The sequence below is a fragment of the Amblyomma mixtum genome, chromosome 9 (assembly GCF_055824585.1).
Source record: "Amblyomma mixtum isolate Tamu chromosome 9, ASM5582458v1, whole genome shotgun sequence".
NCBI classification, from domain to species: Eukaryota; Metazoa; Arthropoda; class Arachnida; order Ixodida; family Ixodidae; genus Amblyomma; species Amblyomma mixtum.
This window is the reverse complement of record NC_143020.1, coordinates 60,653,949-60,797,572: the sequence shown is the minus strand read 5'-3', so window position 1 is coordinate 60,797,572 and position 143,624 is coordinate 60,653,949. Positions and strand designations below refer to the sequence as shown.

The window sequence follows — 143,624 nt, the reverse complement described above, 5'->3', positions numbered from 1 at the left end:
GGTCGAAATTTCCGGAGCCCTTCACTACGGCGTCCCTCATACCTGAGTCCCTTTGGGACGTTAAACACCCATAAACCAAACCAAACCATAGCATGCACTGAGTCTCCCTGTAAGGAACCTCCAAGTAGAGGTATGTTACGATTCCATCTTTTATTTGCTTCACGTACTCGCCAGCATAACATGGACAAAAACGTCGACAAATCAGAACGCCACAGCAATACATCTCAGTGCACTTGTTTGGTTTATTGTGCAATCAAATGTTAACGATTCCTCTCGTTTCAATGCGTCTTTGCAGAAAAGCAACTGCACCGTAGTGCATATTACATTCAGTTAACGAAAACTTTTTGACAAGAATCCATCGAGGCGAGGTGTCGTGTCCATCGCAGGGCGCTTCCGTGCCTAAAGTGGGCATGAAGAGTCGTACTTTTGGTACTTCGGCGACGTCCCACAGTTCTGGTCGTAGATGAATTTGCAGCAGTCGTCCGGCTGGTCCAGAGTGCTAGTGCGGCGCCAGTATGAACAGCCGTAACCTGCGCATTTCCAGCGATTAAAAAAATACCGAAGACACTTTGGAAGTTCTAAAGTGTGCTTGGCAAAAGCATTGTGGTCAACCCATTGCCGATTCCCCGAACGCTTGGCGCGGAATCACTGCGCCGCTTCGGAGCCATGTGTCTCACTCGACTGCAACGAAACGTCTGGGGAATGAGCGGCGATGTAGCTGCCACCGCCTACGCACGCGCGCTCGTTCTACCGTTACTGTGTGACGTCACGGTTGCTATGCACAGCTGCGCCCCCCACCGGCGCGCCGGTTGCTAAGGAGGGCAGGAGGTTGCGCCGCTGCGCGGAGGAGAGGCCACAGTTGGCACGATTCCAGCGCACGGACGGACACCGCGAGCACGGAAGGACACCACGAGCATGAGCCATTAAAGGCTTTCGACTTAATACCAGCAAAAACTTCCGTGTGCAGTCAGCGCTACATGACATCCAAATTGGTCGTAACATACGCTAAAAATTAATAACAAATACTAAACAGACAGTATCCACTTTCAGTCGGCCAGTTATGCCGGTTCACATCTTATTTAGCATTGAGCATATATTTGAAGCATATATACATATATTATCATATGCATGTATAGTTTTATCTCTTGTATAATCCATCTAGGAATAATGCTACTAGTATATCTTAAAAATAGTCTCTCTTCCTGAAATTTATTCCAAAGTAGTGAGCGAAATCAGCATGGAATGGCTTTTCAACGTATAAGATTTCGGAAAATACGACCAGACGCCGCTTTGAGCAAAGAACATTTGGTTAGTAGCGGACGGTCCTAGTACGTAGACTAGGAACAGCATACTCACCATTGCCAGCATATGGATGACGAAGGATGGAGCAGATCTCACAATCCGTGTATATTATATAAAACATTAGCGATGCTGTACTTTCTGAAAGCACATAATATATATACTTTTTCACTGTTATAAAACAAAAAAATATGTCCCCTTTCATGCAAAATTCAAGGTCATTGGCTCAAAAATTTACGTAACGATAGGATTAATGGGGTCCTAATGTCCGTGAGTGTTCCTTGACTGCTGCCTGTCACTACATCGTTCAAAACGAGCACAAAAGCCATGCGCTTTCTGCTCCACGTTATAAAACATTCAGCTATTATGTGTGTAGGATATACAGCAAAACTATACTCTTATTAGTTACTCTTTCGCTACACACGCCGCCTGTGTGGCTCAGTGGTTACGGCGCTCGACTGCTGGCCCGAAAGTCGCGGGGTCGATCCCGGCCGCGGCGGCTGAATTTCGATGGAGGCGAAATTCTAGAGGCCCGTGTAATGTGCGATGTCAGTGCACGTTAAAGAACCCCAGGTGGTCAAAATTTCCGGAGCCCTTCACAACGGCGTCCCTTATAGCCTGAGTTGCTTTGGGACTTTAAACCCCAATAAACCAAACCAAACTCTTTCGCTACAACTGAGAGCACCATAACACAAATATATAAGAATCTTTTTCTCTTCAAAATAACAGGATGTGGCAACTATGAGTCCTATGCATTACCGACATGAGCACAAGCTTACAGCCACTGGCTTGTGACGTAACCTGATATTTTTATTTTTCCATCTGACTAATCGTGAAAGTAATGCCGACTCTGTGCTTCGATTTTTCTGTTCTCAGGCTGAATTTCTGAATTCTCAGCCCAGAAGCAATCGCACAGTTTTCTAGAGGGCCGTTGCGATGGTTACACAGCCTGAGAGTGTTTCTAACATTTTTTTTTTCAGTTTTTATGTCTGATAAAGTTCTTTACCGAGCATGATGTGCTTCTTCGTGAGGATGTTGCCTATGGAAGAAGTGTGTCGCATGTCCGAAGCAGACACGCCACGTCTGGGTGTTCGATAGTCTTTGCCCTCATGCTTTTTTGCGCCAGTCTCCCTTAACAACCACCCCTCTCTCCAACAAGTAGGAGCCTTTTCTCCTGCACCAATGCCGTACAATGTGTACCAATACAATGCCGTACCAATATGTGGCGCCAAGTTAATTGCCTTGTTACAAAGGAGAAGCTTCTACTGTCTCGGGGCACTTTCCGCGAAGCGTACGGCCATCCTGAGTAGTGAGCGTCACCCTCACTCACTTCTATACGCTATCTTCCCTGCTTAGTTTTCTCAGCAATCGCCCGTGATCACGTCCATCATTTTTAGACAAAAATTTTGAATATTTGAATATAATATTGAAGGTAATGGTTCATTCTTTCGATGCGTAGCAAAATCTTTTAAAGTTTTTTGCCATCGCTCGCGTCGAACAGTTAAGACTGCCATATAAAACCAATAGAGAACGCCTTTGACGACAGCAAAGACGTTAATAGGAAAATAAAAATGCAAGACTGCAAGTCGAGCGACCTGCGGATACATTGATTGTTATAGTGAAAATCTTGCAATATATGAAAAAAAGTGCATTCATAGACTCTTTCTCGTTGCAAAATGCCCTTGTCCAGAACTGCTCGGTGTGTCTCTATAGCGGCGCATAGCGGCGGCTATGCGTTTCGGCTTGGCCGTGCGCGAGATGGCGCCAGGAGCGCGCGCAGCTAGAGCGGCGCACTGCCCCGGCTGCGGAGCTGGTTACTAGGGACAACGGTGACGCCGCGAAACGCAGGAACGGGCGCCAAAGGGCTGCGCTCTTAAATGTGCGTTTTCTGCACGCTGACAAAAACAGCCAGGAGCTGAGGAGAGCAAGCTGCTCTAACAGCAGTTATGGCGCCAAAGAGACGCGGCGGGTGTACTCGCGACCCCCGAAATTTGCTGAAATACAGAAATATTGGACAGCACACTTAAGCTCCGCCTTAAGGGTGTGACGTGATAGCGTAACGGGTTAATTCCCATATACTCAGACGGTCACTCTCTACTTTACATTCATGGATCCCTGGCAGTCCTCACACCCCTCCTGGCTCAGTGGTGCAGCGGTTAAGCGATGCGTCACTGCCCTGCGATGGCAGGTGCTCCCAGTGGATGGGCCTTGTGCGGCCAAGGTTGCTCTTCCCGAGTGACCAATCATTAATTTAACTGCCACCTGCCACGGTGGGCAGTTTTCTCACAATTCGGTTGGCAGGTTGTCCCTAGTCCGCAAGGTCACGTGACCTAGGTGGCCCCACCTGCCACCTAAGTTGTTCTCTGGGGACCACCTGTCAGAGTCATGCTCGTGATTTTTCGCCTACAACGCCGACAACGCTGACACCGGATTTTGTGGGTAACGGGGCCCTTAACGATATTTGCTTTAAAATGTGTCGAGCGCTTCGTTCAGACCCTGACGAGGGCATCTCATATGATACTGCAGACCGCATTGGCACCCTCACTGGCATGTTCAACTCTTACAACTGCATTGTGTTCATTTATTTTTATGAAGACCAATGTCATAATGGCTTAATGCCTACTAGGGGTGTATTTCTGGGTTACCTTTGGAGGGATAGCTCAGGGGGGGGGGGGGGGGGGGGGGGGTCTATTTGAAACATGTTTTGGACTTTTTTAATCCAAAAATGGCTGCAGCCCTTCTGCCCTGCATTGTGCTTCGCGCCACCCCACCAGGAATATTTTGGCGTTGTCTCTGTTGGAAAGCCGGTAATTTCTTTTCCCAAATGATGAATCACTTCACGTTTCTTGAAAAGAAGACGAATCTCACGAGTGCTAACATTTCATGTACTTATTATTCATAAGGAATATGAAAGACGCAACGTTATGGCACTTACTGTCGTCGCGAACGAATGTGACGGCATCTTTAGTTGCGTAGCATTCAGATGAACTCATGGAAAAGCGTCCACGCCTGAAACGGTAGAAAAAGAAACGTAATGCATTATGCTTATCTTTAATGGGTGTTGGACACCTACGTCGCTTTGACCACGTGGAAATTACCAAAACATTTCGAAAGATAAATAAAACATGCGGCTATAACTACAGTGTATATTTGGTCTAAATTGTAATAATGCTAACCTATACAGGTACTGTCGATCTAGGACGCAATGACGTTTCACGGTACAAGATAAATCCTCAAGCTAGGTATTTCTGCAAGAGCGACGTGGAATTGAAGCATCAACTTTGGTCACCTGGTCGTAAAATTAGCCATGAAAGCGCCGTTTGCGGTCACACTGGTCTTCAGCTGATCTTCACTGCACACTATGGTTAGGCTAACCATTTGACTCCTGCATTGTTCTTGTAGGGTGAGATTAAATTTTTATGAGCGCTAAGCCGAAAAAAAAATAGGGGACTGTCCCCTTTCACCTGCCACTCCCTGCATTGTCAGGCTAGCAGGGTCATGAGAACCGGCCGACGCCATTGGCTGGAAGGGGGGGGTCCTTTGACGGGGGAAAGCCGCTTCGTTCCTGAGTTGTACCTGACTATGGTGTGCTGCGTTCTACTCGCGTAAACGGTTTCTTTCATTTGGGGGAAATGGGAGCTTGTGCATTCTATTGAGAATTAAATTCGATGTCAGAAGCACAGCCGGAATTAACGCAGCCTTTCCTTAAAAGCAAGTGAAGAAACAGCGCACAGAAATGAGGCGGATCGAGGGCAAAAAGAGGCTGGCAGGAATGAGTTGAGGCTCATGTACCGTAATATCCGGGTTATAGTCCGCACCCTATGCATAGTCCGCAGGGGCAAATATTAGCTTAGAATTATTTTTTTGCTTCTGTAGTCCGCACCCTGTGTATTGTCCACGAAAGCGAATTCTGGCTGAAAGTAAGTTGTTTTTTTTTTTCACTGTCCGCACATCGAAGCATGGACATAATGCAGCGCGAATAGAAAAGACAACCACAAGGGAAGAAAACACTCAAGGCACGGACAAACGCTCTGCTCACAAGTGATTTATTTCACCAATGCACGCGAAATAAAAATGCTCCGCCCAGCATGCGCATAGAATACAAGGAAGAACGGACGGAATTTTGAGCATTGCAGGTCTTGCAGTGAATTTTCGACGCATTTTTGATAGTGCAAGGATTCTGGGAAAAAGCAAAGATCAAAACTGCTCCTGTACTGGAAGCATACGATATAAAGAAAAGGAGCGATAGTTATGTGATACCTCAATTCACTTGCACAGATCTGAATACGGCCTTTTCTCTGCCAAAAGATAAGATGTATCACACTATGTAAAAATTTTCTAAGTTGTCGTTGGCAAGTGTATTTCCTTCTTTTCCTTCCTTCTGTATTTTGGGCGCATGCGCGGCGAAGCATTTATATTTCCCATGCATTGGTGAAATAAATCAGTTGTGAGTGCAGCGTCTGTTCGTGTCTTGATTGTTTTCTTCCCTTGTGGTTGTCCTTTTTCTCGCACTGCAGTTACGTCCAAGCTAAGCAACCAACTTGCTCAAAAGGTTGTTTTACTAAATTAATTGCATATCTGAGCTGATTTTTCTGTGCTATTTAGCACCGCAAAACATTCCAGCCGCAGTCTATTGCCATTTTTTCTTACTTCGAGTCACGCTTGAATTCCTTGACTCTGACAAAACTATCGTATAAATTTAAATCATATAGTTCACACCCACAGCGGTCCGCACCATGCGTAATATCGAGTTTTAGAAATGCACATACGGTAAATACTTATCCAGCTCTACAAGCATGCTGGCTAAACTATGGAAAGCGCCTCAATAATGTTTACTTCCTCTAGATCTCATCATCATCGCCATCAGCCTGACTATGCCCACTGCAGGGCAAAGGCCTCTCCCATGTCTCTCCAATCAACCCTGTCCTTTGCCAGCTGTAGTTATCGTATCCCCGCAAACTTCTCAATCTGATACGCCCACCTAACTTTCTGCCACGCCCTGCTACGCTTGCCTTGTCTTAAAACCCACTCTGTTACCCTCAAGCACCAGCGGTTACCTTGCCTTCGCGTTACATGCCCTGCCCAAGCCCATTTCTTCGCCATGAGTTTGACTAGGATATCACTAACCCGCGTTTGTTCTCTCACCCACTCTTACCAGTACTCATCTTACCGGTACTCACCTATGAGGCAGAAATGTGGCGGCTAACTAAGAGAGTTCAGCTTAAGGACAACGCAGCGAGCAGTGGAAAGGAAAATGATAGGTGCCACGTTAAAGAACCTCTAGGCTCTACATCTAAAAAATAAAAAAGAGCTAGGTCATAATAAGATTACCCTTATGTGAATCAAAAGCCTTTACGTGAAGTTATTGTCGTCGACAACGTTTTCAGAAGATGTTCCAGATGACCGTCGAGCAGGACAGATGTGATGAAAAAAAATATCTCCAAATTTCATTTCCAAGTTTGGTTATCTTTTAGTGAGCTGGACAGTGCGTATTATTTGAATATTCTTTTATGGTAACAAACGTCAAGCATTAGAGAGGTAGACACGTTCAATCGCTTCACTGGAGAAGACGACACGGTTTGCTCGAAAAATGCTTACACAGCGCCATCTGGGAATGTCAGCACGACCGGAGTGCTGAAGTTCTCGTACGCGCCGTATCTTTGGTACTTGACGCATTTAGCCGCTCCACCAAAGTCAGGGTCGTAGTAGTAGTTTCTGTACATCAGGTACCACTCTCCGACGTCAGGATAACACTGCGCGTGGGAAAAAAAAAAAGGCGCTCAAATTGACAGAGCACTACAGTTCGCTGCAGAGACTTCCGTATTACACGTTTGGTCGACGAGCTTAAAGCGACTGCGCAATAAATTAATTGCGATTACGTAAAGCAAACGAGAGATAGGCATGTCATCACTCGTCACTCCAGCGCAAGAATTTTTGAGCTAGCATCAATAACAACGAAGTTATAGGCGATTAAAAATCACGCTCCTCCTCTCCCCCCTCAACTCGTACGCGCGGAGCACCAAGAAAAAATAAAGAAAACAGCTCTTGGACTGGGCACCGCCCATGAATACGTCATTCGCTGACGTTCGGTTTGCGACTTCCGGTTGTCGCACCCAGCACCCCAGCAGCAGCGTCTCTCCGGTCTCTCTTCGCCTTCCTGGATCGCGGCGCACGCCAAATTTATTTGCTTGTCACTGCGACAAAGGCACTGCGAGTGGTTCCCGAACTTCCGACCGAAAGAGGCGGCAGAGGTAAATTAAAAACATATTCGTGAAGGCAATGCCCTGGCTCGCGCTTGCCCGAGGGGGTCGCGCGGCGGCTCGAGCAGACGATTTCACGGCTACCGGAAGCGTTCCCGTGACGTCGGGGCTGTCGTGGCTCCAGCGAATGACAACGTGTGGTGGCCTGCCGACATCACGGTACTAGTGACGTCTATTTTCCTGATTTTAGTTTCAAAGTCGGTCCCTACGAAGACACCAATCGACCCGCGAATTTTAAAAAACGCGGTTTTTAAAAATGCATAATAAATTGCCGGTTAAGTTCCGAAGACTCATACTTGGTGTGAATGCTTCTTAGCATCATTTCTAATTATTGAAAACATTTACAAGTTGCTTTTAATTCGTTGCATAGTACTTTAAAAGGATCTAATGCGTGAAACTTGCCGGTAAAGCATGCGAAGTCCTTTTGGACTAGCATTTAAAATCGCGACGTAATCGACGATTGAAATTACGATGGCCTTCAAGCTTCTCCGCAACGCACAGCGCCAAGTGGGGGGCGCATGATGACGTCATCGAAGGTACCGGTACATTTCCAATGCATAAACGCTTACTTTGAAGGAAACAAAACAGGGTCACCTAAGGCAAAGCCCGCCCAGAGTTGTTTGGCAGCATGAGACAAGGCGCGGCAGGGTGTAGTTGACAGCAGTGGTAGTTTGAAATGTTACCTTCCGTGACGTCACACCGAAATTTCCCGCACTCCTCCGGCGCTTTGAAGAGAAGCATAGAATTAAATCGTCGATTACGTCACTATTTTAAATGCTAGCGCATGCTTTGCCTACAGCTTATGCAGATTGGAATCTTTGAATTTCGCGGAATTCTCAAATAGTGGTGCAATTGCCGTTTAAGCGTTTGGTTACATAGACTCTACGATGATTTCAATTCTGCCGTACTGTGACAACTGTGCCGCGATAGAAACTGTGCAGCATATCTTGCTTGAGTGCCCTGCGTATGCTAACGAGCGTGCGTACTATGAACATTGCATGCAGAAGCTCTCCTCAGTGCCCCTAACAATGGACAAAGTTTTAGGTCCCTTAGCCTGCCTTAGGCTACAGAGACTTGCAATGAACTTTCTATTCACATATTTAAAAGACATTGGACATCTCGATAAGCTTTAAATTCACTTGCACGTAACCTTCATGCATTCTTCTTGCAGTGAACTTCGTCAGCCCATTTGACGGACTATGCACTCCATCATTCCATAGCTTCCATCATTACTCGCCATTGCATCCTTAGTACCCAATTCATGGCCGCATTTTGTCTTCGTTCTTTTTTTTTTTACCTCTTCCACGCTGCTCTCCTTCTGTCTTTATCTCCCAAATTCCCCTCCCTACGCAGAGTAGCATGCCAGCGATTTTTAAACGCTGGCTAAATTCTCTGCTCTTCATTAAAGAGTCTCTCTCTCTCTCTCTCTCTCTCTCTCTCAATATAACGCATTTTCAATGCATTCCCAGATAATTCTCAAAGGCAATGAACCGACCTCAAAAGGGCGCGTAAGAGCGACTGTGATGCGCAATAAGTTACAACCACTTAGATATCGGTGCTGAGTTCCTCACGAATGCGCTTCCAATAAATTGGTCCTACTCTTGCCGTTCCTCAGCGGAATACAAACCAGCGCATTACGAAGAAATTATTGGTGTAACATGGCGAACTTTCACAGTGACACAATCCATCATTTAATATACTATCAATGGTTTGAAATCAAACTTTCTCCTTTGCATTGATCTCGACTGATCTCTGAGAGAGAAAAAAAATATTGTCGATACCGTAGTTGGGCGAAATGCGAATTAGGTCTAATAGCATATCGATTTTTCACATCGGTTCCGGTGTTCACATCCAGAGTTCCCGGATGGCAGTTGTTCGGATAGCGATAATCAGTTAAGGTCCATATATGCGGAATTGGTCATTCTGTACATTCACAGATACCTGGCAGGCGCAGTGGTGCAGAGGTCAAGCGATGCACCACTGCCCTTCTGTGGCAGGTGGTGCCATCGGTGGGACTCGGGTTGGGTTGCGACCCAGGTTGCTCTTCCCGAGCAGCCTTTCATGATTATTTTTAGCGGAGGCGTAGCGCGAAAAAAGACAGGGACGAGAGAGACACAAGACACAGGACCAGCACTAACTTACAACTGAAAACCGAATTCCCGAGCTCGAGGAACCAAACGAGCATGCCCAGCAACAACTGATTAGATGAAGCGGAAAGATCTAATTCATCTAATCAGTTGTTGCTGGGCATGCGCGTTTGGTTCCTCGAGCTCGGGAATTCGGTTCATATTTTTCAGTTGTAAGCTAGCGCTGGTCCTGTGTCTCTCTCGTCCCTGTCTTTTTTCGCGCTACACCTCCCTTAAACATGCTTTACCAACTGGCCCAGAACACCACTATGCTCACTTTCATGATTAACTTCCGCCTGACACAGTGGGCAGGTTGCTAAGTGTTTAGTGTAGTTTAGTTTAGTTTAGTTTAGTTTATTAGGGTTTAACGTCCCGAAGCGACCCAGGCTATGAGGGACGCCGTAGTGAAGGGCTCCGGAATTTTCGACCACCTGGGGTGCACTGACATCGCACAGCACACGGGCCTCTAGAATTTCGCCTTCATCGAAATTCGGCCGCTGCGGCCGGGATCGAACCCGCGTCTTTCGGGTCAGCAGGCGAGCACCATAACCGCTGAGCCACTGCGGCGGGCCTGGTTGTGTGTGCGCGTGTATGTACACATACTTACCAACCTGCCCAACGTGTCAGGAGATACACACACACGCACACACTGTAGGAAAACAAACGTAGCGAAGTAACACTGTACTTTCCTTGACGTTTCGGCCGGGGACCAGCCCTCGTCTGAAGGTCGAAACGTTAAGAAAAGTACCGTTTCTTCACCATGTCTGTTTTCTTCAAGCGTATTGCCAACCTAGCCCTAGGAGTGAGGGCCTCGGTTCTGGCGGCCTTGACGCCATACGAAGCATAAGAGGGTTCTCACACAGCTTCCACCCTCGCCGTTCGATGACGTTCTACGTCACACCTGCGGTAACTCAGGACGTACTACGTCCGCCACTTATGAATGTGGGTGGCGCTGAAGAACACTCTCAAGGTTAGGTCACTTGTAAACATAAATGCCTCCGAAAGCAGAAGATTTGACAGCCACCGCCGTAGCTCAGTTGGTAGAACACCGGACGCGTAATTTGGAGCTCGTGGGCTCGGATCCCATCGGCGGCGGCATGTGGTTGCTTTTTCTTCTGCTTTTCTAATCAATTAGCTTGAAGCGATAACATATTGAGTAATATTCTAAATTGATCAACACCACAAAATAAATAAATTAAAATCCCTGAGTCCCTTGGTTTCTCTGGCTGTGGCAGGTATATATATATATATATATATATATATATATATATATATATATATATATATATATATATATATATATATACCTGCCACAAAACAAGCTCCAGCCATACAGAGAGACAAAAGTTTGATCGATGCATTAAACTTCAGTCAGTCTTATTTTTCATGAGTAGGGCGTGTCCTACGATGAAGCCTTGCAAGATTGCCTTGCAGTTTCCACTGCCAGCAATATTTTACTCAACTGAAAATCCTCAGAAATGCTGGCCGATGCCTCTAGGAGAGTGTGGCGGCGGCCCTGTCGACTTTGGAGAACTAGTTTTGCACTGCCAGTACCATGAAATAATGGCCGCTATATCTGCTGGTGGGGCTTGTACACGAGTAACTAAAAAGATAGATGTCGCGCTCCTCAACGCGACGTGCGTCATCGGAACCTAAGAAGACTGCGAGTTCCCCTTCGAATGCGCCGGCGGCGGTCAGGGGTAGACGCAAGCACCTGGGCCAGCCGCACATTCCAGCGAACGTCGCTGCGACTCGGTTTACTCGAGAGCGGTTGTTGCGGTGCGCGCCTTGCGGTTCGTCTGGGGGCCGGCAGCGCTTCCCGCGAACCTTGGAGCGTCGGCGGCGTCGGCACGCATGGCTCAAGTGGTTCAAGTGCATCTTGCTGCGGCCGTTTACGCTCTTCGACGCAACATGTGCTGCCCGGGCGTAAGGCGACGGCGCGCTCTCCGCGTGGCGGCGAGTGCGATTAACAACAGCTTCTGGCGGCGGGACTACGCGCGGGAAATGAACGGCGGGTAACAAGAACCCCGTTCCTTGGGATGCAAGAATCGCCTGGCTTCGGCAGTGGTGCGCGGAATGCAAGCCGCGGACTCCGAACACTGCGTAGTGCGTGACGACCGCGGGAGAGTGCGAAGAGAGTCGTGATTGGTGCAGTGCGTGCGATTGCGAGGAGAAACTGTGACGAAACGTTTGGTTCCGCCCAGATGCATGAACCTCGCGCCTGATTGGCGAGGTTGGATGTTCTTTGTCTAGCGAGGCTATTTAATGACTGGTCTTGGTGTTTTGGGGAAATCGAGATGCAATAAACGAGGGAAACTGTTGGTCGGGCGTCCTAGCAGTCCTCCATGGTGCCCGGCAGGCACACCCCAACAGACCGCCGGTCAGCGAGTTCGAGCACGGCGGGTGAGGGGAGGGCCTCTTCGAAGGCCTGAAGCTCAAAAGACCGTCGCCTCTTGAGACGAGCACGGCGGGTGAGAGCTGGGAAGCGGCTTCGAATCTTGACTATAGAGAAAGCTGACTTTATTTTCATCTAAAAGAAGAAGACTGCGCGAACGCACTTTTCAAGTCTCGTTCTAGTATGCAACATAGGCGAAACGCTTTGCTCTTTCAGCCATTGTATCCAAAAAATTTTTTCCAGTGCGTTACAGGAACTTCCTTTTACACAGACTTCTAGTAGTCCTAATTGCCGCAAGTTCTAAAGTTATTAGGGCGGTCTTTTAAGCTACCAACCCTCTTTATTTAGGAGGGCCACCTTTCCTGCCCCCCGCTAATCCGCAATACTCGAAATTACAGAATTATTAGTGAGTTCCCACACGGGTTGCGTCGTTTCTTTTTGACATGAAAGACCGCGGATCTTTGACGCTCTGCTGGTGGAGATAAAACCAGTACAGTGTGTTAAAGTCTTCGTGTCTCTATCAGCTGGCCTGTCGCAAAACAGCTTGTATGGAAAACGAATGCACTTACCCTGCTTGCATCTTGGTAACTCTGAAGGTCGCTTCGTCTTTCTGGGTACGTGGAAACCTCCCCGGCAGCTTTAGGAAGGCTTAGCGCGAAGAGAGCGATCAGTACTATCAGCACTACGCCGTTGTTACGCATCGTGATAAGCCAACGTGAAATGCCTCGAGCAGAGAGTGGCTTCGAACTGCTAATGCGCGGACAAAGCGGAAATGAGATTACCCGGGAAGGCGCATTAATTTGAAGCGGAAATAACACATCCATTATGTTAATCGCGCCTGTCACAGGCGATTTTGTTTTCTAAACACTGACAATGCCTGCGGAAGGGCAATACCCTAACAGCTGCATGTACGTGTTCATGCAGATGGAAAATTTTAGCGCACTAAGAACATACCTAAAAGTGCGCAGGCTGAGAAGAAAAATTATTCTGCGAAATTTGAGCTTCATATTCGGGAGCAATGGTTGGTTGGTTGGTTTATGGGGTTTGACGTCTCAAAGTGACTAAGGCTATGAGAGACGCCGTAGTGGAGGGCTCCAGAAATTTCGACCACCTGGGGTTCTTTAACGTGCACTGACATCGCACCGTACACGAGCCTCTAGAATTTCTCCTCCAAAGAAATTCAACCGCCGCGGCCGCGGGATCGAACCCGCGTCTTTCGGGTCGGCAGCCGAGCACCATAACCACTGAGCAACTGCGGCGCCTCGGGAGCAATGACTAAATTGAGCTTTAAATGTGCGCATGCGCAATGTTTCATGGACACACATCTGAAAGCAGTGCAATGAATTCCCATTTCCAGATTGCATCTAACAGCGTATCTTTGTGAGGAGGAAGCAAACATCCACTTCCTCCGTTTCTTCCTGTCCACGTGGTAGGCTGACACGTTGCGACTGGCACACTCGTCTTGATCATTCTGTGTTTGAGGCATGTAATGCGAAGGCAAGATAGCCGATGGTCATTAAGGGTGAGTGGCGTAGCCAGAAATATTTTTCGGAGGGCTGTTATAGGCCGCTGGTAAAAAATAAAAAGACGAGAAACACTGCTCCCAAACATTATCTTTGTTATTTTTCTGCCTTAAAAAGTCGAAAGGCTAGTTGTTTCGCTCACTGTATTATCTACATAAAAATACGAGGGCACACAGAACTCCGAGAACTTGATTCGTGAAGAACATTCATTTTTTCACAAAAAAAAAAAAAAACACTCGAGCGAAAAATCGCGGCTATTCACAACATTTTCACATGGCGTACAAAAACAGAAAAGCTTTCACACAAGGGAAAACATTTAGGCTAGTAGGTATGGGCTAATCTTTAAAAAAAAAAAAGATAGCCCAAAGGACGGGACAAGACACTGACAACAGCACGAGCGCTTGTCCTGCTGTCTCTTTCCTGTTCCGTCCTTTGTGCTGTTTTTTTTTTAAGACAAAAGCTTCTGCTCTCCAACAGTGTCAGCAACTGCGAACGGAATACATTTAATTTTCAAAACTTCCACCCCATGCATGTGACCCTGCGCCTGACCGCAGAGGCGCTTTTAATAAAAAAGACACTTTCTATTTTTGTGATAGTTTATAATTAGAGGACAATGCAACGGATGAGAAAGTAGGCCAACGTGGAAAGGTATGTTTAATTGGGTGAACTGTGCGTACAATTAAAAGGAGTGCCATATGTCGTGCGGTGGCGAAGAAGAGTGCCTCTTTTCTGCAAAAATTTCCGCTTCCTATTATAGAGCCATGACAACGTACATCAGCCTTTTCTAGAATGAACACGCTCTGGTTTTCGTTTTAACATTTTAATATATTCCTGCGATGTGTAAACAGCATAGCCAAAAGAAAGAATGGAGGGAGAGAATGAGCTCTCAGAAAATTTCGGGGGGTGTTCTAACACCGAACCCCCCCTCCCTATTTAAGGGTAACGGACAGGATTCCAAGAGAAGGCAAGCGTAGCAGGGGCGGCAGAAAATTTGGTGGGCGGATGAGATTAACAAGTTTTCTGGGATAAGGAGGTCACATCTGACGCAGGACCGGTTAACTGGCGAAATATGGGAAAGCTGCGTTTGCCTTGCAGTGGGCGCAGTCAGGCTGCTGATGATGATGACTAGCCAGATGTCATACTGCCGCTCGCAACTTATCTTCCACTACCTTTCCCCTCTCTATTTTCTCCAACAGGTGTTTTTCTAGCGCCTCTACACGTGAAACCATTCTGCTACCGTCTGCTCCCATTTTAACAACCAGGGAGCTGACTACGACCACCGGACACAGGAAGCCTTCTGCTTGCGCCTGCTCCTCGGTTTCGAATCTGGTCTCCGCTAACTTGTGCCAGAGTTCGCTCTCCTAGCACTGAACCTACACAAATTGCTGATGAAAGGCAACGAACCGAGAAGACAATGACGAAAACAGTCAGACAGAACGATCGAGCGCAGACCTGTTTGCACCTTACATCAACAGTGAAGCTCCGCCCACATTCAGCCTCCGCGCACAGAATCCCTCCACGACGAAAAAGTAATCCACTTCTTAAACATTTCTTTTCACCTAAGCAAGAAGCTTATCACAAGAAAAAAGTTGAGCTCTAGAATTTTGATACGTGGATTGTTAGATATAGTCAAACATTAAAAAGCTGATTACGTTTACTGTTTCTATTGGCCAGCGGAGTAATACAGGACGCCGCGGACCGCGGCCCAGTGTTAGCAACTGCTGTTTTTTTTTTTTAGAGTTGTATCCTACTATAGCACAAATCGTTCCAAAAGCGCGAAATTCTGTCGGTGTAACGGTTCCACTAACCTGTCGTGATATGTACAGCTGAGAGCTACTGATCAACAAGTTTGCATTTAAATCTTCCTATCGGAAACCTTAAACGTTGACTGGACGCACTTGATATGACGCGATGGCGTCTTCCTGATTGTAGTTGCTAGTTTTTAAGTCCTATTAGTCGAATGAGGACAAACCTAATTCGTTAACTGTTTATTTGTAATAGACAAAGAAACTAGACAGAAAAAATATATAGAAACTGACTAATGCGCAAAGCAAGCTGATGAAATTTTACCTGATAACCCCCCCCCCCCCCCCCTTTCGGTTAGTATTCTTGCTACGGAACTGTCCACCAGGCACTTCGATTTAATGCAGCTTAGAGCTCAGCCGATCAATTTATATATCGCAAAGAAAATACTTCCAGCAAACCAGCACGAAAATACACTATTTATTATCAGTCGTTCCAGAGTGTCTGTCTTATATGCATAGCCCGTTGTGGCCTAGGCGGTGCCGGCAGGGCAACATTATATTTTTTTCTTCTGCCCACACTAATATATGTCTTATATGCATCGAAATCAAGCGCCCATAGCAGAACCAGCAAAACGAGAGAGAAAAAAATGGCTGGGGCACTTTGACTGTCTAAAGTGGGTAGAAGCGGAAGCGTTTTCCGCACCACCTTCGCTGTTTCTGTGGCACTGGTGGCGTCACATATAATTGAGTACTAATTACTAAGTAATGACAAATCACTAATTAATGGTTAATTACTGATCAATGCCTGAATACTAATTAACTGCTTAAGCTTAATGACGCTTAAGCTTCGCCTTTAGGAGTGGAACGAGACAGCGCGTTGTAGCGCTGCCAGGGAGTCCACGGAACGCCACCACCCGTTCGGCGCGATGCCTTGCCCTTTGAACGCAACGCTTTTTGAGGAAAGGAAATGGCGCAGTAATTTTCTGTCATCTCGGTGGACACCTGAACCGCACCGTAGAGGAAGGGAGGAAGTGGGAGTGAAAGAAGATACATAAAGAGGAGCCGTAATGAAGAAAATGAAAATTGTATTTGAGGAAAGGAAATTACGCAGTAACTGTCTCACAAAATTCAGGGGGGCACTTTTTTGACCTAAAGTGTGGTCACTGATGTGTGGTTAAGATGTTAAGCTTCGCCCCTAAGAGTGGAACGCGACAGCGTCTTGCAACGCTGCCAAGGAGTCCATAGAACGCCATCGCCCATTCGGTTCTACGCCTCGCTCGTTGGTAAATTGGTTTTTGAGGAAAGGAAATGTATCTGTCTCTCATTTGTCGGTGGACACCTAAACCTCGCCGGAAGGGAATGGAGGAGGATGAGAGTGAGTGAAGACACCGTATTCACTAGACGCGCCTTTGTTCATTCCAGACCATCGAGCTGGCATGGCGGAGTGGATAGCATGCTCGTCTCTCACGCCGAAGACCGGGGTTCGATTCCTGAGCTCGACCAATTTCTTAATCGGTTTTATTTATTTATATGGCCTGACTAGTAAAGCTAATTAGGCTAATTTGGTAATTAAGCAATTAACTAAGCTCAGTCCCACTTACTTGGAGCACGCGGCGGCTGAATTTCTTTGGAGGAGAAATTCGAGGCCCGTGTACTGTCAGGCTCAACCCGACCGAACGCCGACGCCGTTTACAGAGCGGAATCTCGAAGCTGAGGCAATGTCAGCGTCCGCTCCCTCTGCCGTTGTTGACGCTGCTGCTTCTCCAGACGAGCCTCTTCGGTTTCTGCTTCAATCTTAGCGCGTTTCTTCGTTCTATTCTTCGCCAACGCGTCCTGTAGACGTTCATGATCATAAGAATAATAAAATTCAGCCAGCCGTCTAGGATACACAGCCGAAGCACTGGATCTAGCGCGCGACTCCTCCATGGCTATGTCCGAAAGTCAAGCAACGCTTCGCGCTTTTTGTCGTATCAGATGAAAAGCGAGTCAGGTGGTTCAGCGCAACTGCGAGACGAGCATTGGATCACGTTTTTCAACGCAGTTGCAAAGGCGAGCGAACGCCGCCAGCTCCACGCGCCGGAGCTGCGCTGAGGCGCGGTGAGTCACATGGTATGACGTCACAGCCACACCCCCTGCTCCGCCGCTTGAAGGTCATTCTTCGGAGCGACATAACTTTGAGCCTTGAAGTTTTTCATTGGAGAAGTACAGCTAGGGTCCCTGGTACAGCTTCCGCTCCAACAGGATGGATGAATGGATGAAAGATAGGAGCGTCCCCCTCGAAACGGGGTGGTGGCAGTTGCCTCTGCCACGGCCGCTAGATACAAAGCGCAAAGCGACCTCGCTTTGCGCTTTGCATCAAGCGGCCGTGCCTCTGCACGTCTTTTTTTATTTCTTTAACGGTGTAATAAATCGGTGTATAAGTTCGCCATTTTCTATAAACACTTTCTAAATCCTACACTTCTAACCTTACATCACCTCTCTGCTTTTGAGCCACCAATCTTCCAATCGCTTTTTGCTATTCCTTCACATGACCATTGTTATCTTTAAGCCCTAGGGCATGGAGGAAAAAATAACAGGAGGGAGCGTCCGGCGACAACCTTGAAGCCTAGTCTTTAACAAGTGAAAACATAGAAAAAAGGACAGGGTCGGTCCCCCGTGATCACGCCACGTGTAGCATGCGGCAAAATGTAGCCCCGCTGCGCGCGCGCATGCGCGGATTAGCGCGCAAACTGACTGTAGATCAACCTCCTTGCTGTAGGTGCCCTGCGCAGACGCGCGCACTAAAACATACCAAAACTGATACGACTCACAGAGAGAGCGAAAAACGGGGAAGGGAGTGGCTTCAAGGCTGGCCGCGTGGCGTAGAGCTCCCTCCTGTTTTTTCTCCTCCATGCCCTAGGGCCTCGGGGACAATGACTGTGCCTGCATCGACATCCGGATAGATACCATCCCGTTCGAGTACTATGTGTCATCTTCTTGGTAATATTTATTTTATGCGAAGCATATTACTAGAGGTACACTACAGCCCTTCGCCGTGGTTACGCGCCGTGCACACCACGTGGTACAGTGACGTCACACCACGTGACATACCACGTGACACATGACGTCACGACAGAGGAAGACGGAGGTACACTACAGCCCTCCGCCCTGGTTACGCGCCGTGCACACCACGTGGCACAGTGACGTCACACCACGTGACATACCACGTGACACATGACGTCACGACAGAGGAAGACGGAGGTACACTACAGCCCTTCGCCGTGGTTACACGCCGTGCACACCACGTGGTACAGTGACGTCACACCACGTGACACATGACGTCACGACAGAGAAAGACCGAGGTACACTACAGCCCTTCGCCGTGGTTACACGCCGTGCACACCACGTGGTACAGTGACGTCACACTAAGTGACATACCACGTGACACATGACGTCACGACAGAGGAAGATGGAGGTACACTACAGCCCTTCGCCTTGGTTACACGCCGTGCACACTACGTGGTACAGTGACGTCACACCACGTGACACATGACGTCACGACAGAGAAAGACGGAGGTACACTACAGCCCTTCGCCCTGGTTACGCGCCGTGCACACCACGTGGCACAGTGACGTCACACCACGTGACATACCACGTGACACATGACGTCACGACAGAGGAAGACGGAGGTACACTACAGCCCTTCGCCGTGGTTACACGCCGTGCACACCACGTGGTACAGTGACGTCACACCACGTGACACATGACGTCACGACAGAGGAAGATGGGGGTACACTACAGCCCTTCGCCGTGGTTACACGCCGTGCACACCACGTTGTACAGTGACGTCACACTAAGTGACATACCACGTGACACATGACGTCACGACAGAGGAAGATGGAGGTACACTACAGCCCTTCGCCGTGGTTACACGCCGTGCACACCACGTGGTACAGTGACGTCACACTACGTGACATACCACGTGACACATGACGTCACGACAGAGGAAGACGGAGGTACACTACAGCCCTTCGCCGTGGTTACACGCCGTGCACACCACGTGGTACAGTGACGTCACACCACGTGACATACCACGTGACACATGACGTCACGACAGAGGAAGACGGAGGTACACTACAGCCCTTCGCCGTGGTTACACGCCGTGCACACCACGTGGTACAGTGACGTCACACCACGTGACACATGACGTCACGACAGAGGAAGATGGGGGTCCACCTCGAGCCGTCGCTGTGGTTGCACGCCGTGCAGACCACGTGGTACAGTGACGTCACACCACGTGACACACCACGTGACGCATGACGCCACGACAGATCGCCGCCACGCGCTGGGAGAACGATGCCATCGCACAGACACCGGAATGTCCTCGAGCGGCATTCCCGCGCATTTCGAACGCGCGTTCACACTCAGTGTAGGTGAAACGCTCGCTCCACAGGGCAGGCGGACGCGGCTTCCGTGGCAATCCAGGCGCCCACCCAACGCGCGTCTCGGGGTTAGTCGGCGTTCCGCTGTAGCCATGCCGTCGTCTTCCCCCACGACGAAGGCTTCTAGTGGTTGTATTAAAATGACCAAGTATTCAACCAAGGGAAGCCATGTATTACCAAGCCTAGCCATCAATATGCTTCGCATCTGACCAGGGTTAACCAAGTTAAGCCTCAGCCATTTTTTGTAGCTGCGCGTTCTAAGACACATGGCCAGATCAATGTAGAATGCTCCCTCTTGAGTTATCATAGAACGGCCCCCAGTAGCTGCTGCCCTTACGTAAAAGTCGTCGGCCACGCCTTGCACCGCCGTCCGCGAGGTGACGCCAGACGACAATACTTACATTTATAAGCTTGGCAGAAACCTTTAAACGTCCGCATAGTCCCCCAATGCCGTATAATATGGGTAGTATTCCTTCATGTGTGGTGGTTAAGTTTGGAGCTATTGCACGTCAATATGAAACTCTGCGCACTGCCATTCATTTTTCCCACACCTCCTATCGCAAAATTACGACTCGCTTAAACCACGTAAACGTTATTATAATGGGTGTTCTGTTAAATACTTAGAGAAGCTTTGTTATCGCTAAAAGGCCTCTAAAGCGTGCGGTGGTGGAACAGTGGAGCTCCATGCTTATCCTTGTAAATACTCAAAATTTTCTCAAAATTTATAACAAGACAAAAAAATAGCACGCCGCCGGTAGGATCCGAATGCACGACCTTAGCCAGCTCGCTACGAACATAATGGCCGTGTACCTACCTTCTGGGCGTCAGTAAACAAAGAATTAAGACGTTGCTGCGTGACGCGAGATGGGGAGCGCAAAACCTTTGTTCAGCATAACGGGGTTGCAACCACAGCAAAGCGAGAAGGCTCATTTTCGGCGAGAACTCGAGACTTTAGCACCGTTCCTGTAGACAGAGTTCTCTCACCTCCTCGCTGCATTTTCAGTCAGGTTGGGTCCTTGCCCTTGCGTGAATTACGTGTGGGTAGCACAATTTTAGAATAGGTTTTCCTATGCACAAAAAGGCACATGCATAGCTTTCTCTTAAGTTGCCATGTGAATGTGGGAGTTGTATGGCATATAACGACGGAGATATTTATTCCCAGCAACACACCACGTTCAGCTGTGGCTTTGAAGCTGGGTGTGTACAAATAAAATCTTGTATTTCCTGACCAATACTCAAAGTGGCGTAGCAGATTATAGAATGCTTAATAGCACTGATAAGGAAGAAATAAACAAGAATGCCGCAAAGGCAAACCTTGATAACTGCTATTTGAAATGCAAATTTACTTTGAGAAAATTGCTAAGCATTATAGAAGCCAGAAAGCTTACTTCAATTGTTCCAGTAATATAAAGAAAAAAGTTTATTCCAGCAAAACACAGACACTGTCTGTTCTCTTGGACACTCTCTTTTCTTGGTCCCTGTGCCGATGCAAGTCAAACTCATGGCAGCAGCTGCCACTTAACACGAAGCTTGTCATCTTCAACAAAGCCGTCTTCCTGGAGATCTGATAGGTAGAGAAACTCTTCTGGAAAATAAGTTAAAGGATTGCTTGAATTCCTTGGCTTTTGGTTGAAGCGGTCAGAACGAAATGGCTGAACCTCAATTTTACGTACAGCGCCACTTTCCGGATGCATAACACTCAGCTTGATTTTGTGCTCCAATGGCCATGGAACAACTTCGTCCATGTCACCTTGGTGCAGCTGTATGCAAATATGCAATTTCACGAAGCGTCCTTCCCTCCTAAATTCTGCCCCGGGTGACAAGTAGTATCCGCGCAGGTGCACCTTCCTGCTGTAATAATAACAGGAGTCTTCACGCAGTGCTTTATTTTGGCGGGACTTCACACCTGTCACATAAAATTCGCACCACGATGTTTGCAGCCTTGTGAGTTGAAGCACCTTGGTGATGCACTCCAATGTCTTCTGACCATTTTCTCTCCTTTCAGCTTTGGCTTCATCAAGTCCATCTCTAATCTGCAAAAGCTTGCCAGCTGTTGCCGTTTTTACATGACGTAACTCATCTTTCACTACTTTTTCTAAGCGGCTCATCTCTGTGAAAAGAAGGCTTACTGGATCACTGCGTTGTGTGGTCAAAGATTCCTTGATTTCTGCATTCAACACCGAAAGCTGACTCAAGGCTCGTACCGAGCTCTCCAAATTTCGTGCTCCAATTGCCAGTCCTTGCACGTGAGCTTCTCTGAATGTGTTCATGCCATGACAGATTTCATTCAGCTTGTCACCATGTGCGCTAATATTGACAGTCATTCTTTCCAGATAGCCCTTGAGTTCTCCCGCCTGCCTTTCAAAGGCTTCTCTGAAAGAATTAGTCACTGCAACCTCTTCTTCAGGAACCGAATTAGGAACCAAACTCTCTTCCTCAGGAACTGCATCAGGAACCGAACTCTCTTCCTCAGGAACTGAATTAGGAACCGAACTCGTATCCTCGAGATCGCACTGGCCTTGGAATTCAACCGCAGGATTCGTCACCGAGCCGCAGGTGCCCGATCTGAGGTGGGCGCATATGTCCTTGCAAAGGATGCTGGCTGAGCACTTGGGGCAGCAAGTACAGTGGTGTGTACATTCACTATGGAAGTGCTTGGTGATCATGGAAGCAGCTGTGACATGCTGGCAGCCTCTTTCTGCATTCCAGCACTTGACCTGAAAGGCAAAAAGAGAATATTAAGAGAAATGACATTAGTCCTCGGATAGCTAAATTAACAATTTTTCTTGGTAAGCCAAATTACCATGCAGTTTCCTACATCCCTTGGTTAAGCATAGGGACAGTAGGATATATTACATTTTTTTAACAGCAAAGGTAAAACTAGATAGCTGTAACGTACGAAGTACAGTGATATGGCTAAATTTTCACTTTTATGCATCTAGTCACTAAGAGTCCTGACGCTATTATGTAGGAATTGAATTATAGTGTCATAGATGTACTTTCCTGTGCCTGCTCTTGGGATTCTAGCTCTCCCCATTCGCGCTCATTTTTGTCCAACTGGGTAACAGCCAATAGCATAAGCCGATCGCACTGAACAGCATCCATGTCTTTATGTGCATATGCAGCTTACATGGCTGCATTCAAACAAGGCTAGGATATCCATGCTATCCGAGTGAGCACACAATAAGAGGAGGAGGATGTAGTAGACAAAGATGCCTGCTTCCATGAATACACAGACTATGATGGGATGGAATCCAATGGATAACAAGGATTAACCTGTTAGATTTCTGTTCGTCCGTCCGCAGCCAGATTTTATGTTTTATTTCAAAAGAAAATCAATTTACAAGGGTACAATACGCACAGTACTATTGGACCCATACCCACAGGCTAGTTTCAGGTCCATCACATACTGTACATTATAAATGCGGCATGCTAAGACGACACATTGCATTCATAAAATAAGTCACATCCTCAACACTTTAGGAATAAACAAAAGTAAGCGTACACAATACACACATCCTCACAAAAACAAAAACAATGCACCATAACTTCACATATTCATCAGGAATGTTTTGAAAGATTGCACAAAGTTTGTTTTCAGTTTAATATCATCAGGTACACTACTGAATATTGAAAGGTATAATGAATAACTATAGGACACAGACCTGTATAACAATAGCCAAGTCAAGTCAAGTAATCTTTATTTCAACATCGCAAAGATGCTAGATGAAAGATGAATCACATCTTTATAAGCAGAGAATGTGTAGACCAGCATATATTGCATACACTGCATGCAAGGCCACATGAGTGGTAGAATAGGTTATCCATGTAATACGGGTATCTTAGACGAAAACAAAAAGCAGTAGTAGATGAAGCATGTAGCACCAGCAGAATGCATGGGCTTCTGTGGAAGCCCACTAGAACAGGATAGAAATACCAGGTCAAAGCTGACCTGAACTCCGAGGAGCACTGATGTCATTTCAAGTCTCCATTCTACATGCAGCATGCATGGATTAAAGTGTGCAATCATGGCTGAGTACGTACAATGTGGTATTATTAAGATGACCTCACAAGCAGTACATGACAAAGACAGCCCTGATAGAGTGCATAGGTTACTGTGAAAGTGCGCCGCACAAGGATTATGGCTCATGCACCAGCTGACCTAGATAAGACGAAGCACCTAATCCTCACAAATTCCCACTGTAAAGAAAACCACGTATGAGCATGCTGCATATACAGTTACACAGTTACGAGCATAGGCTATCGTGCTGCAGTTGTAGATGAAGATGACAACATAGAACAATATGTACGCTTCTTGGAATTCCCTGAGAGAGGTGCAACGAAGAGGTTTGAATACCTTACTGCATTTTATTCCGCATCAGCCTACAACTCTACCGGATTACCCGACGTCATTTCATTCTGAACAGTAATCCAGGTAAAGCAAGGGTTAGGCTGACAGGTTTTTGAAAAACAAGCAATTTTGATATTAACAGTGTATGCCAAACGTGCTCCAAGTTGCATGCGGAATAAGATATAAGAGAAAGGAAAAGAAAATATATTAACCTTCTAAATCATTACAAAACAGAAACTATTTCATCGGCTCAACATCAATCTCAAATTGGAAACACATAACAAAAGATGCTGTGGCTAGTTGTGTTCAAGCTAAGTGCTTTCGTCAGGTGGGAAAACTGCAGCCTGCTGTTCAGCAGCAAAGGCAGTTACTGTTCAAAGGCGCTATTATTCAGTGAGCAAAACCGTGCCATATTCCTACGCAATCTATTAAACTGCTAATCAAGAAGCTGCACTGTACTTTGCCGTCATGGCTTGTCGCATTGCCCGAAACTGGCGGGACATGCCTAGTTCCCGTTGCCATCACCTTGGCGCCACTGCTCCGGGGCAGCTTGCAGCTGTGTGCGGAGGGCTGCGTTTTCACAGAGGTGTCGTGATGGTCAAAGCTTCATTTCACAAAATTTTAAAATATGAATTCAAAAGAGGATGCCATGCCTAGGTTTAGGATCAATGCCAGGAAGTCAGCATTGCTGCGTTTGCCCGACAGGGATGTGTGTTGACACGAACAATGGAAAACCTCATGTGATGGTAGTTCGCATAGTTCAGCGCCGAGGGTAATCACGTTTTCGAAATTCTAAAAACTGATATGGCTATTACTAACCACTGCCTGCAATCTCTAATTGCAAGCAGGTGTCTAACTGCAATAGCTAAAAAGTTAATTATCAGAACTTAGTTAAGCCGCTAACTAGGTAACATTAGCAATCTGTTTTCTGATGTCTGTCAATGCAGGTATTACGGTAAACCTTCCGAATTGGTAATCTGTCAGTCTTCATGTCAGGTCTGCCAGAGTAGCGTATAGTTAAAAAAACAAAACTTACTGACTTCTTCCACTCAATGTATGCTCCCGCCCAGAATAAAGCTAGGTGTCTGCCAACATACTAATAATAATTTATGTGAGTCCGTGCAGGGGTGCAACGGCTATAACAAACTGACCTCCATAACGAAGAAATTTCCCAGTACTGTGCACTTCGTTACAAAGGCATCTGACTGTACCAGGTGACTTTGTTTAATGTTTACAGATTTTTATTTTTAAAACAGTCAGGTACGTCGGTGTAAGTCTGCACATTGATTGTACAGCAACGGAGACAAGATGTGCACGATAGAGCTCAACTAAAACAGGATATATAAACTAAAATTAACTAATCGAAATTTAATTCCAGATCGAAACAGTTTTTTCGCGCGAACGCAAAACCTGATCACGTAACTTGCTAGCGACTGTCAACGCTGCCACGACAGCAGTACTGTTTGTTTGCTGCTTGATAGGAGCTCAAAGTTACTTTTTCTTTGGTATGCTAGGATAGAAGCTCTTTCTGCGGCGATCACTGCTCGCAGCTCGGAGAAACGGGTAGAAAGAATGGAAGGGGAAAATAGAACGCGCGCCGCCGCTGAGGGCGCGAAAGTCGCGTCGTACGCATACCTCATCCGGCTGCTGCTCACTCTTCACAATCTAAAAACGTAGCTCCTCTACATCGTGCGCACAGAACACACAAATCGAAAGCGTTGGTCATTCTCTGCTTTACATTCATAGGTCACTCTGAATCCTCATACCAATCTGGCACAGTGGCGCAGCGGTTAGCGATGAGCCAAGCCCTGGCAGGCGGCTGCTCCAAGCATTGCCATCAATGGGACAAGTGAGACCCAAGTTGATCTTCCCGCGCAACCTCTGGCGACCAATCATTCAAGAGCAACCTGTCACGGCGGGCTGCGAGGCTTCGAACGGTGGCCGACGCCGGATGTTTGTTTTTTTTCGACATCAAAAAAAGTATACAGACTAACCTCTCTTTTCAGCAGCTGATCTAGAGGAAAGTCCTTCCAGTCCACGTCGTCTTCATCGTTCCACTCGTAGCCGTCGAGAGGACAAACGTGCTTTCCGTCCTGGGCGCACTGCTCGTAGCAAGACTCGCAGAGCACATGCACGCAGGGCAGCAACGCGGTCTTGTAGCGTACCAGTCCGCAGGCGCTGCACACCTTGTTCGGTGGAATGGGCTTATCGAAGCTCAGAGGCCTCCAATCCAGCTCCGGGCAGAAGCCGACGAGGGTGTATCGGGCTGTAGCTCCAGCGGAAGACATCGCTTTGTCGCTGTTCGGATCGTCAACTGCCGACGCTTCGGTCATTCTACGGCGCGCAATCTCCCAAATACTGCGCATGCGTGACAAAAAAAAAATTTTTTTTTGCGTGTTTTCTCAAGCCCAGAGGTTGCTTGCGTTCCTCCGCCTCGATGACAATTTTTTTTTAAATTTTCAGTATAGTGTACTAGTACACTATAATTTTCAGCGTTGGCGTTCGCGGACACGCTCGTGGCGCATTTTTTGAGATCGGAGGCGAAATGCTTTGACGACACCCTTCTCTGCAGCTTTCTGCGCGCTCGGCTATCAAGACCTCAGGCCCAAAAGGCCTTCCCAGCAAACCAAAAACCTCTCAGAGACGTCTAGCTAGACGTCTCTGCGAGGTTTTCGGTTTGCTGGGTTGGTTCAACAGACGTGGGCGGCGTTGCTGTCATGCGTTGCTAGTACATAAGGCCCGACGCCAATAACCTTTCTCTTTCATTCATGCATACAGTTTCATACATACTGTGTGAAACTTGTTGGGTGCGTCGACCTTCATCAAGCCTTCCTTCTTTTTGTCGGCGTACCCAACATCCGCAAAATTTTGACAAGCGAATTGAACTCTACATAAACGAGCATTCACTGCATTCAGCGGCCCTCCCACCGCCTGGCAGCTTCTTGGATCAGTTTCTGAATCGACGCGCAACTGCATTCCTGCAACTTAATGCGCAATGGGTTTAAGTGAGACGAGACTTCGCTCAGTGCGTTTTCGCGCGCTTGAAAACGTAGTCGCCTGGCATCGCTACCCATGCTTCGATCCGACGCCGCTGGTTCGACGCACGAAAGCCCCCTTCCTTTTAAAGCGAAAACTTTACTACGTCATATTTTGCGAGTTTTGCTGACTCCGTCGCTTTGTCCTTCAGCGACCTTCAGCCGCTCCGGAGCTGCGCCGAAACCGATGAAGAGCGGGAGCAAAGGAAAAGTGCGCATAACTGGCCCCCTGGACAGCGAACACCTTACCTAGTCGCGCTTTAATCAACCTACGGCTACGCGGCGGTAGTCGACAGATGTGCGCTGCGTGCGTTGGCATTGACAACGTTGTGGCAGAAACGCGGCACTGAAGCTATACAGGTCGTCGGCGTTGACAACGTTCTGTATTCCGATGATTTTGAGGAAAGGAAGGGCGCATAGAAGCTTTGCTATCGCTAAAAGGCCTCTAAAGCGTGCAGTGGTGGAACAGCGGAGCTCCATGCTTATCCTTATAAATATTCAAAAATTTTCTCAAAATTTATAAGGCAGAAAAAAAATAGCACGCCGCCGGTAGGATCCGAATGCACGACCTTAGCCAGCTCGCTACGAACATAATGGCCGTGTACCTACCTTCTGCGCGTGACAAGAGATGGGGAGCGCAAAACCTTTGTTCAGTATCGGGGGGTTGCAACCACAGCAAAGCGAGAAGGCTCATTTTCGGCGAGAACTCGAGACTTTAGCACCGTTGCTGTAGACAGAGTTCCCTCACCTCCTCCCGCATTTGCAGTCAGGTTGGGTCCTTGCCCTTGCGTAAATTACGTGTGGGTAGCACAATTTTAGAATAGGTTTTCCTATACACAAATAAGGCACATGCATAGCTTTCTCTTAAGTTACCATGTGAACGTGGGAGTTGTATGGCATATAACGACGGAGATATTTATTCCCAGCAACACACCACATTCAGCTGTGGCTTTGAAGCTGGGTGTGTACAAATAAAATCTTGTATTTCCTGACCAATACTCAGAGCGGCGTCGCAGATTATAGAATGCTTAATAGCACTGATAAGGAAAAAATAAACAAGAATAACGCAAAGGCAAACCTTGATAACTGCTTTTGAAATGCAAATTTACTTTGAGAAAATTGCTAAGCATTATAGAAGCCAGAAAGCTTACTTCAATTATTAAAGTAATATAAAGAAAAAGTTTATTCCAGCAAAACACAGACACTGTCTGTTCTCTTGGACACTCTCTTTTCTTGGTCCCTGTGTCGATGCAAGTCAAACTCATGGCAGCAGCTGCCACTTAACACGAAGCTTGTCATCTTCAACAAAGCCGTCTTCCTGGAGATCTGATAGGTAGAGAAACTCTTCTGGAAAATAAGTTAAAGGATTGCTTGAATTCCTTGGCTTTTGGTTGAAGCGGTCAGAACGAAATGGCTGAACCTCAATTTTACGTACAGCGCCACTTTCCGGATGCATAACACTCAGCTTGATTTTGTGCTCCAATGGCCACTGAACAACTTCGTCCATGTCACCTTGGTGCAGCTGTATGCAAATATGCAATTTCACGAAGCGTCCTTCCCTCCTAAATTCTGCCCCGGGTGACAAGTAGTATCCGCGCAGGTACACCTTCCTGCTGTAATAATGACAGGAGTCTTCACGCAGTGCTTTATTTTGGCGGGACTTCACACCTGTCACATAAAATTCGCACCACGATGTTTGCAGCCTCGTGAGTTGAAGCACCTTGGTGATGCACTCCAATGTCTTCTGACCATTTTCTCTCCTTTCAGCTTTGGCTTCGTCAAGTCCATCTCTAATCTGCAAAAGCTTGCCAGCTGTTGCCGTTTTTACATGACGTAACTCATCTTTCACTACTTTTTCTAAACGGCTCATCCCTGTGAAAAGAAGGCTTACTGGATCACTGCGTTGTGTGGTCAAAGATTCCTTGATTTCTGCATTTAACACCGAAAGCTGACACAAGGCTCGTGTCGCGATGTCGCAATTCTGTACTCCAATTGCCAGTCCTTGCACGAGAGATTCTCTGAATGTGTTCATGCCATGACAGATTTCATTCAGCTTGTCACCATGTGCGCTAATATCGACAGTCATTCTTTCCAGATAGCCCTTGAGTTCTCCCGCCTGCCTTTCAAAGGCTTCTCTGAAAGAATTAGGAACTCCAACCTCTTCTTCAGGAACCGAATTAGGAACCAAACTCTCTTCCTCAGGAACTGCATCAGGAACCGAACTCTCTTCCTCAGGAACTGAATTAGGAACCGAACTCTTATCCTCGAGATCGCACTGGCCTTGGAATTCAACCGCAGGATTCGTCACCGAACCGCAGGTGCCCGATCTGAGGTGGGCGCACATGTCCTTGCAAAGGATGCTGGCTGAGCACTTGGGGCAGCAAGTACAGTGGTGTGTACATTCACTATGGAAGTGCTTGGTGATCATGGAAGCAGCTGTGACATGCTGGCAGCCTCTTTCTGCATTCCAGCACTTGACCTGAAAGGCAAAAAGAGAATATTAAGAGAAATGACATTAGTCCTCGGATAGCTAAATTAATCATTTTTCTTGGTAAGGCAAATTACCATGCAGTTTCCTACATTCCTTGGTTAAGCATAGGGACAGTAGGATATATTACATATTTTTTTAACAGCAAAGGTAAAACTAGATAGCTGTAACGTACGAAGTACAGTGATATGGCTAAATTTTCACTTTTATGCATCTAGTCACTAAGAGTCCTGACGCTATTATGTAGGAATTGAATTATAGTGTCATAGATATACTTTCCTGTGCCTGCTCTTGGGATTCTAGCTCTCCCCATTTGTGCTCATTTTTGTCCAACTGGGTAACAGCCAATAGCATGAGCCGATCGCACTGAACAGCATCCATGTCTTTATGTGCATATGCAGCTTATACCCCTGTCACATTAGCAAATTTAATGTCATTCGAACGTAATGGCATTCGATGCATCGAATGTCATTTGGTCTCTTTCGGCGCTACACGGGAAAAAATAATGTCATTCGAAAATGATGGCATCGACGATCAATGAAAAAAAAATAGTCCAACTGAACGACATCAGCACACATAAAAGATGTTTGAAATTGTTGTGCAGTGTTTCAAAAGCGGGTGAGAACATTTGTGCGCCGTATTATAGGCTTAAAATATTATTTGCGGCCATTCTGCACTACTTTAGCCATCAAAAGCCAAGCCAAGTACAAAGCCAACCACAAATCCGATAAATGTAAACAAAGGAAATGGCTGAGATGGTGGCGCGCGGACACGCGCGGAGCTTGGAAATGACTTCCAAAAGGTGAACTGCTCAGTAACGTCTTTTTAACGAACATGGCACGCCAACCAGCAAGAATCGCACATCCCAAAATGACCGACGGTCGCGGGAAAGACGCTGCTTCGCGCTCGGCCGCTGCTGTAGGCTGCTGAGACCGAGAGTAATAGCTATCCACGACAGCCTCTAGTGTGAACAGATTCACACCAACATTAACTTTTTTTCAGCTGAACTAAATAAATGCACTTTCTAGGTTTGGCAGTGTGCACATTATTTTTTCGCGTCGCTTGTTTCTGCTGCGTATCTGGTGTCCAGAGTACGCATTCGGTTCGAGATCGAATTCGAATGAGTTCCCCTAACTCATTCGATGGCGAATGTCATTCGAACCTAATGACATTACATGTTCCCGTGTAGCAGTCGATTAATATCATTAGGTGCTAATGTCATTCGATTCGAATGACATTAAATTTGCTAGTGTGACAGGGGTATTACATGGCTGCATTCAAACAAGGCTAGGGTATCCATGCTATCCGAGTGAGCACAGAATAAGAAGAGGAGGATGCAGTAGACAAAGATGCCTGCTTCCATGAATACACAGACTATGATGGGATGGAATCCAATGGATAACAAGGATTAACCTGTTAGATTTCTGTTCGTCCGTCCGCAGCCAGATTTTATGTTTCATTTCAAAAGAAAATCAATTTACAAGGGTACAATACGCACAGTGCTATTGGACCCATACCCAAAGGCTAGTTTCGGGTCCATCACAATACTGTACATTATAAATGCGGCATGCGAAGACGACACATTGCGTTCATAAAATAAGTCACATTCTCAACACTTTAGGAATAAACAAAAGTAAGCGTACACAACACACACATCCTCATAAAAACAAAAACAATGCACCATAACTTCACATATTCATCCGGAATGTTTTGAAAGATTGCACAAAGTTTGTTGCCAGTTTAATATCATCAGGTATACTACTAAATATTGAAAGGTATAATGAATAACTATAGGACACAGACCTGTACAACAATAGCCAAGTCAAGTCAAGTAGTCTTTATTTCAACACCGCAAAGATGCTAGATGAAAGATGAACCACATCTTTATAAGCAGAGAATGTGTAGACCAGCATATATTGCATACACTGCATGCAAGGCCACATGAGTGGTAGAATAGGTTATCCATGTAATACGGGGGATCTTAGACGAAAACAAAAAGCAGTAGTAGATGAAGCACGTAGCACCAGCAGAATGCATGGGCTTCTGTGGAAGCCCACTAGAACAGGATAGAAACACCAGGTCAAAGCTGACCTGAACTCCGAGGAGCACTGATGTAATTTGAAGTCTCCATTCTACATGCAGCAGGCATGGATTAAAGTGTGCAATCATGGCTGAGTACATACAATGTGGTATTATTAAGATGACCTCACAAGCAGTACATGACAAAGACAGCCCTGGGGTGGTATTCTGCCGGTGTCGCCTTTTGCGACATGTCGCATTAGGGCGGGGCCTAAAAAAGTGCGTACAGTTGCTCGAGGAAACGGAAAACGCCCCTGGCACTTTCGTGTGCGGTGCTTTCATTCACTCCGAGAAGCGACAATTTACCACTGCTGATTCACTAGCAGCAGTAGTTTCGTATCTTTCATAGCAAGAATATTTGCCATCACATGACGTCTAATGTTCAAAAAACATTTGGAAATTTAATATAAACTCGCTTTACTTCATTTAAGTTTATAAAACACCGCGAAAAAGCTCCAAATCTAATTTTGTTTCGTTCCGGATGGTTGTGCTAGGTTTCGGCTGCGTTTCGGGCAGTTGCAGACGGTAGCAGTGTAGCTGGAGGTCCCATTAGGCTTGCGCGCTCCAGAATCGAGAGCGTATCTCAAAAACTAGGCTGAATTGCAGCTTAAACTTTATCGTCAAAGCAAGGTAAGTCATAGCGAAAAGCAACAACACCAGTAGTTGCCGGTAGACATGCCGACCGGAATCGCAAGGACTGTTGAATTGGCTGAAGCGGACGGCTCTTGCTTGGAAGGACGCCGCCATGTTTTCACGCTAAGGGCGCAAAAGCCGCAGCTGCCGATTGCGTTCGTACGCTAACGGTAGCCCGTTGCCCGCGTGAATCGCTTCAGCGCATTCCGTTGTTCGACTAAGCGTAGTAAATTGGGGCGACGTCACGATGACGTAGCAGGAAGGCGGATCCTTGTCGTCACGCCGCCGTCACCGCAGCTCGAGCCAATCAGTGAAGAGCGAATGCGACATGTCGCAAAAGGCGACACCGGGAGAATACCACCCCTGATAGAGTGCATAGGTTACTGTGAAAGTGCGCCGCACAAGGATTATGGCTCATGCACCAGCTGACCTAGATAAGACAAAGCACCTAATCCTCACAAATTCACACTGTAAGGACAACCACATATGAGCATGCTGCATATACAGTTACACAGTTACGAGCATAGGCTATCGTGCTGCAGTTGTAGATGAAGATGACAACATAGAAGAATATGTGCGCTTCTTGGAATTCCCTGAGAGAGGTGCAACGAAGAGGTTCGAATACCTTACTGCATTTTATTCCACATCAGCCTATAACCCTACCGGATTACCCGACTTCATTTCATGCTGAACAGTAATCCAGGTAAAGCAATAGGTTTTTGAAAAACAACCAATTCTGATATTAACAGTGTATGCCAAACGTGCTCCAAGTTGCATGTGGAATACGATATAAGAGAAAGGAAAAGAAAATATATTAACCTTCTAAATCATTACAAAATAGAAACTATTTCATCGGCTCAACATCAATCCCAAATTGGAAACACATAACAAAAGATACTGTGGCTAGTTGTGTTCAAGCTAAGTGCTTTCGTCAGGTGGGAAAACTGCAGACTGCTGTTCAGCAGCAAAGGCAGTTACTGTTCAAAGGCGCTATTATTCAGTGAGCATAACTGTGCCACAATCCTATGCAATCACTTAGACTGCTAATCAAGAAGCTGCACTGTACTGTGCCGTCATGGCTTGCCATGTTACCCGAAACTCGCAGGACATGCCTAGTTCCCGTCATCACCACCATATGGTGCCACTTCTTTGGGACAGCTTGCAAATGTGTGCGGAGGGCTGCGTTTTCACAGAGGTGTCGTGATGGTCAAAGCTTCATTTCACAAAATTTTAAAATATGAATTCAAAAGAGGATGCCATGTTTAGGATCAATGCCAGCAAGTCAGCATTGCTGCGTTTGCCCGACAGGGATATGCACTGACACAAACAATGGAAAACCTCACGTGATGGCAGTTCGCATAGTTCAGCGCCGATGGTAATCACGTTTTCGAAATTCTAAAAACTGATATGGCTATTACTAACCACTGCCTACAATCTCTAATTGCAAGCAGGTGTCTAACTGCAATAGGTAAAAAGTTAATTATCAGATCTTAGTTAAGCCGCTAACTAGGTAACATTAGCAATCTGTTTTCTGATGTCTGTCAATGCAGATATTACGGTAAACCTTCCGAATTGGTAATCTGTCAGTCTTCATGTCAGGTCTGCCGTAGTAGCGTATCGTTAAAAAAAAAACAAAGAACTTACTGACTTCTTCCACTCAATTGTTGTTGATTGTGTTCATGTTGCGAAAATGCTTCTTCTGGGCGGAGAGAGAGAGAGAGAGAAAAGGACGGAAAGGCAGGGAGGTTAACCAGGCGATGCCCAGTTGGCTACCCTACACTTGGGGAGGGGATGTCGAGCTAAACCCAGGCCCTTCTGAGGCCTGCGAAAAGCTTCACACTGATGTATTAAGGCGAAAGCCTTTAATGCCTCATCGTTGTAAGCAGCAGTTGTCGACAGAAAATGTCACGCTTTTCAATTGGTCGAAACGGCCGTGACGTCACAGTGCGCGAATTTCAAACGGGGCCAATTGTACTTTGCCTAGTAACCATGCAACCAATTGAAGGGATCGTATAGTGATGCTCCAAGTAAGTGGGACTGAGCTTAGTTAATTGCTTACTTAACCAATTAGCCTAATTAACCTTTCTAGTCAGACCAGATAAACAAATAAAAACGAGTAGGAAATTGGTCGAGCTCGGGAATCGAACCCCGGTCTTCGGCGTGCGAGACGCGCATGCTATCCACTCCGCCATGCCAGCTCGATGGTTTGGAATGAACTAAGGCGCGTCTAGTGAATACGGTGTCTTCGCTCACTCCCATCCTCCTCCCTTCCCTTCCGGCGAGGTTTAGGTGTCCACCGAGATATGAGAGAGATACATTTCCTTTCCTCAAAAACCAATTTACCGACGAGCAAGGCGTAGAACCGAATGCGCGATGGCGTTCTATGGACTCCCTGGCAGCGTTGCAAGACGCTGTCGCGTTCCACTCTTAGAGGCGAAGCTTAACGTCTTAACCACACATCAGTGACCACACTTAAGGTAAAAAAAGTGCCCCCTTGAATTTTGACGGGTGTCCACCGAGATATGTGAGAAAGTTCTTTCATCAAATACAATTTTCATTTCCTTCATTACGGGCCCTCTTTGTCTTCTTTCACTCCCACTTCCTCCCTTCCTCGACGGTGCTGTTCAGGTGTCCACCGAGATGACACAATTTCTGCGCCCTTTCCTTTTTAACCTCTCCCTCATCAAAATTCCCCCCAAACTGGCACAAATACCAGACCTACATCACACGTTCTATGCAGATGACATCACACTTTGGGTAACCAAAGGATGCGAAGGCTACATAGAAGACACACTCCAAGCAGCAGTGGACATCATTGAGGCATGCGCATGGGAATCCGGCCTCACTTGTTCTGAGCAAAAATCTGAACTTTTAGTGATCCGTCGTAAACAAAGAGGTAGGCGTACCACGACAACCCCCCCGCAAATAAACGTCTATGTTAATGGACGATCTGTCAAAGAGGTACAGACCATGAGAATACTGGGGTTGTATTTACAAACAAATGGAAAGAATACTGACACACTCACTAAGCTAAAACGCACGGTAGAAGCGACGGCGCGATTAATCCGCCGCATAGCTAACCGCAGACAAGGGGTGAGGGAAAGAGATTTATGCCGACTAGTGCAGGCCTTTGCGCTAAGCAGGATACTCTATGCCACCCCTTATCTCAAATTTTCGAAAGCAGAAAAGGACAAATTGGATAGTATGATACGGCAGGCCTATAAGGCTGCGTTAGGACTCCCACTAAATGCCTCAACTGAAAGGCTTATGAGGTTAGGAATACATAACACCTACAATGAACTGAAAGAAGCCCATTTAATGGCTCAAACAGCGCGATTAGCCAATTCCAGAACTGGCAGGAGTATTCTTACCAGGCTCGGAATTAACTTTCAACCTACGAATAACGATGCTAAAGTAGACTTACCCCGCGACTATAGGACGGCCCTACTAATCAAACCACTCCCCAAAAACATGCACCCCTTACACCATGAGGGTAGAAGACAAGCAAGAGCCAAAGCCTTACATAACAAATACAGACAGTGCGCTGGAACACTTTATGTAGATGCAGCAGAATACAAAAATACCAATGCCTTTGCAATTGTGGTTGTGAACGAGAATGGTGACCACATCGTCTCGGCGACAATCAAAACGAAATCCTCTGAAACGGCAGAAGAGGCGGCTATAGCCCTCGCCCTAGCGCATACCCAAGGAAGCATCATCTTCAGCGATTCCAAAATGGGTATCAATAATTTCGCTAAAGGGCGAATTACAAACACCTCCCTTAGAATCCTTAACGCAACCAAATTCTCACCAAATTATTCCGAATTGATATGGGTCCCAGCCCATTCGGGGAATCCGGGGAACGAGGCAGCCCACAATAAAGCCCGAGGTTTCGTCGACCGGGCAGTGGATGAGTCTGGCTCCCTGAATTTCACGAAGGACTCCATGATCACATATCATGATCTCACCAATCATTTTAAACTAGAGAGGAGAATTTTCCCCCCTCCAGACAAAAGACTTAGTAAAGAACAAGAGGTTACGTGGCGTCGTCTACAGACGAGATCGATACGCACCCCATCACTCCTCGCGCGCATTTATCCAGATCTTTACAACCCAAACTGCAAACACTGTGGCCAACGTGCTACCTACGATCACATCCTGTGGGACTGCAAAATAGAGCCACCTCCGGGTGATCTAGTTACAGCTCCTTCTCTCGAGCGGTGGGAGACCGTGCTGGCTAGCTCTGACCCCAGAACGCAAGTTTTGGCGGTGGAGTGGGCTGACAAAGTCGTCGAGGGCTATGTACTCTCGACCACTTAACGCGACCTCTTGCCAAGCTCTTCCCGGCGAATAAAATGTTTTACAATCAATCAATTCTGCGCCATTTCATTTCCTCAAGAAGCGTTGCGTTCAAAGGGCAAGGCATCGCGCCGAACAGGTGGTGGCGTTCCGTGGACTCCCTGCCAGCGCTACATGCTGTCTCGTTCCACACCTAAAGGCGAAGCTTAAGCGTCATTAATTAGCACTTAATTAGTATTCAGGCATTAATCAGTAATTACCCATTAATTAGCGATTTGTCATCACAGTAATTAGTACTCAATTATATGTGACGCCACCAGTTCCACTGTAGCAGTCAAATTGGTGCGGAAAACGCTTTCGCCTCTACGCACTTTAGACAGGCAAAGTGCCCCCTGAATTTTGTCTGCCATCGAACGCCTCACCGCGCATCTAGACGACCGGCACGATAAGCTCTTGAAATCTATGGATAAGCTTAAAGTAAACCAGAAGCTGCTCGACTCCAAGGTGTCTGATTTGACGTCAAGATTAAAAACGCTAGAAGAAAAAGTAGTCAACCTTGAACATTTGCAAGACGAACCTCGCCTACAACAAATGGTTTCTACAGCAGTTCGCACCGAAACTGTCAATCTAGAATCACGACTAAATGAATACGAGGATCGCTCGCGGAGAGATAATTTAGTCTTTTATGGCATTTCTGATTGTGCTGATGAAACTTGGGCGCAATCCGAAGAAAAAATTCGGCAAGTTGTATCAGATAATCTCAAGTTCCAGTTACCAGGAGATGGAATTTCTCGCGCGCATCGGCTAGGCTCGTTCGCTTCGGACAAAAGTAGACCCATTATAGTCCGCTTTTCAGCATTTAAAACGAAAGATGCAATATTCGCCCAAAGATCTCAGCTGAAAGGGTCGGGAATCAGCATGAGCGAAGACTTTTGTAAGGCCACGCGAGCTAGTCGCAAAAAGCTGTTTGATTTCGCGAAAAGTACTGGGCAGAATTATTCCATGAAATACAACAAAGTGGTCATCGACAAGAAAAGTTACATCTACTGCCCCGTCACGGACAGCGTTTGCGAGGTACATGTTGATAGCGCACTCTCCCCGGTCACGGCTAGCTCTGTTAATCCCGGCGCAAGCGCCTCCCCGCTGTCACCATAACAAGATAATATCGAAAGTCGATCCGTTGCAAGCAGCTTTTCTTTTCTTTTTTGCAACATAAGGAGCGTTAGCAATAAACGCGACGCCCTTTTCAGTCTGATCGACACATGCACAACGGACCTGGTTATCCTGACAGAAACTTGGCTCTCTGCTAAAATCAATGATGAAGAAATTTTGAATTGCGCACGTAAATACAAATTCTACAGGTGTGACCGTGGAACTCGACCTGGAGGTGGCGTTTTGATAGCAGTCGCGGACGGCTTGGTTTCCTTTAATGTTCCTATTCTTTGTTCGCTTGAATTGGTTTGTGTGAACATCCGCCTCAACTACAAAGATAATATTTTTGTCGCGTGTTATCGTCCTCCCAATTCATGTAGTAGCTTTTCATCTGCCTTGCATGATGTTCTAAGTAAATTGCACACCAGGTTTCCCTCATCACCCCCTTTCGTTTTAGGCGACCTCAACTTTCCTAACATCACTTGGAACGTACCTTTGCCGTTTGCAAATGACAACTCTGCTGAATGCAGTTCCTTTCTTGAAGTATGCTCCGACTTTAATTTGTGTCAGCTAGTTACTAGTCCAACACGTATTACTCAGTCTAGCGCTAGTATCCTTGATCTAGTACTTGCCACACATCCGGACCTCGTTCAGTCACTTTCTCAGCTTCCTGGCTCGAGTGATCACTCCGTCATACATTTTAATATGCGGAATGATTCCCCTCGCAAGCAAGTAAGCACAAAATTTATTAGGGACTACGGAAGAGCGGACTATGCGTCTATTAACGCAGGACTGGCAGAATTTACAAGTGATTACTTTTCTAGATTTTCTGACAGATCAGTAGAAGAAAACTGGCTTGCTTTAAAATCGAAAATACTGGAGCTTACTAACCGATTTATTCCCCTACGTAGAATAAAAACAGCTCCAATGCACCTTGGTTTACAGCGTCACTGAAGCGATTACTGAACAAAAAAAAGCGTATCTTCCGGAAGGCCAAGTTATCCACGTGCGAAGAAAGATGGGAGGCTTATCATCGCGTGGCAGCAGCGTACACAAACGCACTTTCAATCGCCAAACGCACATTTTTCGAACGCACATTGCCATCGATGCTTGCCTCAAATCCGCGCAAATTTTGGAATGTTGTGCGCGGTGATGACACTACGCAGATTGAATTACTCGCTGCTGATCAATCTGTCGTTCCTCCAGAAAGCTGTTGTACTGTTTTGAATGAAGTGTTTTCAGCGTCCTTTTTGAAAAACGTTCCCTCTACCCTTCCTATTGTGTCTCAGATTGATCACCCATGTATGGATCCTGTCATTTTAGATTGGACCGGTATATGCAAATTAATATCTGGAATTAAGCTTTCTTCCTCACCATGCATCGATGATATTAGTCCGAAATTCCTGAAAAACACTGAAGCGTATTCTGCAGTATTGTTAACAAAACTTTTTTCGCAGTCCTTGCAATGTGGCGAACTTCCGGAGGACTGGAAAGTGGGGAAGGTGGTTGCTTTGCACAAGTCAGGTGACGTTCATTCTCCTACCAATTACATGCCGATCTCACTAACAAGCATTCCCTGCAAGCTACTGAAACATGTAATTTATAGCCATATAGTAACTTTTCTTGAGAGTAACTTTTTTCAGTATTCATCAACACGGTTTTCGAAGGAACTATTGATGTGAAACTGAACTTTTAGCCTTTACAAATGACTTGTTTTCAGCTCTTGATTCTAACTTAGTTATTGACTGCATTTTCATTGATTTCGCCAAGGCTTTCGATACTGTTTGCCGTAGTTTACTACTTCTGAAACTAAGCAGACTTAACATTGATCCGAACGTCTTAAAATGGATTGAATGCTTCTTGTCTAACCGCACACAATTTGTAACTGCTAACGGCCATAGCTCTGATCCTTGCTGTGTAGCCTCTTGTGTTCCACAGGGATCAGTGCTGGGGCCGTTGCTCTTTCTAATTTATATTAACGACTTACCTACTAACATTTCTTCTTCCATAAAACTCTTTGCTGATGATTGTGTTATTTACCGTCAAATTAAAAGCTGTGCTGACCGCCTTACCCTCCAGTCGGACCTTAATCAGATTTCCTCTTGGTGTAACACTTGGCTAATGAAGCTGAATGTAAGTAAATGCAAGTTTATGAGAATTTCCCGCCACTCACCTACTCAAATTTCCTGTGATTATTCACTATGTAATACTCCCTTAACCCATATTTGCACATACAAGTACCTTGGTGTGCATATTTGCAGTAACCTTTCCTGGCAAGCTCACGTGGACTATGTCACAAGTAACGCTAACCGTACTCTCGGTTACTTACGTCGCAACTTTTCTATGGCGCCCACTAACTTGAAACTTATACTGTACAAAACATTAGTCAGGCCAAAACTTGAATATGCGTCGTCTGTATGGGACCCTCCTCTTAACTAATTCTGAAAATCGAAGCCATTCAAAATCGGGCTGTCCGTTTCATTTTCTCTAACTATCATAGAACTGCAAGTGTAACTCAAATGAAAGCAAATTTAAACTTACCGGATCTTACAATTCGTCGAAAAATTTCCCGTCTATGCCTATTTCACAAAATCTACCATTCAAACCATCATCTCAGAGATACGTTGCTTGTACCACCATCTTACATTTCATCCCGCAGCGACCACCAGTTCAAAGTTGGCGGACCCAGCAGTCGCACCAACTTACACTTCGCCTCTTTTATCCCCAAGACTGCTAAGGAATGGAACCACCTTCCCGCTTCCATCGCCTCCATTACAAACGCCGACTTGTTCAAAAACGCTGTAATTGATTTTACATTGTAGTGCTGCGTTACCTGTTCTGTTTTGTTGTGTACCACCCACTCCTCTCTGTAATGCTTCGGCCCTGAGAGTAAATAAATAAATAAATAAATAAATAAATGTATGCTCCCGCCAAGAACAAAGCTAGGTGTCTGCCAACATACTAATAATAATTGATGTGAGTCCGTACTGGGGTGCAACGGCTATACCAAACTGACCTCCATAACGAAGAAATTTCCCAGTACTGTGCACTTCGTTACAAAGGCATCTGACTGTACCAGGTGACTTTGTTTAATGTTTACAGATTTTTATTTTTAAAACAGTCAGAGATACGTCGGTGTAGTCTGCACATGGATTGTACAGCAAGGGAGACAATATGTGCACGATAAAGCTCAACTAAAACAGGATATATAAACTAAAATTAACTAATCGAAATTTATATTCCAGATCGAAATAGTTTTGTCGCGCGAACGTAACACCTGATCTCTAACAACTTGCTAGCGACTGTCAACGCTGCCACGACAGCAGTACTGTTTGTTTGCTGCTTGATATGAGTTCAAAGTTACTTTTTCTTTGGTATGCGGAGATAGGAGCTCTACTTTCTGCGGCGATCACTGCTCGCAGCTCGGTGAAACGGGTAGAAAGAATGAAAGGGGAAAATAGAACGCGCGCCGCCGCTGAGCGCGCGAAAGTCGCGTCGTACGCATACCTCATCCGGCTGCTGCTCACTCTTCACAATCTAAAAACGTTGCCCCTCTACATCGTGCGCACAGAACAACACACAAATCGAAAGCGTTGGTCGTTCTCTGCTTAACATTCATAGGTCACTCTGAATCCTCATACCAATCTGGCGCAGTGGTGCAGCGATTAACGATGAGCCAAGCCATGGCAGGCGGCTGCTCCAAGCATTGCCATCAATGGGACAAGTGAGACCCAAGTTGATCTTCCCGCGCAACCTCTGACCACCAATCATTCAACAGCAACCTGTCACGGCGGGCTGCGAGGCTTCGAACGGTGGCCGACGCCGGATGTTTGTTTTTTTTTTTTCGACATCAAAAAAAGTATGCATACTAACCTCTCTTTTCAGCAGCTGATCTAGAGGAAAGTCCTTCCAGTCCACGTCGTCTTCATCGTTCCACTCGTAGCCGTCGAGAGGACAAACGTGCTTTCCGTCCTGGGCGCACTGCTCGTAGCAAGACTCGCAGAGCACATGCACGCAGGGCAGCAACGCGGTGTTGTTGCGTACCAGTCCGCAGGCGCTGCACACCTTGTTCGGTGGAATGGGCTTAACGAAGCTCAGAGGCCTCCAATCCAGCTCGGGGCTGAAACCGACGAGTGTGTATCGGGCTGTAGCTCCAGCGGAAGACATCGCTTTGTCGTTGTTCTGATCGTCAGCTGCCAACGCTTCGGTCATTCTACGGCGCGCGATCTCCCAAATACTGCGCATGCGCGAGAAAAAAAAAAACTTTATTTTTTGCGTGCACTCTCAAGCCCAGACGCTGCTTGCGTTCCTCCGCCTCGATGACAATTTTTTTTTTTTTAATTTTCAGCGTTGGCGTTCGCGGAAACGCTCGTGGCGCGTTTTTTGAGATCGGAGGCGAAATGCTTTGACGACACCCTTCTCTGCAGCTTACTGCGCGCTCGGCTATCAAGACCTCAGGCCCAAGAGGCCTTCCCAGCAAACCAAAAACCTCTCAGAGACGTCTAGCTAGACGTCTCTGCGAGGTTTTTGGTTTGCTGGGTTGGTTCAACAGACGCGGGCGGCGTTGCTGTCATGCGTTGCTAGTACATTAGGCCCGACGCCGATAACCTTTCTGTTTCATACATGCATACAGTTTCATACATACTGTATGAAACTTAGGTGCGTCGACCTTCATCAAGCCTTCCTTCTTTTTGTCGGCGTACCCAACATCCGCAAAATTTTGACAAGCGAATTGAACTCTACATAAACGAGCATTCACTGCATTCAGTGGCCCTCCCACCGCCTGGCAGCTTCTTGGATCAGTTCCTGAATCGACGCGCAACTGCATTCCTGTCAACTTAATGCGCAATGGGTTTAAGTGAGACGAGACTTCGCTCAGTGCGTTTTCGCGCGCTTGAAAACGTAGTCGCCTGGCATCGCTACCCATGCTTCGATCCGACGCCGGTGGCTCGACGCACGAAGGCCCCCTTCCTTTTAAAGCGAAAGCTTTACTACGTCATATTTTGCGAGTTTTGCTGACTCCGTCGCTTTGTCCTTCAGCGACCTTCAGCCGCTCCAGAGCTGCGCCGAAACCGATGAAGAACGGGAGCAAAGGAAAGGTGCGCATAACTGGCCCCCTGATAGTCGCGCTTTAATTAAGCTACGGCTACGCGGCGGCAGTGGACAGATGTGCAGTGCATGCGTTGGCACTGACAACGTTGTGGCAGAAACGCGGCACTGAAGCTATATAGGTCGTCGGCGTTGACAGCGTTCTGTATTCCGATGATTTTGAGGAAAGGAAGGGCGCATAGAAGCTTTGTTATCGCTAAAAGGCCTCTAAAGCGTGCGGTGGTGGAACAGTGGAGCTCCATGCTTATCCTTACAAATATTCAAAAATTTTCTCAAAATTTACAAGGCAGAAAAAAATAGCACGCCGCCGGTAGGATCCGAGAGCACGACCTTAGCCAGCTCGCTACGAACATAATGGCCGTGTACCTACCTTCTGCGCGTTAGTAAACAAAGAATTAAGACGTTGCTGCGTGACGTGAGATGGGCAGCGCAAAACCTTTGTTCAGCATCGGGGGGTTACAACCACAGCAAAGCGAGAATGCTCATTTTCGGCGAGAACTCTCGACTTTAGCACCGTTGCTGTAGACTGAGTTCTCTCACCTCCTCGCCGCATTTGCAGTCAGGTTGGGTCCTTGCCCTTGCGTAAATTACGTGTGGGTAGCACAATTTTAAAATAGGTTTTCCTATACACAAATAAGGCACACGCATAGCCTTCTCTTCAGCTGCCATGTGAACGTGGGAGTTGTATGACATATAACGACGGAGATATTTATTCCCAGCAACACACCACATTCAGCTGTGGCTTTGAAGCTGGGTGTGTACAAATAAAATCTTGTATTTCCTGACCAATACTCAGAGCGGCGTCGCAGATTATATAATGCTTAATAGCGCTGATAAGGAAGAAGTAAACAAGAATAACGCAAAGGCAAACCTTGATAACTGCTTTTGAAATGCAAATTTACTTTGAGAAAATTGCTAAGCATTATAGAAGCCAGAAAGCTTACTTCAATTGTTCCAGTAATATAAAGAAAAAAATTTATTCCAGCAAAACACAGACACTGACTGTTCTTTTGGACACTCTCTTTTCTTGGTCCCTGTGTCGATGCAAGTCAAACTCATGGCAGCAGCTGCCACTTAACACGAAGCTTGTCATCTTCAACAAAGCCATCTTCCTGGAGATCTGATAGGTAGAGAAACTCTTCTGGAAAATAAGTTCCAGGATTGCTTGAATTCCTTGGCTTTTGGTTGAAGCGGTCAGAACGAAATGGCTGAACCTCAATTTTACGTACAGCGCCACCTTCCGGATGCATAACACTCAGCTTGATTTTGTGCTCCAATGGCCATTGAACAACTTCGTCCATGTCACCTTTGTGCACCTGTATGCAAATATGCAATTTCACGAAGCGTCCTTCCCTCCTAAATTCTGCCCCGGGTGACAAGTAGTATCCGCGCAGGTACACCTTCCTGCTGTAATAATGACAGGAGTCTTCACGCAGTGCTTTATTTTGGCGGGACTTCACACCTGTCACATAAAATTCGCACCACGATGTTTGCAGCCTCGTGAGTTGAAGCACCTTGGTGATGCACTCCAATGTCTTCTGACCATTTTCTCTCCTTTCAGCTTTGGCTTCATCAAGTCCATCTCTAATCTGCAAAAGCTTGCCAGCTGTTGCCGTTGTTACATGACCTAACTCATCTTTCACTACTTTTTCTAAACGGCTCATCCCTGTGAAAAGAAGGCTTACTGGATCACTGCGTTGTGTAGTCAAAGATTCCTTGATTTCTGCATTTGACACCGAAAGCTGACACAAGGCTTCTGTCAAGTTCTCGCCATTTTGTACTGCATTTGCCAGTCCTTGCCCGAGAGCTTCTCTGAATGCGTTCCTGCCATGACAGATTTCATTCAGCTTGTCACCATGTGCGCTAATATCGACAGTCATTCTTTCCAGATAGCCCTTGAGTTCTCCCGCCTGCCTTTCAAAGGCTTCTCTGAAAGAATTAGGAACTGCAACCTCTTCTTCAGGAACCGAATTAGGAACCAAACTCTCTTCCTCAGGAACTGCATCAGGAACCGAACTCTCTTCCTCAGGAACTGCATCAGGAACCGAACTCTCTTCCTAAGGAACTGAATTAGGAACCGAACTCTTATCCTCGAGATCGCACTGGCCTTGGAATTCAACCGCAGGATTCGTCACCGAGCCGCAGGTGCCCGATCTGAGGTGAGCGCACATGTCCTTGCAAAGGATGCTGGCTGAGCACTTGGGGCAGCAAGTACAGTGGTGTGTACATTCACTATGGAAGTGCTTGGTGATCATGGAAGCAGCTGTGACATGCTGGCAGCCTCTTTCTGCATTCCAGCACTTGACCTGAAAGGCAAAAAGAGAATATTAAGAGAAATGACATTAGTCCTCGGATAGCTCAATTAATAATTTTTCTTGGTAAGGCAAATTACCATGCAGTTTCCTGCATCCCTTGGTTAAGCATAGGGACAGTAGGATATATTACATATTTTTTTAACAGCAAAGGTAAAACTAGATAGCTGTAACGTATGAAGTAGTTATATGGTTAAATTTTCACTTTTATACATCTAGTCACTCAGAGTCCTGACGCTATTATGTAGGAATTGAATTATAGTGTCATAGATATACTTTCCTGTGCCTGCTCTTGGGATTCTAGCTCTCCCCATTTGCGCTTATTTTTGTCCAACTGGGTAACAGCCAATAGCATGAGCCGATCGCACTGAACACCATCCATGTCTTTATGTGCATATGCAGCTTACATGGCTGCATTCAAACAAGGCTAACATCCATGCTATCCGAGTGAGCACAGAATAAGAAGAGGAGGATTTAGTAGACAAAGATGCCTGCTTCCATGAATACACAGACTATGATGGGATGGAATCCAATGGATAACAAGGATTAACCTGTTAGATTTTTGTTCGTCCGTCCGCAGCCAGATTTTGTTTTATTTCAAAAGAAAATCAATTTACAAGGGTACAATACGCACAGTGCTATTGGACCCATACCCAAAGGCTAGTTTCGGGTCCATCACAATACTGTACATTATAAGTGCGGCATGCGAAGACGACACATTGCGTTCATAAAATAAGTCACATTCTCAACACTTTAGGAATAAACAAAAGTAAGCGTACACAATACACACATCCTCACATAAACAAAAACAATGCACCATAACTTCACATATTCATCAGGAATGTTTTGAAAGATTGCACAAAGTTTGTTTTCAGTTTAATATCATCAGGTATACTACTGAATATTGAAAGGTATAATGAATAACTATAGGACACAGACCTGTACAACAATAGCCAAGTCAAGTAATCTTTATTTCAACATCGCAAAGATGCTAGATGAAAGATGAACCACAGCTTTATAAGCAGAGAATGTGTAGACCAGCATATATTGCATACACTGCATGCAAGGCAACATGAGTGGTAGAATGGGTTATCCATGTAATACGGGGATCTTAGACGAAAACAAAAAGCAGTAGTAGATGAAGCATGTAGCACCAGCAGAATGCATGGGCTTCTGTGGAAGCCCACTAGAACAGGATATAAATACCAGGTCAAAGCTGACCTGAACTCCGAGGAGCACTGATGTAATTTCAAGTCTCCATTCTACATGCAGCATGCATGGATTAAAGTGTGCAATCATGGCTGAGTACGTACAATGTGGTATTATTAAGATGACCTCACAAGCAGTACATCACAAAGACAGCCCTGATAGAGTGCATAGGTTACTGTGGAAGTGCACCGCACAAGGATTATGGCTCATGCACCAGCTGACCTAGATAAGACAAAGCACCTAATCCTCACAAATTCACACTCTAAGGACAACCACGTATGAGCATGCTGCATGTACAGTTACACAGTTACGAGCATAGGCTATCGTGCTGCAGTTGCAGATGAAGATGACAACGTAGGAGAATACGTGCGCTTCTTGCAATTGTCTGGGAGAGGTGCAATGAAGAGGTTCGAATACCTTACTGCATTTTATTCCACTTCAGCCTACAACCCTACCGGATTACCCGACTTCATTTCATGCTGAAAACTAATCCAGGAAAAGCAATAGGTTTTTGAAAAACAAGCAATTCTGATATTAACAGTGTATGCCAAACGTGCTCCAAGTTGCATGCGGAATAGGATATAAGAGAAAGGAAAAAAAATATATTAACCTTCTAAATCATTACAAAATAGAAACTATTTCATCGGCTCAACATCAATCCCAAATTGGAAACACATAACAAAAGATACTGTGGCTAGTTGTGTTCAAGCTAAGTGCTTTCGTCAGGTGGGAAAACTGTAGCCTGCTGTTCAGCAGCAAAGGCAGTTGCTGTTCAAAGGCGCTATTATTCAGTGAGCAAAACCGTGCCATATCCCTACGCAATCTCTTAGACTGCTAAACAAGAAGCTGCACTGTACTGTGCCGTCATGGCTTGCCAAGTTACTCGAAACTGGCAGGACATGCCTAGTTCCCATCCCCATGGCGCCACTGCTCAGGGACAGCTTGCAGCTGTGTGCGGCGGGCTGCGCTTTCAAAGAGGTGTTGCGATGGTCAGGGCTTCGTTTCACCACATTTTAGAATATGAATTGCAATGAGAAGCCATGTCTAGGCCTAGGATTGATGCCAGCAAGTCAGCACTGCTGCGTTTGCCCAGCAGGGATATTTACTGACATGTACAGCCGGCCAAATCTTTAGCTGGCGTGCATGACGGCCGCGTTTTCCATGCTCCTGCAGCTTATGACGGAGCAAACTTGCAAAAATATCAAATCTAAGCAGAAGCTCACTAAGCCCGCGCTAAATATTGAACTTTCCAGAAGTTTGCTTTGTCTCAAAGCGCAGTAGGGCAGAAAAAGCGTCAGCTAAAGATTTGGCCAGCTGTACTATCGCGATGAAAAGTTTACTGGTGGCAAGTGCGCGGAAAATAAATTATTTCGGCACATTCACGCAATCCAGTCTCCTGAAATGCATCACAGTATAAAGGCATAAGAATACTATATCTGCTGGCAACAATACTACGCGACTGGGTCATGAGGTAGAGCTGCACTGAATTTTTTTCCGAGAACATGCACCCAAAAAGCCTATGGCTGGCTTGGCAGAGGGACGCACCCCCTCCAAACATAGTTAAGCAGCTAACTAGGCAGCACTAGTAATATGTTTTCTGATGTCTGCCAATGCAGGTATTACGGTAAACCTTCCGAATTGGTAATCTGTCAGTCTTCATGTCAGCTCCGCCGTAGTAGCGTATCGTTAAAAAAAAAACAAGGAACTTACTGACTTCTTCCACTCAATCTATGCTCCCGCCCAGAATAAAGCTAGGTGTCTGCCAACATACTAATAATTTATGTGAGTCCGTATAGGGGTGCAACGGCTATAAAAAACTGACCTCCATAACGAAGAAATTTCCCAGTACTGTGCACTTCGTTACAAAGGCATCTGACTGTACCAGGTGACTTTGTTTAATGTTTACAGATTTTTATTTTTAAAACAGTCAGAGATACGTCGGTGTAGTCTGCACATGGATTGTACAGCAACGGAGACAATATGTGCACGATAGAGCTCAACTAAAACAAGATATATAAACTAAAATTAACTAATCGAAATTTAATTCCAGATCGAAATAGTTTTGTCGCGCGAACGCAAAACCTGATCACGTAACTTGCTAGCGACTGTCAAAGCTGCCAAGACAGCCGTACTGTTTGTTTGCTGCTTGATATGAGCTGAAAGTTACTTTTTCTTTGGTATGCGGGGATAGGAGCGCTATTTTCTGCGGCGATCACTGCTCAGAGCTCGTAGAAAAGGGTAGAAAGAATGCAAGGGAAAAATAGAACGCGCGCCGCCACTGAGGGCGCGAAAGTCGCGTCGTGCGCATACCTCATCCGGCTGCTGCTCACTTCACAATCTAGAAACGTTGCTCCTCACTACGTCGTGCGCAGAGAACACACAAATCGAAAGCGTTGGTCATTCTCTGCTTTACATTCATAGGTCACTCTGAATCCTTATACCAGCCTGGCGCAGTGGTGCAGCGATTAGCGATGAGCCAAGCCCTGGCAGGCGGCTGCTCCAAGCACTGCCATCAATGGGACAAGTGAGACCCAAGTTGATCTTCCCGCGCAACCTCTGGCGACCAATCATTCAAGAGCAACCTGTCACGGCGGGCTGCGAGGCTTCGAACGGTGGCCGACGCCGGATGTTTTTATGCGAAGCATATTACTAGAGGTACACTACAGCCCTTCGCCGTCATTACGCGCCGTGCGCACCACGTGGTACAGTGACGTCACACCACGTGATATACCACGTGACACATGACGTCACGACAGAGGAAGATGAGGGTCCACCTCGCGCCGTCCCTGTGGTTGCACGCCGTGCAGACCACGTGGTACAGTGACGACCCACCACGTGACATACCACGTGACACATGACGTCACGACAGATCGCCGTCACGCGCTGGGAGAGGGAGAGCGATGCCATCGCACAGACACCGGAATGTCCTCGAGCGGCATTCCCGCGCATTTCGAACGCGCGTTCACACTCGGTGTAGGTGAATCGCTCGCTCCACCAGGCAGGCGGACGCGGCTTCCTTGGCAATCCAGGCGCCCACCCAACGCGCGTCTCAGGGTTAGTCGGCGTTCCGCTGTAGCCACGCCGTTGTCTTCCCCCACGACGAAGGCTTCTAGTGGTTGTATTAAAATGACCAAGTAGTCAACCAAGGAAAGCCATGTATTACCAAGCCTAGCCATCAATATGCTTCGCATCTGACCAGGGTTAACCAAGTTAAGCCTCAGCCATTTTTTGTTCTTTTCGACATCAAAAAAAGTATGCAGACTAACCTCTCTTTTCAGTAGCTGATCTAGAGGAAAGTCCTTCCAGTCCACGTCGTCTTCATCGTTCCACTCGTAGCCGTCGAGAGGACAAACGTGCTTTCCGTCCTGGGCGCACTGCTCGTAGCAAGACTCGCAGAGCACATGCACGCAGGGCAGCAACGCGGTCTTGTTGCGTACCAGTCCGCAGGCGCTGCACACCTTGTTCGGTGGAATGGGCTTATCGAAGCTCAGAGGCCTCCAATCTAGCTCCGGGCAGAAGCCGACGAGGGTGTATCGGGCTGTAGCTCCAGCGGAAAACATCGCTTTGTCGCTGTTCGGATCGTCAACTGCCGACGCTTCGGTCATTCTACGGCGCGCGATCTCCCAAATACTGCGCATGCGTGAGAAAAAAAAAACTTTTTTGCGTGTACTCTCAAGCCCAGACGCTGCTTGCGTTCCTCCGCCTCGATGACAATTTTTTTTTTATTTTCAGTATAGTGTACTAGTACACTATAATTTTCAGCGTTGGCGTTCGCGGACACGCTCGTGGCGCGTTTTTTGAGATCGGAGGCGAAATGCTTTGACGACGCCCTTCTCTGCAGCTTTCTGCGCGCTCGGCTATCAAGACCTCAGGCCCAAAAGGCCTTCCCAGCAAACCAAAAACCTCTCAGAGACGTCTAGCTAGACGTCTCTGCGAGGTTTTATGCGAAGCATACTACTTTAGCTACCACTTCAGCCCTTCACCGTGGTTATGCGCCTCCAAATCACGTGACACATGACGTCACACCACGTGACACGATGACGTCACGGCAGTGGAGAAACGGGGGCCCACCTCGCGCCGTCGCTGTGGTTGTGCGCCTCCAAATTACGCGACACGATGATGCTTCGCATTCTCCAGGCTTAACCAAGTTAAGCCTTAGCCATTTTTTTGGTTTGCTGGGTTGGTTCAACAGACGCGGGCGGCGTTGCTGTCATGCGTTGCTAGTACATAAGGCCCGACGCCAATAACCTTTCTGTTTCATACATGCATACAGTTTCATACATACTCTATGAAACTTCTTGGGTGCGTCGTCCTTCATCAAGCCTTGCTTCTTTTTGTCGGCGTACCCAACATCCGCAAAATTTTGACAAGCGCATTGAACTCTACATAAACGAGCATTCACTGCATTCAGTGGCCCTCAAACCGCCTGGCAGCTTCTTGGATCAGTTTCTGAATCGACGCGCAACTGCATTCCTGTCAACTTAATGCGCAATGGGTTTAAGTGAGACGAGACTTCGCTCAGTGCGTTTTCGCGCGCTTGAAAACGTAGTCGCCTGGCATCGCTACCCATGCTTCGATCCGACGCCGGTGGCTCGACGCACGAAGGCCCCCTTCCTTTTAAAGCGAAAGCTTTACTACGTCATATTTTGCTAGTTTTGCTGACTCCGTCGCTTTGTCCTTCAGCGACCTTCAGCCGCTCCAGAGCTGCGCCGAAACCGATGAAGAGCGGGAGCAAAGGAAAGGTGCGCATAATTAACTGCCCCCTGGACAGTGAACACCTTACCTAGTCGCGCTTTAATTAAGCTACGGCTACGCGGCGGTAGTGGACAGATGTGCGGTGCATGCGTTGGGATTGACAACGTTGTGGCAGAAACGCGGCACTGAAGCTATATAGGTCGTCGGCGTTGACAACGTTCTGTATTCTGATAATTTTGAGGAAAGGAAGGGCGCATAGAAGCTTTGTTATCGCTAAAAGGCCTCTAAAGCGTGCGGTGGTGGAACAGTGGAGCTCCATGCTTATCCTTATAAATATTCAAAAATTTTCTCAAAATTTATAACAAGGCAGAAAAAAAATAGCACGCCGCCGGTAGGATCCGAATGCACGACCTTAGCCAGCTCGCTACGAACATAATGGCCGTGTACCTACCTGCTGCGCGTCAGTAAACAAAGAATTAAGACGTTGCTGCGTGACGCGACATGGGGAGCGCAAAACCTTTGTTCAGCATAACGGGGTTGCAACCACAGCAAAGCGAGAAGGCTCATTTTCGGCGAGAACTCGAGACTTTAGCACCGTTGCTGTAGACGAGTTCTCTCACCTCCTAGCCGCATTTGCAGTAAGGTTGGGTCCTTGCCCTTGCGTAAATTACGTGTGGGTAGCACAATTTTAGAATAGGTTGTCCTATACACAAATAAGGCACATGAATAGCTTTCTCTTAAGTTGCCATGTGAACGTGGGAGTTGTATGGCATATAACGACGGAGATATTTATTCCCAGCAACACACCACGTAAGCTGTGGCTTTGAAGCTGGGTGTGTACAAATAAAATCTTGTTATTTCCTGACCAATACTCAGAGCGGCGTCGCAGATTATAGAATGCTTAATAGCACTGATAAGGAAGAAGTAAACAAGAATAACGCAAAGGTAAACCTTGATAACTGCTTTTGAAATGCAAATTTACTTTGAGAAAATTGCTAAGCATTATAGAAGCCAGAAAGCTTACTTCAATTGTTCCAGTAATATAAAGAAAAAAGTTTATTCCAGCAAAACACAGACACTGTCTGTTCTCTTGGACACTCTCTTTTCTTGGTCCCTGTGTCGATGCAAGTCAAACTCATGGCAGCAGCTGCCACTTAACACGAAGCTTGTCATCTTCAACAAAGCCGTCTTCCTGCAGATCTGATAGGTAGAGAAACTCTTCTGGAAAATAAGTTAAAGGATTGCTTGAATTCCTTGGCTTTTGGTTGAAGCGGTCAGAACGAAATGGCTGAACCTCAATTTTACGTACAGCACCACTTTCCGGATGCATAACACTCAGCTTGATTTTGTGCTCCAATGGCCACTGAACAACTTCGTCCATGTCACCTTGGTGCAGCTGTATGCAAATATGCAATTTCACGAAGCGTCCTTCCCTCCTAAATTCTGCCCCGGGTGACAAGTAGTATCCGCGCAGGTACACCTTCCTGCTGTAATAATGACAGGAGTCTTCACGCAGTGCTTTATTTTGGCGGGACTTCACACCTGTCACATAAAATTCGCACCACGATCATTGCAGCCTTGTGAGTTGAAGCACCTTGGTGATGCACTCCAATGTCTTCTGACCATTTTCTCTCCTTTCAGCTTTCGCTTCATCAAGTCCATCTCTAATCTGCAAAAGCTTGCCAGCTGTTGCCGTTTTTACATGACGTAACTCATCTTTCACTACTTTTTCTAAGCGGCTCATCTCTGTGAAAAGAAGGCTTACTGAAGGATCACTGCGTTGTGTGGTCAAAGATTCCTTGATTTCTGCATTCAACACCGAAAGCTGACTCAAGGCTCGTACCGAGCTCTCCAAATTTCGTGCTCCAATTGCCAGTCCTTGCACGTGAGCTTCTCTGAATGTGTTCATGCCATGACAGATTTCATTCAGCTTGTCACCATGTGCGCTAATATTGACAGTCATTCTTTCCAGATAGCCCTTGAGTTCTCCCGCCTGCCTTTCAAAGGCTTCTCTGAAAGAATTAGTCACTGCAACCTCTTCTTCAGGAACCGAATTAGGAACCAAACTCTCTTCCTCAGGAACTGCATCAGGAACCGAACTCTCTTCCTCAGGAACTGAATTAGGAACCGAACTCGTATCCTCGAGATCGCACTGGCCTTGGAATTCAACCGCAGGATTCGTCACCGAGCCGCAGGTGCCCGACCTGAGGTGTGCGCATATGTCCTTGCAAAGGATGCTGGCTGAGCACTTGGGGCAGCAAGTACAGTGGTGTGTACATTCACTATGGAAGTGCTTGGTGATCATGGAAGCAGCTGTGACATGCTGGCAGCCTCTTTCTGCATTCCAGCACTTGACCTGAAAGGCAAAAAGAGAATATTAAGAGAAATGACATTAGTCCTCGGATAGCTAAATTAACAATTTTTCTCGGTAAGCCAAATTACCATGCAGTTTCCTACATCCCTTGGTTAAGCATAGGGACAGTAGGATATATTACATTTTTTTAACAGCAAAGGTAAAACTAGATAGCTGTAACGTACGAAGTACAGTGATATGGCTAAATTTTCACTTTTATACATCTAGTCACTAAGAGTCCTGACGCTATTATGTAGGAATTGAATTATAGTGTCATAGATGTACTTTCCTGTGCCCAAGGGCGTCCGCAGAATTTTTTGCAGGGGGGGGGCCCATTGGTTGTTGGCGCCGGAGGGGGGGGGGTATGTTCGTAGCAAAAAGGCACTATTTGCGGAGTAAATTTATTTATTTATATACAAATAAAATAAATAAGTAAAATACACACATGAAAGAAAAATTACAAACAGCAAATTAAAGCGAGGCTAGGAGAGATACATTGGAATTTATCAACGAAGAAACAATTAAAATTAATAAAAATGCAAAAAGATACTATCACTTCGTGGAGAAGAGTGCTCAGTCTTGCTGCATACGGGTTCTCGACACACCCGGATTGATGACCAGCACACAGCACAATATGTTCACAAACACGCAACGACAGTCACTCAGTCAGTCTTCCTTGAACAGAAACTGTAGACGCCTCGGATTTTTCTGGGCGAATTGCGTGATGACACTGGTGATAAGTTCATTTCTGTGCTTCATTACACGCTCTCGGTGCACACTCATCATACAAAGGCCGTCCAGTCTGTCGTTTGTCATCGTTGAGCGTAGCCACGTTTTCACTCTCCTCATTGTACTGAAGGAGCGTTCGACCATACAGGTAGTAACTGGCAAAGCCAGAGCCACCTCAATGGCTTTTGCAACACCAGGGAAGAATGTCTTGGCCTGATGTAGAAGCTCGCAGTAAGTTATTTCTGATGGGTCCCCAGTTTTGTTGCACCACATCTCGTACCAAGAGATGGCCTCTTCCTTGAAGTTGTCGATGCCGTAAAAGCACTGGAGTTCTTCGGCGAGAACAGCGAACTCAACACGGCTCAAGTGCTTCATTTTTGATGGATGCAGCTGGAGAAGTTTGAAGCTCCTCTCATTGCTTTCAGAAAAGCGCCGAGCTAAAGAAGCAGTGAGGGAGTCCAAGTACGGCACATATATTGCCACACGGTAGTATTCCTCTGGCGACTGAATCCCGTAGTTGTCTCGGTGGGCCTGACGAGAGACTTGTCTTGGTACAGATATCACCACATTTAAGTGATTGGCTGCCTCCCTTGCTGCATTCATGATGTTAGAGAACTCCTCTACAGCGTTTGTCCGGTGGCCGCGAAAAATACGTTGTAGCTCAGTGATGTGGCCATGCACAGAATGGAAGTCCATGGATACACCTTGCAGAATGTTCGTAGCTGGTTCGAGCCGAGCGCTGTACTTCGCTACAATATGCAAGCAGACGACGAAAGATGAGCTTGTTGTTGCGCAGTAGAGGATGTGAGCTCGTTGTCTAGTTGCAGCGTTCGAGCATGATTCCGTGGACGCGAGCTGCTCGAGTGCTTCGACTATGGCCACGTAATGCTGAGAGAAGATCCTAATAGACTTGTACTTTGCAGACCATCTTGTCTCACACAGCATCGGAATGTTGGGCACCAATTTTCTCCGGAGCACGCTCTCGCGGAAGAAGTTTATGGTTTGTTTGATTATCCCAATTGTGTTTCGAATTTCAGAGACGTCGTTCAAATCGTTGATGACGAGATTTAGTTTGTGACTTGCACAGTGGAAAAATAGTGCCTTCGGGAACTGTTTTTGTATAATTTTGTTCACTCCAGCTTCTTTTCCAGCCATTGTAGAGCATCCATCGTACCCCTGTCCAACGAGGTTCGAAAGAATCAGTCCGACATTCGTCAAAAGCTTCAAGATTGCCGCGGCGATGCAAGCGGAGTTTAATTGCTCCAGCTCTACAAATCCCAAAAACTGCTCTCGAACGCACACTTCGACTTCCGCCTTGTCAATAAAGCGAACGCCTATAGACATCTGCTCTTTTCCTGAAATATCTGCAGTTTCGTCAGCAAGAACGGAAAAAGCAAACGCTTTGTTAGTTTCGGTAACTATCTGCTCTCTCAGGATGTCGCCACAGATTGTGATGATCTCGTTCTGGACGCGGACAGAAGTGTACTTGGCATTGCCAGCAGAAGAAGCGAAGTGCTCCTGAAGTAGAGTATCTCCAGCTTCTACACGAAAGTCAAGCAGATCATTGAAGACTCCACTATCGGACTGCTTGCCGCGAATCGGCAAGTCATGCGTCGCGCAAAAGACAATGGTGGAAACTATTGGAAATAGTTTCTCACGGTTCCTTTCAACTTGCGCGTGCAGTGCTCTGTTCAGCTGCTGTACAACGGGTAGCTGCTTGCCTTTCATCACATCCATAAAGTTCTGTGAGGCCGTCATTGCCTCCTGGTGCCATGGGGATTTTACGTGATCCCTGCACGCCTCGTGCATTTTTCTGTAGTTACTGAAAGCGCGCACGATAAAACTACCTTGAGTACCCCGGTGAACACGCGGAGGAAAAATGACGCAAAAACGACAAAAGGCGCCTTTCGCTGTCGCTGAGTACGCAAGCCAGGGGGCGTAATCTCCCAGCCACTGATGTCGAAAAGGCCTCTTTCCAGGTGTTACATCCTTCTTAAAATCATATGTGACATTTGGCGACCATGGCTTAGTAAGAAGACGTAACTTCAAAAAGTCCGGTATGCCAGTGAGTTTAGCTTTGCCTAGAAACTCTCCTAAGTCATATTCTTGAGGCAAGTTATTTGTTTTCTTGATGTTGTCTCCGGACTTCGATCCCAAGCAAGGAGAAAGGGAATCGTTTCGGCTTACTGCGTGACCGGAGCTCGCTGGTGGAGTTCCTTCCATGGAGACGACGACGCCGGCTACTGTCCGGTGATGAAAGGTTGCATCGCTCTGGTCAAATCCGGACTTGAATCCCAAGAAAGGAGAAATGGAATCATCTCGGCCTGCTGCATCACCTGAACTCACTGTTGACAGAGTCCCTTCCATGGAGTCGACGACATCAGCTACTGTCCGGTGGTAAAAGCTTGCATCACTCTGTTCAAATGCTACACCGTTGTCACATGTCACACCAGAATCTGCAGGGGCGCATTTGGATAATGCTTCGTCAGACAACCGCTGACGCTTGAAGAAGCGTCGAATATCCATCATTCGGGACCGCGCGAGACAAAGCTGGCTATGGAGTTCCTCGGGGTTGGTAGTGTTAAAAATATATACACATTGATTGGAAAAACGGTTGAATGCGTACGTTGAAAACAAAAAATGACTATGTATGCAGCGAAAACTTATTTACAAGATAAATGCACGCTTGCAGCTTCATACACCTCGCTCCATCTTGCTCGCGCAACCGCACAGTCGAGTATTTGCACACACACTACTCGCCGCTCGTCGTTTTCTCGTCCGCTGTCTTGGTTGTTCTCAGCTTCGTTGACAACCGGCCACTAAAAACACCGAAGCACAAACAAAGAGGCGCGCACACGCAAGGAACGCCGCGCGACTTCCGAGGGGAAGGGACACTCGCCACTCCGGTCGGAAAATTTGTTTTGTGTGTTTTTATGAGGTTCAGAGCCCCAAAACGACTCAGGCTATGAGGGACGGACGGTCTCTTTACCATGCACTGACATCGCACAGTACATGGGCGCTGTTAGGATTTGAGGCCCAGCCAGAGGTGACAGGCGAGCCAGGCAGGCGCCATCGGGCTGCCTTGACCAAAGGCGCTGGTTTCCGGAGAAGACGCAAGGAACGCTGGTGTGGGGGCGCCTCTGGAGACTGCGTCGCCGTGAACAAAAGCAGCTAATCCCCTTTGCCGAAAATTCTGAAAGCGGCGCTTGTACCGAACTGCGCTCTCCCGTGGATCGGAGGAGACAGCGAGCGGCGGCGGCGCCAACTCATCGCCCGCTTGCCCCTGAGCAGTCCGACAAAGCGGGGATGGACACGGCTGATTTGTCCCTCCCTCCTGAAGAATTCATCGGTGGCCGGGGTGTGCACTGTCTGCCTCCGTGTCGCTATCTCTCTAGAGATCAAAGAAACAGGCACACATCTCAAGACGGCTCGAAACACATGCTCGCCGGTGCCGCTGTATGTCTGCAACGACGCGTCCCCGGACGCGGCACTTTGCAGATGTGACCCAAAGCGTGGAAGCAGGGCCGCTTTTACTCTTTTGGCTGAGCGCACCGCCGCCCCTGACGTGCGGCCATCACTCACGGTTCGAGTGAGTGATTTTCCAGGGGGGTGCAGCCGCCCCCCCTTGCCCCCCCCCCCCTCCGGACGCCCATGCCTGTGCCTGCTCTTGGGATTCTAGCTCTCCCCATTCGCGCTCATTTTTGTCCAACTGGGTAACAGCCAATAGCATGAGCCGATCGCACTGAACAGCATCCATGTCTTTATGTGCATTTGCAGCTCACATGGCTGCATTCAAACAAGGCTAGGATATCCATGCTATCCGAGTGAGCACAGAATAAGAGGAGGAGGATGTAGTAGACAAAGATGCCTGCTTCCATGAATACACAGACTATGATGGGATGGAATCCAATGGATAACAAGGATTAACCTGTTAGATTTCTGTTCGTCCGTCCGCAGCCAGATTTTATGTTTTATTTCAAAAGAAAATCAATTTACAAGGGTACAATACGCACAGTACTATTGGACCCATACCCACAGGCTAGTTTCAGGTCCATCACATACTGTACATTATAAATGCGGCATGCTAAGACGACACATTGCATTCAAAAAATAAGTCACATCCTCAACACTTTAGGAATAAACAAAAGTAAGCGTACACAATACACACATCCTCACAAAAACAAAAACAATGCACCATAACTTCACATATTCATCAGGAATGTTTTGAAAGATTGCACAAAGTTTGTTTTCAGTTTAATATCATCAGGTACACTACTGAATATTGAAAGGTATAATGAATAACTATAGGACACAGACCTGTATAACAATAGCCAAGTCAAGTCAAGTAATCTTTATTTCAACATCGCAAAGATGCTAGATGAAAGATGAATCACATCTTTATAAGCAGAGAATGTGTAGACCAGCATATATTGCATACACTGCATGCAAGGCCACATGAGTGGTAGAATAGGTTATCCATGTAATACGGGTATCTTAGACGAAAACAAAAAGCAGTAGTAGATGAAGCATGTAGCACCAGCAGAATGCATGAGCTTCTGTGGAAGCCCACTAGAACAGGATAGAAATACCAGGTCAAAGCTGACCTGAACTCCGAGGAGCACTGATGTCATTTCAAGTCTCCATTCTACATGCAGCATGCATGGATTAAAGTGTGCAATCATGGCTGAGTACGTACAATGTGGTATTATTAAGATGACCTCACAAGCAGTACATGACAAAGACAGCCCTGATAGAGTGCATAGGTTACTGTGAAAGTGCGCCGCACAAGGATTATGGCTCATGCACCAGCTGACCTAGATAAGACAAAGCACCTAATCCTCACAAATTCACACTGTAAGGACAACCACGTATGAGCATGCTGCATATACAGTTACACAGTTATGAGCATAGGCTATCGTGCTTCAGTTGTAGATGAAGATGACAACATAGAAGAATATGTGCGCTTCTTGGAATTCCCTGAGAGAGGTGCAACGAAGAGGTTTGAATACCTTACTGCATTTTATTCCGCATCAGCCTACAACTCTACCGGATTACCCGACTTCATTTCATTCTGAACAGTAATCCAGGTAAAGCAAGGGTTAGGCTGACAGGTTTTTGAAAAACAAGCAATTTTGATATTAAGAGTGTATGCCAAACGTGCTCCAAGTTGCATGCGGAATAAGATATAAGAGAAAGGAAAAGAAAATATATTAACCTTCTAAATCATTACAAAATAGAAACTATTTCATCGGCTCAACATCAATCTCAAATTGGAAACACATAACAAAAGATGCTGTGGCTAGTTGTGTTCAAGCTAAGTGCTTTCGTCAGGTGGGAAAACTGCAGCCTGCTGTTCAGCAGCAAAGGCAGTTACTGTTCAAAGGCGCTATTATTCAGTGAGCAAAACCGTGCCATATTCCTACGCAATCTATTAAACTGCTAATCAAGAAGCTGCACTGTACTTTGCCGTCATGGCTTGTCGCATTGCCCGAAACTGGCGGGACATGCCTAGTTCCCGTTGCCATCACCGTGGCGCCACTGCTCCAGGGCAGCTTGCAGCTGTGTGCGGAGGGCTGCGTTTTCACAGAGGTGTCGTGATGGTCAAAGCTTCATTTCACAAAATTTTAAAATATGAATTCAAAAGAGGATGCCATGCCTAGGTTTAGGATCAATGCCAGGAAGTCACCATTGCTGCGTTTGCCCGACAGGGATGTGTGTTGACACGAACAATGGAAAACCTCATGTGATGGTAGTTCGCATAGTTCAGCGCCGAGGGTAATCACGTTTTCGAAATTCTAAAAACTGATATGGCTATTACTAACCACTGCCTGCAATCTCTAATTGCAAGCAGGTGTCTAACTGCAATAGCTAAAAAGTTAATTATCAGAACTTAGTTAAGCCGCTAACTAGGTAACATTAGCAATCTGTTTTCTGATGTCTGTCAATGCAGGTATTACGGTAAACCTTCCGAATTGGTAATCTGTCAGTCTTCATGTCAGGTCTGCCAGAGTAGCGTATAGTTAAAAAAAAACTTACTGACTTCTTCCACTCAATGTATGCTCCCGCCCAGAATAAAGCTAGGTGTCTGCCAACATACTAATAATAATTTATGTGAGTCCGTGCAGGGGTGCAACGGCTATAACAAACTGACCTCCATAACGAAGAAATTTCCCAGTACTGTGCACTTCGTTACAAAGGCATCTGACTGTACCAGGTGACTTTGTTTAATGTTTACAGATTTTTATTTTTAAAACAGTCAGATACGTCGGTGTAGTCTGCACATGGATTGTACAGCAACGGAGACAAGATGTGCATGATAGAGCTCAACTAAAACAGGATATATAAACTAAAATTAACTAATCGAAATTTAATTCCAGATCGAAACAGTTTTTTCGCGCGAACGCAAAACCTGATCACGTAACTTGCTAGCGACTGTCAACGCTGCCACGACAGGCGTACTGTTTGTTTGCTGCTTGATATGAGCTCAAAGTTACTTTTTCTTTGGTATGCTAGGATAGAAGCTCTACTTTCTGCGGCGATCACTGCTCGCAGCTCGGAGAAACGGGTAGAAAGAATGTAAGGGGAAAATAGAACGCGCGCCGCCGCTGAGGGCGCGAAAGGCGCGTCGTGCGCATACCTCATCCGGCTGCTGCTCACTCTTCACAATCTAGAAACGTTGCTCTTCACTACGTCGTGCGCAGAGAACACACAACTCGAAAGCGTTGGTCGTTCTCTGCTTTACATTCATAGGTCACTCTGAATCCTCATACCAATCTGGCACAGTGGCGCAGCGGTTAGCGATGAGCCAAGCGCTGGCAGGCGGCTGCTCCAAGCATTGCCATCAATTGGAGAGACCAATGCTGAATTCCAATGGCAGATCGAGACCGCTCCGTCGGATCGCGTACGGAGCGCGTAGATTTGCCACCTCCCAGTTTGCGATTGGAATGCCAGTGATCCCTCGGGAGCGCGACGCCAGCGCCGCAGCGGCGACCGCGGAAATTAGGCGCGCCGCCGGAGCGGACGCCCTGCTAGCTTCGTGTTGGAGTGCGACAGGAGTTGCGCGAGGCGCGATCTCCGCGTTGACAGACGCCGTCTCGGCGAAACAAAAAGGAGGTAGTACGAAGGCCGTAATGTAAAACCAAAACCAAAGCGTATGTACAGGATGGTCCACTCTCCGTGAACACGCGAGTATGCGGCCGCGGTCTTCGGAGAGCCGGTGAGCCTGTCCCTACCGTTCACGAAAGAAGTGGCGGACGACGCGCAGGCAAGTTGCTCGCTGCTCGATTTTCCAGCCTTGCGACTGCGAGACGCAAGCCGCTGAACCAATCAGCGAGACAGTCGAGCTTTCGGCAACGACGCCGCCCGCGGACACGCCGAGCGACGAACTGCGCTGCCCCCCGGCCAACGTTTCTCCCTGGCTGCCGTAGTCGTCGCTAAGCCTAACTGTTTTTCATCGATGCTGCAGCTGAGGGCGCTTCGGAATTGGCCAGCGCTGTAGTAAAGGTGCTACTCGCGTCACCGTTTTACTGTGTTCCTCGTCTCATAATAAAATAAAGACATGATCGATTTCTGCGACGCCTCCAACAGCGGAGCTAGCAGACAGCAGGCCAGCCGCACTGGGCATCAGGAAGAAATTTGCTTGTATCGCAGTTATCACTTCTACCAGCGACTCGGTATTGGCCAACGATCCTCAAAAATGATTCATTTTTTACATTCCTCTACTCCAGGGCTTGTTATGAACGCGAACAAAGAATATTAGCGCATTTTTCTGACGCCGGCGGCAGGCATATACAGGCCGGCAGCTTCACACTCGCTGTCCGTTTCAGACCAATCTTCACTGCTGGACTCTGAGCTTTCAGTGCCCGAGTCGGAACTGTCACTTCCATGAAGCAAAATTAGTGCCGCACGGCTCGAAGCAAGATCATTGCCGTCCACTGTTGACTGGAAAGTGCCCGGCTCACCCGGCTCACCAATTAGCGACGACAGGAACGAAGCGGCTGCTGCCGGTCTTGACAGGAAGCAGACGCGGCGGAAAAGAAAACGTCACGCGAGGTTCCGGTCAAACCTGCCGATTTCGGCAGATCAAGAATCGCTGCTCCACGGAGCGATCCGGGATTTACGCCTGATCCCGATCTGCCATTGGAACATACAACTCGCGCTCCCATTTTACCATTGGAATACGACTGATCCAAACCGAGCAGAAAAACTTGATCCCGATCTGCCATTGGAATTCACCACAAGTTGATCTTCCCGCGCGACCTCTGGTGACCAATCATTCAAGAGCAACCTGTCACGGCGGGCTGCGAGGCTTCGAAAGGTGGCCGACGCCGGATGTTTTTTTTTTTTTTCGACATCAAAAAAAGTATGCAGACTCACCTCTCTTTTCAGCAGCTGATCTAGAGGAAAGTCCTTCCAGTCCACGTCGTCTTCATCGTTCCACTCGTAGCCGTCGAGAGGACAAACGTGCTTTCCGTCCTGGGTGCACTGCTCGTAGCAAGACTCGCAGAGCACATGCACGCAGGGCAGCAACGCGGTCTTGTTGCGTACCAGTCCGCAGGCGCTGCACACCTTGTTCGGTGGAATGGGCTTATCGAAGCTCAGAGGCCTCCAATCCAGCTCCGGGCAGAAGCCGACGAGGGTGTATCGGGCTGTAGCTCCAGCGGAAGACATCGCTTTGTCGCTGTTCGGATCGTCAACTGCCGACGCTTCGGTCATTCTACGGCGCGTGATCTCCCAAATATTGCGCATGCGTGACAAAAATTTTTTTTTTTTTGCGTGTTTTCTCAAGCCCAGAAGTTGCTTGCGTTCCTCCGCCTCGATGACAATTTTTTTTTTTAATTTTCAGTATAGTGTACTAGTACACTATAATTTTCAGCGTTGGCGTTCGCGGACACGCTCGTGGCGCGTTTTTTGAGATCGGAGGCGAAATGCTTTGACGACGCCCTTCTCTGCAGCTTTCTGCGCGCTCGGCTATCAAGACCTCAGGCCCAAAAGGCCTTCCCAGCAAACCAAAAACCTCTCAGAGACGTCTAGCTAGACGTCTCTGCGAGGTTTTTGGTTTGCTGGGTTGGTTCAACAGACGCGGGCGGCGTTGCTGTCATGCGTTGCTGGTACATAAGGCCCGACGCCAATAACCTTTCTCTTTCATTCATGCATACAGTTTCATACATACTGTGTGAAACTTCTTAGGTGCGTCGACCTCCATCAAGCCTTCCTTCTTTTTGTCGGCGTACCCAACATCCGCAAAATTTTGACAAGCGAATTGAACTCTACATAAACGAGCATTCACTGCACTCAGCGGCCCTCCCACCGCCTGGCAGCTTCTTGGATCAGTTTCTGAATCGACGCGCAACTGCATTCCTGTCAACTTAATGCGCAATGGGTTTAAGTGAGACGAGACTTCGCTCAGTGCGTTTTCGCGCGCTTGAAAACGTAGTCGCCTGGCATCGCTACCCATGCTTCGATCCGACGCCGCTGGTTCGACGCACGAAAGCCCCTTCCTTTTAAAGCGAAAACTTTACTACGTCATATTTTGCGAGTTTTGCTGACTCCGTCGCTTTGTCCTTCAGCGACCTTCAGCTGCTCCGGAGCTGCGCCGAAACCGATGAAGAGCGGGAGCAAAGGAAAAGTGCGCATAACTGGCCCCCTGGACAGCGAACACCTTACCTAGTCGCGCTTTAATCAACCTACGGCTACGCGGCGGTAGTCGACAGATGTGCGGTGCATGCGTTGGCATTGACAACGTTGTGGCAGAAACGCGGCACTGAAGCTATACAGGTCGTCGGCGTTGACAACGTTCTGTATTCCGATGATTTTGAGGAAAGGAAGGGCGCATAGAAGCTTTGCTATCGCTAAAAGGCCTCTAAAGCGTGCAGTGGTGGAACAGTGGAGCTCCATGCTTATCCTTATAAATATTCAAAAATTTTCTCAAAATTTACAACAAGGCAGAAAAAAAATAGCACGCCGCCGGTAGGATCCGAATGCACGACCTTAGCCAGCTCGCTACGAACATAATGGCCGTGTACCTACCTTCTGCGCGTGACAAGAGATGGGGAGCGCAAAACCTTTGTTCAGTATCGGGGGGTTGCAACCACAGCAAAGCAAGAAGGCTCATTTTCGGCGAGAACTCGAGACTTTAGCACCGTTGCTGTAGACAGAGTTCCCTCACCTCCTCCCGCATTTGCAGTCAGGTTGGGTCCTTGCCCTTGCGTAAATTACGTGTGGGTAGCACAATTTTAGAATAGGTTTTCCTATACACAAATAAGGCACATGCATAGCTTTCTCTTAAGTTATCATGTGAACGTGGGAGTTGTATGGCATATAACGACGGAGATATTTATTCCCAGCAACACACCACATTCAGCTGTGGCTTTGAAGCTGGGTGTGTACAAATAAAATCTTGTATTTCCTGACCAATACTCCGAGCAGCGTCGCAGATTATACAATGCTTAATAGCACTGATAAGGAAGAAATAAACAAGAATAACGCAAAGGCAAACCTTGATAACTGCTATTTGAAATGCAAATTTACTTTGAGAACATTGCTAAGCATTATAGAAGCCAAAAAGCTTACTTCAATTGTTCCAGTAATATAAAGAAAAAAGTTTATTCCAGCAAAACACAGACACTATCTGTTCTCTTGGACACTCTCTTTTCTTGGTCCCTGTGCCGATGCAAGTCAAACTCATGGCAGCAGCTGCCACTTAACACGAAGCTTGTCATCTTCAACAAAGCCGTCTTCCTGGAGATCTGATAGGTAGAGAAACTCGTCTGAAAAATAAGTTCCAGGATTGCTTGAATTCCTTGGCTTTTGGTTGAAGCAGTGAGAACGAATCGGCTGAACCTCAATTTTACGTACAGCGCCACCTTCCGGATGCATAACACTCAGCTTGATTTTGTGTTCCAATGGCCATTGAACAACTTCGTCCATGTCACCTTTGTGCAGCTGTACGCAAATATGCAATTTCACAAAGCCACTTTCTCTCCTAAAACCTGCCCCGGGTGACAAGTAGTATCCGCGCAAGTACACCTTCCTGCTGTAATACCAACAGGAGTCTTCACGCAGTGCTTTATTTTGGCGGGACTTCACACCTGTCACATAAAATTCGCACCACGATGTTTGCAGCCTCGTGAGTTGAAGCACCTTGGTGATGCACTCCAATGTCTTCTGACCATTTTCTCTCCTTTCAGCTTTGGCTTCGTCAAGTCCATCTCTAATCTGCAAAAGCTTGCCAGCTGTTGCCGTTGTTACATGACCTAACTCATCTTTCACTACTTTTTCTAAACGGCTCATCCCTGTGAAAAGAAGGCTTACTGAAGGATTACTGCGTTGTGTGGTCAAAGATTCCTTGATTTCTGCATTTGACACCGAAAGCTGACACAAGGCTTCTGTCAAGTTCTCGCCATTTTGTACTGCATTTGCCAGTCCTTGCCCGAGAGCTTCTCTGAATCCGTTCATGCCATGACATATTTCATTCAGCTTGTCACCATGTGCGCTAATATCGACAGTCATTCTTTCCAGATAGCCCTTGAGTTCTCCCGCCTGCCTTTCAAAGGCTTCTCTGAAAGAATTCGGAACTGCAACCTCTTCTTCAGGAACCGAATTAGGAACCAAACTCTCTTCCTCAGGAACTGCATCAGGAACCGAACTCTCTTCCTCAGGAACTGAATTAGGAACCGAACTCTTATCCTCGAGATTGCACTGGCCTTGGAATTCAACCGCAGGATTCGTCACCGAGCCGCAGGTGCCCGACCTGAGGTGTGCGCATATGTCCTTGCAAAGGACGCTGGCTGAGCACTTGAGACAGCAAGTAGAGTGGTGTGTACATTCACTATGGAAGTGCTTGGTGATCATGGAAGCAGCTGTGACATGCTGGCAGCCTCTTTCTGCATTCCAGCACTTGACCTGAAAGGCAAAAAGAGAATATTAAGAGAAATGACATTAGTCCTCGGAGAGCTAAATTAATAATTTTTCTTGGTAAGGGAAATTACCATGCAGTTTCCTACATCCCTTGGTTAAGCATAGGGACAGTAGGATATATTACATATTTTTTTAACAGATAGCTGTAACGTATGAAGTGCAGTGATATGGTTAAATTTTCACTTTTATGCATCTAGTCACTCAGTCCTGACAGTATTATGTACGAGTTGATGGTTTATTGGGGTTTAAAGTTCCAAAGTGACGCAGGCTATGAGGGACGCCGTAGTGAGGGGCTCCGGAAAGTTCAACCACCTGGGGTTCTTTAACGTGCAATGACATCGCACAGTACACGGGCCTCTAGAATTTTGCCTTCAACGAAAGTCAGCCACCGCAGCTGGGATCGAACCCGCGTCTTTCGGTTCAGCAGCCAAGCGCCGTAACCACTGAGCCACCGCGGCGGGGCTATGTACGAATTGGATTATAGTGTTATATACTTTCCCATGCCTGCTCTGGGGATTCTAGCTCTCCCCATTTGCGCTCATTTTTGTCCAACTGGGTAACAGCCAATAGCATGAGCCGATCGCACTGAACAGCATCCATGTCTTTATGTGCATTTGCAGCTCACATGGCTGCATTCAAACAAGGCTAGGATATCCATGCTATCTGAGTGAGCACAGAATAAGAAGAGGAGCATGTAGTAGTCAAAGATGCCTGCTTCCATGAATACACAGACTATGATGGGATGGAATACAATGGATAACAAGGATTAACCTGTTAGATTTCTGTTCGTCCGTCCGCAGCCAGATTTTATGTTTTATTTCAAAAGAAAATCAATTTACAAGGGTACAATACGCACAGTGCTATTGGACCCATACCCAAAGGCTTGTTTCGGGTCCATCACATACTGTACATTATAAATGCGGCATGCGAAGACGACACATTGCATTCATAAAATAAGTCACATTCTCAACACTTTAGGAATAAAAAAAATAAGCGTACACAATACACACATCCTCACAAAAACAAAAACAATGCACCATAACTTCACATATTCATCAGGAGTGTTTTGAAATATTGCACAAAGTTTGTTTTCAGTTTAATATCATCAGGTATACTACTGTATATTGAAAGGTATAATGAATAACTATAGGACACAGACCTGTATAACAATAGCCAAGTCAAGTCAAGTAATCTTTATTTCAACATCGCAAAGATGCTAGATGAAAGATGAACCACATCTTTATAAGCAGAGAATGTGTAGACCAGCATATATTACATACACTGCATGTAAGGCCACATGAGTGGTAGTTATCCATGTAATACAGGGGATCTTAGACGAAAACAAAAAGCAGTAGTAGATGAAGCACGTAGCACCAGCAGAATGCAAGGGCTTCTGTGGAAGCCCATTAGAACAGGATAGAAACACCAGGTCAAAGCTGACCTGAACTCCGAGGAGCACTGATGTAATTTCAAGTCTCCATTCTACATGCAGCATGCATGGATTAAAGTGTGCAATCATGGCTGAGTACATACAATCTGGTATTATTAAGATGACCTCACAAGCAGTACATGACAAAGACAGCCCTGATAGAGTGCATAGGTTACTGTGAAAGTGCGCTGCACAAGGATTATGGCTCATGCACCAGCTGACCTAGATAAGACGAAGCACCTAATCCTCACAAATTCCCACTGTAAGGAAAACCACGTATGAGCATGCTGCATATACAGTTACACAGTTACGAGCATAGGCTATCGTGCTGCAGTTGTAGATGAAGATGACAACATAGAATAATATGTGCGCTTCTTGGAATTCCCTGAGAGAGGTGTAACGAAGAGGTTTGAATACCTTACTGCATTTTATTCCACATCAGCCTACAACTCTACCGGATTACCCGACTTCATTTCATGCTGAACAGTAATCCAGGTAAAGCAATAGGTTTTTGAAAAACAAGCAATTCTGATATTAACAGTGTATGCCAAACGTGCTCCAAGTTGCATGCGGAATAGGATATAAGAGAAAGGAAAAGAAAATATATTAACCTTCTAAATCATTACAAAATAGAAACTATTTCATCGGCTCAACATCAATCCCAAATTGGAAACACATTAACAAAAGATACTGTGGCTAGTTGTGTTCAAGCTAAGTGCTTTCGTCAGGTGGGAAAACTGCAGCCTGCTGTTCAGCAGCAAAGGCAGTTACTGTTCAAAGGCGCTATTATTCAGTGAGCAAAACTGTGCCACAATCCTACGCAATCACTTAAATCAAGAAGCTGCACTGTACTCTGCCGTCATGGCTTGCCATGTTACCCGAAACTGGCAGGACATGCCTAGTTCCCGTCATCATCACCATGGTGCCACTCCTTTGGGACAGCTAGCAGCTGTGTGCGGAGGGCTGCGTTTTCACAGAGGTGTTGTGATGGTCAAAGCTTCGTTTCACAAAATTTTAAAATATGAATTCAAAAGAGGATGCCATGTTTAGGTTTAGGTTCAATGCTAGCAAGTTAGCATTGCTGTGTTTGCCCCACAAGGATATGCACTGACATGAAAAATGGAAAACCTCATGCGATGGTAGTTCGCATAGTTCAGCGCCGAGGGTAATCATGTTTTCGAAATTCTAAAAACTGATATGGCTATTACTAACCACTGCCTACAATCTCTAATTGCAAGCAGGTGTCTAACTGCAATAGGTAAAAAGTTAATTATCAGATCTTAGTTAAGCCGCTAACTAGGTAACATTAGCAATCTGTTTTCTGATGTCTGTCAATGCAGGTATTACGGTAAGCCTTCCGAATTGGTAATCTGTCAGTCTTCATGTCAGGTCTGCCGTAGTAGCGTATCGTTAAAAAAAAAAAAAAGAACTTACTGACTACTTCCACTCAATGTATGCTCCCGCCCAGAATAAAGCTACGTGTCTGCCAACATACTAATAATAATTTATGTGAGTCTGTACAGGGGTGCAACGGCTATAACAAACTGACCTCCATAACGAAGAAATTTCCCAGTACTGTGCACTTCGTTACAAAGGCATCTGACTGTACCAGGTGACTTTGTTTAATGTTTACAGATTTTTATTTTTAAAACAGTCAGAGATACGTCGGTGTAGTCTGCACATGGATTGTACAGCAAGGGAGACAATATGTGCACGATAGAGCTCAACTAAAACAGGATACATAAACTAAAACAACTAATCGAAATTTAATTCCAGATCGAAATAGTTTTGTCGCGCGAACGTAAAACCTGATCACGTAACTTGCTAGCGACTTTCAACGCTGCCATGACAGCAGTACTGTTTGTTTGCTGCTTGATAGGAGCTCAAAGTTACTTTTTCTTTGGTATGCGGGGATAGGAGCTCTACTTTCTGCGGCGATCACTGCTCGCAGCTCGGAGAAACCGGTAGAAAGAATAGAAGGAGAAAATAGAACGCGCGCCGCCGCTGAGTGCGCGAAAGTCGCGTCGTACGCATACCTCATCCGGCTGCTGCTCACTCTTCACAATCTAAAAACGTAGCTCCTCTACATCGTGCGCACAGAACACACAAATCGAAAGCGTTGGTCATTCTCTGCTTTACATTCATAGGTCACTCTGAATCCTCATACCAATCTGGCACAGTGGTGCAGCGGTTAGCGATGAGCCAAGCCCTGGCAGGCGGCTGCTCCAAGCATTGCCATCAATGGGACAAGTGAGACCCAAGTTGATCTTCCCGCGCAACCTCTGGCGACCAATCATTCAAGAGCAACCTGTCACGGCGGGCTGCGAGGCTTCGAATAGAGTTCCTGTATATGCTCCCGCAGGGAGCAGAGTTGCGCGAAGGTCCGCCATCATGTTCCAAGCTGTGCGGGAAAGCCACTTCTCGTACGTACAGGGGCTGCGTAGCTCGTTGTGTAGGGCGCTTGGGCTTCTTCTTTTTTCTCCTTTAAATAGATTGACTTGATGGTAAGTTTCTAAACGTAACGCTGAAAACTAATCTGTGATTTGCCGACGGTGTGCATACAGCACGAAAAAAAATCGCCAAAGGTTAACAGCAAATCGTAATCATGACAAACTGACGAAAAAAGACTGGAAACGGCCTGCGAGTTTTTTTTTCTTTCTGGAACTAGTAATTTCACAAGAACAAGCAGTTCCGTTCCAGATGAGGCAGCGTCTGTCCCATCCTGTCTTCCTGCGTGCACGTCTTAAGAACAAACAAAGTATAGCGATGAATTACTTTTTTTCACAACTAGCACCGCCGCGTGTTCTGTACGAGTTACGCGCGGAAAATACGAAAACGCATCTCTCTAGAACCACATTAAAATAATTGCGCGACTTGTTGTAGGCAAGCAGACTAAAGCAACGCCAGTGCATTGAACGAGGCGAGTCTGACATAACGAAAATATTAACACTCAATTGCTTGCCCAACACATTTCACAAAATGTACCCCGTTGCTAAATGCAGTGATAGGGCGGATCTTTAAAGGACCTTGAAAGTACTCTTACACGTAGGTATTATTTAACTTTCCTCATTTTTTTATCGAAAAGCACTATCGTTTCACCTTAGTTATTAAATTACAATAGTTGTTGATTGCTGTGGTAGGTTTTCCTGCCTGCTTCATCCTTATTGCTCGGAAAAACTAATTTAATGTTCCGCTTTGCATTTTTGTACTCCTTCTTCGTAGATTCGGCTTAGGTCGCAGTATCAAAACATTTCGCGACTCCTGGATTTTTTTAAAGCCGACGTTATAGGCTGATTTGCTGTCTTCTAGCTGAAATTATTCGCGGCATCAAGATTTGCGACACTTGTTTACATGCGATTTTTGCCTATCCTATCCTCACATCTCTCACTTAATCCTTGTAAGATGGTTCTTAAGGGCATTTTTACTAAGAACAATACTTTATAGCATAGGCAGACAAATGGTTTAGGGGGGTTTAACTGCCCAAAGCGACTCAAGCTATGACAGGGAACAGTACATGGCCTCTAGAATTTCGGCTCCATCGAAATTCGACCGCCGCGGCCGGGATCGAACCCGCGTCATTCGGGTCAGCAGCCGAGAGCTATAACCACTAAGTCACCGCAGCGGCTGCATAGGCAAATTAAATGCTTATGCAGGTGAGACTGGCATCGAAATGTAGCAAAACTTTGCATGGAATTTGCTTCTTGAACATTCATTGTCCCTTATATTTCACCTCGAACCATCACTACAGAAGGCTCGAAGCAGCAGTAGAGTAAGCAGAGCCTGCCCTAGTGAAGGGCCAAAAAGTTGCAGATGCAGACTGTAAATTATGTACAATTTTAATGCAGTGATATGCTACAAATACTGCTTCGAGGGACAGGTATAGGCTCAAACTAGTATCCATAAAAGGACACTAAGTGAAAGATATAGACAAACAAGATTTTCGTTGCCAGTTCCTTATTTGATAATGTGTGTAAGCTAGAAAAAAAAGTAGTGATTTGTTCAAGGTAAACAAATGTCGACACATGAAAAATGTTTTTACCAATGCAATTCTGATTTCGCTTTCGAAACAGGCAAATGTTGGTTGTGATGGCACTGGTAGATCTTGGAACATGTTAGAAATTTTTATTTATTTATCAATACTGTAAGCCTTTCACAGCCGCAAACAGGAGAGGTTCATTCTCAAGAGCCACTTGAGGCGCCGACGCACTTCGGCCGCCGACCTTCCACATGGCACTGCGTAAAACGCTTTGCCGTTTCCCGTGCGGTTGCTGCAGTTTGGCGCACTGCACCCAGTCATAGCTGACGACTGCGCCCGTCACTGCCACTGCAGAACACCAAACCTGACGCCACAGGTGTGTACGGAAAACAAATGAATGTAGCCGACAGCGCGGGCTCACATGACGCGTCGAGAGGACAAGGGTTCGCTCGGCGCTGCACCTGTGAAGTCAGCTTCTCCGCGGAGTGTTGAACACACGACGTCACGAAAATCATGTGATCGCCTCTCGGCGAATGGCGTTCGGAGCGGCGAGGGAAAACAGACGCGCAACTCTGCTACCTTTGGTAGCATATAGGCTCCCAAAGCATCGCCGGGTGGCGCTGCTGCGCCTGATGTGCAGCGCCATCTATGGGAGAAAAGTAAAAACTGGGGCGCTGCTCGCTGCTCGCGCTGCTTTCACCACGCTTCTTTGCACGCGCGCTTTCTTGCACGTGCGCGCGCCCGCGCTGTCGCGATGTGTCGCGTGCATGAGCCACAATAAGATCGTTCAGACTGACGCGCAGTACTGCAATGCAAACTTAATTAAAGGGGGGAAACTGATTAGGCGCGTCTACTGTGTGGAGCAGACGGTCGACGATGAGGAGGCCCATTTGACAGTAAAATGCGTTTCTCGAGTGAGTATTAACGTCGTACTGTATGACATGTAACTAGAGGTAAGTCCAGGGTATAATTATATGCTCGAAATATGCGAAGTACTATCAGCTCTGAGAAATAAAGCGAGACACTTGTTGATCGTAGTTGTCAGTTGTTGCATGCGATGCGCAGGGCAATCCACTTACGTGCGAGTCGAAAGGACATGCGACCAGGCAACAGTTCGTCGACATTCTACTCCACCTTGGGGGAACCCCCTAAACATTTGACCACCATTGTTCACACTTGCAAGTGCGACCTGCGGGTCGCCTTCTTGCTTGAAACGAAAACTCTCCGGAATAACATTGCTTGCGCGCTTTCGAGAATTTCGTCTGCTTTGACCGCGTCTCCTGCACTCGCGCTCGGTGCGATTCTCAATGCACTACGGTGACCAGGAGGATGTCGTGACGGTATTGATGTGCACCGCAGTCGTATAAGCGTCATGATGACAGCGACAGCGGCGCGCTTCTCAGGGCCGGCCTGCCGACCTGTTTGCCTGCCGCCGCCGTCAGAAAAATACGCTAATATTGTTTGTTCGCGTTCATACCAAACCCTGGAGTAGAGCAACGTCAAAAATGAATCATTTTTGAGGATCGTTGGCCAATAACGAGCTGCTGGTAGAAGCGATAACTGCGATACAAGCATATTTCTTTTCCAAAGCCGCTTTGCTGATGCCCAGTGCTGCTCGCCTGTTGTCACCTGGCTCCGCAGTTAAAGGCATCACGGAAATCGATCACGTCTTTGTTTTATTATGTGACGGTAAACATAGTAAAACGGTGACGCGAGTAGCACCTTTATTACAGCGCTGGCCAGTTCCGAAGTGCCCTCAGCTGCAGCATCGATGCGAAATGATTAGGCTTAGCGACGACTACGGCAGCGAGGGAGCAGCGCAGCTCGTCGCCCGGCGTGGCCGCGGGCGACGTCGTTGCCGAAAGCTTTACTGTCCGCGGACGGCGTCATTGCTCCACTGTCTCGCCGATTAGTTCAGCGGCTTGCGACTCGCAGTCGCAAGGCTGGAAAATCGAGCAGCGAGCGACTTGCCTGCGCGTCGTCTGCCACTTTTTTCGTGCATGGTAGGGACAGACTCACTGGCTCTCCGAAGAGCGCGGCCGCATACTCGCGTGTTCGCGGTAAGAGTGGATCACCCTGTACATACGCTTTGGTTTTGTTTTTACATTACTGCCTTCGTACTACTTCCTTTTTGCTTCGCCGAGACCGCGTCTGTCAACGCGAAGATTGCGCCTCGCGCGACTCTCCCGTCGCACGTGCACACAAAGCTAGCAGGGCGTCTGCTACGGCGCCGCCCCGAGTTTCCGCTGCTCGCCGCTGCGGCGCTGGCGTCGCGCTCCCAAACTTGAGCTTGGGTTCCCTATACAGTAACTCTAGCTTCGAACGGTGGCCGACGCCGGATGTTTTTTTTTTTTTTCGACATCGAAAAAAGTATGCAGACTAACCTCTCTTTTCAGCAGCTGATCTAGAGGAAAGCCCTTCCAGTCCACGTCGTCTTCATCGTTCCACTCGTAGCCGTCGAGAGGACAAACGTGCTTTCCGTCCTGGGCGCACTGCTCGTAGCAAGACTCGCAGAGCACATGCACGCAGGGCAGCAACGCGGTCTTGTAGCGTACCAGTCCGCAGGCGCTGCACACCTTGTTCGGTGGAATGGGCTTAACGAAGCTCAGAGGCCTCCAATCCAGCTCTGGGCAGAAACCGACGAGTGTGTATCGGGCTGTAGCTCCAGCGGAAGACATCGCTTTGTCGTTGTTCTGATCGTCAGCTGCCAACGCTTCGGTCATTCTACGGCGCGCGATCTCCCAAATACTGCGCATGCGCGAGAAAAAAAAAACGTTTTTTTTTTTTTTGCGTGTACTCTCAAACCCAGGCGTTGTTGTGTTCCTCCGCCTCGATCAACGTTTCTAGATAGACAGTTGGAAAACTCTCTCCGGGTATGCCATAGAGTAATAGTAATAGTAAGAAACTCTATGGGGTATGCGGCCCCTTTCTGTCGCCGATTTCATCTCAAAGAGATGCGAGCGCCATCTCTTGGGTGGTGGGAGTACCGCGTTTGTTTTCTATGGCCTCCGTGACCAGCTCAAGCATTGGTACCCTAACACCGCGCTTGATCTCAGAGGCCACGATTTCTCTTCACCGCCGCGGCGCCCATTAACTGCGCTTAGTCACTCTTTGCTGCGCGAATGATTAACGTTAGTTCGCGCCTGGCATCGTCTGCGCCGGGGGCGGCTGCTTCTAGCCGCGCTCATCTACGAATTGCGAAGTCCGCGTGCGCTCCACGTCTGGGGTACGTGAGGGCAGGATGCTCGAGGTTGAGCTTTTGGCTGTAAATATCGGAGAAAACTGGAAGCCCTTCTTTCCGCGGTTTAGAGAAACATGACGTACCGCTTGCCTCCTCGTAGTTTATGTTGATAATATTCCTCGGGTGGGTAATATTCCTTAAATACGTTGTTTTTTTAACGGACGCGAGCCATCTCCTTCCAGCAACCCTCAAGCTGGGAGTAGCAGACGACGCGCTCATCCTAAAGCGACCGCAGCGCCACCGCCTAGACGGCGATCGCGAGGAGCCGCTCTGCTCCCTGGCTCGCCGGCGCAGTTTCCCAACTGTCTTCATCTAGAAACGTTGGCCTCGATGACAATTTTTTTTTTTTTTTTTCAGCGTTGGCGTTCGCGGAAACGCTCGTGGCGCGTTTTTTGAGATCGGAGGCGAAATGTTTCGACGACACCCTTCTCTGCAGCTTTCTCCGTGCTCGGCTATCAAGACCTCAGGCCCAAAAGGCCTTGGTTCAACAGAAGCGGGCAGCGTTGCCTGTCCTGCGTTTCTAGTACATAAGGCCCGACGCCAATAACCTTTCTGTAAATATTTAATGGATGATAAATATTTGTCACCACCACCATCGCACTCCAGACCATTTCCTGGACTGTGGACTCTGGTGCTGCCATATGGTGACCTCTATAATTGGAGACACATATGGGAGAGGCCTCAGTTGCCCTGCAGTGCGCATAGTCAGTCTGATGGTGATGGAATGGGCACGAAAACACAGCGTCCTGCACGCAATTGTAGTGTAGTGTTATGCTTACAAGCCGTTTTAGTGTCATATTTATGTACCGAGTGATACCTATATGACACGTACTGTATGAAACTTATTGGGTGCGTCGACCTTCATCAAACCTTCCTTCTTTTTGTCGGCGTACCCAACATCCGCAAGATTTTGACGAGCGAATTGAACTTTACATAAACGAGTATTCACTGCATTCAGTGCCCCTCCCACCGCCTGGAAGCTTGGATCAGTTTCTGAGTCGACGCGCAACTGCATTCCTGTGAACTTATTCCTCAATGGGTTAAAGTGAAGGTGTAGACGAGGCTCCGGAGTGCAGCACTGAGTGCGTTTTCGTGCGCTTGAAAGCGTAGTCGCCTGGCATCGCTATCCATGCTTCGATCCGACGCCGGTGGCTCGACGCTTGAAAGCCCCCTTCCTTTTAAAACGAAAGCGTTATACGTCATATTTTGCGAGTTTTGCCGACCCCGGCGCATTGACCTTCAGCGACCTTCAGCCGCAGCTGCGCCGAAACCGATGAAGAGTGGGAGCAAAGGAAAGGCGCGCATAATTAACTGCCCCCTGGACAGCGAACACCATACCTAGTCGCGCTTTAATTAACCTACGGCTACGCGGCGGTAGTCGACAGATGTGCGGTGCATGCGTTGGCATTGACAACGTTGCGGCAGAAACGCGAGGAAAGGAAGCGCGCATAACTGGCTCCCTGTGTCTGTGGATGCCTCAGTCGCGCCTTGAGGTACGTGACAGTGGTGAGGGAGAGATGTGGACTGCATGCTAGCGCTGCCAACGTTGTGGCAGACATGCGGCACTGCTGCAATAGGCCGTAGCATTCAATGGGTGAGCAACCTCTCTCTGTGTGTGCCGTAATAATCTCGCTGCACAGCGATTGTACAATTGTACTCGCACCTTCGGCTCATAGACTCACCTGCGCCATGTATATACTTATAGCTAGCGCTTCACGAAAGGTGGTGAGCATTTAACAGAGTGGACTGTTGGTATGTATTTCTTGAATGCAATATGGGGGAAGAAATCGCTTGCTGCACACAAGGCAGCCACAATTTAACTGCCCCGATGTGAAATGAAAATGACCTACTTTTGATTAAGGTGAAGTTCCTCCGCCGCATGTGTGTGGCCACAGGGCATGAATTTCGCACAGAACCACCACAACCAAAGCAACCATTTGTTATAGTCAACTGATGTTGCAGGGAAGTCAGAAGTGAATTTATCGGCCCTCATCCGAAAGTATAGTCATCCGTGGGAATATTTATCCCATTACACGCTGAACAACAGCTTTAGTGGACCCTTTTCATATCATCATAGCAATCTGTTTTAGCCACTAAATGTAACGCACAATTCACATTAATTAACAAAGCTGCACATTGCAACAGTGCTACCTCTATGATTTTTATTTCTAGTGGGAGCTAATGCCGAAGGTGCAGGCCTCTCATTGTAGGTAAAAGCAGTGCGACGGCCCCATGTGCTTCCCAGTAGCAGTTTTGGTGGGCCAGCTCTTACACGGCTGGAAGGTGACCTGACTGTACAAACTAACTGCACAAGGACAAAGAACAGGGAGCAAGCATAGAGGCGTCATGTTTGTTTCACCCATTTCTTCATCTGTGCATCTTTGGTTTGCACAAACAAATCATATTCATGCTTTCATGTCTGGTGCATTGCAAGCAATTCAAATGCATCAACTGTGCCACCACACTTTCTACACAGTTTCTGATTGGTGCCAAATCGTTTTTTTTTTTTGCTTATGCATCAGATGTCCGCATGTGTGTGCCAAGCTGCCATCGTTATACGTTTCTGTAGCAGCGAGGTCCTTCCAGTGCCTCGCACTTACTGGGAGTGATCGTTTGTTCCATTTTTCTGGTTTCAGTTTAATTCCCGTGCAGTGCAGAGAGAGGAATCCCCTGGAGGCAGTGTGCTGTTTCCTCCGCCATCTTGAATCTGTCTTCGTCTTGTTAATAACGGATAGCTGCGACTGGCATGGTCAGATGTGTTGCAAAGACTTGTGGCCCACCATTTGGTGCATATATCTGCGCTGCTCTCATTGGTGGAAGGCATGGTGCCGTTGCATTTTTTAAAGATATTAAAAATTTTAGACAGCTTATTTTTAGTCTTATCAATTTTCTTGTGGATTATGCGCCATATGCTGCCTCTGCACTTCTTTGTCCCATGATGCTGATGCTGCAAAGATGGAAGCAGGGGAAGTGCTGAATTGTAACTGTAAGCAGTGTAATTCTTGCCTTTGTAAGCAAAGCAACAGTTGTAGAATTTTGAACTGGTTTATCATGGTTTCATAAAAATGCATTGCATCATTAAATTACATTGTTAGATTCAGCTCCTTCATGTATGGTTGTTGTGGTTCACTTAGAACACTTTTGTATGTAGCAGTGTTCTGTTTAAGGCAATTTGAAATGCAGCTGGCTATATCTACAGTCACTTGAAGTGTTTTTCTAGTAATCAAAAGCAATGCACCCACAGATAGAATACTGTTACGCCATATTTAGGTATACCACTATTCGAAGAAAAGTGAGCAGCAGGTAGTGACCGCTGATCTGGATCGTGAGAAGGAAATAACTAGAATAAGCATGGGGTGGAGCGCATATCGCAGGTTCTCTCAGATCATGAATGGCAGTTTACCAATATCCCTCGAGAGAAAAGTATACAACAGCTGTATCTTACCGGTACTCACCTATAGGGCAGAAACATGCAGGCTAACAAAGAGGGTTCAGCTTAAGTTGAGGACAATGCAGCGAGCTATGGAAAGGAAAATGATAGGTGTAACGTTAAGAGATCGGAAGCGGGCGGAGTGGTGAGAGAAAATAAGTGGGTTAATGACATCCTAGTTGAAATCAAGAGGAAGAAATGGGCTTGGGCAGGGCATGTAATGCGAAGGCAAGATAACCGCTGGTACTTAAGGGTAACGGAGTGGATTCCAAGAGAAGGCATGCGTAGCAGGGGACGGCAGAAAGTTAGGTGGGCGGATGAGATTAAGAAGTTTGCGGGGATACAGTGGGCGCAGCTGGCAAAGGATAGGTTTAATTGGAGACATGGGAGAGGCCACTGCCCTGCAGTGGGCGTAGTCAAGCTGATGATGATGTCCTTTATGGATTGTCTTTGGGGTTAGGGATGGAAGCCATGCCAAAATTTGTAGTAGAGTCATGAATTCAAGAGCTTTGTGGGAGCAGTGTCATGAAAACCATACTTGACATTCATTTCATTTCCTGCTGATGTTGGGGAAGAGCAAGAAGCATTCACTGCAATGAGTTGTTTTCTGCGCACGTTGTTGTCAAGAATGGATTACCAACTAGTCCAAACTCACACTTTATTGAAAACAACTGAGTATTTGTTTTATTTCTTTAATGTCAAATATACAATAAGACATCAGTTAAATAGTCAATGAAAATTCATGAAACAGGACTAAAAATAAAGGGCCGGCGAGAAAAGGGGAAAAAAAAAACATTTGATTAGTGCTTTGCTACCATTCTCAAGTGCAGAAAGCATGGTGAATGTTATTCGGGGACTAGCATGCTTTTCTGCCCTTTAATATAGCTGGAATGGCCGTTTCCGAGATGAAGTGGCGTGCGGGCATTCCAGATTTCTTTGCAGCTTCCACTCATTCAAATTTCAGTAATAAAAAAACTAATTTTGAAAGGAAACCTGCAAATTTTCCCGAGTTCAGCTGATCCTCCAACAGACGTACGGCAAAGGAAAAGAGGTCTGTGGCATTTTTAACGAATGCTGGCATGCTTTACTCTCTTTTCTTCTTTCCTAGTTTGAGGCAAGCAATTGTTCACACTTGCCAGGATATTATAAAATATGCGCAAGGCTGTTTGGACCACGTGTTTTCACGTGTTTGCTACCAACAACAACCCTTGTCATGAGCTGTTTGAAAACTCCGACACATGCGAGCACAAGAATCACATGATGGAATGAGACTTTCGTGCATAAATACACATCCATATCAGTTCTTTACTATATCGTCTCTGAGTGTACGCCAAAGGGGGCCTCCCTATAAATGCACATCTCTAAGCTGCCACCTAAAACATAACAAGTGAAGGCAGCATGGTCTGAGTGAATGTTCTGAGGGCATTTGGGATATCATTCACATGCTAAATTCTGATATGGTTGCATGAGGCAGGCTAGCTGAGGAAGCTAGCTCAAAATGAAATGATAGAAAAACAGCCGGTATTTAGAAAATTAAAGCAGACAAATGGTGTGCTAACACTTCAGACAATAATAAGCCATTATTATTTGGCACAGAGACAACTCACTGAGAAATGACAATGCATGTAGTTTAACGCGATTTTTTATTAATTGCCATTGAGACATCAGATCACTAGTAAAACCTCCACAGTAAGCAGCAGATATCAGTAATATTTCAACACGGCAAAGACTAGCCGAAAGTGAAATGATAGAAAAACAGCCGATATTCAAAAAATAACAACCAACCTAATACAGCTGTGGAATGAACTGCCTACTCATGTTGTACATAGTGTCTGCATGACAGCATTTGAATAAAATCTTGACCAATATTTTAATCAGAGCCAACCTGCCTTTTTGTACATACCATTTGTAATTCGCATTTTTTTTCCCGTGTTATTAGCTCCGTCGTAACAGTATTTGAACTTCAATGTTGTTTTTGCACTACTGACTCGAAATGTTCGTTGATATAATGATTCATATTTGACGTTTTGATATATATTAGTGCTTTGAATGAATTGTTTCTGTTCCATTCCTGTCACGACCCTCAAATGAGGGTTAACAGTATGAATAAATAAATAATAAAAATTGCCATGCACATAACTGCACAGTCAATTCTTCTTAATGCTCTCACATAACCTCTACATTTTTCCGGCTATTCCCCTATCAAGCTGGAGCTGCCTTAACCTTAAGGCCATACTTTGTCCGTACTGATAATTTAAAAGTTTGTTTTCCATGCAGAATTGAACAATGATATCCCTGGAATAAAAAGATCACTCTCGTTGAAGTCATTCCCAAAAGAAATTTCCATTTATCTCATGTTACCCATACTAGATATTTGGCGTTCATGTCTCGTCCTCTGCCGTATTTCGTGTCATTCCGAGCTTAAGTGTCCCCTCCAATTTTTCTTTATCACAAATTCACCAGCATAAAAGAAAGCTTACAAACGTAATACAACACTGACAGTGCTTAGCAAGCAGCACTAGTGACAGGCTGGTTAGCTAGCATATTTCCAGCTGGTAGTAAGCAGCAGGACAGCTAGCTAAACATGTTACCAATTGGTTTCAAGGAACACTACCATCCGTTCCATGTTCCAACTCCTTGTGGTGTTTCAAACTGCGTCTCCAACTGAATCTCTTTTGGCACAAGTCACATTGGAAGGGCTTTTCACCCTTATGGGATCTAATATGATTCGAAAGATTTGCACGTCCTGTAAAGGCCATGGGGCACAGCTGGCACTGAAACGGCCTTTCACCCGTGTGGGTACGGATGTGTTCCACCAGGTGACTCCTCCTTGCAAAGCTGCTACCACAGTGGTCGCAACGGTAAGGACGTTCCCCAGTGTGAGTGCGCTGGTGTGCCTCTAGATGGGCCTTTTGTGCAAAGCTGCTACCACATTGGTCACAATGGTAAGGACGCTCGCCAGTGTGAGTGCACTGGTGTCGCATCAGGTTTCCTTTTTCCGTAAAGCTGCGATCGCAGTGGTCACACTGGTATGGGCGGTCGCCAGTATGGATTCGGAGATGCCGCACTAGCAAGCTCCTCCGCAGGAATCTCTTGTTGCAGTGGCTGCACTCGTGCGGCTTATTTTCTGCACATTTATCCTTGCTGGCCTGAGTGGTTCTCGTGGAAGGACTCGCAGAGCGACTCTGATGGCGTGAGTCTTGCCCAGGCGGTGCACCATGATCGGACAGTGTGCTGACCGAACCTGCGTTTTAAAGGCGGAGTGAATTAAATTAAAATGCAGGAACCAAGAACGCACAGTTCAACTGGAGCTAGTGATAAAAGATGAACGTGAAAGACACTCTCATCAACCGCTGTGGATGTTTATCGAGAGTTATATTCAGTAAATAGGCCTTGAGGAGAATTCAGGCCTAAAGCAAGATATAGTGATGCTACTGGCAAATAGCATTTTGACAGTAGCATCACTGAGTACTTTAAACTAAAATGCAGGAACCGACAATACAAAGCTCAACAGGAGCTAGTGATAAAAGACGAATGTGAAGACACTCTCATCAACAGCTGTGGAGTTATATTCAGTAAATTGGCCTTAAAGAGAACTCAGGTCTGAAGCAAGATATAGTGATGCTACTGAAAAAGTGCTATTTGCCAGTAGCATCACTGTGCTTTAAAGGCAAAGCTCTTTAAGCTACACAAAATGCAGGAACCGACAATAAAAGGCTCACTTGGAACTAATGATAAAAGATGAGCGTGAAAGACACTCTCATCAACTGCTGTGGATGTTTATCGAGAGTTATATTCAGTAAATTGGCCTTGAGGAGAATTCAGGTCTAAAGGAAGATATAGTGATGCTACTGGCAAATAGCATTTTGACAGTAGCATCACTGAGTACTTTAAACTAAAATGCAGGAACCGACAATACAAAGCTCAACAGGAGCTAGTGATAAAAGAGGAATGTGAAGACACTCTCATCAACAGCTGTGGAGTTATATTCAGTAAATTGGCCTTAAAGATAATTCAGGTCTGAAGCAAGATATAGTGATTCTACTAGCAAATAGCAGTTTGCCAGTAGCATCACTGTGTTTTAAAGGTAGAGTACTATAGGTTAAAATACAGGAACCAACAATGTACAGTTCAGTTGGAGCTAGTGATAAAGGATGAATGTGGAAGACGCTTTCGTCAACAGCCATGGACGTTTACTGAAAGTTATATTCAGTAAATTGGCCTTAAAGAGAACTCAGGTCTGAAGCAAGATATAGTGATGCTACTGGCAAACAGCACTTCGGAAATAATATTTGCCACATTAACGAAATAGGCCATGACTTTTTAAAAGAAACCGAAGATAGTCGAAAGCAAAGCCTGGAACAGTTGGTGTTGAATGACCCTTATAAGTGGATTTAAACGTTCATTTACATATTGAAACGGTGGTGCCCAATTCTAGAACAATGTGGAGTAGTTCAATGTCTGGTTTGGCGCATTTGGCACAAGGGTGACATCACTGAAGATACCACTACTGCGAATTCTGCATGCTGTTGAAAAAGCACTTAAGCCCGCAGAGAAATGCCACGACTACCAACAAAAATAGGGCAGCCTCTGTAACCCAGCCAAAGTCACTGCCTTCGACCCCTCTTTCATGACAGACACTGCCCTCAGTTCTCCCATGCAGGCTTAAAGGAGTATAGACGCCTAAGTTTTGGGTGCGTGTTTTCTTCTTTGTAATGAGGCGCAAGGCATTGTTATACACGGTTACCGCGTGGTATCCTCCTACGACTGCTAAATAATTTATAATTGAGTTTTCATGTCATACTGTTTCAGTTTTGGCTATGGCTGTGACGTCAAAGAGAGGTTATAGGTCACGTGAGGCATGAAAAACTGCAGTATAATTTATGCTTCTGCATAAATTGTCATTCCAGCTCTTGAGGAAGGCTGCTTCAGCACTGTACTGAATTAAAACAACGAAGCAGTGATTATGTCGCAGTTTTTCCATGCCTCACGTGACCTATAACCTCTCATTGATGCCACAGCCATCGTTCTGCTGTTGAAACCAAAACAGCGTGACAGAAAAATTCGATTATAAATTATATAGCGGTCGTAGGCGAATACTACTTGGTGATTCGTGCAAAGTAGAGAATTCCGCATCATTATAGATAATAAAACACGACGCCAAAATTAGGTGTCTATACTCCTTTAGTACCTAATGAGTGCCAGTCGGCGGAGCTTAGCAACAGAGCACACTGCCATTTACAGCACTTTTCCTGCGAAAACTGAACCTTCTGTTACTTTAATCCTGCTCATTGAATGACAACCTTCACAAAAAGCACTCCTGGGAAACAAATTGCAGAACCTAACCTGTTGAATTCTGTCCAAGAGGTACATAAGGCTTGCAGTCCCCGATGCACAAGCCTGCATTTGAAAGCAAAAACACACCTCTAAGACACAAGACTCCACTGCCAGAGCACAAGTGGTCTTATATGCATGAAGAAGTGAATTGTGGAGTACAATTAACATGCAACAGATGTGCCAGTTTGTGTAAAGTAGATTCACGATGATGAACTTAAGGATAAATCAGCCAGAAAGCAAAAATTTTAATTTTAATTGCTAATACAGATGAGGACTATGCTTAAGCTATCAAACAACTAACGATTACCTGTAGAAACTGGAAAGCATTCGCAACCAAGTCAACACTTGACCAGGGCACATGCACAATTACTGGCTTCATAAAAGGGGATACAAGTCAGTCTATACAAGTATAAGAACTGATGCGTGTTAAGGTGACTGCCATTTCCAAGGCCAAAGATGGCAGTGAAGGCAACCACCTCTTGGAATTGGCTAGCAAAAGCTGTGAAGAATAATCAATAAAAGTATTTGTAATGTGTCACCAGCTGTTCCATTATTCTGTGCAGAATTTGTAGCAATGCTGCATTGTTTTTACAGGCATTTTACGACACATACACGTCTGACTCATGCAACCACACTTGGACAAAAATCAAGAAAAGTGCAGGTCGTAGATGAGTAAATCTTGTAAATCTGACAATGCTTTGTACAAGACAGTTTACGATCAATAGCACACAGAGCTCTAGAGAAACAGTGGGCAAGCATTTTTTTTGTAAAGCAGCTTCACATTAAAATAAAAAACTGCCCAGCTGAAAGATAATTCAGTCCACATCACAATCCCAGCTTGAAATTAAAACACGGTGATACACACAATGAATTCTCAATGGGCCCTGAAACTACCTTGAACGTCCTGCGGATGTTTGGGACGTCCTACGGACGTTCAGTGGCATTTCAGTGCTCATTGGGTTACGGATATGGAAAAGAGTTTTCAGTACAGTGAAAGGAACAAAAAAAATGACAAGAGAGTACTTCAACACCTCATACAATAAAATGCGACCTGCTATAAAGAAGCCTCAAAAAGTAATCAATGATGTCAGGGTGCAAGCTAAATGCACACAGCAACAAATACTGTTTTGACAATGTCAATAAATGCTATGCGCATGAAAGGTAGGTCACTTGTGACCAACCACAACGAATCACAGTGTACTCTTCAGCAACACCACAGAAATTCCAGTAAACCAGTCAACAGCGGCAAAAACACTACAAAGCAAAATTCATCACACAATATTGACAGAAACAGCTTTGTGCAGCTGCTCTGTTCTCAAAGCCCTGATCATTAAACAAAGCAAGTTATAAAAAAAAGATAAGTGCCAAGGTGGTAGAGCCCCATCAGATGATTTAAGCAAGCATCAGCATGAGACGCACAATGAAGAATGATGCGTCAAACACAGAGGCACACAAAGGTTAATTATTCCAATGCATACAGTTTTCTTCTTCGGAGGTTTCTGCTATTTAATTTACACACTTGTACTAAACGATCACATAATATCCAGCACACTTCCACTTATATGCCATCGCACATAATGTCACACACGAAGACCTTCATAATAAACATCACTTCTGTTTCGCCAATCCGGCCATGGTCTATGAACAGGACGAGGTCTGATTCATCCCATTTTGCAGTAAACATTGGCCGCATTTCTTATCCCCGCTATTCTTTTCAATTGACAACAATGTTTTGAAAACAACAGTCCTTTGTCTTTAAGGACGAGAACCAGCAGTACATTTTTTTAATTCCTCCAAGTCACAAATTGCACTGCGCAAGAGAACACAGGTGGGAGGTTGACATTTGATCGATGCATGAAATTCGTTGTGCTCCATGTGTGCCACAACTCAAACGTTACGTAATCTTATTCAGTGCTTAATCTCAAGCCTTCAAGAGACAGCCCTTTTACCAGAGTAACACATAGTTTAAGCTCTGCAGCTCTCGAGCCAAAAAACAAGAACCCAGCACCTCCTAAGTATTTTCAGTGACCACCGAAAATGCTGCTTCACTGCCACACCCTTTATTCCCTCCCTAACCTTTTCTGACCTCTGCCTGCCTCCAGTCGGACTGCCGGTTGTCATTACCAAAAAAAAAGAACTCATCAAGTGTTTCTAAAATGGGCTCAATAAACAAAATTTCGTTTTTATGACAGTGCCCCCTTTCCTTATTAGTAAATTCCTGCAATTTAAACAACTCGATTAAAACAATTTCCACCCCAATTTGTGCATGAAGCACTGAAGCCAGGGCAGGTTGGTGGATGTGGTCTCGGAGCTTTCTTCCTGTGTCAACTTGTGCAGCTTGGCTTATGAATACTGGCCTGCAAAATGACGGAGAGCAAACAAGCATCACTACAAGAAAAATAAGTCTGCAGAGACACTTACGACTGCTTACATGCGAGAAGGTGCAAGCCCGCCCGCTCACTTTGTAAACGCAGTCGACATGCGCTGCCGCGTGATGCAACCTGATGCCGCACTTTTGGCAATTCTACCTCTGCATGGCTCTAGGTGGCTGCCACAGCGATGCTGCCACACCCCTTCTGATCTGTGCGCTGATACGCTTTATGAGTATGAGCTGATAGCTAATGGGTTAACACCCATATATGCAGAATTGGTCGTTCCTTTCTTTACATTCACAGATCCCTGGGAGTCCTCATACCACTTCTGGTGCAGCGTTTAAGTGGTGTGTCACTGCCCTGGAATGGCAGGTGCTGCCATCGATGGCATTTGCGCAATCCAGGTTGCTCTTCCCCAGGAACCTCGCACGACTAATCATTAATTCAACCGCCACCTGCCAGGTTGCATTCGGATGTGCCAACTGTCTACACGAGGACACCATCCTTTAAGGGTACCACTGAGTATTATCACGTGCGTGCGGATTTTCGCTCAATGGGGTAGGTAAGGCTTACGCCTTAAAAACACAATCCCACATGCAGCGGGGCTTGCGTGCCTTTCTGTAAATGACAGTGCACAGAGCAGAGGTGACAAAGCACAAAAAGTACATCTGACTACGCATCGCAATGCCTTCTTTTGCTGACCCAAAACTTGAAAGAATCTGGACTGGAGAAGGGAGGTGCGACTAACATTGTGCTACTAAATATTAGTACATGTTTTAGAAAAGAATGTCACCTACTGGCAGATATGCAATGTCACTTGTCTATCTTTTACAATGCTCTCAATTTCAGCTCGGCTAGTCTAGCTAGTTCTCTTGGTACAACCAGATGGGTTCTCATGCACCTAACTTTGCATACGCAAATCACTGAACATGCTGTCTTAAAAGATATATGCATGAAGGTGACAGTCTCAACAGGCTGCAACAGTATGTTGCCTTCGAAGGTTTTCCCTCGGGCAAGCTGTACTCTTTGTCCTCATAATACCAGTACTAATAAATACGAATTGAAACAAAGCACGGTATTTCATCACACTGATGAATATTTCCTTGCACACATTCAGATTTCCAAGCTGAAGCTCATGCTTTGTCGGAAGTTCCAGGCTCACACTCACTGCTTTCATATTCATCTAAAAGTTTAGGGTATTTGCATGCATCCCCCTCACTGCCAGGAAGCAGCGCATGACTTTTAGCGCCCTTGAAATGTCAGTCTTCCCGCGACACCATGGTTGTGCTCAAAAGAAGCGGCGAGAAAGAAAAATCTTTTTCCTGCAACATATTTCAAAACTGGTGAGCAACTAGTCATCTGGCACGAAAGCTACTGTCCAAAAATTAGCAGTTAAGCATATTATAGAGCCATTTGCTGATACACATATAAAGCAATTATTTTCAAGCAAGGACGGCCTTCTTTGGAAGTGAATCGGTTAAGGTAACGGAGTAGCAGCATAGCAGGGGACCAGATGAGATTAGGAAGTTTATGGGCATAAGGTGGCTGCAGCTGATACAAGGCAGGGTTAACTAAAGGTATACAGGAGGGGCCTTGTTGTACAGTGGTCGTAGTTAGACTGATGATGATGATTAATTCAGCAGACAACTGCGTGTTTGAAAGGCATGTGGTCGCACTCATGGTCTTATACGTGTCCACACACGAGACAATACTACTATTGTGTATGTAAATTTATAGGCTTTGAAGAGTGAGGCATTCGGAAAGTAAAGGTTGGAAGCAGTTTGAAGGGTTCATTCTTGGCAGCTTGTTTTACCTGGCTTACACAAACCTGCAAAATCAAGTAAAGCAAGACAATAAGCACTTAAAACACTCAAATTCTCCTTAAGGAGGTGCCTATATGCTCTTTAGATTCAACAGTCATAATCTGGCATCCCAGTGCTGACTTCAAGGGCAGATTAGTACCTCAAGAGGCTTGGGGAGGAACGGATATGTTTGCGGAGAAGTAGTGCTAAGATACATAAATGCATTTGGACCAGATAGGGATGATGCTGTAATGAACCGGGAACATATTTGATCATAGTATACAACAGTTTCATTTCCATGCGTGAAAGTCTGTTTTAGTGCCTCTATAAAATCCTTTAAGGCAGCCCAGTGGATCAAGAATGGCATGATACATGCCACAACGGTTGACTTTTGATTCCTTCATAGTAAAGGTGTTCCTGGTGGTAGCGAACGCCATGACGAGCTCACTACATCACTCTACGTGAGAATAAGATCGGAAGGTAATGCATATAGACAAAAAAATAAGAACTCTTAGGCGAGCCTCGGCAGATTGTTTGAATGCATTCATATTTTGCTGTTGCTGCTGATACATGCGGAATTGGTCATCGTTTACTTTACAATCATAGATCACTGGGAGTCCTCATTCCACTCCTGGCACAGTGGAGCAGCAGTTAAGTGGTGCGCCGCTACAACGACAGGTGGCTGTTCCAAGCTTAGCCACCGGTGGGGCTTGTGATACCAAGGTTGCTTCCCGAGCAACCTCTCATGACCGTTCATTAATTTAGCTGCCACCTGCCACGGTGGGCAAGTCGTGAAAACATCGCAAGGTTTGCAACACGCGCCACCGGTCACCATTTGCATTGCACAGATGCTTCTAATGCGAATGCATTAAAAGCAAACATCAGTTCTGCCAAGCTGAGATGATACCCGGGCTAAACATCTGCTGGCACTCGTCACTGATTAGGTACTCAAGGCAATGTGAGAACAATGTGTTCTTCCCAGCCCCATATTTTTGAAACACTGTTTATTGTAGAAGCAGCCGGAACTTGCTGATGATGTTGACTGCAGAGAAGTCTCAGTCCGTGAGTTCATGCAGCTGAACAACATGGCCAAAACTTAAAGCAATGAACGTGACCACCAAAATACAAGACAAGGTAGTCAAGGTAAACTTAAAATTGCTCTGCAGTACATACATGGTTGCTGCCAGACCTAGGCCTGCTGTGTTCCTGGCACAACCAGAAGGGTTGTGACATGTGTAGCTTGGCACGCCGTCACCAGAAATTCAGAGCAATAGATGCCCCATTTGAAAGGATACGAGCTTGAGGATACTATCTGCATGGACTTGTAGTAGTTATTCAAGAAAGCTCTTCCTCAGGCAACTTGTACTCTATCTCCCACCAATGTGCTTGCTCTGCCTGCAAAATGACACACAGGAAAGCAGAATAAGCAGAAGGAAAAAATCATCAATGCCACAAACGCACTGTTCTGCTACTGTTCCAACAACTGTGCTCTCGGGAAGGGAAAGAATATAGCATGATCAATGGTCGCCAGAGCTCCATGATATCTCAGCAGCAGCTATTAAAATGTGGGAAGACATTACAACTTGCTTCAAAATCATGAAAGCACAGAGGGACGATTTCGGTCATCTTTCTCGTCACTTATAAGGACAACGAACCATTCATGCGTCGGTAGCCTGTGCACATTTGCCGGTATCCTTGGCCTCTTCACATTTTCCACAGCTCTTGGTTGTTGGAATAGTATTTTGGCGCAGCCTTAGCACCATTTCATCAAAAACCACCAATTTGTAGCAGCATGCAGCAAATTTAATGCAATGGTATTGCTGTGACCGAAGACTGTAATGGCAGAGTGAATCCATGATGTTCATAAATTTTAACGGCACAAGGGCTCCATAGGCCAAAGAGTGCCATGACGCAAGGTGTTTTTCGTCTACACAAGGTGGGGTCAAAGATCTATTTTCCAAGCACGTCACCCCAAGTAAGCCAAGCACCAGGCCAGGGAAAAGCTTGAACGCATTGTAGTATCAGTGGGCACTCGGTGGCACTGGGGATCGAACCCCGCACCTCCCACATGTCAAGTAGAAACTCAAACCACTAAACCATTGCTGCAGTCAAACTGCTTCCAAGCTAACTGTCATTGTAAACTATTACTCGAGCACTTCCGACTCATACTTATTAATAAAAAATCATAACGCAGATCTGCTGTTAGTGATAAAAAGGCCACCATCGTATGGAAGACGTTGAAGTAACGAGCATTAGCTGCTTGGTTTACTAGAATTGATATGAATGAGATGCGAGATGTGCTGTTTCCCAGTTGCTCCCACAGATGGCGCTGTGATCTCAGGGTGGTAGCAGGCCCCACAAAATCTCAGAACGTGGTGAGTAAGAGCTAACGCTCTTGAAAGCATCAAAGGCTCTGAAACCACCTTTAGCAAGAGCCAGAATAGGTCTCTGCAAGTGTGCATGAAGGTGCATCATGCTGTCGCTAGCCACACAGTGAAGACTGGCATCTGGCCTAGCCAGCCTTGCATACAGCACGGTCAATCTTGCACACAAAGCAAGCAAATTTTCATCGCGAAAGCTTCGCCTAAAACACAGGAACAGAATAAAAATATCTCAAGATAAGTTTGCAAACGCGCAAACTATCCTGCGGCAGTATCAAAGGCTTGGCAAATGTCATCAATCAACAACTGGAGCAATGAATTTTGACTTGCTTCTTCTCTGACACAGTACTATCTTAGCTGTACAGTACGCCTATGGCTCCAACATCCAAAAGCACCAATACCTTGAACTTGGGCGGGCTACTAAACTGAAGCAACAAGCATCAATACTAGCCAGCTCACATGTCACAGAAGGATACTTAAATCTGTCCTAGCTCATGTTTTGTCACTGCTGACACACATCAATCAAATGAAAATGTGGCACTGCTCTGAATGAAAGAACTGACCAGGGACCGTATTCCAACTTGCGACCCTTTCGGCAACACCCAACTGGCCGAAACACTTGTGGCTCATTCACTTTCAGTTTTGGCGAATGACACGTTGCCAAAAGAGACCCCCAAGTTGGAAAACAGGTCCAGGTAACTGATTTACAATTTTGCTGGCAAAAAGTGATAGTTACACTTTAATAGTTCCCCTACTTATACCACTGCAGACCATGCTAGCCTTAAGAGCCTCGTGTTATTGTAAAGAACCAACATAACAGGAAATGAAAGTCTCAGAGGAAGCATAGCACGTAGTCCATGTTAAAACTGATAACACAAAAGGTAAGCTGTCTAAATTCAATAAAAAAAGCACGAAGTGGCACCATGCCTCGTACCAACAAAAACTGCGAAAATATACACAGTAGAGCACTGCACGGGCTTATCCGAAAGCCTGAGCCCACAAGCTGGGCTGGGTACAACAAGTTTGTGCCAGGCCTGGGCCCAGGATTTGGGGTTGCAGGCTCAGGCTCGGGCCTGTTTACTTAGGGGCCTGAGCCAGGCTCAGGCATGTGTAGTGAACAGGTACTTTCACTGAGTGCCCACTTCTTATGTTCTCATGGGGTTAAGAAACGGCAGGTCAAGACAGTTAGAGCCAGTTTTCAACTATTTCCAGAGTACGAACTTGTTATCTTCAGTAACATGCCATGTGATATATTGAGCGCACAAAAAAATTAGAACAACGCAGGAAACAGAGAACAATTCCAGCAAAGCAGCATATATACCACTCTTTGCAAAGCTCTCAACTTCTGAAGCACTGTAAGTCTTATCAATTAACACAGTACTGTTGCTTGCCACCTTCTTATAGCTTTGCAAAATTGTAATGCATGGAGCATAAGTACGGCATCCGTGCACACGTAATGAAGAAACATTTTGCTTTAATCATTTAGATGTAGCTTGAGATGAACAGGAATTGTGAGGCTATCTTCGCTGTTTTGGTGATAGATTTTGAGCTCTGAGTGCATCACACTTAACTCCTCCCCAGCACACGCCTTGGCTTTGTAATGTTCCGCACTCAATATTACAGAGCTGAGTATTTCCTGATAATCGTAGTGTTATTTCTTGTTTCAAGGTGGTACTTCCCGGGCTTCCCGTAGCACAGAGGAGGCTGTACGTCCCGGCAAATCTGGGCCTTGGAGGGTGCATCCAATAAATGCTTAGCACATAGAACCCATGTAGTGTGGTTTCTTTCCTTTCAGTATATTTGTTCGTGCTAAGCACTCTTCATAATGTATGACACAATATTTATGAGACTTCTCTCCTTTGTCTGTCAAGTCTTCTCTTCTTTTTTTTTTTTTTCAATTTATGCACCCTTTAATTCTACAAAAGCCACCTATAGTAATTGTCTACGATCCGAGTGCATTAACGCTCCTCAGTTTCAGCGAAGTATGGGCCATGTAAAAGACGACATTTTAACTGCAAAATGTGTCCGAGCCCAGCCGATGTTCCTGCATTTTTTTGTTTTCTTGCTAAATGTTAAGACAAGCGAAAGTGGGAGAAGTAGCTGTTTGAACAGACACAAGCGGACACCTCACTGCCTTTTGGTCTCGCGTGACTTCTTGAGTGTTGGTGGCGAACCGATTGCAATCTTAGAGGCTGTTTGAGATAAGCGCACGGAGATTAAATCCGAAACTAAGAAGCAAATAACGAACTTCGGTTGATTACTTTCTGCAGATTGGTATGTGTGGCATTCAAAGCACCACACTTTGTTCTGGGCAAAAAAAAAAATTAAGAAGTACCAAAACAACCTGAAGCAGAAACTAGAGAATTTTAGACCTCTCTTCTACCAACGATGGACTATTTTTCTTTGAAATTCATAGTAATAACAACATTTGAGCTTCTGTAGCATGCTTAAAGCTTTTGTGTTTCAGGCCTGAGCTGGACCGGGTAGATGAGAGCTTCCTCGGCTCGGGCAGGACATGTATTAGAGAAACCGGGCCAGGCTCAGACGGGTACTGGGCCCGGGCCAATAATTACAGCCTGTGCAGTACTCTTATACACACCAAATGCTGGGCCATCAGTCTGTGCAGCAGGCCGCGCCGATAACAGCTATCCACCTTTAACAATGTGAAGATGGTATCAAGATGACAAACGTTTACCTCCAGGGCATCCTTGTCTGCACATTCCAGCTAAAAGTAAGGACAGTGGTAATCAGAAAAATGTGACAAACATCTACTCCCAGAATGGGTAGGACATGTGAAGGATCCTATTGCAAAAGGAAGGAAAAAAAGGTGTAACGATGGCAGCTGCAGCTCGACGCACACACACAGGTGTCTAATGCATAAGCAAGACAACAAAATTGCGCCAGTCAAAAACAGCAGAAAATCTGTGGGCGTGCCAGCGACTACCAGCCGTCTTCCTTACAACTTCCTCAAAAGCAAATGAAGAAGCTTTCAAAACAAGACTTCAAGCCAGCCACTGTCCTTTTCAGGAACCAAAAACAAATCTAATGGCCACAGAGGTAGCACTGTAACACATATCTGTGCAAAGTAATGTGCATCATTTATCCAAGACGTTTAACCTAATCGTCAGAACAAACTCAAGAAAAGGGAGACCCCTGAAGGAGCTGCTCAACTTGTAATGGGATATACATTACCACTACCATCTAGTACATGGATTACTACTCTCAAATGAAAACCGGTAAATTCGCTTCTAAGACCTCACTGCAGCATCAAATGGCAATAGCAATATATTGTTTTCGTTGTGATGGTCTTGGGTGAAATCAAAGCTCTGCTGAAGAGCTTAATCTTAATCAAAAGTAGATCAGTTTCATTTCACATTGGGACAACATACAGTTAAACTGTAGTTCCCTCGTGCGCGCAACAGGTTTTTGGCACTGTACTGCAATACTCCGCTAGGATACATATGTATAGACCTCCTCCATGTTTGCAAACAAGCGAGGTGGCGCTGCAGTCGCTAGCAGGCTCGCGGTAGGCAAGAGGCCAGGGAGCGGCGTCGAGTTGAGGTGGCGCGGCGCCGGTTTTCAAGGCTTGTAGGCGCGTTTTGAGTTTCTGAGAATCATAGCAATGGTTGATGCTTTCAACTTAGTATTCCTCGAAGTACACAGACTCGCATTGGCCATGTACGGCGTATTTCGCCACAGTGTATTGTACCTAGGCATTGAATAAAATGATAAGTTTTTGACACTCTGCACTATAGCCAGAATGATTTTACCTCAGGACAGTAGTGAGGTAAGCACTGGCGTTTTTTCGCACAGCCGACGTGCGCTCACCATCTGTTGACACACGTGTCGCGCAGTACGAAAAGTGGGGACAGCGTCGATCGTGTCCCGATCTCATAAATCTCGCGTAACCGCTGTTTTTAGCCGTCAGATCAGGCACCAGCCAGGCCGACTTCTTCCCTTCTTAAACTGGTGGATTTAGTGAAAAGTTTGAATTCCTGAAATTATATTCTTTCCTAGCCCTGGGTCTTTGGTTTTGTGACGAAAAAATATAGCAATATATTCAGTAGAAATTCATAGAATTACGGTTTTTAGATCTCTGGTCATCAAAAATTGTGAGGTAATGCGGTTTCTGATGGTCCTTGCACGTCGCGAATTCTGCGGGCTTCCGACGACGGAGTACCACAATGGTAGCATCACTACGAAGAGGGATCAGAGGTTTCGTTGATTTCAGTGCCGCATTTCTTTGACCAAAGTGAAAGCAAAGAGGCCATAACAAGGGAGTGAACTTAAAGGGTTGTTTTTTGATCTACCACATTTTCAGTGATTGGCATCCCTCCCCCCTTCGTAAATTTGTAAATAATGGAAATAGAATGATTTTATTTGTCGCGAACGGTTCCAGATAAGTAGAGAAGTGCAATAAATGTCCCGATTTTTTTCCTACAGGAGCAGTAGTATGTTAGTTATTTTTATAACAAAAGTTTACATGTGACTATGCAAGCATAAGTACTGATAATCTAATAAAAAAAAAGAAGTAATACCGCCATCATAGAGAACAGGGCTTTGGGGACATGCTGGCATAAAAACTTTCCGCACTTTATACTTAATTATTCAAGACCCGGGGTGACTTGACGAGGGTGTTAATTGTAATTACCGAAGAACTGCACCAGGTATAGCTGAAAATAAAACGCATTACTAAAATTACCAGAGCAATTTCATATTTGCACCAAATTTGGTTGCATATATCATGCATCAATAAAGAAAAAACTTTTCATTGCCTCATCCCCTGTCAATCTCGCTACGTGCTCTTTTGGTAGCCCGCCTGCGGTTGTTTCTTTCCAAACAGGCTTCGCGATCATGTACTACTTCATGAAGCAACTTATGACACATGCATGATGCAATGAAAAGGGTGTGGTTTTTAGCACACTTAAAGTACGCTGTTCGAAGCATGCCAACGTGACCGCGCAAGATTGTCACAACTTACCAGACTGCTTTCTACTAGAATCAAATGATCATGTCGGTCATGTTAAGAAATAGTTTCAAGAATATATTAAATGCCCTAAAACGCGCCATTATATTTTCGTATAACTTCTACACACGTAAAAACATGATGTGCTATCAACGAAATAACGCACTCGTTGATGGTGAATGACCTTGCCGGCGCCCGTGCACACCAGCGCAGGGTGATAAGTACGTGCGCAGCTACATGCTTTTTTTTTTTCCTTGCGCAGTTTTAAGCGTACCATGCTGTCGTTCATTTGAATGAGCGCAGAAATTTCCCTGCTATGAAGTACGTTGACTGGCAGCGCTTGTCGACACCCAGACTTCGCGCTTTTACTACTGCGGCCCATTTCCTAATGCGGTAAAACCTATTAAGGCTAATATAATTTTCCATTTTATGATACTACGCGGATCCAACAGCGACGCAGCTGGTCGGTATATGCTGCTTTTGCAGTGCGTAGCCACGATGCAGCCGCCGGTAGCTGCGGCAGCTGCGGTAGGCACGGGCAGGCGGAACCTGTTTTGCCTACCACGCGAAAGTCGCTACTGACATCAGCGCCACCGCATCTCCGTGACGTCGCGGGGTGAAGGAGGTCTATGTATACAAATGGTCCAATTAAACGATCCCACCTATGGAAGCACAAGGCATACAGGTGCAGGCGAGATGTATGAAGCCGCGAGAACGGCAATAAGGTCTAAAAATAAATGTGCAGCAAGATTTTTACGGCACATACCGAAGACACGAAGAAGTGATTGTTCCTACGAAAACAGAGGTGGCCGTAAGTAGAAGCGTTCAGGGAAGATAAAAGAAAGATGCTTTCGTGCGAGCCGCCGGCGACCGACCGAAGCAGTGGTAGCAATTAACTATGCGCGACTGTGTTTTTCAGGCGCACGGAAACGGGCTAACCACGGTACTCCGTGGAAGAATTCGCAAAATAAACTCACAGGAAGATGCCGCACAAGTAATCGCAACAAACCGCAAGGGGGTGGGAGAGCAGGGCTGAATGCTCGTTTGGAGTAGGCGGACAAGTACGAAATGTCGCCTTGAGTGCACGACGTCGCTTTTTCGCAGTACTTACCACAGTTCGGACAAGCCTGCTGCAGGGAGGGGTGCCGTCAAAACATACTATTTCGCCGAGCCCGTTTCACCAGCTTGCCTCAAAAAACGCGCGTGATGGCGACGTGAAAAAGGAAAAAAACAAAAACTATCCGAGCAGAGCAATCAACGTCTGGGTTTGAGAGTAATTGAAAATCATGGATGAATGATAATAGCTTTACCCTTTGTACCGAGCAGTAGCTTTCGCCACCTAGCCTATACTTCCCCCATTGTTAATTTATTTTTCTTTTCCCTTTCTTTCACTTTCGCTCTTACAATGTCTAGTCTGGCTATCCTTTTCGCCTCCAAATTCACCCCTCCCTTTATTTCCGCCACCAATCCTTCAACCTCCCTTTCGTCAATGTCACGCTTTTCCCATCCACTCGCCTGTCCTCCCCAGTTAAAATCCCAGCGCTATCTCTATGGCTGTTGCTGCCCCCTCTGGGAGGGCTGGGCGGATTTCTGCGCACCTCAAAACCAAGTGCTCTATGGTCTCCGTTTCCGTTTTGCCTCATACTGTCGTTAGCAGACGCGTCGGCAGATTCGCCCGCCTTTCGGAGTCACTGCTTAAAAGGCTCAAGGTTCCAGCATGAATAAAGGCGCATCTAGTGAATACATGGGCTTCATAAATAAAATAAAAGGAGTAAAGTAAACACAAGGAAATAAAAATAATAAAATAAACAAAAAGAAAAACAAACTAAAAATAAGATGTGAAAATAAAATAAAAAACAATAAACTTATGAAAAGGAGCAAAAAATAAACAAAAATATGAAAAATAAAAAGTTAATGAAAACAAACAGTGGCCAGAAAACGCTTTCGCCTTGCAGCACTTTAGAGAGCCAAAGTGCCTCCTGAATTTTTTGTTCTCAGAGTCCCTGTCCTAGCCTCAAAAAGCGGTGAACTGCCCCGCGAATAATCGCTCTTTTTTGATGTCCTGTGCCTAGCGCCGATTTTTTCTGCATTCTTTCTTTCCACATCTTTCTTTCCGTCTCCTTTACCTCCGCTTTCACGTTAGTATTTTGTTGCGTCCCATCCCTCACCCGTAAATACTTCGTTCTTAGCTTTCGGGTTCTATTTGTCCATTTTGTGTTAATACTTTTCATGTACAGATACTTGTACACCTTTCTTGCCCACCTTGTTTCTTCCATTTGTGTTAGTCTCTAATCATATTTCAGTTTGCTGATTGCCTCCCGAACCTCGAACGACGCCCAACCCATATCTCCCTGGACTCCCTCATTCGGAGTGTTCCCATGGGCTCCCAAGGCTAGCCTTCCTACACTTCTTTGTCTGACCTCTAGACTTGACTGTACTGTACTTCTGATTTCACGCACAGGACTGCATTTCCAAATGTGAGGCCCGGTACCATGATCCCCTTCCATACCCCTCTAACCACCTCATACCTATTATAGCTCCATAGTGCTCTATGTTTCATAATGTCTGAATTCCTTTTTTCTTTATCCTTCAGAATCCTCTCATGCTCTTCCAGATATTTTTTTCCTTTCACTTAGCCATACATAAGCCGCCGCGGTGGCTCAGTGGCTATGGTGCTCGGCTGCTGACCCGAAAGACGCGGGTTCGATCCCGGCTGCGGCGGTTGAATTTCTTTGGAGGAGAAATTCTAGAGGCCCGTGTACTGTGCGATGTCAGTGCACGTTAAAGAACCCCAGGTGGTCGAAATTTCCGGAGCCCTCCACTACGGCGTCTCTCATAGCCTTAGTCGCTTTGGGACGTTAAACCCCATAAAACCAAACCAATCACTTAGCCATACACCTAGATACTTATGAGTCCTCACATGGTCTGTCATAGTGTCCTGTATTTCTAGTGGGTCTCCCTTCTCATCATTATATACCATTATCCCAGACTTCTCTCTACTGAACTGGAGTCCTAGTTTGTTGCCCTCCAGCGCCCAAGCAGGACGACCAAGAAGTCTTCATCTCCGCGAATCTCTTGAAAGAGCAATAAAAGTTTTCTCTCTCTCTCTCTCTCTCCTCCGCCTTGATGACAATTTTTTTTTTAATTTTCAGCGTTGGCGCTCGCGGAAACGCTCGTGGCGCGTTTTTTGAGATCGAAGGCGAAGTGTTTTGACGACACCCTTCTCTGCAGCATTCTCCGTGCTCGGCTATCAGTGGTTCAACGCCTGTCATGCGTAGCTAGACAAGTAAACAGAAGAGGGAGCAAGCATAGAGGCATCATGTTTGTTTTACCCAATCCTTCGTCTGTGCGTTTCTTCAGTTTGCATGAACAAATCATATTCATGCTTTCCTGTCTAGTGCACTGCAAGCAACAAATGCGCCAACTGTGCCACCACACTTTCTACAGCGTTTCCGATTGGTGCCAAATCTTTTTTTGCTGTTGTTTATGCATCAGATGACCGCATGTGCATGTCAGGCTGTCATCGTTATAAGTTTCTCTTGCAGTGGGGTCCTTCAAATGCCTCACCCGTACTGGAAGTGGGCATTTGTCCTAACTTTCTAGTTTCAGTTTAGTTTTTCATGCAGTGCAGAGAGCGAAATCCCCTGGAAACTGTGTGCTGTTTCCTCAGCCATCTTGATTCTGTCTTCATCTTGTTAACAACGGATAGTTGCCACTGGCGTGGTCAGATGTATTGCAATGGCTGGTGGCCCACCATTTGGTGCATATATCAGCATCCTTTTGTTGGTGCAAAGCATGGTGCCATTGCAGTTTTAAGAATTTTTAGAATTTTAGACAGCTTATTTTTAGTCTTACCAAATTTGTTGCAGATTAGGCGCTGTATGCTGCCTCAGCACTTCCTTTTCCCATGATGCTGATGCTTCAAGAATAATGCTAGGCTCTTATGTCTAGTTTCGCATGGAAAGATAGAAGTCGGGGAAATGCTGAATTGTAACTGTAAGTAGTATAATTTCTTGCCTTCAAAAGCAAAGCAACAGTTGTAGAATTTGAACTGGTTTATCATGGTTTCATCAAAATACAATTTATCATAAAATTACATTGTTAGATTCGGCACCATAGTAATCAAAAGCAATGTACCCACAGATAAATCACTGTTCGGCCGTATTTAGGTATACCACTATTCGAAGAAAAGTGTAGGGCAGGTAGTGAACGCTGATCTGAATCATGAGAGGAAGGGAAATAACTAGAAGAATAAGCATGGGGTGGAGCGCACATGGTAGGTTCTCTCAGATCATGAATGGCAGTTTACCAATATCCCTCATTTTTTTTTTTTTTCATTTCAAGGGAAGATTAGTAAATCTCAAGAGCCTTGGGGAGGAACGGATATGTTTGCGGAGAAGTAGTGCTAAGATACATAAATGCATTTGGACCAGATAGGGATGATGCTGTTATGAACTGGGAACATATTTTATCATAGTATACAACAGTTTCATTTCCATGCATGAAAGTCTGTTTTAGTGCCTCTATAAAATCCTTTAAGGCAGCCCAGTGGACCAAGAATGGCATGATACATGCCACAATGGTTCCCTTTTGACTCCTGTCATAGTAAAGGCGCTCCTGGTGGTAGTGAACGCCATGACGAGTTCACTACATCACTGTATGTAAGAATAAGATCGGAAGATAATGTATACAGCCAAAAAAATAAGAACTCTAAGGCGATCCTTGGCAAATCGTTTGAATGCGTTCATATTTTCTGTAGCTGCTCGTAGATGCGGTATAGGGCAGAAACATGAAGACTAACGAAGAGGACAATGTCGCGAGCTATGGAAAGAAATATGATAGGTGTAACATTAGGAGACTGCAAGTAGGCAGAGTGAATGAGGGATCAAACTCGGAATAATGACATCCTGGTCGAAATCAAGAGGAAGAAATGGGCTCGGGCACGGCATGTAATGCGAAGGCAAGATAACCGCTGGTCCCTTTAAGGGTAACGGAGTGGATTCCAAGAGAAGGCAAGCATAGCAGGGGGCGGCAGAAAGTTAGGTTGGCAGATGAGGTTAAGAAGTTTGCGGGGATACAGTGGCCGCAGCCGGCAAAGGACAGGGATAATTAGAGAGACATGGGAGAGGCCTTTGCCCTACAGTGGGCGTAGTCATGCTGATGATGATGTCCTTTATGGATTGCCTTTGAGGTTAGAGATGCAACCCGTGCCAGAATTTATAGTAGAGTCATGAATTGAAGCGCTTTGCGGGAGCAGTGTCATGAAAACTCATTTTCTGCTCATGTTGAGGAAGAGCGAGAAGCATTCACTGCAATGAGTCGTTGTTTTCAGAGCACATTGTTGTCAAGAATGGATTACTAACTAGCCCAAACCCACACTTTATTGAAAACAACTGAGCATTTGTTTTGTTTTTTAATGCAAAATATTCAAGAAGACATCAGTTAGTCAAAGAAAATTCATGAACCAGGACAGAGAATAAAGGGCTGGCTAGAAAGGGTTTGAAAAAAACAACATTTGATTAATGTTTTGCTACCACTCTCAAGTGGAGGAAGCATCGTGAATGTTACTTTTCTGCCCTTTATTACAGCTAGAATAGCCCAGTTTTCAAAATGAAGTGGTGTGCGAGCATTCAATATTTCTTTGCAGCTTCCACTCATTCAAACTTCTGCAAGAAAAAAATAATTTTGAAAGCAAAACTGCAAATCTTCCTGAGCTCAGCTGATTCTCCAACCTCTGTACAACAAAAGAAAAAAGGTCTGTGGTATGTTTTATTGAGCGCTGGCACGCTTTACTTTCTTCTTTACTAGTTAACAGTTTACAGTTAGGCTGTTTGAACTGTCACGTGTTTGCTACCAACAACAGCCCTTGTCATGAGCTGTTTGAAAACTCTGACACTCGGAAGCACGAGAATCAGATTATGGAATGAGGCTTTCGTGCATAAATATTGGTTCTCCACTGTGTCGTCTCTGAGTGTACACCAAAGGGGGCCTTCCTATAAATGCACATCTCTAAGCTGCCACCTAAGACATAACAAGTGATGGCAGCACGGTCTGAGTGAATGCTCTGAGGGCATTTGGGATATCATTCACATGCTAAATTCTGATTTGGTTGCATAAGGCAGGCTAGCTGAGGAAGCTAGCTCAAAATGAAACGATAGAAAAACAGCCGATATTTAGAAAATTAAAGCAGACTTAAAATGGTGTGCTAACACTTCAGAAAATAATAAGCCATTATTATTTGGCACAGAGACAATTCACTGAGAAATGGCAATGCACGTAGTTTAACGCAATTTTTTAATAATTACCATTGAGACATTAGATAACTAGTAAAACCTCCAAAGTAAGCAGCAAATATCAGTAATATTTCAACACAACAGACTCTAGCCAAAAATGCAATGACAGAAAAACAGCTGATATACAGAAAATAAAAATCAAACTAAAAAAAGGTATGCACATAATTGCATAGTCAATTCTTCCTATTATCTGTCACACAACCTCTATATAAATAAATAAATAAAATAACTAAATAACCTCTATTTTCCTGGCTATTCCCCAATCAAGCCAGAGCTGCCTTAACCTTAAGGCTCTACTTTGTCCGTACTGATAATTTAAAAGTTTTTTTTTCCATGCAGAATTGAACAATGAAATCCCTGGAATAAAAAGATCGCTCTCACTGAAGTCATTTCCCAAAAAGAAATTTCCATTTATCTCATGTTACTCCAACTAGATATTTGGCGTTCATTTCTCGTCCTCTGCCGTATTTCGTGTCATTCCGAGCTTAAGTGTCCCCCCCCCAATTTTTTTAGCATCAATTCACCAGCATAAAAGAAAGCTTACAAACATAATAAAACACTGATAGTGCTTAGCAAGCAGCACTAGTGACAGGCTAGTTAGCTAGCTTATTTCCAGCTGGTAGTAAGCAGCAGGACAGCTAGCTAAACATGTTACCAATCGATTTCAAGGAACACTACCATCCGTTTCATGTTCCAAATCCTTGTGGTGTTTCAAACTGTGCCTCTTACTGAATCTCTTTTGGCACAAGTCACATCGGTACGGCTTTTCACCCTTATGGGATCTAACATGCCTCGCAAGACTTGTACGTGCTGTAAAGGCCATGGGGCACAGCTGGCACTGAAATGGTTTGGTTTGGTTTGGTTTATGGGGTTTAACGTCCCAAAGCGACTAAGGCTATGAGAGACGCCGTAGTGGAGGGCTCCGGAAATTTCGACCACCTGGTGTTCTTTAACGTGCACTGACATCGCACAGTACACGGGCCTCTAGAATTTCTCCTCCAAAGAAATTCCAGCCGCCGCGGCCGGGATCGAACCCACGTCTTTCGGGTCAGTAGCCGAGCACCATAGCCACTGAGCCACCGCGGCGGCGGCACTGAAATGGTTTTTCACCCGTGTGGGTACGGATGTGTTCCACCAGGTCACTCCTCCTTGCAAAGCTTCTACCACAGTGGTCGCAACGGTAAGGACGCTCGCCAGTGTGAGTGCACTGGTGTCGCATCAGGTTTCCTTTTTTCGTAAAGCTGCTAACGCAGTGGTCACACTGGTATGGGCGGTCGCCAGTATGGATTCGGAGATGCTCCGCTAGCCAGCTCCTCCGCAGGACTCTCTTGTTGCAGTGGCTGCACTCGTGCAGCTTCTTGTCTGGAGGTTTATCCTTGCTGGCCTGAGTGGATCTCGTGGAAAGACTCGCAGAGCGACTCTGATGGCGTGAGTCTTGCCCGGGCGGTGCACCATGATCTGGCAGTGTGCTGACCGAACCTGCATTTTAAAGGCGGAGTGTATTAAATTATTCAAATGCAGGAACCAACAACGCACAGTTCAGTTGGAGCTAGTGATATAAGATGAATGCGAAAGACACTCTCATCAACAGCTGTGGAGTTATATTCAGTGAATTGGCCTTAAAGAGAATTCAGGTCAGAAGCAAGATAGAGTTTGGTTTCGTTTTGGTTTTATGGGGTTTAACGTCTCAAAGCGACTAAGGCTATGAGAGACGCCGTAGTGGAGGGCTCCGGAAATTTCGACCACCTGGGGTTCTTTAACGTGCACTGACATCGCACAGTACACGGGCCTCGAATTTCTCCTCCAAAGAAATTCAGCCGCCGCAGCCGGGATCGAACCCGCATCTTTCGGGACAGCAGCCGAGCACCATAGCCACTGAGCCACCGCGGCGGCGCAAGATAGAGTGATGCTGCGGGAAAAGTGCTATTTGCCAGTAGCATCACTGTGCTTTAAAGGTAGAGTACTTTAGGTTAAAATACAGGAACCAACAATGTACAGTTCAGTTGGAGCTAATGATAAAAGATCAATGTGGAAGACGCTTTCGTCAACAGCTGTAGACGTTTATTGAAAGTTATATTCAGTAAATTGGCCTTAAAGAGAACTCAGGTCTGAAGCAAGATATAGTGATGCTACTGGCAAAACAGCACTTTGGCAGTAGCATCACTGTGTTTTAAAGGTATAGTACTTTAGGTTAAAATGCAGGAACCAACAATGTACAGTTCATTTGGAGCTATAGTCGGATACAACTTAAGTCTGCAGTGAAGCTCCTTCCACATTCAGCCTCCGCGCACAGAATTCCTCCACGACGAAAAAGTAGTCTGCTGGTTAAGCGTTTCTTGTCACATAAATTAAAAGCTTACCACTAGAAAAAGACTATGAGCTCTATAATTTTGACACCTAGATTGTTTAATATAGTCAAACATTAAAAAGCTAATTTCGCTTACTGTTGCGATTGGCCAGCGGAGTAATACAGAACGCCGCGGACCGCGGCCCAGTGTTAGCAGCTGCTGTTTTTTTAAGTTGTATCCTACTATAGTGATAAAAGATCAATGTGGAAGACTCTTTTGTCAACAGCTGTGAACGTTTATTGAAAGATATATTCAGTAAATTGGCCTTAAAGAGAACTCAGGTCTGAAGCAAGATATAGTGATGCTACTAGCAAATAGCAGTTTGCCAGTAGCATCACTATGTTTTAAAGGTAGAGTACTTTAGGTTAAAATGCAGGAACCAACAATGTACAGTTCAGTTGGAGCTGGTGATAAAAGATCAATGTGGAAGATGCTTTCGTCAACAGCCGCGGACGTTTATTGAAAGTTATATTCAGTAAATTGGCCTTAAAGAGAACTCAGGTCTGAAGCAAGATATAGTGATTCTACTAGCAAATAGCAGTTTGCCAGTAGCATCACTGTGTTTTAAAGGTAGAGTACTATAGGTTAAAATACAGGAACCAACAAAGTACAGTTCAGTTGGAGCTAGTGATAAAGGATGAATGTGGAAGACGCTTTCGTCAACAGCCGTGGACGTTTACTGAAAGTTATATTCAGTAAATTGGCCTTAAAGAGAACTCAGGTCTGAAGCAAGATATAGTGATGCTACTGGCAAACAGCACTTCGGAGATAATATTTGCCATATTAATGCAATAAACCACAATTATGTAACAAGAAACCGAAGATAGTGGAGCACAAAGTCTGGACCAGTTGGTGTTGAATGACCCTTATAAGTGGATTTAAATGTTTATTTACATGTTGCAACGGTGGTGCCCAATTCTAGAACAATGTGGAGCAGTTTGGTGCAATGTCTGGTTTGGCGCATTTGGCACAAGGGTGACATCACTGAAGATACCACTACTGCGAATTCTGCATGCTGTCGAAAAAGCACTTAAGCCCCCAGAGAAATGTCATGACTGCCAACAAAAATAGGGCAGCCTCCGTAACCCAGCCAAAGTCCCTGCCTTCGACCCCTCTTTCATGACAGACACTGCCCTCAGTTCTCCCATGCGGGCTTAAAGGAGCATAGACGCCTAAGTTTTGGGTGCGTGTTTTCTTCTTTGTAATGAGGCGTAAGGCATTGTTATACACGGTTACCGCGTGGTATCCTCCTACGACTGCTAAATAATTTATAATTCAGTTTTCATGTCATGCTGTTTCAGTTTTGGTTATGGCTATGACGTCAAAGAGAGGTTATAGGTCACGTGAGGCATGAAAAACTGCAGTATAATCGGTGCTTCTACATTAATGGTCATTCCGGCTCTTGAGGAAAGCTGCGTCAGCACTGTGCTGAATTAAAACAACGAAGCAGTGATTATGTCGCAGTTTTTCCATGCGTCACAAGACCTATAACACCTCTTCGATGTCACAGCCATCGTTGAGCTGTTGAAACCGAAACAGCGTGACAGAAAAATTCGATTATAAATTATTTAGCAGTTGTAGGCGAATACCACTTGGTGATTCGTGCAAAGTAGAGAATTCCGCATCATTATACATAAGAAAACATGACACCAAAATTAGGTGTCTATACTGCTTTAATATCTAATGAGCGCCAGTCGGCGGAGTTTAGCAACAGAGCACACTGCCATTTACAGCACTTTTCCTGCGAAAACTACAACTTCTGTTACTTTCATCCTGCTCATTCAATGACAACCTTCAGAAATGCACTCCTGGGAAAAAACTGCAGAACCTAACCTGTTGAATTCTGTCCAAGAGGTACACAAGGCTTGCAGTCCCCGATGCACAAGCCTGCATTTGAAACCAAGAATACACCACTAACACACAAGACTCCACTGCCAGAGCACAAGTGGTGTTATATGCATGAAACAGTGAATTGTGGAATACAATCTCATATGCAACAGATGTGCCAGTTTATGTAAAGTAGATTCACTAAAATGAACTTAAGGGAAAATCAGCTAGAAAGCCAAAATTTGACTTTTAATTACTAACTGCATTCAGATGAGGACTATGCTTAAGCTCTCAAAAAAACTAACGATTACCTGCAGAAACTGGAAAGCAGTCACAACCAATCAACACCTCACCATGGCATATGCACAATTACTGGCTTCATAAAAAAGAATATAAGTCTATACAAGCATAAGAACTAATGAGTGTTAAGGTGACTGGCACTTCTAACGCCAAAGATGGCAGTGAAGGTGACCATCTCTTGGAAGACACTGATGAAGTGAAGTCATCATACATCAACAGAATCAAAAGCTGTGAATGATAATCAATAAAAGTAATTGTAAGGTGTCACCAGCTGTTCCATTATTCTGTGCAGAATTTGCAGCAACGCTATATCGTCTTTACACACATTTTACGACGCATACGCTTCCAACTCATGCAACCACACTCGTAGAAAACTCGAAAAAAGAGCAGGTCTTAGACAACTAAATCTGGTAAATCCGACACTGCCTTGTACAACAGAGTTTACCACCAATAGCACACAGAGCTCTAGAGAAACAGTGAACAAGCATTTTTTTTTTTCAAAGGAGCTTCACACTAAAATAAAAAACTGCCTAGCTGAAAGATAAATCAGAGTACACAACATGGCACACACAATTACCATGAGTACACAAAATTAAGACATGGTGATATACATGGTCAATTCCCAATGGGCACTGAAACTCCCTTGAACGTCTTGCGGATGTTTGGGATGTCCTGCGGACGTCCAGTGGCGTTTCAGTGTTCATTGGGTTACGGATATGGAAAAGATGTTTTCAGTATTGTGAAAGGAACAAAAAAAATTACAAGAGAGTGCTTCAACACCTCGTACAATAAAATCTGACCTGCTATAAAGAAGCCGCACAAAGTAATCAGACGTCAGGGTGCAGGCTAAATGCACACAGCAACAAATACTGTTTTGACAGTGTCAGTAAATGCTATGCTAATGAAAGGTAGGTCACTTGTGACCAACCACAAGAAATCAGCAACACCAAAAAAATGCCCATAAACTAGTCAACAGCAGCAAAAATACTACAAAACAAAATTAATCACACAGTACTGACAGCACTAGATTTGTGGCGCTGCAGTGTTCAGAAAGCCCTAATAATTAAACAAAGCAAGTTATAAAAAAAAGCTGAGTGCCAAGGTGGTGGAGCCCAATGAATGATTTAAGCAAGCATGAGCATGAGAATCACAATAAAGAAGAATGCATCAAACACAGAGGCACACAAACGAACATAGAGGCACATTCCAATAAATATAGTTTTCTTATTTGGAGGTTTCCGTTTTTTAATTTACACACTTGTACTTAATGAACACAAAATGTCCAGCACACTTGCACTTTTATGCCCTCTGACATGATGTCACACATGAAGACTTTCATAGTAAACATCACTTCTGTTTCACAGATCTGGCAGTGATCTTTGAACAGGACGAGGTCTGATTCATCCCATTTTGCACTGAACATTGGGCGCATTTCTTATCCCCGCCATTCTTCTTTTTAATTGACAATGATGTTTTTGACAACAACAGTCCTTTGTCTTTAAGGACGAGAACCAGCAGTCCATTTTTTTTAATTCCTCTAAGTCACAAAGTGCACAGCACAAGAGAACACAGGGGAGAGGTTTCCATTTCATCAAGGTGTGAAGTTTGTTGTGCTCTGTGTATACCACAACTCCAACGTTACGTAATCTTATTCAGTGCTTAATCTCAACCCTTCATGAGACAGCCCTTTTACCAGAGTAACAAACATAGTTTGAGCTCTACAGCTCTTGAGCCAGAAAGCAAAAACAATCCGGTTCCTCCTAAGTACTATCAGTGATAGCCGAAGATACTCCTTCGCTGCCACCCTTTATTCCCTACCACCTCCCCTTTTCTGACCGCTCCCAGCTTCTAATCAGACTTCTGGTTGTTCTCTCAGAGAAAGATCCAGTGTTTCTAAAATGGGCTCAATAAACAAAATTTCGTTTTTATGACAGTGCCCCTTTTCCTTATTAGTAAATCCCTGCAATTTAAGCAATTCCAGCAAAACAATTTCCATCCCAATTTATGCATGAAGCATTGAAGCCATGGAAGGTTGGTGGATGTGGTATCGGAGCTTTCTTCCTCTGTCAACTTGTACAGCTTGGCTTATGAATACTGGCCTGCACAATGACGTAGAGCAAAGAAGCATCACTACAAGAAAACAAAAAGTCGGCAGAAACACTTACGACTCCTTACTCATTTCCTGCTGATGTTGGAGAAGGGCGAGAATTCACTGCAATGAATCGTCGTTTTCTGTGCACGTTGTTGTCAAGAATGGATTAGCAACTAGCCAAACCCACACCTTCTTGGAAACAAATGAGCATTTGTTTTATTTTTTAATGCGAAATATACAAGCAGACATCAGTTAGTCAATGAAAATTCATGAAACAGGACTATGAAGAAAGGGCCAGCCAAAAAGGGGAAAAAAAAAGAACATTTGATTTGTGGATTGCTACCATTCTCAAGTGCAGAAAGCATGGTGAATGTTATTCGGGGACTAGCATGCTTTTCTGCCCGTCAATACAGCCGGAATGGCCCAGTTTCAGAGATGAAGTGGCATGCGGGCATTCCAGATTTCTTTGCAGCTTCCACTCATTCAAATTTCAGTAATAAAAAAACTAATTTTGAAAGCAAAACTGCAAATTTTTCTGAGCTCAGCTGATCCTCCAACCACTGTACGGCAGAGGAAAAATGGTGTGTGGTATTTTTAACGAATGCTGCCATGCTTTACTCTCTTTTCTTCTTTCCTAGTTTGAGGCAAGCAATTGTTCACACTTGCCAGTATATTATAAAATATGCGCAAGGCTGTTTGGACCATGTGTTTTCATGTGTTTGCTACCAACAACCTTTGTCATGAGCTGTTTGAAAACCTCAACACTTGCACGCGCAACAATCACATGACGGAATGAGGGTTTCGTGCATAAATACGCAACCACATCGGTTCTCCACTATATCGTCTCTGAGCGTACGCCAGAGGGGGCTTTCCTATAAATGCACATCTCTAAGCTGCCACCTAAGACATAACAAGTGATGGCAGGATGGTCTGAGTGAATGTTCTGAAGGCATTTGGGATATCATTCACATGCTAAATTCTCATAAGGTTGCATGAGGCAGGCTAGCTGAGGAAGCTAGCTCAAAATGAAATGATAAACAGGATATTCAAAAAATTACAGCAGACTTAAAACACTAACACTTCAGAGAATATTAAGTCATTATTATTTGGCACAGAGACAATTCACTGAGAAATGGCAATGCACATAGTTTAACGCGATTTTTTATTAATTACCACTGAGACATTAGATAACTAGTAAAACCGCCAAAGTAAGCAACAAATATCAGTAATATTTCAACACAACAAAGACTAGCCTAAAGTGAAGTGACAAAAAAACAGCTGATAATCAAAAAATGAAAACCAGACAAAAAATGCCATGCACATAACAGCATAGTTAACTGCACTGTCTGTCATATAGCCTCTATATCTTTCCGGCTATTCCCCAATAGAGCCAGAGCTGCCTTAACCTTAAGGCCATACTTTGTCCGTACTGATAATTTAAAAGCTTGTTTTTCATGCAGAATTGAACAATGAAATCCCTGGAACAAAAAGATCACTCTCATTGAAGTCATTCCCCCCAAAAATTTCCATTTATCTGATGTTACCCCAACTAGATAGTTGGTGTTCATTTCTTGTCCTCTGCCGTATTTCGTGTCATTCCGAGCTTAAGCGTCCCCTCCAATTTTTTTTTTTCACAAATTCACCAGCACAAAACAAAGCTTACAAACATGATACAACACTGATAGTGCTTAGCAAGCAGCACTAGTGACAGGCTAGTAAGCTAGCATATTTCCAGCTGGTAGTAAGCAGCAGGACAGCTAGCTAAACATGTTACCAATCGGTTTCAAGGAACACTACCATCCGTTTCATGTTCCAACTCCTTGTGGTGTTTCAAACTGCGCCTCCTACTGAATCTCTTTTGGCACAAGTCACATGGGAAGGGCTTTTCACCCTTATGGGATCTAACATGCGTCACAAGATTTGCACGTACTGTAAAGGCCATGGGGCACAGCTGGCACTGATAAGGCTTTTCACCCGTGTGGGTACGGATGTGTTTCACCAGGCTGTTCCTCCTTGCAAAGCTGCTACCACAGTGGTCGCAACGGTAAGGACGTTCGCCAGTGTGAGTGCACTGGTGTCGCATCAGGTTTCCCTTTTTCGCAAAGCTGCTATCGCAGTGGCCACACTGGTATGGGCGGTCGCCAGTATGGATTCGGAGATGCTCCGCTAGCCAGCTCCTCCGCAGGAATCTCTTGTTGCAGTGGCTGCACTCGTGCAGCTTCTTTTCTGGAGGTTTATCATTGCTGGCCTGAGTGGATCTCGTGGAAAGACTCGCAGAGCGACTCTGATGGCGCGAGTCTTGCCCGGGCGGTGCACCATGATCGGGCAGTGTGCTGACCGAACCTGCATTTGAAAGGCGGAGTGAATTAAATTATTCAACTGCAGGAACCAACAACGCACAGTTCAGTTGGAGCTAGTGATAAAAGATGAATGCAAAAGACACTCTCATCGACAGCTGTGGAGTTATATTCAGTAAATTGGCCTTAAAGAGAACTCAGGTCTGAAGCAAGGTACAGTGATGCTACTGGCAAACAGCACTTCGGAAACAATATTTGCCACAGTAACGAAATAGGCCATGACTTTTTAAAAGAAACCGAAGATAGTCGAGCGCAAAGCCTGGAACAGTTGGTGTCGAATGACCCTTATAAGTGGATTTAAACGTTCATTTACATATTGAAACGGTGGTGCCCAATTCTAGAACAATGTGGAGCAGTTTGGTTCAATGTCTGGTTTGGCGCATTTGGCACAAGGGTGACATCACTGAAGACACCGCTTCTGCGAATTCTGCATGCTGTTGAAAAAGCATTTGAGCCTGCAGAGAAATGTCACGACTACCAACAAAAACAGGGCAGCCTCCGTAACCCAGCCAAAGTCACTGCCTTCAACCCCTGTTTCTTGACAGACACTGCCCTCAGTTTGAGTTGAGTTGTGTGATGCTCCCATGCGGGCTTGAAGGAGTAAGGACGCCTAACTTTTGGGTACGTTTTCTTCTTTGTAATGAGGCTTAAGGCATTATTATACATGGACTACCACGTGCTATCCTCCTACGACCGCTAAATAATTTATAATTGAGTTTTCCTGTCATGCTGTTTCAGTTCCGGCGATGGCTCTGACGTCGAAGAGAGGTTATAGGTGACGTGAGGCATGAAAAACTGCAGTATAATTTATGCTTCTGCATAAATTGTCATCCCAGCTCTTGAGGAAGGCTGGCTTCAGCACTGTACTGAATTAAAACTATGAAGCAGTGATTATATCGCAGCTTTTCCATGCCTCACTTGACCTATAACCTCTCTTTGATGCCACAGCCATCGTTCTGCTGTTGAAACCGAAACAGCATGACAGAAAAATTCGATTATAAATTATAAATCGGTCGTAGGCAAATACCACTTGGTGATTCGTGCAAAGTAGACAATTCCGCATCATTATACATAAGAAAACATCACACCAAAATTAGCTGTCAATACTCCATTAATATCTAATGAGTGCCAGTCGGCGGAGTTTAGCAACAGAGCACACAGCCATTCACAGCACTTTTCCTGTGAAAACTAAAACTTCTGCTACTTTCATCCTGCTCATTGAATGACAACCTTCAGAAAAGCACTCCTGGGAAAAAACTGAAGAACCTAACCTGTTGAATTCTGTCCAAGAGGTACACAGGGCTTGCAGTCCCCGATGCTCAAGCCTGCATTTGAAAGCCAGAATACACCACTAAGACACCAGACTCAACTGCTAGAAACACAATTGGTCTTGCATGCATGAAGAAGTGAATGTAGAATACAATCTCATGCAACAGATGTGCCAGTTTCTGTAAAGTAAATTCACTAAGTTGAACTTAAGGATGAGTCAGCTAGAAAGCAAAAATTTGACTTTGAATTGCTAACTGCATCAGAAGAGGAATACGCTTAAGCTCTCAAACAACTAACGATAACCTGCAGAAACTGGAAAGCGTTCGCAACCAAGTCAACGCTTGACCAGGGCACATGCACAATTACTGGCTTCATCAAAAGGGATACAAGTCAGTCTATACAAGTATAAGAACTAATGAGTGTTAAGGTGACTGGCATTTCCAACGCCAAAGATGGCCGTGAAGGCGACCATCCCTTGGAATGGGCTAGCAAGAGCTGTAAAGAATAATCAATAAAAGTATTTGTATTAAGTCACCAGCTGTTCCATTATTCTGTGCAAAATTTGCAGCAATGCTGCATTGTTTTTACACACATTTTACGACGCATACACTTCCGACTCATGCAACCACACTCTGACAAAGCTCGAAAAAAGTGCAGGTCTTAGATGAGTAAATCTGGTAAATCCGACTCTACCTTGTACAACAGAGTTTACGATCAATAGCACACAGAGCTCTAGAGAAACAGTGGGCAAGCATTTTTTTTTTTAAAGCAGCTTCACATTAAAATAAAAAACTGCCCAGCTGAAAGATAATTCAGTCCACATCACAATCCCAGCTTGCATTTAAAACACGGTGATACACACAATGAATTCTCAATGGGCCCTGAAACTGCCTTGAACGTCCTGCGGATGTTTGGGACGTCCAGTGGCATTTCAGTGCTCATTGGGTTACGGATATGGAAAAGAGTTTTCAGTATAGTGAAAGGAAAGAAAAAAAATTACAAGAGAGTACTTCAACACCTCATACGATAAAATGCGACCTGCTATAAAGAAGCCTCAAGAAGCAATCAATGATGTCAGGGTGCAGGCTAAATGGACACAGCAACAAATACTGTTTTGACAGTGTCAGTAAATGCTATGCGCATGAAAGGTAGGTCACTTGTGACCAACCACAACGAATCACAGTGTACTCTTCAGCAACACCAGAGAAATTCCAGTAAACCAGTCAACACCGGCAAAAACACTACAAAGCAAAATTCATCACACAATATTGACAGAAACAGCTTTGTGCAGCTGCTGTGTTCTGAAAGCCCTAATCATTAAACAGAGCAAGTTATAAAAAAGACTAGTGCCAAGGTGGTAGAGCCCCATCAAATGATTTAAGCAAGCATCAGCATGAGACACACAATAAAGAATGATGCGTCAAACACAGAGGCACACAAAGGTTAATTATTCCCATGCATACAGTTTTCTTCTGCGGAGGTTTCTGCTTTTCAATTTACACACTTGTACTAAACCATCACATAATGTCCAGCACACTTCCACTTATGTGCCATCGCACATAATGTCACACACGAAGACCTTCATAATAAACATCACTTCTGTTTCGCCAATCCGGCCATGGTCTATGAACAGGACGAGGTCTGATTCATCCCATTTTGCAGTAAACATTGGCCGCATTTCTTATCCCCGCTATACTTTTCAATTGACAACAATGTTTTGAAAACAACAGTCCTTTGTCGTTAAGGACGAGAACCAGCAGTCCATTTTTTTTTTAATTCCTCCAAGTCACAAGGTGCACAGCACAAGAAAACACAGGCGGGAGGTTGCCATTTGATCAATGCATGAAGTTTGTTGTGCTCCATGTGTGCCACAACTCAAACGTTACGCAGTCTCATTCAGTGCTTAATCTCAACCCTTCATGAGGCAGTCCTTCTACCAGAGTAACACATATAGTTTGAGCTCTGCAGCTCTCGAGCCAAAAAGCAAAAAGAATCCGGTTCCTCCTAAGTACTATCGGTGACAGCCAAAAATGCTGCTTCACTGCCACACCCTATATTCCCTACCCCCTTCCCTTTTCTGACCTCTCCCAGCTTCCAATCAGACTGCCGGCTGTCATCTCCAAGGAAAGAACACATCCAGTGTTTCTAAAATGGGTTGAATAAACAGAATTTCGTTGTTATGACAGTGCCCCCTTTTCCTTATTAGTAAATCCCTGTAATTTAAGCAATTCCATCAAAACAATTTCCACCCCAATTTGAGCATGAAGTATTGGAGCCATTGAAGGTTGGTGGATGTGGTATCGGAGCTTTCTTCCCCTGTCAACTTGTGCAGCTTGGCTTATGAATACTGGCCTGCAAAATGATGGAGAGCAAAGAAGCATCACTACAAGAAAAAAAAGTCTGCAGAGACGCTTACGACTGCTTAGTCACACTCATTGTTTTAGATCTGCATCCCGCTCACTGCCAAAAGGCAGCGCATGACTTTTATCACCCTTGAAACGACAGTCTTCCCATGACGCCACGGTCGTGTTCAAGAGAAGCGGCGAGAGAATATTTTTTTCCTACAATATATTTTGAAAACTGGTGAGGAACTCATCTGGCATGAAAGCTACTGCCAAAAAATTAGCAGTTAAGCGTACAGTGCCATTTTGTTGAAGCATATATGAAGCAATTATTTTCAAGCGAGGATAGTGAATTGCCTTCTTCGGAAGCGAATCAGTAAAGGTAACGAGCAGCAGCATAGCAGGGGGCCAGATGAGATTAGGAAGTTTACGGGCATAAGGTGGCTGCAGCTGATACAAGGCAGGGTTAATTGAAGGGGTACAGGAGGGGCCTTGTTTTACAGTGGCTGTGGTTAAGACATGATGATGATGATGAGCGCAGCAGACACCTGTGTGTTTGAAAGACATCTGGTCGCGCTCACGGCCTAATACATGTGCATACACCAGACAATACCACTAATGTGTATGCAAATTTATAGGCTTTGAAGAGCAAGGCATTCGGAAAGTAAAGGTTGGAAGCAGTTTGAAGGGTTCATTCCTGGCAGCTTGCGGTACCTGGCTTATACCAGCCTGCAAAATCAAGTGCAGCAAAACAATAAGTACATAAAAAAACTCAAATTCTCCTAATGGAGATGCCTAAATGCTCTGCAGATTCAACAATCATAATCTGGCAGCCCAGTGTTGATTTCAAGGGCAGATTAGTTAACCTCAAGAGCCTTGGGCAGTAACGGATATGTTTGCAGAGTAGTAGTGCTTATTAAGGTACAGAAATGCACTGAGACCAGATAGCGACGATTCTGTTGCTAGAGCAGCAATATATTTCATCCCAAATATACTGAACTGGGCAAGTTGGAGAGGATGCATGTTTGCAAAAAGCAGTGCGAAAGAAGAACAGGATGGTCCGTGTTGCCTCGATTCCGTCCCGTTCTTCTTTCGGGCTGTTTTTTTCCAAACATGCATATATTTCATCACAGTATAAAATGGTTTCAGGCGACAGGGAAGATTTCCATGCATGAAAGTCTGTTTTACTGCCTGTATAAAATCCTTTAAGGCAGCACAGTGGATCAAGAATAGCGTGACACATGCCGCAATGGTTGCCTTTTGACTCCTGTCATAGTAAAGGCGCTCCTGGTGGTAGCGAACGCCATGACAAGCTCACTAGATCACTCTACGTGAGAATAAGATCGGAAGATAATGTATATAGCCAAAAAAATAAAAACTCTTAGGCAATCCTCAGTGGATCGTTTGAATGCGTTCATATTTTCTGTTGCTGCTGATATATGCGGAATCGGTCATTCTTTAATTTACATTCATAAATAGCCGGAAGTCCTCATTCCACTCCTGGCACAGCAGAGCAGCAGTTAAGTAGTGCGCCGCTACAACGACAGGTGGCTGTTCCAAGCTTAGCCACCGGTGGGGCTTGTAATACCAATGTTGCTCTTCCCGAGCAACCTCTCATGACCAATCATTAATTTAGCTGCCACCTGCCACAGTGGGCAAGTCGTGAAAACATCACAAGGTTTGCAACACGCGCCACCGGTCACCATTTACATTGCACAGACGCTCCTTAGCTTGGCAGAACTGATGTTTGCTTTTAATGCGAATGCATTAAAAGCAAACATCAGTTCTGCCAAGCTGAGATGATACCCGGGCTAAATGTCTGCTGGCACTCGTCACTGATTAGGTATATAAGGCACTGTGAGAACAATGTGTTTTTCCCAGCCTCGTATTTTTAAGACGCTGTTTATTATAGAAGCAGCTGGCACTTGCTGACGATGTTGACTGCAGAGAACTCTCAATCCATGAGTTCATGCAGCTGAACAACACGGCCAAAACTGAAAGCAACAAACATGACCACCAAAATACAAGACAAGGTAGTCAACGTAAGCTTAAAATTGCTCTGCAGTCCATACATGGTTGCTGCCAGACCTAGGCCTGCCGTGTTCCTGGCACAACCAGAAGGGTTGTGATATGTGTAGCTTGGCACGCCGTCACCAGAAATTCAGAGCAATAGATGCGCCATTTGAAAGGATACAAGCTTGAGGATATTATCTGCATAGACTTGTAGTAGTTATCCAAGAAAGCTCTTCCTCAGGCAACTTGTACTCTATCTCCCACCAATGTGCTTGCTCTGCCTGCAAAATGACACACAGGAAAGCAGAATAAGCAGAAGGAAAAAATCATCAATGCCACAAACACACTGTTCTGCTACTGTTCCAACAACTGTGTTCTCGGGAAGGTGCAGAATATAGCATATCAATGGTCGCCAGAGCTCCTTGATATCTCAGCAGCAGCTATTAAAATGTGGGAAGACATTACACCTTGCTTCAAAATCATGAAAGCACCGAGGGACGATTTCGGTCATCTTTCCCGTCACTCATCGGGACAACGAACCATTCATGCCTCTGTACACTAGGCGGTAGCCTGTGCACATTTGCCGGTATCCTTGGCCTCTTCACATTTTCCACAGCTCTTGGTTGTTGGAATAGTATTTTGGCGCAGCCTTAGCACCATTTCATCAAAAACCACCAATTTGTAGCATCGTGCAGCAAATTTAATGCAATGGTATTGCTGTGACCAAAGACTGTAATGGCAGAGTGAATCCATGATGTTGATGAATTTTAATGGCACAAGGGCACCATGACGCAAGGTGTTTTTCGTCTACACAAGGTGGGGTCAAAGGTCTATTTTCCAAGCATGTCACACCAGGTAAGCCAAGCACCAGACCAGCGAAAAGCTTGAACCCATTGTAAGCACCAGTGGGTACTCGGTGGCACTGGGGATCGAACCCTGCACCTCCCACATGTCAAGTGGAAGCTCAAACCACAAGGCCACTGCTGCAGTCAAACTGCTTCCAAGCCAACTTTCTTTGTAAACCATTTCTAGAGCACTTCCGACTCATACTAATCGATAAAAAATCATAACGCAGCTCTGCTGTTAGTGATAAAAAGGCCACCATCGTTTGGAAGACGTTGAAGTAACGAGCGTTAGCTGTTTGGTTTACTAGAAGTGATATGAATGAGATGCGAGATGTGCTGTTTTCTAGCTGCTGCCACAGATGGCGCTGTGATCGCAGGGTGGTAGCAGACCCCACGAAATCTCGAAACGTGATGAGTGAGAGCTAATGCTCTTAAAGGCATCAAAGGCTCTGAAACCACCTTTAGCAAGAGCCAGCATAGGTCTCTGTAAGTGTGCATGAGGGTGCATCATGCTGTCGCTAGCCACACAGTGAAGACTGGCATCTGGCCTAGCCAGCCTTGCATACAGCACGGTCAATCTTGCACAGAAAGCAAGCAAATTTTCATCGCGAAAGCTTCACCTAAAACACAGGAACAGAATAAAAATATCTCAAGATAAGTTTGCAAATGCGCAAACTATCCTGCGGCAGTATCAAAGGCTTGGTAAATGCCATCAACCAACAACTGGTGCCATGAATTTTCACCTGCTTCTTCTCTGGCACAGTACTATCTTAGCTGTACAGTGCGCTTATGGCCCCAATATTTCAGGGCACCAAGATTTGGAACTTGGGCAGGCTACTAAACTGAAGCAACAAGCATCAATAAAAGTCAGCTCCCATGTCACAGCAGGATACTCAAATCCATCCCAGCTCATGTTTTACGACAGCTGACGCATATCAGTCAAATGAAAATGTGGCACTGCTCTGAATGAAAAAACTGAACAGAGCCTGTAATCCAAATAGTAACTCTTTCGGCAACATCCGATTGGCCGAACCACTGGCGGCTTATCCACTTCCATTTTCGGCCAAAGACATGTTGCCAAAAGGGATCCCAAGTTGGAAAACGGGCCCAGGTAACTGTGATTATACAATTTTGCTGGCAAAAAAAAGCTAGTTACACTTTAATACATAACAGGAAAAAAAAGTGTCAGAGTAAGCACAGCACATAGTCCATGTTAAAATTGATAACAGAAAAGGTAAGCTGTCTAAATTCAATTACAAAAAAAACGCAGTGGCAACACACCTTGTGCCGACAAAAACTGTAAAAATATACACACTAGAGCACCGCATGGGCCTACCCGAAAGCTATAGCCTGGCCCACGGGCCGGGCACAGCAAGTTTTTGCCAGGCCTGGGCCCAGGATTCGGGTTTCAGGCTCAGGCTCGGGCCTTTATACTTATGGGCCTGAGCCAGGCTCAGGCTTGTGTAGTGAACAGGTACTTTCACTGAGTGCCCACTTCTTATGTTCTCATGGGGTTAAGAAAGGGCAGGTCAGGACAGTTAGAGCCAGTGTTCAACTATTTCCAGACTACGAACACAGTACTGTTGCTTGCCACTTTTTTATAGCTTCGCAAAATTGTAATGCATGGAGCATAAGTACGGCATCCGTGCACACGTAATGAAGAAACATTTTGGTTTAATCATTCGGATATAGCTTGAGATGAACAGGAATTGTGAGGCTATCTTCGCTGTTTTGGTGCTAGATTTTGAGCTCTGAGTGCATCACACTTACTTCTTCCCCCAGCACGAACCTTGGCTTTGTAATGTTCCGCGCTCGATATTACAGAGTTGAGTACTTCCTGATAATCGTAGCGTTATTTCTTCTGTTTCCAGGTTTCCCGCAGCAGAGAGGAGGCTGTACATGCCGGCATATCTTGGACTTGGAGGGTGCATCCAATAAATGCTTAGCACACAGAACCCACATAGTGTGGTTTCTCTCCTTTCAGTATATTTGTTCGTGCTAAGCACTCTTCATAATGTATGACACAATATTTATGAGACTTCTCTCCTTTGTCTGTCAAGTCTTCTCTTCTTTTTTTTTTTTTTCAATTTATGCACCCTTTAATTCTACAAAAGCCACCTACAGTAATTGTCTAAGATCCGAGTGCATTAACGCTCAGTTGCAGCAAAGCAGGGGTCATGTAAAAGATGACAGCTGAACAGCAAAATGTGTCCGAGCCCAGCTGATGTTCCTGCATTTTTTTGTTTTCTTGCTAAATGTTAAGACAAGCAAAAGTGGGAGAAGTAGCTGTTTGAACAGACACAAGCGGACACCTCACTGCCTTTTGGTCTCGCGTGACTTCTTGAGTGTTGGTGGCGAACCGATTGCAATGTTAGAGGTCGTTTAATAAAACTATGAGGCAGGAAACGGGCTTCAGTTGATTACTTTCAGTAGAGTGGTATGTGTGGCGTTCAAAGCACTACACTTTATTCTGGGCAAAAAACTAAAAACAAGCAACTCAACCTGAAACAGAAACTAGAGAATTTTAGACCTCTCTTCTACCAACGATGGACTATTTTTCACTGAAATTCATAGTAACAACAACATTTGAGCTTCTGTAGCATGCTTACAGCTTTTGTGTTTCAGGCCTGAGCTGGGCCGGGTAGATGAGAGCTACCTCAGGCTCGGGCAGAACATGTATTAGAGAAACCGGGCCAGGCTCAGACGGGTACTGGGTCCGGGCCAACAATTACAGCCCGTGAAGTACTCTTATGCACACCAAATGCTGGGCCATCAGTCCGTGCAGCAGGCCACGCCAATAACAGCTATCCACTATTAACAATGTGAAGATGGTATCCAAGATGACTAACTTTTACTTCCAGGGCATCCTTGTCTAGACATTCACCTAAAAGCGAGGACACTGGTAATCAGAAAAATGCAACAAATGTCTACTCCCAGAATGTGTAGGACATGTGAAGGATCCTTTTGCAACAGGAAGGGAAAAAAAAAGGTATAACGATGGCAGCTGCAGTTTGATGCACACACAGGTGTATCATGCATAAGCAAGACAACGAAACTGCCCCAATCAAAAACAGTAGAAAATCTGCGGACCTGCAGTCTTCCCTACAACCTCCTCAAAAGCAAATGAAGTATCTTTCAAAGCAAGACTTCAAGCCATGGCCACTGTCCTTCTTAGAACCAAAAACAAATCTAATGGCCACAGAGGTAGCACTGTAACACATATCTGTGCTGAGTAATGCGCATCATTTATCCAAGACGTTTAACATAATCGTTGGAACAGACTCAAGAAAAGGCAGTCCCCTGAAGGAGCTTTTCAGCTTGTAATGGGATGAACATTCGCACAAAATATCTTGTACAAGCATGACTACTCTCAATTGAAAGCTGGTAAATTCGCTTCTAAGACCTCACTGCAGCATCAACTGACAATAGCAAATTATTGTTTTCGTTGCGATGGTCTTGGGCGAAATCCAAGCTCTGCTGAGGAGCTTAATCTTAATCAAAAGTAGATCAGTTTCATTTCACATTGGGACAACATACAGTTAAACTGTAGTTCCCTCGTGCGCGCAACAGGTTTTTGGCACCGTACTGCAATACTCCGCTAGGATACATATGTATACAAATGGTCCAATTAAACGATCCCACCTATGGAAGCACAAGGTAGGTGCAGGCGAGATGCATGAAGCCGCGAGAACGGCAATAAGGTCCCACAATAAATGTGCAGCAAGATTTTCACGGCACACACCGAAGACAAGAAGAAGTGATTGTTCCTACCAAAACAGAGGTGGTCGTAAGTAGAAGCGTTCAGGGAAAATAAAAGAAAGATGCTTTCGTGCGAGCCGCCGGCGACCGACCGAAGCAGTGGTAGCAATTAACTAAGCGCGACTGTGTTTTTCAGGCGCACGGAAACGGGCTCGCCACGGTACTCCGTAGAAGAATTCGCAAAATATACTCACAGGAAGATGCCGCACAAGTAATCGCAACAAACCGCAAGGGGGTGGGAGAGCGGCGCTGAATGCTCGTTTGGAGTAGGCGGACAAGTACGAAATGTCGCCTTGAGTGCACGACGCCGCTTTTTCGCAGTACTTACCACAGTTCGGACAAGCCTGCTGCAGGGAGGGGTGCCGTCAAAACATATTCCGTCGAGCCCGTTTCACCAGCTTGCCTCAAAAAACGCGCGTGATGGCGACGTGAAAAAGGAAAAAAACAAAAACTATCCGAGCAGAGCAAGCAACGTCTGGGTTTGAGAGTAAAGGCTAATCATGGATAAATGGTAATGGCTTTACCCTTTGTACCGGGCAGTAGCTTTCGCCACCTAGCCTATATTTCCCCCATTGTTAATTTATTTTTCTTTTCCCTTTCTTTCACTTTCGCTCTTACAATGTCTAGTCTGGCTATCCTTTTCCCCTCCAAATTCACCCCTCCCTTGATTTCCGCCACCAATCCTCCAACGTCCCTTTCGTCAATGTCACGCTTTTCCCATCCACTCGCCCGTCCTCCCCAGAAAATCCCAGCGCTATCTCTATGGCTGTTGCTGCCCGCACTGGGAGGGCTGGGCGGAGTTCTGCGCACCTCATGGAGGAAGGAAAGAACTGGCGCACCTCAAAACCAAGTGCTCTATGGTCTCCGTTTCCGTTTTACAAGCAGAGCACAACATATATCCACCTCTTCAAATTTGGACCTATACATTTTTGTCCTCAGAGTCCCTGCCCTAGCCTCAAAAAGCGGTGTACTGCCCCGCGAATTATCGAATAATCGCTCTTTTTGATGTCCTGTTTTCGTGTCCTATATATGCCTAGCGCCGATTTTTCCTGCATTCTTTCTTCCACATCTTTCTTGCCGTCTCCTTTAAGTCCACTTTCACGTTAGTATTTTGTTGCGTCCCATCCCTCAACCGTAAATACTTCGTTCTTAGCTTTCGGGTTCTATTTTCCATTTTGTGTTAATACTTTTCATGTACAGATGCTTGTACACCTTTTTTTTCCCACCTTGTTTCCTCCATTTGGGTTAGTCTGTGATCATATTTCAGTTTGCTGATTGCCTCCCGAACCTCGAACGACGCCCAACCCATATCTCCCTGGACTCCCTCATTCGGAGTGTTCTCATGGGCTCCCAAGGCTATCCTTCCTACACTTTTTTGTCTGACCTCTGGACTTGACTGTACTTCTGATTTCATGCGCAGGACTAGGGTCCCTAGAAATAACAGGACTGCATTTCCAAATGTGAGGCCCGGTACCATGATCCATACCCCTCTAACCGCCTCATACCTATTATAGCTCCATAGTGCTCTATGTTTCATGTCTGAATTCCTTTTTCCTTTATCCTTCAGAATCCTCTCATGCTCTTCAGATATTTTTATGCGAAGCATACTACTTTAGCTACCACTTCAGCCATGACTTCAGCCCTTCACCGTGGTTGTGCGCCTCCAAATCACGTGATACGTGACGTCACACCACGTGGCACGATGACGTCACGACAGTGGAGAAACGGGGGCCCACCTCGCGCCGTCGCTGTGGTTGTGCGCCTCCAAATTACGCGACACGATGATGCTTCGCATTCTCCAGGCTTAACCAAGTTAAGCCTCAGCCATTTTTCCTTTCACTTAGCCATACTCCTGGATACTTATAAGTTCTCACATGGTCTGTCATAGTGTCATGTATCCTGACTTCTCTCTACTGAACTGGAGTCCTAGTTTGTTGCCCTCCTCACCACGGATTTTAGTTAGTTCATCCGCCTTGATGACAATTTTTTTTTTAATTTTCAGCATTGACGCTCGCGGAAACGCTCGTGGCGCGTTTCCTATATTCCTATCATCCTATATCCCTATATCCCTCACATCGTGCGTAGGAAAACTAATGGAGCATGTCGTCCAAACCAGAATATCGAATTACATAGAAAAGACAAGACGAAGACAAGTCCCCTTGTCGAAACGTTGGCTCTAGCAACCTGAGGTTTTCCCCTCCCTTGTTCATTTTGTGATTGCCAAGGACCATCTACCGCACCCTCTCTCTACCATAGAAAAGAATAGGAAGTGGCCAGATGAGGTGTATGGATTCCGACCACATCTCAGCGCACAAGATGTCATGCTGCGACTAAAACATGATATCATTGACTCCAGAACCAAGGATGCAAAGGTTATCCTAGGTCTTGATCTCAAAAAGGCATTTGATAACGTCAAACATGAGGCAATATTGAAAGGACTCAGCCACGCCGGAGTAGGCCACAAAACCTATCGCTACATAAGTGACTTCCTCACAGATAGAACTGCGAGCGTAAGCTTCCAGGAGATTAAATCCGGGGAAATAAAGCTGGGAAGCAAGGGAACCCCTCAAGGGTCGGTGCTATCACCCATTCAATTTAACATGGCCATGAGTATACGGTTGGAACCGTATACCAGCTGGTATACGGTTGGAATGGGACTTGGCTGTACAAACTAACTGGACAAGGACACAGAACAGGGAGCAAGCATAGAGGCATCATGTTTGTTTTACCCAATCCTTCGTCTGTGCGTTTCTTCCGTTTGCATGAACAAATCATATTCATGCTTTCCTGTCTGGTGCACTGCAAGCAACAAATGCGCCAACCGTGCCACCACACTTTCTACAGCGTTTCTGATTGATGCCAAATCTTTTTTTTTTTTTTATGTATCAGATGTCCGCATGTTTAAGTCAGGCTGTCATCGTTATAAGTTTCCCTTCCAGCAGGATCCTTCTGAATGCCTCAATCTTACTGGAAGTGCGCATTTGTCCCATCTTTCTGGTTTCCAGTTTAATTTTTCATGCAGTGCAGAGAGCGAAATCCCCTGGAAGCAGTGTGCTGTTTCCTCCGCCATCTTGATTCTGTCTTCATCGTGTTAACAACGGATAGTTGCCACTGGCGTGGTCAGATGTATTGCAATGGCTGGTGGCCCACCATTTGGTGCATATATCTGCACTCCTTTTGTTGGTGCAAAGCATGGTGCCATTGCAGTTTTAAGAATTTTAAAAATTTTAGACAGCTTATTTTTAGTCTTACCAAATTTGTTGCAGATTAGGTGCTGTATACTGCCTCAGCACTTCCTTTTCCCATGATGCTGGTGCTTCAATAATAATGCTAAGCTCTAATGTCTAGTTTCGTGTGGAAAGATAGAAGTCGGGGAAATGCTGAATTGTAACTGCAAGTAGTATAATATCTTGCCTTCAAAAGCAAAGCAACAGTTGTAGAATTTGAACTGGTTTATCATGGTTTCATCAAAATACAATTTATCATAAAATTACATTGTTAGATTCGGCACCATAGTAATCAAAAGCAATGTACCCACAGATAAATCACTATTAGGCCGTATTTAGGTATACCACTATTCGAAGAAAAGTGTAGGGCAGGTAGTGAATGCTGATCTGAATCATGAGAGGGAGGGAAATAACTAGAATAAGCATGGGGTGGAGCGCACATGGTAGGTTCTTTCAGATCATGAATGGAAGTTTACCAATATCCCTCAAGACAAAAATATAAAACAGCTGTATCTTACCGGTACTCCCCTATAGGCCAGAAACATGGATGCTAACAAAGAGGGTTCACCTTAAGTTTAGGACAACGCAGTGAGCTATGGAAAAGAAAATGATAGGTGTAACATTAAGAGATCAGAAGCAGGCAGAGTGGGTGAGGGAACAAACGCGGGTAATGACATCCTAGTCGAAATCATGAGGAAGAAGTGGGCTTGGGCAGGGCATGTAATGCGAAGCCAAGACAACCGCTGGTCTTTAAGGGTAACGGAGTGGATTCCAAGAGAAGGCATGCGTAGCAGGGGGCGGCAGAAAGTTAGGTGGGTGGATGAGAATAAGAAGTTTGTGGGGACACGGTGGGCGCAGCTGACTAAGGACAGGATTAACTGGAGAGGCATGGCAGAGGCCTTTGCCCTGCAGTGGCCGTAGTCAGGCTGATGACGATGTCCTTTATGTACTGCCTTTGAGGTTAGGGATGCAAGTCGTGCCAAAATTTATAGTACAGTCATGGATTGAAGCGCTTTGTGGGAGGAATGTCATGAAAACCATACTTGACACTCATTTCCTGCTGATGTTGAGGAAGAGCGAGAAGCATTCACTGCAATGAGTCGTTTTCTGTGCACGTTGTTGTGAAGAATGGATAACCAACTACCCAAACCCACACTTTATTGGAAACAATTGAGCATTTGTTTTATTTTTCAATGCAAAACATACAAGAAGACACCAGTCAAAATAGTCAACGAAAATTCATGAAACAGGACTAAGAATAAAGGGCCAGCTCGAAAGGGGAAAAAGAAAAGAACATTTGACTTGTGGCTTGCTACCATTCTCTAGTGCAGAAAGCATCGTGAATGTTACTCAGGGACTAGCATGCTTTTCTGCCCGTCAATACAGCCAGAATGGCCCAGTTGCCGAGATGAAGTGGCGTGCGGGCATTCCAGATTTCTTTGCAGCTTCCACTCATTGAAATTTCAGCAATAAAAAAATTAATTTTGAAAGCAAAACTGCACATTTTTCTGAGCTCAGCTGATCCTCCAACCACTGTACGGCAGAGGAAAAAAGGTCTGTGGTATGTTTTAATGAGCGCTGGCATGTTTTACTCTCTTTTCTTCTTTCCTAGTTTGAGGCAAGCAATTGTTCACACTTGCAAGGATATTATAAAATATGCACAAGGCTGTTTGGACCACGTGTTTTCACGTGTTTGCTGCCAACGGCGACCTCTGTGATGAGCTGTTTGAAAACCTCAACACTTGCACGCACAAGAATCACATGATGGAATGAGGTTTTCGTGCATAAATACGCAACCAGATCGGTTCTCCACTATGTCGTCTCTGAGTGTACGCCAAAGGGGGCCTTCCTTGAAATGCACATCTCTAAGCTGCCACCTAAGACATAACAAGTGAAGGCAGCATGGTCTGAGTGAATGTTCTGAAGGCATTTGGGATATCATTCACTTGCTAAATTCAGATATGGTTGCATGAGGCAGGCTAGCTGAGGAAGCTAGCTCAAAATGAAATCATAAACAGGATATTCAAAAAATTAAAGCAGACTAAAAACACTAACACTTCAGAGAATATTAAGTCATTATTATTTGGCACAGAGACAATTCACTGAGAAATGGCAATGCACATAGTTTAACGCGATTTTTTATTAATTACCACTGAGACATTAGATAACTAGTAAAACCTCCAAAGTAAGCAGCAAATATCAGTAATATTTCAACACAACAAAGACTAGCCTAAAGTGAAATGATAAAAAAACAGCTGATAATCAAAAAATGAAAAATGAACTAAAAAATGCCATGCACATAACAGCATAGTTAACTGCATAACTGCACCGTCTGTCATATAACCTCTATATCTTTCCGGCTATTCCCCAATCAAGCTGGAGCTGCCTTAACCTTAAGGCCATACTTTGTCCGTACTGATAATTTAAAAGCTTTTTTTCCATGCAGAATTGAACAATGACATCCCTGGAATAAAAAGATAACTCTTATTGAAGTCATTCCCCCCAAAAAGAAATTTCCATTTATCTCATGTTACTCCAACTTAGATATTTGGCGTTCATTTCTCGTCCTCTGCCGTATTTCGTGTCATTCCGAGCTTAAGTGTCCCCCCCAATTTTTTATTATCACAATTTCACCAGCATAAAAGAAAGATTACAAACGTAATACAACACTGACAGTGTTCAGCAAGCAGCACTAGTCACAGGCTGGTTAGCTAGCATATTTCCAGCTGGTAGTAAGCAGCAGGACAGCTAGCTAAACATGTTACCAATCGGCTTCAAGGAACACTACCATCCGTTCCGTGTTTCAGCTCTTTGTGGTTTTTCAAATATTCCCTCCGACTGAGTACCTTTTGGCACAAGTCACATTGGAAGGGCTTTTCACCCTTATGGGATCTAACATGCCTCGCAAGACTTGCACATACTGTAAAGGCCATGGGGCACAGCTGGCACATATAAGGCTTTTCACCCGTGTGGGTACGGATGTGCACCACCAGGTTACACTTCAAAGTAAAGCTGCTACCACAGTGGTCGCAACGGTAAGGACGTTCGCCAGTGTGAGTGCGCTGGTGTTGCATCAGGTGTCCCCTTTGCGTAAAGCTGCTATCGCAGTGGTCACACTGGTATGGGCGGTCGCCAGTATGGATTCGGAGATGCCGCACTAGCAAGCTCCTCCGCAGGAATCTCTTGTTGCAGTGGCTGCACTCATGCGGCTTCTTTTCTGCACGTTCCTCTTTGCTGTCCTGAGTGGATCTCGTGGAAAGACTCGCAGAGCGACTTTGATGGCGTGAGTCTTGCCCGGGCGGTGCACCATGATCGGGCAGTGTGCTGACCGAACCTGCATTTTAAAAGCGGAGTGCATTAAATTAAAATGCAGGAACCAAGAACGCAGAGTTCAGTTGCAGCTAGTGATAAAAGATGAATGTGAAAAGACACTCTCATCAATAGCTGTGGAGTTATATTCAGTAAATTGGTCTTAAAGAGAACTCAGGTCTGAAGCAAGATATAGTCATGCTACTGGCAAATAGTAGTAGTAAAAGACCTTTATTCGAATATAATTTATAGGCCGAGCATGTCGACCGCCTAGGCGACCAGAAGCCGCTGTTCTTCCTCCCCTTCAGCGCCAAGCCAGTCGAGCCAGGTGGTGATGGATAGAGAGGCAAATAGCACATTGCCAGTAGCATCATTGTGTTTTAAAGGCAGAGTACTTTATGTTAAAATGCAGGAACAAACAATGTACTGTTCAGTTGGAGCTAGTGATAAAAGATGAATGTGGAAGACACTTTCATCAACAGCTGTGGACGTTTATTGAAAGTTATATTCAGTAAATTGGCCTTAAAGAGAACTCAGGTCTGAAGCAAGGTACAGTGATGCTACTGGCAAACAGCACTTTGGAAATAATATTTGCCACATTAACGAAATAGGCCATGACTTTTTAAAAGAAACCGAAGATAGTCGAGCGCGAAGCCTGGACCAGTTGGCGTCGAATGACCCTTATAAGTGGATTTAAACGTTCATTTACATGTTGAAACGGCGCTGCCCAATCCTAGAACAATGTGGAGCAGTTTGGCGCATTTGGCACAAGGGTGACATCACTGAATATACCACTACTGCGAATTCTGCATGCTGTTGAAAAAGCACTTCAGCCCGCAGAGAAATGCCACGACTACCAACAAAAATAGGGCAGCCTCTGTAACCCAGCCAAAGTCATTGCCTTCGACCCCTCTTTCATGACAGACACTGCCCTCAGTTCTCCCATGCAGGCTTAAAGGAGCATAGACGCCTAAGTTTTGGGTGCGTGTTTTCTTCTTTGTAATGAGGCGTAAGGCATTGTTATACACGGTTACCACATGGTATCCTCCTACGACTGCTAAATAATTTATAATTGAGTTTTTATGACATGCTGTTTCAGTTTTTGCTATGGCTGTGACGTCAAAGAGAGGTTATAGGTCACGTGAGGCATGAAAAACTGCAGTATAATCGGTGCTTCTGCATAAATTGTCATTCCAGCTCTTGAGGAAGGCTGCTTCAGCACTGTACTGAATTAAAACGATGAAGCAGTGATTATATCACAGTTTTTCCATGCCTCACGTGACCTATAACCTCTCATTGATGCCACAGCCATCGTTCTGCTGTTGAAACCGAAACAGCATAACAGAAAAATTCGATTATAAATTATTTAGCGGTCGTAGGTGAACGCCACATGGTGATTCATGCAGAGGAGAGAATTCCGCATCACTATAGATAAGAAAACATCACACCAAAATTAGGTGTCTATACTCCTTCCTTTAATACCTAATGAGTGCCAGTCGGCGGAGCTTAGCAACAGAGCACACTGCCATTTACAGCACTTTTCCTGCGAAAACTACAACTTCTTTTACTTTCATCCTGCTCATTGAATGACAACCTTCAGAAAAGCACTTCTGAGTAAAAACTGCCGAACCTAACCTGTTGAATTCTGTCCAAGAGGTACACAAGGCTTGCAATCCCCGATACTCAAGCCTGCATTTGAAAGCCAGAATACACCACTAAGACACAAGACTCAACTGCTAGAACACAATTGGTGTTATATGCATGAAACAGTGAATAGTGGAATACAATCTCATGCAACAGATGTGCCAGTTTGTGTAAAGTAGATTCACTAAGATGAACTCAAGGATAAATCAGCTAGAAAGCAAAAATTTGACTTTTAATTGCTAACTGCATCAGAAGAGGACTATGCTTAGGCTCTCAAAAACTAACGATTACCTGCATAAACTGGAAAGCAATCACAACCAATCAACACCTCACCATGGCACATGCACAATTACTGGCTTCATAAAAAAGAATATAAGTCTACACAAGCATAAGAACTAATGAGTGTTAAGGTGACTGGCATTTCCAACGCCAAAGATGGCAGTGAAGGCGACCATCTCTTGGAATGGGCTAGTAAAAGCTGTGATGAATAATCAATAAAAGTATTTGCAATGTGTTACCAGCTGTTCCATTATTCTGTGCAAAACTTGCAGCAATGCTGCATTGTTTTTACAGGCATTTTACGACGCATACACTTCCGACTCATGCAACCACACTCTGACAAAGCTCGAAAAAAGAGCAGGTCTTAGATGAGTAAATCTGGTAAATCCGACTCTACCTTGTACAACAGAGTTTACGATCAATAGCGCACAGAGGTCTAGAGAAACAGTGGGCAAGCATTTTTTTTTTTAAAGCAGCTTCACATTAAAATAAAAAACTGCCAGCTGAAAGATAATTCAGTCCACATCACAGTCCCAGCTTGAAATTAAAACACGGTGATACACACAATGAATTCTCAATGGGCACTGAAACTCCCTTGAACGTCCTGCGGATGTTTGGGATGTCCTGCGGATGTCCAGTGGCGTTTCAGTGTTCACTGGGTTACGGATATGAAAAAGTTTTCAGTATTGCGAAAGGAACAAAAAAAAAATGACAAGAGTACTTCAACACCTCGTACTATAAAATGTGACCTGCTATAAAGAAGCCGCACAAAGTAATCAAAGATGTCAAGGTGGAGGATAAATGTGCACAGCAACGAACAATGTTTTCACAGTGCTAGTAAATGCTATGTGCATGAAAGGTAGGTCACTTGTGACCAACAATAAGGAATCACAGTGCACTCTTCAGCAACACCAAAGAAATTCCAGTAAACCAGTCAACAGCGGCAAAAACACTAAAAAAGCAATATTCATCACACAATATTAACAGAAACAGCTTTGTGCAGTTGCTGTGTTCTGAAAGCCCTAATCATTAAACAAAGCAAGTTATAAAAAAAAGAAGAGTTCCAAGGTGGTAAAGCCCCATCAAATGATTTAAGCAAGCATCAGCATGAGACACACAATAAAGAATGATGCATCAAACACAGGGGGCACACAAAGGTTAATTATTCCAATGCATACAGTTTTCTTCTACGGAGATTTCTGCTTTTTAATTTACACACTTGTACTAAACCATCACATAATGTCCAGCACACTTCCACTTATATGCCATCGCACATAATGTCACACACGAAGACCTTCATAATAAACATCACTTCTGTTTCGCCAATACGGCCATGGTCTATGAACAGGACGAGGTCTGATTCATCCCATTTTGCAGTAAACATTGGCCGCATTTCTTATCCCCGCTATACTTTTCAATTGACAACAATGTTTTGAAAACAACAGTCCTTTGTCTTTAAGGACGAGAACCAGCAGTCCATTTTTTTAATTCCTCCAAGTCACAAACTGCACTGCGCAAGAGAACACAGGCGGGAGGTTGACATTTGATCGATGCATGAAGTTTGTTGTGCTCCATGTGTGCTGCAACTCCAATGTTACGTAATCTTATTCAGTGCTTAATCTCAGCCCTTCAAGAGACAGCCCTTTTACCAGAGTAACACATACAGTTAGAGCTCTGCAGCTCTCAAGCCAAAAAGCAAAAAGAACCCGGTTCCTCCTAAGTACTATCGGTGACAGCCGAAGAGACTCCTTCGCTGCCACACCCTTTATTCCCTACCCCCTTCCCTTTTCTGACTTCTCCCAGCTTCCAATCAGACTGCCGGCTGTCATCTCCGAGGAAAGAACACATCCAGTGTTTCTAAAATGGGCTCAATAAAAAAAATTTCGTTTTTATGACAGTGCCCCCTTTCCTTATTAGTAAATCCCTGCAATTTAAGCAATTCTATCAAAACAATTTCCACCCCAATTTGAGCATGAAGTATTGGAGCCATTGAAGGTTGGTAGATGTGGTATCGGAGCTTTCTTCCTCTGTCAACTTGTGCAGCTTGGCTTATGAATACTGGCCTGCAAAATGATGGAGAGCAAAGAAGCATCACTACAAGAAAAAAAAGTCGGCAGAGACACTTACGACTGCTTACATGCGAGAAGGTGCAAGCCAGCCCGCTCACTTTGTAAACGCAGTCGACATACGCTGCCGCGTGATGCAACCTGATGCCGCACTTTTGGCAATTCTACCTCTGCATGGCTCTAAATGGCTGCCACAGCGATGCTGCCACACCCCTTCTGATCTGTGCGCTGATACGCTTTATGAGTATGAGCTGATAGCTAATGGGTTAACACCCATATATGCAGAATTGGTCGTTCCTTGCTTTACATTCACAGATCCCTGGGAGTCCTCGTACCACTTCTGGTGCAGCGGTTAAGTGGTGTGCCACTGCCCCGGAATGGCAGGTGCTGCCATCGATGGCATTTGCGCAATCCAGGTTGCTCTTCCCCAGCAACCTCGCACGACTAATCATTAATGCGACCGGCACCTGCCAGGTTGCATTCCGATGTGCCGACTGTCTGCACGAGGATGCCATCCTTTATGGGTACCACTTTGTGTTATCACGTGCGTGCGGATTTTCGCTTAATGGGGCAAGTAAGGCTTCGCCTTAAACGCCCAATCCCGCATGCAACGAGGCTTATGTGCCTTTGTATAAATCACCGTGCACAAAGCAGAGGTGACAAAGCACAAAAAGTACATCTGACTACACGTCCTAATGCCTTCTTTTGCAGGCCCAAAATTTAAAAGAATGTGGACTGGAAAAGAGAGGTGCGACCAACATTGTGCTACCAAATTTCTGTACACGTTTTAGAAAAGAACGTTTCCTACTGGCAGATACGCAATGTCTCTTGTGTACCTTTTACAATGCTCTCAATTTCAGCTCGCCTAGTCTAGCTAGTTCTCTTTGCACAACCACATGGGTTCTCAAGTACAGCCTTTGTCAAAAGTCTGGAGCCCAGGCGGTTTGCTTCTGAGCCACTGTGCGGTTCGTAATGCATCTCCAGCGCTCCAAATTTGCTGAAGGTAAGAAGATTTCTGGTCCGGCCTCCTCCAATGGGTAGGACTACCACAAATGTTACAGGAGTCCCACTGCAAGGCTTAGAAGCAAAGCCCCTGGGCTCTAAACTTTTGACAAAGACTGTACCTAACTTTGCATACGCAAATCACTGAACATGCTGTTTTAAAAGATATATGCATGAAAGTGGCACTCTCAACAGGCTGCAACAGTATGTTGACTTTGAAGGTTTTCCCTCGAGCAAGCTGTACGCTTTGTCCTCATAATACTGGTACTAAGAACTGCGAATTGAAACAAAGCATAGTATTTCATTACACTGACGAATATTTCTTTGCACGTTTTCGTATTTCCAAGCCGGAGCTCATGCTACGTCGGAAGTGCCAGGCTCGCAGTCCGAGTAGGATCCCCGTGGATCCACTCACACTCACTGCTTTCATATTCATCTAAAAGTTTAGGGTATTTGCAGTCTGCATCCCCCTCACTGCCAGGAAGCAGTGCATGACTTTTAGCGCCCTTGAAATGTCAGTCTTCCCGCGACACCATGGTCTTGTTCAAAAGACGCAGCGAGAAAAAAATTTTTTTCCTACAACATATTTTCAACACTGGTGAGCAAATGTCATTTGGCATGAAAGCTACTGTTCAAAAATTAGCAGTTCAGCATATTGTGCCATTTGTTGATGCCTACATAAAGCAATTATTTTCAAGTGAGGACGGTGAATCGCCTTCTTTGGAAGCGAATCGCTTAAGGTAACGGAGTAGCACCATAGCAGGGGTTATCAGAAAGTCAGGTAGGAAGATAAGATTGGGAAGTTTAGGGGCATAAGGTGGCTGCAGCTGCTACAAGACAGGGTTGATTGAAAGGATACAGGAGGGGCCTTGTTCTACAGTGGCTGTAGTTACTGATGATGATGATGAATGCAACAGACAACTGTGTGTTTGAAAGACATCTGGTCCCGCTCACAGCCTAATACTGTGGATACACCAGACAATACTACTAATGTGTATGTAAATTCATAGGCCTTGAAGAGGGAGGCATTCGGAAAGTAAAGGTTGGAAGCAGTTTGAAGGAATCATTCTTGGCAGCTTGTGGTACCTGGCTTACACCAGCCTGCAAAATCAAATCAAGCAAGAAAATAAGTACATAAAAAACTCCAATTCTCCTAAAGGAGGTGCTTATACGCTCTGTAGATTCAACAGTCGTAATCTGGCAGCCCAGTGTTGATTTCAAGGGCAGATTAGTAAACCTCAAGAGCCTTGGGGAGGAACGGATATGTTTGCGGAGAAGTGCTAAGATACATAAATGCATTTGGACCAGATAGGGATGATGCTGTTATGAACAGAGAACATATTTGATCATAGTTTACAACAGTTTCATTTCCATGCGTGAAAGTCTGTTTTACTGCGTCTATAAAATCCTTGAAGGCAGCACAGTGAATAACGAATGGCGTGACACATGCCGCAACAGTTCCCTTTTGATTCCTTTATAGTAAAGGCGCTCCTGGTGGTAGTGAACGCCATGACGAGCTCACTACATCACTGTATGTGAGAATACAGACGCCAAAACCAAGGAACATAGGGGATATCTTTTTTAATTTTAGTTCTTCATCAACGAGAGTTTAATAAAAGCAGAATAGATTAATAGAGGTGCCTATATGCTCTTTAGATTCAACAATCATAACCTGGCAGACCAGTGCTGACTTCAAGGACAGATTAGTTAACCTCAAGAGACTTGGGTAGTAACAGATATGTTTGCAGAGAAGTAGTGCTAACTAAGATGCATAAATGCATTGAGACCAGATAGGGATGATTCTGTTACTGAAGTGGGAACATATTTTATCATAGTATAAAATGGTTTTATTTCCATGCATGAAAGTCTGTTTGAGTGCCTCTATAAAATCCTTTAAGGCAGCCCAGTGGATCAAGAATGGCGTGACATGCCACAACGGTTGCCTTTTGATTCCTTCATAGTAAAGGTGTTCCTGGTGGTAGCGAACACCATGACGAGCTCACTACATCACTCTACGTGAGAATAAGATCGGAAGGTAATGCATATAGACAAAAAAAAGTAAGAACTCTTAGGCGAGCCTCGGCGGATCGTTTGAATGCATTCATATTTTCTGTTGCTGCTGGTACATGTGGAATTGGTCATCCTTTACTTTACATTCATAGATCACTGGGAGTCCTCATTCCACTCCTGGCACAGTGGAGCAGCAGTTAAGTGGTGCGCCGCTACAATGACAGGTGGCTGTTCCAAGCTTAGCCACCGGTGGGGCTTGTGATGCCAAGGTTGCTCTTCCCGAGCAACCTCTCATGACCAATCATTAATTTAACAGCTACATGCCACGGTGGGCAGATTCTGATAATGGCACGAGGTTTGCAACATGTGATGTCGGTCACCATTTACGCTGAAAAGACGTTTCTAATGCGAACGCATTAAAAGCAAACATTAGTTCTGCAAAGCTAAGAAGGCCCCCGGGCTAAATGTCTGCTGGCACTCGTCACTGATTAGGTACATAAGGCACTGTGAGAACAATGTGTTTTTCCCAGCCTCGTATATTTAAAACGCTGTTTATTATAGAAGCAGCCGGCACTTGCTGACGATGTTGACTGCAGAGAACTCTCAATCCATGAGTTCAACACGGCCAAAACTGAAAGCAACGAACGTGACCACCAAAATACAAGACAAGGTAGTCAACGTAAGCTTCAAATTTCTCTGCAGTCCATACATGGTTGCTGCCAGACCTAGGCCTGCCGTGTTATTGGCGCAACCCGATGGGTTGTGATATGTGTAAATTAGCACGCAGTCACCAGAAATTCAGAGCACTGGATGTCCCATTTGAAAGGATACAAAAGCTTGAGGATACTATATGAATAGTTTTGCAGCAGTTATCCAAGAAAGCTCTTTCTCTGGCAACTAGTACTTCTTCTCCCACCAATGTGCTTGCTCTGCCTGCAAAATGACACACAGGAAAGCAGAATAAGCAGAAGGAAAACATCATCAATGCCACAAACACACTGTTCTGCTGCTGTTCCAACAACTGTGCTCTCGGGAAGGCGCAGAATATAGCATATCAATGGTCGCCAGAGCTCCTTGATATTTCAGCAGCAGCTATTAAAATGTGGGAAGACATTACAACTTGCTTCAAAATCATGACAGCACAGAGGGACGATTTCGGTCATCTTTCCCGTCACTCATCGGGACAACGAACCATTCATGCCTCTGCACACTAGGCGGTAGCCTGTGCACATTTTAGCGGTATCCTCAGCCTCTTCCCATTTTACACAGCTCTTGGTTGTTAGAATAGTATTTTCGCGCAGCCTTAGCACCATTTCATCAAAAACCACCAATTTGTAGCAGCATGCAGCAGATTTAATGCAATGGTATTGCTGTGACCGAAGACTGTAATGGCAGAGTGAATCCATGATGTTCATCAATTTTAATGGCACAAGGGCACCATAGGCCAAAGAATGACATGACATGAGATGTTTTTCGTCTACACAAGGTGGGGTCAAAGGTCTATTTTCCAAGCACATCACCCCAAGTAAGCCAAGCACCGGGCCAGGGAAAAGCTTGAACCCATTGTAGTATCAGTGGGCACTCGGTGGCACTGGGAATCTAACCCTGCACCTCCCACATGTCAAGTAAAAGCTCAAACCACTAAACCATTGCTGCAGTCAAACTGCTTCCAAGCTAACTGTCGTTGTAAACTATTACTAGATAACTTTCAACTCATAAAAATTGATGAAAAATCATAACGCAGATCTGCTGTTAGTGATAAAAAGGCCACCATCGTCTGGAAGACGTTGAAGTAACGAGCATAAGCTGTTTGGTTTACTAGAACTGATATGAATGAGATGCGAGATGTGCTGTTTTCTAGTTGCTGCCACAGATGGCGCTGTGATCGCAGGGTAGTAGCAGACCCCACGAAATCCCGAAACGTGATGAGTAAGAACTAACGCTCTTGAAAGCATCAAAGGCTCTGAAACCACCTTTAGCAAGAGCCAGAATAGGTCTCTGTAAGTGTGCATGAAGGTGCATCATGCTGTCGCTAGCCACACAGTGAAGACTGGCATCTGGCCTAGCCAGCCTCGCATACAGCACGGTCAATCTCGCACAGAAAGCAAGCAAATTTTCATCGCGAAAGCTTCGCCTAAAACACACGAACAGAATAAAAATATCTCAAGATAAGTTTGCAAACGCGCAAACTATTCTGCGGCAGTATCAAAGGCTTGGCAAATGTCATCAATCAACAACTGGAGCAATGAATTTTGACTTGCTTCTTCTCTGACACAGTACTATCTTAGCTGTACAGTATGCCTATGGCTCCAACATCCAAAAGCACCAATACCTTGAACTTGGGCGGGCTACTAAACTGAAGCAACAAGCATCAATACTAGCCAGCCCACATGCCACAGAAGGATACTTAAATCTGTCCTAGCTCATGTTTTGTCACTGCTGACACACATCAGTCAAATGAAAATGTGGCACTGCTCTGAATGAAAGAACTGACCAGGGACCGTATTCCAACTTGCGGCCCTTTCGGCAACACCCAACTGGCCGAAACACTTGTGGCTCATTCACTTCCAGTTTTGGCGAATGACACGTTGCCAAAAGGGACCCCCAAGTTGGAAAACAGATCCAGGTAACTGATTATACAATTTTGCTGGCAAAAAGTGATAGTTACACTTTAATAGTTCCCCTACTTATACCACTGCAGACCATGCTAGCCTTAAGAGCCTCGTGTTATTGTAAAGAACCAACATAACAGGAAATGAAAGTCTCAGAGGAAGCATAGCACATAGTCCATGTTAAAGCTGATAACACAAAATGTAAGCTGTCTAAATTCAATAAAAAAAAAAACGAAGTGGCACCGTGCCTCGTACCGACAAAAACTGTGAAAATATACACACTAGAGCACTGCACGGGCTTATCCGAAAGCCTGAGCCCACAAGCTGGGCTGGGTACAACAAGTTTTTGCCAGGCCTGGGCCCAGGATTTGGGGTTGCAGGCTCAGGCTCGGGCCTGTTTACTTGGGGGCCTGAGCCAGGCTCAGGCATGTGCAGTGAACAGGTACATTAACTGAGTGCCTACTTCCTATGTTCTCATGGGCTTAAGAAATGGCAGGTCAAGACAGTTAGAGCCAGTGTTCAACTATTTCCAGAATACGAACTTATTAATCTTCAGTAAAAAATTGGAAAAATGCAGAAAACACAGAATAATTCAGCTTAAACAACTTATTAATCTTCAGTAAAAAAATTAGAACAATGCAGAAAACACAGAATAATTCATGTTAAACAACATATATACTACTCTTTGCAAAGCTCTCAACTTCTGAAGCATTGTAAGCGTTATCAAATTAACACAGGACTGTTGCTTGCCACCTTCTTATAGCTTTGCAAAATTGTAATGCATGGAGCATAAGTACGGCATCCGTGCACACGTAATGAAGAAACATTTTGCTTTAATCATTCGGATATAGCTTGAGATGAACAGGAATTGTGAGGCTATCTTCGCTGTTTTGGTGCTAGATTTTCAACTCCGAGTGCATCACATTTACTTCTTCCCCCAGCACGCGCCTCGGCTTTGTAATGTTTCGCGCTCGATATTACAGAACTGAGTATTTCCTGATAATCGTAGTGTTATTTCTTGTTTCAAGGTGGTACTCCCCTGGCTTCCCGTAGCAAATAGGAGGCTGTATGTGCCAGCAAATCTGGGCCTTGGAGGGTGCATCCAATAAACCCTTAGCACAAAGAACCCACGTAGTGTGGTTTCTCTCCTTTCAGTATATTTGTTCGTGCTAAGCACTCTTCATAATGTATGACACAATATTTACGAGACTTCTCTCCTTTGTCTGTCAAGTCTTCTCTTCTTTGTTTTTTCAATTTTTGTGCCCCTTAATTCTACAAAAGCTTCCTAAACTAATTGCCTAAGATACGACCGCATTAACACTCAGTTTCAGCAAAGTACAGGACGTGCCCTTACCACAAGGAACCTACTGGAGGGATTCATTATCACACACAGTCCCCTCTTTGTTACACTGATTGCAGCAAGAGTCGTTAGATCCTTTTTTTAATCTGAATTCTAAGATTAAGTTATTTTTGTCTTAACATGTGTGAAGTGTGTAATATGTTTTAGTCATTTGCACATAATTTGTGCTCAGTGACAACTGTTCATTCATGTCCCCTCACGTTCATTTTCGATACCTGCTGCGTCCTCAATAACTGCTTAAAATGTTGGTAATACCTGTGTGTTCTTTCTTTCTTTTTTTTACCTGCGAAACACATGTGCCATAGCCATACCCAGTGGGCATTGAAACTCAACTGGACGTCCACAGGACGTCTCAAACGTCCCCAGGGCGTCCAAGGAAGTTTCAGTGCTCGCTGGCTATCTGTATGAATGCCAATTTGTAAGGGGGCGGGACCGGAGTCAAACCGTTATCAGGGCTTTTTGTCCTGCCTCCTTCTCTGAAAAAAAGGAAATAAAAGAATTGAATTGAAATTAATGTAAAAGCTGGCATCATAATTGCAAAATATGTCCAAGCCAAGTTGATGTTCCTATGTTTTGCTTTTGCTGGGTGGTAGGAGACAAGCGACATTGGGATTAGCTGTTGGAACAGACACAAGCGGGCCCCGCCACGGTGGCTTGGTGGTTACGGCGCTCGGCTGCTGACCCGAAAGATGTGGGTTCAATCCCGGCCGTTGCAGTTGAATTTCGATGAAGGCGAAATTCTAGAGACCCGTGTGCTGTGTGATGTCAGTGCACGTTAAAGAACCCCAGGTGGTCGAAATTTCCGGAGCCCTTCACTACGGCGTCCCTGATAGTCTGAGTTGCTTTGGGACGTTAAACCCCAATAAACAAAACAAGACACAAGCGGACATCTCGCTGCCTTTTGGCCTTCTGTAACTTCTTGAGTGTTCATGACGAATCAATTGCAATGTTAGAGGCTGTTTGATTTAAGCGTGCGAAAATTAAATCCGAAACCAACAAGCAAAAAACGAGCTTCAGTTGATTACTTTCAGCAGATTGGTATGTGTGGCATTCAAAGCACTGCACTTTGTTCTGGGCAAAAAAAAAAAATTTGGAAGTACCAAATCAACCTGAAGCAGAAACTAGAGAATTTTAGACCTCTTGTCTAACAACAACGGACTATTTCTCACTGAAATTCATGGTGACAACAACATTTGAGCTTCTGCAGCATGCTTACAGCGTTTGTGTTTCAGGCCTGAGCTGGACCGGGTAGATGAGAGCTTCCTCGGCTCGGGCAGGACATGTATTAGAGAAACCGGGCCAGGCTCAGACGGGTACTGGGCCCGGGCCAACAATTACAGCCCGTGCAGTACTCTTATACACACCAAATGCTGGGTCATCAGTCTGTGCAGCAGGCCGCGCCGATAACAGCTATCCACCTTTAACAATGTGAAGATGGTATCAAGATGACAAGTGTTTACCTCCAGGGCATCCTTGTCTGCACATTCCAGCTAAAAGTAAGGACCGTGGTAATCAGAAAAATGCGACAAACATCAACTCCCAGATTGGGTAGGACATGTGAAGGATCCTATTGCAAAAGGAAGGAAAAAAAGGTGTAACGATGGCAGCTGCAGCTCGACGCACACACACAGGTGTCTAATGCATAAGCAAGACAACAAAATTGCACCAATCAAAAACAGCAGAAAATCTGTGGGCCTGCCAGTGACTACCAGCCTTCTTCCTTATAACTTCCTCAAAAGCAAATGAAGCTTTCAAAACAAGACTTCAAGCCAGCCACTGTCCTTCTTAGGAACCAAAAACAAATCTAATGGCCACAGAGGTAGCACTGTAACACATATCTGTGCAAAGCAATGTGCATCATTTATCCAAGACGTTTAACCTAATCGTCAGAACAAACTCAAGAAAAGGGAGACCCCTGAAGGAGCTGCTCAACTTGTAATGGGATATACATTACCACTACCATCTAGTACATGGATTACTACTCTCAAATGAAAACTGGTAAATTCGCTTCTAAGACCTCACTGCAGCATCAAATGGCAATAGCAATATATTGTTTTCGTTGCGATGGTCTTGGCCGAAATCCAAGCTCTGCTGAGGAGCTTAATCTTTATCAAAAGTAGATCAGTTTCATTTCACATTGGGACAACATACAGTTAAACTGTAGTTCCCTCGTGCGCGCAACAGGTTTTTGGCACCGTACTGCAATACTCCGCTAGGATACATATGTGTACAAATGGTCCAATTAAACGATCCTACCTATGGAAGCACAAGGTATACAGGTGCAGGCGAGATGCATGAAGCCGCGAGAACGGCAATAAGGTCCCACAATAAATGTGCAGCAAGATTTTCACGGCACACACCGAAGACAAGAAGAAGTGATTGTTCCTACCAAAACAGAGGTGGTCGTAAGTAGAAGCGTTCAGGGAAAATAAAAGAAAGATGCTTTCGTGCGAGCCGCCGGCGACCGACCGAAGCAGTGGTAGCAATTAACTATGCGCGACTGTGTTTTTCAGGCGCACGGAAACGGGCTCGCCACGCTACTCCGTGGAAGAATTCGCAAAATAAACTCACAGGAAGATGCCGCACAAGTAACCGCAACAAACCACAAGGGGGTGGGAGAGCAGCGCTGAATGCTCGTTTGGAGCAGGCGGACAAGTACGAAATACCTCTTTTTCACAGTACTTACCACAGTTCGGACAAGCCTGCTGCAGGGAGGGGTGCCGTCAAAACATATTTCGTCGAGCCCGTTTCACCAGCTTGCCTCAAAAAACGCGCGTGATGGCGACACAAAAACTATCCGAGCAGAGCACGCAACGTCTGGGTTTGAGAGTAATTAAAAATCATGGATGAATGATAATAGCTTTACTCTTTGTACCGGACAGTAGCTTTCGCCACCTAGCCTATATTTCCCCCATTGTTAATTAATTTTTTTTCCCTTTCTTTCACTTTCGCTCTTACAATGTCTAGTCTGGCTATCCTTTACCCCTTCAAATTCACCCCTCCCTTGATTTCCGCCACCAATCCGCCAACCTCCCCTTCGTCAATGGGCGCATTTGTTTTTCAGTTCCGGACTGTCCGGGACTACTTGCGGACTCGAGTCCGGTATTTGTTTTTCTCGGGCAGCCCGAAAGCTCCGCCCACCTGCTTGCATCGCCATAGCAACGCGTTCGTTTTTAGCCTATGGCAGTCCGCGGGCTGCTTGGGGCTGCTGAGAAGGCAGCAGACGATAGCTGCGCGCCGCGCTGGCAGCCATATTAAGTTAGACTCCGTGTGCATTTTGAGTGCTTTTCGTGTCCCTGGAGGTCGATATCATGCGTTAAACCTTCACATGAGCTCCGTAGCTCCTCTCTGAGCCATCGCAAGACTTTTTGTTCTTGCATCTTCGTTTATTTTCTTGAAATCCACCGCACACGGACGCGCGTTCGGAGCTGCGAGCGCGTATTGTTTGCTCGTGTCGTCAAGAGGTTCTTGTTCGCTTGTTTTGCCACATGCTGTCTGTACGCTTACCTGAAAGCATCGCAGGTGAACCACTCGTATACTGGAGCAGCTATAGAGCTTGTTGTCAACATTTTTGCGGAGGCTTTCGTCTATCCGCCTTTCCGCAACGAGTTGGGCTACTTTGTGCGAACTTCGCCGCAAGCAGTAGCGGCGAGCATACCTCCGAAGCTGAGTTCTGTAATGCACCTACGCTAAGCTGACAGTACAGTCTTTAAATCGACTCAGTATCATGATCGAGCGCACGGCGTTGCTTCGGCGTCGTAGTGGCCGTGGCTTGCATCGTCTGCTAGCAGATGACAGCGTCCATGTACGGTAACCGAGGGGGAGCCCGACTCTGGCGCCGTGTTCGAAAGCAGCCTATGGCAAGTAGGTCATGTGACCATGACGCTTTTCCTGTCCGAGCGGAAGCCGAGACCTGCCAGCAAGTAGTCCGGGACTGGAAAAACAAATGCGGCCAATGTCACGCTTTTCCCATGTCCACTCGCCCGTCATCCCCAGTAAATCCCAGGCTGTTGCTGCCCCCTCTGGGAGGGCTGGGCGGAGTTCTGCGCACCTCAAAACCAAGTGCTCTATGGTCTCCGTTTCCGTTTTACAAGCAGAGCACAAAATAACCACTTCTTCAAATTTGGACCTATACGTTTTTGTTCTCAGAGACCCTGTCCTAGCCTCAAAAAGCGGTGAACTGCCCCGCGAATTATCGAATAATCGCTCTTTTTTGATGTCCTGTTTTCGTGTCCTATATACCTATGCCTAGCGCCGATTTTTCCTGCATTCTTCCTTTCCGTCTCCTTTACCTCCGCTTTCACGTTAGTATTTTGTTGCGTCCCATCCCTCAGCCGTAAATACTTCGTTCTTAGCTTTCGGGTTCTATTTGTCCATTTTGTGTTAATACTTTTCATGTACACATACTTGTACACCTTTTTTGCCCACCTTGCTTCCTCCATTTGGGTTAGCCTCTGATCATATTTCAGTTTGCTGATTGCCTCCCGAACCTCGAACGACGCCCAACCCATATCTCCCTGGACCTCTAACCGCCTCATACCTATTATAGCTCCATAGTGCTATGTTTCATGTCTGAATTCCTTTTTCCTTCAGAATCCTCTCATGCTCTTCCAGATATTTTTTCCTTTCACTTAGCCATACACCTAGATACTTATAAGTTCTCACATGGTCTGTCATAGTGTCCTGTATCCTGACTTCTCTCTACTGAACTGGAGTCCTAGTTTGTTGCCCTCCTCACCACAGATTTTTATTAGTTCCTCCGCCTTGATGACAATTTTTTTTTTTAATTTTCAGCGTTGGCGCTCGCGGAAACGCTCGTGGCGCGTTTTTTGAGATCGGAGGCGAAATATTTTGACAACCTTCTCTGCAGCTTTCTCCGTGCTCGGCTATCAGTGGTTCAACGGACGCGGGCGGCGTTGCCTGTCATGCGTTGCTTAATGGATGATAAGTATTTGTCACCACCACCATCGGACTCCAGACCATTTCCTGGACTGTGGACACTGGCGCTGGCATATGGGGATCTATAGACATATGGGAGAGGCCTTTGCCCTGCAGTGCGCATAGTCTGCCTGATGATGATGGAATGGGCACGAATACAGCGTCGTGCACGCATGGCGGCATTTCGCCGTGCCCGCCGAGCGTATTGTAGTGTAGTGCCTGTTATGCTCACATGCCGTTTTAGAGTCATATTTATGTATCTGAGTGATGTCTTTTTTAATGTATATGATACATACTGTATGAAACTTGTTGGGTGCGTCGACCTTCATCAAGCCTTCCTTCTTTTTTTCGGCGTACCCAACATCCGCGAGATTTTGACGAGCGAATTGAACTCTACATAAACGAGCATTCATTGCATTCAGTGCCCCTCCCACCGCCTTGAAAATGTAGTCGCCTGGCATCGCTACCCATGCTACGATCCGACGTCGGTGGCTCGACGCTTGAAAGACCCTCCCTTTTAAAGCGAAAGCTTTACTGCGCCATATTTTGCGAGTTTCGCCGACCCCGCCGCTTTCACCTTCAGCGACCTTCAGCCGCTCCAGAGCTGCGCCGAAACCGATGAAGAGCGGGAGCTTCGAAAGCAAAGGAAAGGCGCGCATAACTGGC

General features: G+C 45.4%; 7 protein-coding genes across 9 annotated transcripts; all 7 read right to left on the bottom strand.

Moving 5' to 3' along the window:
- Window positions 1-260: 260 nt before the first annotated feature.
- LOC149329245 (uncharacterized) lies at window positions 261-17,564 on the bottom strand. 3 transcript variants are annotated; one of them, XM_089560175.1, is made up of 5 exons: window positions 16,950-17,564; window positions 6,898-7,052; window positions 4,235-4,308; window positions 1,357-1,440; window positions 261-530 (listed from the first exon to the last, which is right to left on the bottom strand). In XM_089560175.1, the coding sequence occupies exons 2-5, from the start codon at window positions 7,020-7,022 to the stop codon at window positions 400-402; spliced, it is 414 nt and encodes a 137-aa protein (XP_089416301.1). In that variant the 5' UTR covers window positions 7,023-7,052; window positions 16,950-17,564; the 3' UTR covers window positions 261-399. The 3 variants fall into 3 exon arrangements, with proteins under 3 accessions (XP_089416301.1, XP_089416298.1, XP_089416300.1); XM_089560172.1 differs by lacking the exon at window positions 16,950-17,564 and adding an exon at window positions 12,650-14,408; XM_089560174.1 differs by lacking the exons at window positions 1,357-1,440; window positions 16,950-17,564 and adding an exon at window positions 12,650-14,408.
- A 3,607-nt stretch (window positions 17,565-21,171) lies between these two features.
- Window positions 21,172-26,751, bottom strand: LOC149329244 (TNF receptor-associated factor 6-like). The gene is made up of 2 exons (XM_089560170.1): window positions 26,115-26,751; window positions 21,172-22,486 (listed from the first exon to the last, which is right to left on the bottom strand). The coding sequence occupies exons 1-2, from the start codon at window positions 26,484-26,486 to the stop codon at window positions 21,269-21,271; spliced, it is 1,590 nt and encodes a 529-aa protein (XP_089416296.1). The 5' UTR covers window positions 26,487-26,751; the 3' UTR covers window positions 21,172-21,268.
- Window positions 26,752-28,339: 1,588 nt separating this feature from the next.
- On the bottom strand, window positions 28,340-42,039 carry LOC149329243 (TNF receptor-associated factor 6-like). Its single transcript, XM_089562159.1, has 2 exons — window positions 41,680-42,039; window positions 28,340-29,634 (listed from the first exon to the last, which is right to left on the bottom strand). Exons 1-2 carry the CDS (start codon window positions 42,016-42,018, stop codon window positions 28,417-28,419), a joined length of 1,557 nt encoding a protein of 518 aa, XP_089418285.1. The 5' UTR covers window positions 42,019-42,039; the 3' UTR covers window positions 28,340-28,416.
- Window positions 42,040-43,918: 1,879 nt separating this feature from the next.
- Window positions 43,919-50,084, bottom strand: LOC149329242 (TNF receptor-associated factor 6-like). The gene is made up of 3 exons (XM_089562158.1): window positions 49,703-50,084; window positions 44,999-45,221; window positions 43,919-44,914 (listed from the first exon to the last, which is right to left on the bottom strand). Exons 1-3 carry the CDS (start codon window positions 50,072-50,074, stop codon window positions 43,971-43,973), a joined length of 1,539 nt encoding a protein of 512 aa, XP_089418284.1. The 5' UTR covers window positions 50,075-50,084; the 3' UTR covers window positions 43,919-43,970.
- A 2,085-nt stretch (window positions 50,085-52,169) lies between these two features.
- On the bottom strand, window positions 52,170-62,962 carry LOC149329241 (uncharacterized). Its single transcript, XM_089562157.1, has 2 exons — window positions 62,590-62,962; window positions 52,170-53,487 (listed from the first exon to the last, which is right to left on the bottom strand). The coding sequence occupies exons 1-2, from the start codon at window positions 62,959-62,961 to the stop codon at window positions 52,699-52,701; spliced, it is 1,161 nt and encodes a 386-aa protein (XP_089418283.1). The 5' UTR covers window position 62,962; the 3' UTR covers window positions 52,170-52,698.
- Window positions 62,963-64,799: 1,837 nt separating this feature from the next.
- On the bottom strand, window positions 64,800-74,289 carry LOC149329240 (uncharacterized). Its single transcript, XM_089560171.1, has 2 exons — window positions 73,922-74,289; window positions 64,800-66,117 (listed from the first exon to the last, which is right to left on the bottom strand). Exons 1-2 carry the CDS (start codon window positions 74,258-74,260, stop codon window positions 64,897-64,899), a joined length of 1,560 nt encoding a protein of 519 aa, XP_089416297.1. The 5' UTR covers window positions 74,261-74,289; the 3' UTR covers window positions 64,800-64,896.
- Window positions 74,290-78,964: 4,675 nt separating this feature from the next.
- Window positions 78,965-112,173, bottom strand: LOC149329239 (uncharacterized). Its single transcript, XM_089559213.1, has 6 exons — window positions 112,161-112,173; window positions 111,555-111,608; window positions 109,715-110,269; window positions 105,541-105,660; window positions 102,440-102,838; window positions 78,965-81,452 (listed from the first exon to the last, which is right to left on the bottom strand). Exons 1-6 carry the CDS (start codon window positions 112,171-112,173, stop codon window positions 80,809-80,811), a joined length of 1,785 nt encoding a protein of 594 aa, XP_089415339.1. The 3' UTR covers window positions 78,965-80,808.
- Between the last annotated feature and the right edge of the window lie 31,451 nt (window positions 112,174-143,624).

Excerpts from the sequence above, each read along its gene's own strand:
- LOC149329240 (XM_089560171.1), bottom strand. The coding sequence starts at position 74,260 with ATGACCGAAGCGTTGGCAGCTGACGATCAGAACAACGACAAAGCGATG. Across the intron at positions 66,118-73,921 it reads ATCAGCTGCTGAAAAGAGAG|GTCAAGTGCTGGAATGCAGA; the intron begins GTTAGTCTGCAT and ends TTTGCCTTTCAG.
- LOC149329239 (XM_089559213.1), bottom strand. Across the intron at positions 110,270-111,554 it reads TCTTGGACAGAATTCAACAG|GTTCGGTCAGCACACTGCCC; the intron begins GTTAGGTTCTTC and ends TTTCAAATGCAG. Across the intron at positions 81,453-102,439 it reads ATTTCAGTGCCGCCGCCGCG|GTTCGGTCAGCACACTGTCC; the intron begins GTGGCTCAGTGG and ends TTTAAAACGCAG.
- LOC149329244 (XM_089560170.1), bottom strand. The coding sequence starts at position 26,486 with ATGCGCAGTATTTGGGAGATTGCGCGCCGTAGAATGACCGAAGCGTCG. Across the intron at positions 22,487-26,114 it reads ATCAGCTGCTGAAAAGAGAG|GTCAAGTGCTGGAATGCAGA; the intron begins GTTAGTCTGTAT and ends TTTGCCTTTCAG.
- LOC149329243 (XM_089562159.1), bottom strand. The coding sequence starts at position 42,018 with ATGACCGAAGCGTTGGCAGCTGACGATCAGAACAACGACAAAGCGATG. Across the intron at positions 29,635-41,679 it reads ATCAGCTGCTGAAAAGAGAG|GTCAAGTGCTGGAATGCAGA; the intron begins GTTAGTATGCAT and ends TTTGCCTTTCAG.
- LOC149329241 (XM_089562157.1), bottom strand. The coding sequence starts at position 62,961 with ATGCGCAATATTTGGGAGATCACGCGCCGTAGAATGACCGAAGCGTCG. Across the intron at positions 53,488-62,589 it reads ATCAGCTGCTGAAAAGAGAG|GTCAAGTGCTGGAATGCAGA; the intron begins GTGAGTCTGCAT and ends TTTGCCTTTCAG.
- LOC149329242 (XM_089562158.1), bottom strand. The coding sequence starts at position 50,074 with ATGCGCAGTATTTGGGAGATCGCGCGCCGTAGAATGACCGAAGCGTCG. Across the intron at positions 45,222-49,702 it reads ATCAGCTACTGAAAAGAGAG|GTCAAGTGCTGGAATGCAGA; the intron begins GTTAGTCTGCAT and ends TTTGCCTTTCAG. Across the intron at positions 44,915-44,998 it reads GTGCGATCTCGAGGATAAGA|TTCCTGAGGAAGAGAGTTTG; the intron begins GTTCGGTTCCTA and ends TTCCTGATGCAG.
- LOC149329245 (XM_089560172.1), bottom strand. The coding sequence starts at position 12,904 with ATGGATGTGTTATTTCCGCTTCAAATTAATGCGCCTTCCCGGGTAATC. Across the intron at positions 4,309-6,897 it reads ACATTCCCAGATGGCGCTGT|GCGTGGACGCTTTTCCATGA; the intron begins GTAAGCATTTTT and ends CTACCGTTTCAG. Across the intron at positions 531-1,356 it reads TCATCCATATGCTGGCAATG|GTTACGGCTGTTCATACTGG; the intron begins GTGAGTATGCTG and ends GGAAATGCGCAG.